This window comes from Excalfactoria chinensis, chromosome 1 (assembly GCF_039878825.1).
Source record: "Excalfactoria chinensis isolate bCotChi1 chromosome 1, bCotChi1.hap2, whole genome shotgun sequence".
NCBI lineage: Eukaryota > Metazoa > Chordata > Aves > Galliformes > Phasianidae > Excalfactoria > Excalfactoria chinensis.
This window is the reverse complement of record NC_092825.1, coordinates 196,418-332,906: the sequence shown is the minus strand read 5'-3', so window position 1 is coordinate 332,906 and position 136,489 is coordinate 196,418. Positions and strand designations below refer to the sequence as shown.

Sequence of the window (136,489 nt, the reverse complement as noted above, 5' to 3'; positions counted from 1 at the left end):
TGGCATGGTGCAGGATAGCATGGCACAGAGCAGCATAGCATGGTATGGTGCAGCATAGCATGGCATGGTGCAGCATAGCATGGCATGGTGCAGCATACCATGGTATGGAGCAGCATTGCATGGCATGGAGCAGCATTGCATGGCATGGGGCAGCACAGCACGGCATGGAGCTGCATTTCATGGCACGGAGCAGCATGGCATGGTGCAGGATAGCATGGCACAGAGCAGCATAGCATGGCATGGAGCAGCACAGCACGGCATGGAGCAGCATAGCATGGCATGGAGCAGCATAGCATGGCATGGAGCAGCACAGCACGGCATGGAGCAGCACAGCATGGCATGGAGCAGCACAGCATGGCATGGAGCAGCACAGCATGGCATGGAGCTGCATTTCATGGCATGGAGCAGCATTGCATGGCATGGAGCAGCATTGCATGGCACAAGGCAGCAGAGCACAGCACAGCACAGCGACTCCCCTGCATGGAAGAGCTGAGCACAGCCCACGCAGCACTGCCCTCCCCTGCACAGGAACACGCAGCACGGCCCACGCGGCTCAGCCCACGCAGCCCTGCACACACAGCCTGAATTACCAGCAGGATTTACAAGGTGAAGCAGCACCGCGTCGTAAGGGCCCTGGCAGGAAGCTGCAGGCTGTGAAAAGCTCCTGCTGAATGCAGACCCACGCTCAGAACAAAAAAGCACCTCTCTATTCTTGTTCCTCAGCATTTTACGTTTCCTTTGTTCCAGCCCCTGCTTCCGTGCCTTCGCCCCAACGCCCGCCATGCGCTGTGGGCTGCACGCCTGGGTCTGGCTCCTCCTGAGCCTCAGCCCCACAGCAGCATCCATGGGGTCAGCCCATGCACGGAGCTCCCTCTGGTTTTGCCACAGCCCAGGGTGGGATTCAAGGATGCACACGTGGCAAATGCATACAGAGAACAGGGTTGGCAGGGAAGGGGGCAGAAACCAGGCTCCCCTCAAGCCCAGCACTTGTTGGACTGGGCACGGAGCAGCAGGTGGGAGCACCCCTCAGGTGCATGCACACAGCACCAGCAGCCAACAGACCCCCGTGGGCAGGGGGACGGGCTGGGGTCAGGACTGGCACCACGAGACCCCTGGGAGGGAGATGGCTACTGAGAGGAGCAAGCAGGAAAAGAAGGGCAGAGATTGGGGTGGAAATCAGCCCCTCAGCCAAGCGGAGGAAGGGACTGGCCCCAAACCTGGGGCAGACATTTGCCTCCTGCTGCCTTCCTCCCACAGGACACCTCTCTCTTACATCCCCCCCAAGCTGGGCCTTACAGACCCACCAGCCATGGGCTTCCCAGCTCATCCCGTGTGCTTCCCCACATCCCTCCATCCCCAGTGCAGCTCCTGCTGCCCCGTTCCCTCTCTGTGTCACACTCTGGCCATAGCACAGAGCCAGTAAGCAGTGCCACATTCCTCCCCTGCCCAAAACCCTTCAGTGCACTGGAAGGCAGCACACAGCCCCATCCTGCTCCTGGCACTCCTCACACACCCTCCACCACTGCTTTGCTTCCAGGGGCTCTGGCAGCTTTGGGCAGGGCAGGAGAAGCCCCACAGCACATGGCAGCGCCTGAGCAGCCGGGGCTGGAAGAAGCACCACAGCAACGAGGTGACCAGGAGCCTCCTGTCCATTGAGAGCAGTGGTGTTTGTCCCAGAGATCCTGGATCTCAGCTGGGTGGAGCAGGGGGATCCCATTGGATGGGACATGCTGCATCCAAATGGAATGGGCCAGGCAGGCCCCACTGAGCTGTTCTCCCCAGGCCCTTTCTGCTCAGTGCCTCCTCGAGGTGCATCATGCTGTGATGTCCCGCTCCTGACTCACGACTGCTTCTGCATGGTGCACTGCAGGGGTGCCTGTCTGGATGCACCCCATCCCCTTCAGCCCAACACACTCCATCCTTTCACAGCCCTCAGCCCCCCACGCTGCTGTCCCAGAGCGGAGGTCAGGTCCCCATCCCCACTGCCCCACACGGGCTGCCCCCCAGGCAGGGGCTGCAGGGCCCTCACCATCCTCACCCCTGTGCTGGCAGGGCTGGGGCATTCCCCAAGTCAGGAAGGGTAGGAAAGTGTGGCGCTTACCTGAAATGACTGTCACGGGCACGGGGTCACAGCACTCCCTCCTCATCAACCTGCAGACAACAGACAGCGAGGTCAGCATCAGTGCAATGCACCCCACACCAATCCCCAGCCACGGGACACCCACGTCCTCCCCAGGATGGCAGGATGGGGATCCCATGGATCCTGGAACTGGAGCATCCCAGAGCAAACCCCCAGGCCAGCAGGGGATGTTCACAGCAATGCTGTGCCCCACGGGCTCCCACCGTGCCCTGCAGGCTGAGGGGCTGCCAGCCCCATGGCACAGCATGCTGAGGTTATGTCTGAGCACAACGCGGCTCCCCAAGAGCCACAGGAGGAGAGCAGGGAGCCGGAGGGACCCCATGTGCCTCTCCCACCCCTCGGCAGCACCGAGCCTGGGAGCAGAGCCTCCAGCCCAGCAGTGCCAGGGGTGGGCTCATGGCTCAGGCAGCAGCAGAGCCCACCTCCAGCAGCACAGGGAAGTTCTCCAGGCTGAACTCGGAGCAGCAGCAGGCAGCCGGGGGGGAGCAGAGTGTTTCCATAGTGCCTGGGCTCTCCTGCGCGCTGGAAATGTGCGTGCTCTCTCTCCTCACTCCTCATTAAAGATCCTTTCTGGGTGTGTGGCTGAAATGGCTGCTGCGTTGTAGAAAATTAAAAATGTATGGCTTGGGATTTCTTGTTGTGCTGCAGATGGTGCTGGCGGTGTAAGGTGCTGGGGGGGAAGGGGCGGCCGCGAGGATCCCATTTCTGCCCATGGTGCACCGCAATGGGTGCTACCAGGCTTTAACATCGTACGAGATGCACTCCAGCACCCAACAGCAGAGGCACCACGGGCCCTGCAATTCACCCAGCTGCTATTGTGCCTCTGTAAAGCGATGCCCTGAGGTCCCAGGGGTCCCTGGCACGACGCTCCGGACACAGCTGTCACCACCCTGCTGCCCTCAGCCTGCGGGAGGCTGGCAGGACGGCTGCGCTGCTGACACAGAGGAAACCTACCACCCTTGTTTGTGTCGGACCTGAACAAAACAGTGTGGGGCACATCTGTGTCCTGCTGCCATCCCTGAGCACTGGGAACACGAGGCTGGGACAGGCAGTGCTGGGGCAGGGACTGCTGTGCCCGCAGGGACAATGAACTTGGACAGGTCCAGCCTTGCAGAGCTTGGGGATGGAGTGGGGACAAGCTGGGCACAGGGGGGCAGGGGGTGGGACCCCCACACAGCCCATCACACACAGCCTCAAATCCTTCAGCATCGCCCAAAGAGGCAGAGCAGCCCCCACCCCTGTGCCCTGCTGCTGCCAGTGCTGCAGGCAGACTCACTGGCTGCAATTAGGACACGGGAATGAGGCACTGTGCGCTGATGCAGAGCAGGAGTTCCCCATTCACCAAAGCCTTCTCCTGCAGCCCATGCTCCCCACTTACCCCACTGCTTCAGGCAGCCCCAGCCCTGAGTGCAGTGGGGTTGGCTGGGAGCTGCACACCAGGGCTCTGTGTCACCGCGGGTGGCACAGCCCCAATGCCCATCCCCACTCCACACCCTCTGGGCTTCCATGTGAGCATCACACGGGAGGTTAACCCGACCACCCCAACACAGGCAGTGGCCTGGGCTATGGGAGCCTTCCCCTGAGCCCATCCTGAGGTCCAGGCCTGAGGCTGCTGCTCCCAGATGGGGCTCAGCCCTGGGGCTCCCAGCCCCCCCCCCAGCCAAGCACCCCGTGCACTTCTCCTCTGTCCCCCCATGGCCACTGCAGACAGTGCTGGGAGCAGAAGAGTGGTTTGGGAGCGGGCACAGCCCTGCCCCTTATGAGCTGGTGCCACTCACAAGGGAAGGCAGAGAGGGCTGGAGCTCAGCGAGTTGCCAGCCAGGTCTGGATGCTCCTCTCCTTCCCATCCCTCTGTGCTCCCATGACTGAGACCTGGCACAACACTGACCGTGTGAGTGTGCATCCCATAATGTCACAGTGCCAGTCTGCATGGGAAGCAGCTCCGGGGATAAATTCAGTGCTTAGAACACAAGCATCTCCTCCCAGCTCTGATAACAGGCAAAGATGCATGAGTTTATTATTGGGCCTGATAAATTAAACTCTTCACAAGAGGAATAAATTATGCAGATGATCCGCAATGTGTTCAGACTGCTGCTTGTGCATCAGCCCGGTCCCCAAGGAGTCTGCTGCTGCTGAGGGGACTCAATGGGAGCACTGTGGAGCCGCTCTGCCCTTCCTGCTCAGTGGCCTCAGTTTGACTCTTGCTGTGGATACCCAAGTTTTGCTCCTTGTCACCCAGCTTCTTCCCCTCGCAGGGTAACAGGGCCTGCAGCCATCACAGCAGCTGGTCCCCAGCAACACAACGGCGATCTGAAGTGAGAGCAGAAGCGATGCTGTCCATAAGACAGAGGTGGGAGCTGGGGAGCATCTGGAGGTTCCTCTCTTTAAGGGGCTGAGGGAATGCATCTGCATGGAAAGACGTCCCCAGGGCTGCTGTGGGGCCAATGGGGATCGCAGAGATGGCTGCAGCTGGGGCTCACACGGAGACCTTCCAGCCTGCTGAGCTGTTCCGTGGCCACAGCCCCATGGAGGAGCAATGCCACGTGCTGCCTCCAGCACACAGCCCTGAGCGGTGCCCTCCAGCTCTACAGAAGAGGCCGTCACACATCCCCAAGTCCTACAGAAGGGGCCATCACACAGCCCCACGCCCTATAGCTCCACAGAAGAGGCCATCCCACAGCTCCAAGCCCTATAGAAGGGGCTATCCTGCACCCCCAAGCCTTACAGAAGGGGCCATCCCACAGCCCCAAGCCTCACAGAAGATGCCATCCTGCATCCCCAAGCCCTACAGAAGGAGCTATCCAACAGCTCCAGGCCCTACAGCTCTACAGAAAGGGCCATCCCGCATCCCCAAGCCCTACAGAAGTGGCAATCCTGCATCCCCAAGCCCTACAGAAGGGGCCATTTCACAGCCCCAGGCCCTTCAGAGGGGCCCATCCTGAATCCCCAAGCCCTATAGGGGGGCATCCTACATCCCCAGACCCTACAGAAGAGGTCACCCTGCTGCCCGTGGTGCAGCCCTCATGCCCGGCATCAAAATGGGAGCTGCAGGTCCCTGCAGAGCGAGGCCCAGAGGAGTCCTGCTGTGGAAGCCTTGTGCCATGTGGGCTCCATCAGCTCCAGCCATGGGCTGCGCCGGGCGCACGCTGCGCTTCCTGCCATTCTTTAAGTCTCCACTGAGGATGTGTGTAAAAAGCAGAAGGATCCGGGCCAGGAAGCCCAAACTGCTCCTTAAACACGCGGCCCCGCAGGCTTCAGAGAGCAGCCCAGTGCCCCCCAGAGCTGCTCATCCCGACAGCAAATCCAGCATCACAAACTCACGTTGCTGCTGCCACAGAGGATCTGTCAATATTTAATGCTGAAGAGCTCCTCGCCAACCCTCCTCTCCGGTTACACCAGCCAGCAGCTCAGCAGCCGGGGCAGCCGATCCCACAGTGCTGGGGCTGAGCCTTGGGAGGTTCCCCCGTTGCCAGCATCGGGCCCCCTCCCCACTTCAGCGGTGGAGCCGATCGTCTGATCCCGTTGTCACAGTTACAGCAGCTCAGCTGCCTTTAGGAGTGGGATGGCAATTTACTCTTTGTGCTCGTTTCAGCTCCCAGGCCTCCCTTGCTACAGATCCCACCCCACGGCTCTGTGCCCCATAGGGGCGGCTGTGCCTCCGCTGCCCCCCACCCAGAGCACAGCCTGAGCCGGGCACAGCACTGGGTGGAGGTGGGCAGCGTGGGGCAGGACATGGCCGTCCTTGAGCCACCTGGGAGGTGACCTCATCCCACCCCAATCCTGGGAGCACCAACTGCTTCCTTCCTCGCTCATCCCCTCCTCGTCACGCTTCTACAACTGAATGCATGGAGCAACACGCAGATACTACAGATTACTCACTCTCGAGCCCAAACCAACACTGGGAATGCTGAGCTGTTGTATGACACACAAACTGTCCCCCTCCTCAAAAGAACAGGCTGTTATCTAAACAGAGAGCTCTGCAATGTTCTCCTTTGTGCCCCTTCCCCCCTTTGCCACCCACACACCCCACACACTCCGAACGGGCACTGAGACCTCACGCTGGGCACCACAACTTGGTCCTAAATGAAAGCACAACTTCAATAAGCAAACAGGACACAAAAACATGCGCTGTGCTGCCACACGTGCTGCTCACGGCACGCCGCTATCGAGGGAGACATCATGAGTTTCCAAGTGAAACTGGTGGAGCTCTGGGGGGGGGGGGAGACCCTGCCGTGCCCCCCGAAGGGTCCATCCCTGTTTTCCTGCAAGTGCTGCCTGCATGGAAGCGACGCAGCCCTGCATCCCTCACCCTGCATCGCACCCAGATGTGGCTCAAACCCAGTTTGCTCCGTGCTTCCATCCCAACAGAGAACACCGTGAGCATCACTACTCAGGCTCTGGAGTTTGCTGCTCCCCTGACCCAGTTTGAGGACAGCAGGAGGTCAGCACGGTCTCATTTTCCCATCAGCACAACAGGGACAGCAGAACCCATCAGCCCAGGCCTGGGATAGCAGCCATCCCAGTCCTGCAGTGGTATCACCCAGCAGAACCCAGAGGAGAAGCGGTGTCTGCACGCATTTTGCTCACACACTGAGCACAGAACACGTGCAAAAATGGAGCACTGAGCGCTGTGTGCAGAGCCCAGGGAGAAGGTCTGCGTCTACAGATGTCAGACCTGTTGGGAAGCAGCGATGTGCCCCCACCAGCAATGCCCCTGCACCACCCCCGAGCTCCTGGAGCACACTGCAGGCGTCACGGCCCCTATGGGATGCACGCTGCGCCCGTGCGTGCTGCCAGCACAGCTCCTGCTCCCCAGCACACATCCGACCACAAACCACGGCCCGTTCCCAGCACATCCGTGTCGCTGCGTCTCCCAGCACGTTCAGTCCACTTAAATCTCAGCCCTTCTCCCCCAGATCCCAGCCTCCCTACGGCCCTTCTTTCCAGCCCACCCCTCACCCCCCAGCACAGCGGTGCCGCGGCTCAGGTCCCGACGCCTCCCGCCTCAAACCCCGACGGCTGCCACCCCGTGTGCGCATCCCAGCTCACATCGCAGCCTCGCTTCGAAACCACCCGCCCGCTCAGCCCCCACCACGACCCGAATTCACACCCGCACCGGACGGCTCCGCTCCCGGCACGGCTCCCACCCGGGCACCCCCCGGCCCCGCGCCGCGTCGCTGCCCACTCGGGCACCCGTCCCGCGTGGTGACCCGCACCGTTCCCGGCAGACAAAGCCCGGTCCCACGGCTCCGGCCGCCCACGGACCTCCCCCCCCCCTCCACGCCATTCCCCAGAAGGGCCGCGTCTCCCCCCGCCCTCAGCCCTCGGAGCCCCGCGGAGCTCAGTGTCCGCGCACCCCCACGGCCCTCGGAGCGCTCCGCGGGGCAGAGCATCCCCCGCCGCCCCCTCCCTCCCCCCTCCTGGAGCCGCCGATACCTGCGGGGCTGCGGGGCCCGACCCACCATAGCCGCGGCGCGGCCGGAGAGCCGCAGAGCGGAGCGGGCGGGGGCGAACGGGGCGGATCGCGGCGGATCCTCCGCGCTCTCGGCCCCCGCCGCCGGCAGCGGGGCGTTAGTTTAACGAGTCGTCATGGCAACGGGGAGCGCTGTGCGCGGGGAGCGGAGGGCGGAGGGAAACTTTGGGGACGGCGCCCGGGGGGGGGTCTGCGCCCCGACGGCCGCGCTGCCGCTCCCGGACCCTCCGCGCTCCGAAGCTCCGCGATCCCCCCGCGCTCCCCGAGCCTCAGAACGAGTGTTCTGCGGACCCCCGATCGGCCCCATTCCCCCCTAGACCTCGCCCCCCGCTCACGGCCCTCTCTCCGAGCCCCCGCTCCGACCCCGGCCCGGCCCGGCGGCAGCGGCGGTCCCGGGGCTCCCGTCGGAGCGGGGCAGCGCAGCCCCCGGCCCTGCGCTCCCGGGATGGACCGCGGCGCCGTGGGGAACCAAGAGCGGGGAATTGGGTCCTGAGCGCAGCCACAGCCACGGCCCCACAGCCCGGCCCTGCAGCAACAGCCGCAGCACTGGGACTGACCCATCCCCACCGACCCCACGGCAGAGCCCTGGAGCTGACTGAAACCCCCTGAGCTCACAGCAAAGCGATGAGGCTGACCCATCCTCACTGACCCCACAGCAAAGCTCCATGCCAGCCCATTCACCGACCCCACTGTCGGTGTTGGTGCCCCATCCCTGTGTCCCACAGCTCCCAGCAGTGCCCCAGCCGTGTTCCCCAGCGCAGCCCCATTACCTGCCACGTGCTTCTGCCCTACTGCTGGCACCAGCAGAGCCTGACCCTACAGGAACCCCGTGGCCGCTGGCTCAGCCCCTTTCCTGCCAGGACCCTTGACCCCACGTCCTGCCCGTCGGGCTGGGGCGGCGGTGTGTCACACACACACACACACATCCAGGGTCACGGCCTGCCCACATCACCCGCGTGCACAAGCGTGGCTGTGCATGGGTCACGCCTGGGTGACGTCGTGCAGAGCCCAGGGTGGGTGTGCAGGAGGGGACAGGATGTGCCCCCCCGTCTTATCTGGGGAGTCAGGAAACACCTTGAAGCCACTGAGAGTTCCTTCCTGCTGCTGGGAACTGTGAGGCTGGGAGGAAAGCCCTGAGCAAAGCACCGGCAGTGCGGACTGATGGAGGGACAGATGGATGGAGGGAGGGATGGGTGGAAGGAAGGACAGATGGATGGATGGGTGGATGATGGATGGATGGATGGAGGGAGGGATGGATGGAGGGATGGATGGAGGGATGGATGGATGGATGGATGGATGGATGGATGGATGGATGGATGGATGGATGGATGGATGGATGGATGGGTGGATGGATGGAGGGAGGGATGGATGGGTGGATGGAGGGAGGGATGGATGGATGGATGGATGGATGGATGGATGGATGGATGGATGGATGGATGGATGGGTGGATGGATGGATGGATGGATGGATGGATGGATGGATGGATGGATGGATGGATGGATGGATGGACGGAAGGAAGGATGGACGGATGGATGGAGGGACGGATGGATGGATGGATGGATGGATGGATGGATGGATGGATGGATGGATGGATGGATGGATGGATGGATGGATGGATGGATGAAGGAATGCGTGGATGGGTGGATGGATGGAAGGAAGGAAGGAAGGAAGGAAGGAAGGAAGGAAGGAAGGAAGGAAGGAAGGAAGGAAGGAAGGAAGGAAGGAAGGAAGGAAGGAAGGAAGGAAGGAAGGAAGGAAGGGATGGACAAGGGATGGATGTTTTCCTACTTGTGCTTGCCATGCCCCTTGGCACTCACCTTGTTCACATTCATGGTGTTCACCACTGCAGAGCCTCCCCAAGCTGAGTACACTTTGCTTGGCCCCTTTCCCACAGCATTCTCTCTCCTCCTGGCTCACACTCACTCTTTTTCACACTTGGCCGCTCTCAGGGGGAGCTGCCACATTCCATACATCAGGTGTTGTATACACCAGAACTGCCCTGCACCAGGACTCAACAGTGGGACTCAGTGGTGGGGCTTTTCAGGTCTGGGAAGAAAATCAGGGAAGGAAACCCAGAAAGTTTGTTTCCTGGAGCTAAAAAATACCCGCAGGATTGCAGATAAACAGCTCAGGATCAAAACTGACCAAAGGCCAAGACAGAGGGAAGAGTTAGTGTAAGACACACACCAGGCTGGGTCTGTGTGTCCCAACCCCATATTCTGCCCTACCACATCTCATCCCCCCATACCCAGCTGGGGCAGATCCTGTGTCCATGCAGTGCCCCCAGCTCAGCTCCATGCAACCTGTGGGGCTGCATCAGCACATGGATGGGGTGGTGCTGTCATTGGGCTGGGGCTCCAGGGTGAGGGCTCTGCCACAGGGTGGGGGTTCTACAATGGTGCTGGAGCTCTGCCGTAGGGTGTGGGCTCCTCGATGGGGCTGGTGGTCTGCCATGGAACTGGGGCTCTACTATGGGCCAGGGCTCTGCCATGGGATGGGGCAGGTAGGTGGAGGTGCACACACAGCTCAGGGGGATGCAGGCACACCCAGCGCTGTGCAGAGGGGCTCACAGTGCAGCACTGCAGTCACTTCCTGCTCCACTCTCTGCAAAGGTCAGAGCAGAAGCGCGATGCAAATGTTGGCGAGTGGGAAGCAGCAGGAAGCACTGAGCCGAGAGAAGGAAGGGCCCATCTGGTCCCTGCAGTCTGCAGCCAGGAGGGAGAATGGCAGAGAGCAGCCAGGGGGTGGGGAGGGGGGGCAGGAAGGGTTGGGGCTGCCCATCCCTGCAGGGCATCCCACCTCCAGGCTGGGAAAGTAGGTTTGACACAGGAGCAGAGAGGATTGAACCTGCTCTTCCCAGGAGGAAAAAGCTCCTGGCTGAGGTTGTTGGAGGGTGGTGGGAGCAGAGGAGCAGCAGAGTTCAGTAGTTGTGGGGCTCAGCAGGGAGCGTGATGGAGAGCTGCATCCAGTGCTTGGTCCTTAAGAACAGAATCAGAGTCATGGAATGGTTTGGGTTGGAAGGGACCTGTCAGACCACCTCGTTCCAACCCCCTGCTATAGAAGGGGCACCTCCCACCAGCCCAGGATGCTCACAGCCCATCCCCAGCCCGGCCTTGAACAGCTCCAGGGAGGGGGCATCACCTCACCAGGCAGCCTGTACTGTTGTCTCACCACCCTCACAGTTAAAAATCTCTTCCTAAAATCTACTTTAAGTCTCCTCTTTCCTTCTTTCCCGTGTACATTTACACACACACATGTGGGTTTGCACACACCCTGAGGTGTGTGTATCTCTGCTGCTGCAAACACAAAGCTGCTCTGCATATGCCTGTGGCTGTGTGCACTGGATCCCATGCAAGGGACATTCTCCTACATCTTTTACACATTTGGGCACAGGGTCTGCTTGGGTCCCCATGGAGAACGGCCCTGTCCCCTTGTGCCATGCCATGGTCCCTATGGGGAGCTGTCCTGTCCCCTTGTGCCGTTCCATGGAGCTCCTCCAGCCCACCATCACCCAACGAGCAAATACACTCAGAGACAGACTGACCTATGAATGGGAACCTTCTGCCCGTGGAAGGGAGCAGGGAAAGGAGCAGAGCCAGGACAAGGGATTGTTGCTGCCTTGCAGTGGGACCTGGTCTTGCTCCCTTGCTGCCTTGCTCCCTTGCTGCCTTGCTGCCTTGCTCCCTTGCTCCCTTGCTGCTTTGCTCCCTTGCTCCCTTGCTGCTTTGCTGCCTTGCTCCCTTGCTGTTGCCTTCCCAGTGTCCTGCTGGCAGCGCCTGTCCCTTCCTGCTGCTTAATCACTGTTCTCTGTGATAATGAGGTGACAGCTCCTTGAGGGAAGCAAGGCTGCTAATTAAGCCCTTACTTTGGTGGCACTGCATATTTCCAGAGGGTGGCTCTCTGCCTGCCTGCCTGTCAGGACGCAGCGTGCTGTGACACAGCCTCTGCCCTCATGGCCCAGCCCTGCTGGAGCTGCAGGGCCCCACAGCAGCACTGCTGAGAGCAGTAGCCTCCATGCACCCCAGCTTCCAATGCCATCATGGTGCCGGGGCTGTGAGCACACAGGAAGGGCTCAGCCGGGCTGTGCACACTTGCAGAGCTCAGCATAGAGCACGGGCAGTGCTCACTGCAGACGTGCAAACACATGCAGTGCCCAGCATGGACTGCCTGTACCCAGGTGATGAGCTCACAGCAGGACAGGAGTCACTGCACCATGTGGGACAGCTTCCCAGCCACTGCCAGGCTATGGGGTAACCCAGCGCTGCCCTAACAGAGCGGTGGGTCTTTGCCCCCAAGGGCAGAGCTAGACCCCAGGAGGGAAGAGACCTGCTGCTTGGAGACCACTGCTCCCATCTCCAGCCATGTGTTAATTGGTAAGGTGCTGAACCTTGAGCATTACTCACTGCTGTGATTACACATCCAGATAAGCACAAGTTGTGCAGTTATTGCTGTGCGATGGCAGCTCTGGGATTCATCAGGTGTTGCTCTCTCAGGAAGCAAGGAAGGCAGTGGCAGTGATCCGGAAGGTGGGGAGGAACTGCCTGGGTGGGCACAGGGATGAGGATGGGGCACCTGGGGACGTGCTCAGTGGGCACGTGGGACGTGTTGGGGTCAGGCCGTGGATCCTTTTCTAACCTCAGTGGTTCTATGATGTGAAGGGAACAGCCCACAGCCCCACAGCAACGCACTGCAGGAGGAGTGGGGGTGGAGGTGTGTGCCACAGGGCAGGGCTCCTCCCACACCCGGGGCAATGGAGCAGCACTTACTGTGACACATGGGATTATTACGTTCAACACCGAAGCATTAAATATTGAGAGGCAGTTAAGCACTCGTTAGAGAGATTTAAACATCAAGACCCAAAGAAGCCATTAAATAAAGCCATTAAATAAGCAAAGCATGGGATGGGGAACACAGGCTCTGATTGTGCAGCTCCCGGCCCTTCCCATGGCTCTGTGCTGGGATGTCCATCGTCAGCACTGCAGGATGGAGGGGGGAGCTGAGCTGCAGGAAGGAGGCGTGCAACTGCAGCTCAGCAAACAACCCCTGCAGTTCCTTTCCTGGACTCGACGCCTTTCACAGAATCATAAAGACTGGAAAAGAGCTCCGGGATCCCCAGTCCAACCCAACCCATCCCACCGTGCCCACCGACCACGTCTCCAGGTGCCACATCCCCATGTTTTTGAATGGCCCCGTGGATGGACACACTCGCCCATTGCCCGTGCCTGGCTCCCGCTGTCCCCACAGTTGCTCACCCCACTCCTCTCACTCCCCTCCCTCTGCTGCTTCCCACCCCAGCTGCATGGCTCACCCCACTGGGCACAGCCCCCATCTCGGGCACAGATGGTCCCTCAGCCACCTCTTGCAGCCCAGCACTGCACTCGATTCCCTTGGAGCAACCACCACTTCGCCCCACACCTCCCAGCTCTCTGCCCTCAGGACCGTGCTGTGACTGGGGTCTGTCACCCATTAAAGGGGCTGTGGGACATGGCTGATAGAGCACTTGGGGTAGAGGAACCATCCCCCAGCGCCATGCAGCAGCAGCAGCCCTGCTGGGTGCCAGGCCATGGTCTGGGAATGGGATGGAGAAACAAAATGCTCAGAGCAGCTCCCACTGCCCTGGGATGTGGCAGCTGCTGGATGGAGGTCAGCGCCACTGGGAGTAATGGGAAGGGAGAGGCCAGGAATGTGGCTGCCTGCAATGGGGAGGTTGGCACGTCCCCATCAGTGTCTGCATGAAAGTTCGATGCTGATGGCTGGGGACGAGGCTGTTCCCAAGCCAGGGCAGCCAAACACCTGTGGGTGCTGTAGGTGCCCTCAGTAGCAGCCAAAGTGGGATGGATGGTACAGGAGTCCTGGAGCAGTTGGTGTTGGGGGTGGGGAGGTGAGAGTGGGGGTAGGTGGGAGTGGGAGAGGATGGCTTTGGGCATGGCATGGGGCAGGGAGGGGGGCAGGGAGGTGAAGGGGTGGGCTGCATCCAAAGGGACCCAGACTGATGGGAAGAGAGGTCACAGAACCATAGAATGGCTTGGGTTGGGACCTCGAGGATCATCACGTTCCAGCCTGTCCCTCCAACATCATGGAGTCCAGGAAAGCCAAGTGCCAGGTCCTGCAGCTGGGTCAGGGCAATCCCAGACACAGATACAGGCTGGTTGGAGAATGAGTTGAGGGCAGCGCTGAGGAGGAGAAGGGTTTGGGGGTGCTGGTGGGTGAAAGACACAACGTGAGCCAGCAGTGTGGTGCACTCCCAGCCCACATCTTATAGCAGCCAGCCAAGACCTGGGGAAGGATGGGGGGTGATGGGAAAGCTGGGGAGGGGCTGTTCATAAGGGCAGGTAAGGACAGGATGAGGAGGTGGATGCTGGGAGGTGTCCCTGCCTACAGCAGGGCTTGGAATGATGGTCTGACGGGTCCCTTCCAACCCAGACCATCCTACGACTGTGTGATGTTGGAGGTCCCTTCCAACCCGATCCAGCCGGTGATTGGAAAGCTGCTCCATCCCCAAACACTGCCCAGCAGCATCCTCCACCGTACAGACCCCCATCTTCCCCCGACACCCACCCACACGTGGAGAGGAGCAGACACAGCCCGTGGCAAATAATGCCAGGAAGAGGAGCAAAGTGCTGCAGCAGAGACTCCAGCTGGCTCCGGAGGGGCGGAACCGGGATGCAGAGGGACCCCAGAGCCATCTGTCAGCACAAGCAGCGGGATGGGACGTGTGCCCAGAACCGCCCCCAGCCCACAACAGTGAGGGGGGACCGTCTGCTGGGGGCAAATCCTTATCTCATCCACTCCCAATGGCCGCCAACAGATACAGCCTTAGTGGTGGGCTCCGATGTCAAGCAGCTCCTGGAATGGTGACAGTCATAGACTCACAGAACCACAGAAAGGCCTGTGTTGCAAAGGACCCCAATGCTCATCCCATTCCAACCCCCTGCTGTGTGCAGGGTCAGCAACCAGCAGCCCAGGCTGCCCAGAGCCACATCCAGCCTGGCCTTGAATGCCTGCAGGGATGGGGCATCCACAGCCTCCTTGGGCAACTGGGACAGCAGTCCTTTGGGGTCACTTCCTTCCTCCAACAGCCTTCATCTTTCAATATGTATATATATATTTAATCTTTTCCTGTTCGATACCTTAATGATGAGCTGGGTGAAGGCACTGAGTGCACACTCAGTTAAGTTTGCAAGTGACAAGAAGTTGGGAGGAAAAGTCAACCTACACGAGGGTAGGAAGGCCCTATGGGGGGACAGATTGTATCGCTGGGCTGAGGCCAATGGGATGAGCTCCAACGAGACCAAGAGCCCTTCCTGCTCTCCGAACCGAACCTGCGGGTCGCAGCTGCGCCCCCCCCCAACAGGAACACCCAACGCCCCCAACCCCGTAACCCGCCGTGCGCAGCAGCGCCCCCTGGTGGCCGCGGGGAGAACTGCAGCGCATCGCGGTCACAGCGGCGTGTTGCACACTCGCGTGCATGCGGACACACACGTGCCGACTGCGGAGCCGCACGTGGGCTGAGCGAGCAGTGATACACTCTGGTTGCACACCGACACGGGCTGGGTGCACACCGACACGGGCTGGTTGCACACCGACACGGGCTGGGTGCACACCGACATGCACTGACAGCACAGTGACACGCATTGACTGCACACCAACACGAACCGAGTGCACAACATGCACTGACTGCACACCAGTGCACACTGAGTGCACACATGCACATTTATTGCACGCTTACACCTCCCACCAGCCCGGGTTGCTCACAGCCCCACCCCAGGTCCTGGTAGGCTGCTATAAGTTCCCCCCAGCTCCTTCTTCACGCTGAAGATCCCCAGCTCTCTGGGCCTGTCCCCATAGAGGAGCTGCTCCAGCCCTGTGATCATCTTCATGGTCCTCCTCTGGACCCTCCCCAACAGCTCCATGTCCTTCATATGCTGGGGGCCCAGACCAGCACACGGTGCTCCAGGTGGGCTCTGACCTGCTGGTCACACTTGATGCAGTCCATAATGTGGTTGGTCTTCTGTGCTGTAAGCGCACATTGCTGGCTCATGTTGTGTCTTTCACCCACCAATAACCCCAAATCCTTCTCCTCAGGGTTGCCCTCAAGCCATTCTGTGCCCAACCTCTATCTTGGTTGGGATTGCCCCAACCCAGTTGCAGCAGCCTGCCCAGGTCCTTCTGGATGGCCCCCTTCCCTCTGCCGTGTCACTGCACCCCTCAGCGTGCTGCCATCTGCAAACATGCTGATGGTGCTCACCATCCCACGGGCTGCATCGCCTACATTGGTGTTAAACAGCCCCAGTCTCAGCACTGATCTCTGAGGAACATCCCTCCTCGCTGGCTTCCAGATGGGCACTGAGCCATTGACTGCAGCTCTCTGAGTGCAGCCCCGCAGCCAAAGCCATACCCAACGAGCGTCCATCCATCACAGCCATTTCTCTCCAGCTTGGTGGCCAAGATGCCATGCGGGACAGTGACAAATGCTTTGCACAACACTGAGTGCACCCCAACACACACTGCTTGCACAGCAACACACTGAGTGCACCCCAGCACACACTGAGTGCACCCCAACACACACTGCCTGCACAGCAACACACTGAGTGCACCCCAGCACACACTGCCTGCACAGCAACGCACTGAGTGCACCCCAGCACACACTGCCTGCACAGCAGCACACTGAGTGCACCCCAGCACACACTGCCTGCACAGCAACACACTGAGTGCACCCCAGCACACACTGCCTGCACAGCAACGCACTGAGTGCACCCCAGCACACACTGCCTGCACAGCAACACACTGAGTGCACCCCAGCACACACTGCTTGCACAGCAACGCACTGAGTGCACCCCAACACACACTGCTTGCACAGCAACACACAGAGTGCACCCCAGCACACACTGCCTGCACAGCAACACAGAGTGCACCCCAGCACACACTGCCTGCACAGCAGCACACTGAGTGCACCCCAGCACACACTGCCTGCACAGCAACACACTGAGTGCACCCCAGCACACACTGCTTGCACAGCAACGCACTGAGTGCACCCCAACACACACTGCTTGCACAGCAACACACAGAGTGCACCCCAGCACACACTGCCTGCACAGCAACACAGAGTGCACCCCAGCACACACTGCCTGCACAGCAGCACACTGAGTGCACCCCAGCACACACTGCCTGCACAGCAACACACTGAGTGCACCCCAGCACACACTGCCTGCACAGCAACGCACTGAGTGCACCCCAGCAGTGCCTGTGCACTGACAGTGCACACCAACACACACAGTCTGACTGCACATGAACATACATTCTGCACACCAGCACTCACAGATGTGTTGCACACGGGTGCACACGCAGCAGCAGAGATTCAGAGCCACCTGCACGAAGCACATCATGAGCAGTGTGGAAGTCACAGGCGCACTGCACACACTGCATGCACACAAGTGCATACACTCAGTGTGCTCCTGCACAGCACACGTGTGTCCAGCTGCAGCTGCATAGTGTGCACCCCTACAATGTGTGCATGGAGATGCAGAGCGCACCCAACCCCCATCTGCTTGCACAGCCACTGCGGGCACACTCAGGGCACAAACAGGTGCAGTGACAGAGCACTGCACTGCGGGCACCTGGGGACTTGCCGTGCCTTTGCACATCGCTGCCCATCGGTCACAGCGGTGCTCCAGCACCCACAACACGCTCTGAAGCCACGCGTGTTCCTCCCGCTGTCACTTGGAGTTTCCCTTTACCCCCCAGCTCCAGCCCGGACCCCCCCGCGCAGCCCCTCCGTTGGCACAGCCCTCGGAACCGACGGTGCTGTGACATCAGCGCCGCGGGCAACGGGCACACGCTGTGGCCAACGGCCGCGTCGGTGGCAACGAAGCCGGCCGTGCTGGGCTGCCGTGCGCCTTCGGGAGCGATGCTGCTGCTGCTGCCCCTCGTGCTGCTGCTGGCCGCCTGCCGGCCCGGCCACGGCTACTACGGCGCCTGCGAGTGAGTGGCCCCGGCGGCGCCCCGAGGGGAGGGACGGCGGTTCGGGTGTCAAAACTGACGCGTTTCTGATTGCAGCACCTGCGGGATGCGGCCCATGGCTTATCACTACAACAACATGCGCATCGTGGGTGGCACTGATGCCCGACACGGTAACTGGCCGTGGATTGTCAGTATCCAGAGTTACCGGCTTGCGGGCACGGGACACTTGTGCGGAGGATCCCTCATCACCCCGCAGTGGGTGCTGTCGGCAGCGCACTGCTTCGGACACTCCATGTAAGGGCCGTCCCCTTCCCTGCAGTACAGCCAGTGTGGGACCGCAGGTCCCGGGGCCAGGTGTGCGCCCACGGCACGCCAGCCACGTCTCAGCCCCCATAGCACCGCCCTGCTCTCTCTGCCGTGGCTCCGCTCCTTCTCACCTCTCTCTCCATCCCAGCCACATCCTGGACTTGCGCGTGGTGATCGGTGCCAACGATCTGACTCACCTGGGCCAGGAGGTGGAGGTGCACACCGTCCGCAGGGCCATCCTTCACGAGTACTATAACAACAGGACCATGGCCAACGACATCGCGCTGCTCGAGCTGGACCGACCCGTCCACTGCAGCTACTACATCCAGCTGGCCTGCGTGCCCGACACCTCGCTGCGAGTGTCGGAGCTCACAGACTGCTGGGTCGCCGGCTGGGGATACACGGGATTCAGATGTGAGTGCCCACAACGCACGGGTGGCCCCAGTTAAAGCTTAGAGCGAAACCCGGGGTGACGTCGTGGGGATGTAGCCATAGAGAGGGATGGGGCTGGCAGATCTGGAAAGGTGCTGAGACAGAAAGCCAAGATGTTGGGAAGGGGTTCACCCGCAGGCAGGCAGGGAGCTGATGGTGCCGATTGTGCTCTGTGCTCACAGCCGTAGTACCCAACCCAGTGGCCGATGTCCTGCAGGAGGCCAAAGTCCAGCTCATTGACCTCCACATCTGCAACAGCAGCCACTGGTACGCCGGGGCCGTGCATACCCACAACATATGTGCTGGTTACCCGCAGGGCGGCATCGACACCTGCCAGGTAGGAGCTGCACACCAACACAGCGCTGTGCTCTGCCTGCAGAGCGGTGTGCAGCCACCCCCCAGTAACACTCTGTGCTTCCTGCCCCACCGCAGGGCGACAGCGGCGGCCCTCTGATGTGCAGGGATAAAAACGCCGACTACTTCTGGGTCATTGGTGTGACCAGCTGGGGGAATGGCTGCGGCAGAGCCTATCAGCCTGGAATCTACGCCTCCACCCAGCACTTCTACAGCTGGATCCTGATGCAGCTGAGAGCAGCGGCCCACCCAACATCGCGGACATGGAGCCATTTCATGACCACCTCGTCCCACTATCACGGGCAAAATGCAGCGCCGACACAAGCCAGCACATCAGGCTCCTGTCCATATCCAGTCCAGAAACTTAGGGAATTCTTTACTGGGGTGCAGAACCTCCTGCAGACCCTAAGGGGAAACAAGGCTTAATTAGCTGCATGACCCACAGCAGGCTGCAATGCAGCACGAGCCTTTTCTTTGGGGTAATGCCCAATGGCAGCCCCAGTGCCAAAGTCCTGCTCTGCCCCATCCACCCTCCCCTGACTGCACACACAGTTTACCCAGTTGGACAAATAAAGCTTATTTTCACATCCACTCGTGTCTCTGCTCACTTCAATCTCCTGTGCCAGCCAAAGGCTTCCATACCCGGCACTGCCAAGTGAGGCTGCATGCAGACTGCAGGCCACAAAAGGGAGAGAGCAGCCCATGAGGGTTGAAACGGTGCCTGCTCAGGGAGGAGGGAGCTGTGTGTGCATCAGACAGCACTGCCAGCCACTGGAGAGGCAGCAAAGGACGGGGTTGTGCTTTTGGTGCCATGGGGAGCTGGGAAAGGCATTGCTCTTTGTTCACTGGGTTTGCCATTCACGACCATGAGGTGTGTGTGTGTTTGTGTTTGTGTGTGTGTGTGTGTGTGTGTGTGTGTGTTTGTGTGTGTGTGTGTGTTTGTGTGGTGTGTGTATGTGTGTGTGTGTGTGTGTGTGTTTGTGTGTGTGTGTGTGTTTGTGTGGTGTGTGTATGTGTGTGTGTGTGTGTGTGTGTGTGTGTGTGTGTGTGGTGTGTCCTGCCTCCCCAGCACACACAGTCCCTGGCGCAGGGAACAGGAGCTGCCACATCCACTGCACTGCAATGAGACCAACTTTCCGGGTCTGAGAGTCCTGCCAGGTCAGCTCCAGCTGTTCCAGCTCTGTGGGAGGAAGCTGGAGTGGAGGCTGTTTGCTCAGCACATGCACACGGAGCACGTGCACACGCTGGATTCACATGGCAGGTGTATGCAAGCACACGGTGCGGACGCAGTGCATGCACACCCAACATGCACACTCAGCGTGCACCCAAAGTTGTGCACACAGACGTGCAATGTTCCCAGCACCCGCAGGGCTGCACTCAGACACACGCTGCAGGAGCACCCGCTCCAACTCCTCCTTTCCTGCTCCATGTGGGGTCCCCAAAGCTGTGCCCCCCCCCCCCAGCCCCAGCTGCTCATCCCGGCTGTGTCCAGGCACCGCGATGCCCCGCGATGGAAATAGGCTACATGAATTATGCAGCATTCTGCCTCCCGCTGCAGCAGCAGCCCCTCCTCTGCCTCAATAATTGATGGCAGTGAGTGCAGCCAGCAGCCCCAGCAGCCCCAGCAGCCCCCCTCCCCCCCGGCACCCCCAGCACTCCCCCCCCAGCAGCCTTTAGGAAGCGCATGGAGGCAGCAGGAAGGCTCGGGCCGATCCACAACGTGGTGCAGCCACATGAGAGCTCCCAGAGCGGAACCCCGGCTGCTTTTAGCCCCGCTCCGTCCCCGTGCTGGCAGCCCCCCCCCCCTCTGCCTGCCGCAGGGTTAACCCGGCCCGCCATCCCTGCTCTGCATTTGGATACGCAAAGCGGAGCTCTGGGGGTCCCGGCTCCCTTAATGCCCGCCGTCCCCGAGGCGGTCACAGCCCCGCAGGTCCGAGCACGGAACCGCCGCAGCCCGACCCGAATCCCGGCGCTCCGCTGCCCGCAGGGCCGGGCTGGAGGCGCGGTCGTACCGGAGGTCACCGCAAGGCGGCGCTGTTTCCTCGGCGGACCGAACCTTACGGCGCGCCCCGCGGTGGGGCCGCGTCACGTGATTCGGCCGCGTCACGTGACGGTCGGAGCGTCATGGCGGCGGGGCGCGGGGTTCCGCTTTGGGCGCCGCTGCTGCTGTGGGCGCTGCGGGGCGCGGCCGGCGGCCCCCCCAGCTTCGTGCTGCTGCTGGCGGACGATTTGGGCTACGGAGACCTGGGCAGTTACGGGCACCCCTCGTCCGCAACGCCGCACCTGGACCGGATGGCGGCGCGAGGGCTGCGCTTCACCGACTTCTACAGCAGCTCCGCGGTGTGCAGCCCGGCACGGTGCGGAACCGCGGGGTGGGGGCGGGGGGGGCGTCCACGTGGGTTTGGATCCCTGCAGACGGGACCCCCCCCCTCTGTGTGCAGCGGAGCCGGGCTCTGACCCCCCCCAAACGGCACGAGGTTCATCCATCACGGTCACACGGGGCTCCCCGGGCTCCGTTCTGTGCCCGCTGACCGACACCGAGCGGAGCCCGGCCCCATCTCCGGCCCCTGAGGAGCGGCTGGAAAGCTCCCAGATGGAAAGGGACCTTGGTGTGCTGAGGGACAGTGGGCTGAACGGGAGCCAGCAGTGTGCACAGCTGGCCAAGAGGGACAATGGCAGCCTGGTGTGTATCAAGAATGGCCAGCAGGACTAAGGAAGTCATCCTGCCCCTGTACTTGGCATTGGTGAGGCCTCACCTCGAGTACTGTGTCCAGTTTTGGGCACCTCAGCACAGGAAGGACATGGAGGTACTGGAGCAGGTCCAGAGAAGGGCAACGAGGCTCGTGAAGGGCTTGGAGAATCAGCCCTACGAGGAGAGACTAAGGAAGCTGGGGCTGTTTAGTCTGAGGAAGAGGAGGCTGAGGGGAGACCTTATTGCCGTCTGCCAGTACCTGAAAGGTTCTTACAGCGAGAGTGGGGCAGGTCTCTTCTCACTAGTGACAAGTGACAGGACGAGGGGAAATGGCCTCAAGTTGCGCCAGGGCAAGTTCAGGTTGGATATTAGGAAGAACTTCTTTACAGAAAGGGTGGTTAGGTACTGGAATGGGATACACGTGGTTAGGGACTGGAATGGGATACACATGGTTAGGGACTGGAATGGGATACACATGGTTAGGGACTGGAATGGGATCCACATGGTTAGGGACTGGAATGGGATCCACATGGTTAGGGACTGGAATGGGATACACACGGTTAGGGACTGGAATGGGATACACACGGTTAGGGACTGGAATGGGATACACATGGTTAGGGACTGGAATGGGATCCACATGGTTAGGGACTGGAATGGGATCCACATGGTTAGGGACTGGAATGGGATACACATGGTTAGGGACTGGAATGGGCTTCCCAAGGAGGTGGTTGAATCGCCATCCCTGATGTGTTTAAGAGCCGTTTGGATGTGGTGCTCAGGGATGTGATTTAGCAGAGGGTTGTTGTGGTTTTGTTTTGTGGTTGTTTTTTAAGAGATCGGCTACTGGTTGGGCTGCGGTTGGACTCGATGATCTTCAAGGTCTTTTCCAACCTGAGTAATTCTATGATTCTATGATCTCCCTGCCCGCTGCCCATCCAACATCCATCAGCGCTGCTCAGATCCCCCCCCGGTGTTCCCTTCTCCAGGTGTGCAGCCCTGCCTCTCTCAGTCCATCCCCATCAGGAGGAGCTCCAGCCCAGCCCCCATCTCTGCAGCCTCCACAGGGCTCCCTCCATCAGTTCCCTTCTGACTGGTCCCTGAAGCTCCATACAGACCGCAGTGCTCCAGATGTGTCCCCTCAGGGCAGATGGGAGGAGAACCTCCCTGACCTGCTGGCAGCACTCTGTGCAATGCACCGTAGGCTCCCATTGGCCTTCTGTGCCACCAGGGCACGCTGCTGTCTCATGGTCATTTTGTGGTCTAGCCTCAGTAAGCTGTTGGCCTCCAGGACCCTTAGGTCTTTGCAGAGCTCCTTTCCCATAGCTCGGCCCTTAACCTCTGTTGCTGCTTGCAGTTCTTCCTCCCCATCTGCACAGTTGAAGCAGTTCACACGTGGCTGCTGCAGCATTGTGTGAATGCTGTCCTTCCCCTGCAGGGCCGCCCTGCTGACCGGCCGCTTCCAGATGCGCTCTGGGATTTACCCCGGTGTGTTTTACCCCGAGTCCCGGGGCGGCCTGCCGCTGTCTGAGGTCACCATTGCGGAGGTGCTGAAGGCCAAAGGTTACGCCACGGCCATAGTTGGCAAATGGCACCTCGGTGTGGGGGATCGTGGCTCCTTCCTGCCCACCCACCAGGGCTTCGACCACTTCCTGGGGGTGCCGTACTCCCACGACCAGGTGAGGGGGAGGGAAGCAGGGGGGGAAAGTGCCCCAGAGGTGGGGGGTTGCTGTGTGGGTGTGGGTGGCTGCAGGCCAGAGGAGTGATGGGTGCTGGTGAGGAAAGTGCCTTTCCAAGGGGCAATAAGAGTGATCTTGCAGAACGTGGGCAGCAGTTGTTTGTGGGGAGGTATCCCCGCAGTGGGTTGCAGGAGGGAAAGTCGGCTTCTGGGTTGCAAAGAAACATCTGAGCTGCTGTTAGGAGAAAGCAATGGCAGAGCATGCTTCGGGGGTGGGCATAAACCCCCAGGTTTCCAGGAGGGGCTCCTGTAGGTGCCTGTAGGACCTGAGGTTGGGATGCTGTGTGTCTCCTGCCCCCTCTCCCCTCACTGTCCTGCAACACAGCTGGCAGATAACGCTATTTGCTCTTTCCAGGGCCCCTGTCAGAATCTCACCTGCTTCCCACCTGACATCAAGTGTTTTGGGACGTGTGACCAGGGCCTCGTGCCCGTCCCTCTGCTCTGGAACCAAAGCATCGTGCAGCAGCCGGTCTCCTTCCCCGACCTGGTGCCGCTTTACAACAAATTTGCATGGGACTTCATTGCCGACTGCGCCCGGCGAGGTGTGCCCTTCCTGCTCTACTACGCCTCCCATGTAAGAGAGATGGGACCTGTCTGGCTCTGAGGGTGGAGGGAAGCCTTTGTCCTCCTGGGGGTTCCAGAAAGCACACAGCACCTGCAGCCATTGGAACGTGCTGAGCAACCAATACTGGGGTTGGTGTTCCCATGCCTGGGGTTTGTGGCAGCACCATTAGGGTTGAGTGGCTCCTTTCTGGCTATTCCAGCAGCCCATCTGGGGCTCCAGCACTCACTGAATGTTTGCATTCTGCCTGGAGCTCAGCCCTTCTGTGTCGCTCTGGGAGGTGTTTCTGGGAGCACTCAGCCCTGTTGTGGGCACTGTCACACAGCTCCCTGTCCTCGCTGGGGTTCTCGCTCTCTCTGGGTGAGCTGGGAACCAAATGCAACTCTAGGAGTTCACAGAGCATCTCTCTCTGCCTTTTTTTCCAGCATACCCACTATCCCCAGTTTGCAAGCCAGGAGTATGCGGGACAGTCCCAGCGTGGGCCGTTTGGTGATGCCCTTTCGGAGTTCGATGGCTCGGTGGGGCAGCTGCTGCAGGCACTGCAGGAGAATGGCCTCGAGAACACGACCTTTGTGTTTTTCACCTCTGACAACGGGTGAGTGGGCTCAGCTGGGTGGGCTCCTCCCGTTGGTAGGGTCATGCTGTTATGGTGTGGGGGAACTGGAGCAAGGCACTGGTTGGCTGGGGCACAAGGGATGTGGTGCGGTGGTGCCAGGTGGGATTGTAATGACCTGAAGTGAGGCAGAAGGTGGGCGCTGTTAAGGAGAGCATCTATTGCATGATCTCCTTGCTCCAGTGAATCAGCTCTTCCCCTCGTGGGCACAGTGGCTGCCAGCTCAGGTTGGACAGTGCAGCCTGAAGACCCCCCTTTGTGTATGGGTGGTTTGGGTCTCTGGTGCTACTCACTGCCTCTTTCCATGGCCCTGGTGGCAGCTGGGGAAGGGGTTGTGTGGACCTGTGACCTGGTGGTAGATGGTTCTTCTCTCACACAGCCCTTCTACCATGCGGATGGCACGTGGAGGCAGCTCTGGCCTTCTGAAGTGTGGGAAGGGCACAACGTATGAAGGTGGCATGCGGGAGCCAGCAGTGGCCTATTGGCCAGGCCGTATCGCTCCAGGTGAGACTCAGCACTGCTTATGCCTTTCGTGTGCTGGCACAAAGCAAGGCAGGGCTGTGATGGCAGGGGAGGGAAGTGGTGAGGATGGCAGGTGTGGATGTGGGGCTGGGCACTCGAACCTTGCTGTGTTGGGTGGCAGGAGTGACTCACGAGCTGGCGAGCACCCTGGACATCCTGCCAACACTGACTGCCATGGCTGGAGCAGCTCTTCCCAATGTTTCCTTGGATGGTTATGACCTGAGTCCGCTGCTCTTTGAGTCAGGGAAGGTGAGTCCTGCAGGTCAAATGTGGTGTGGTACATGAGGGCTGGGAGTGAGACCTGGTCATTAGCTCCAGCTAGGGAGCAGGACAGACCCACGACCTGGGATCTGTTGCGGGGTCTGGGCCGTGCAATGGGCTAATGGGGCTTTTCCTGTCTGCTCTGGGGCCAGAGCAGAGCCCCAATAGCTTTGAGTGGAGAACAAGCACGGTGCTCCTGCTCATTAGCTTCCCCCTTTTCTAGCCATGTCCTGGCTGTACTATCAGGGCTCTTTTCTGAGTCCCTGGAGTCTCTGCCTGGTCCTGTCCCTGGCTCTTCCCCAGCCTCATGGCCGTACAGATGAGCTCAGCTCTGCTGCTCTCCACAGAGTCCCCGTCAGACCATGTACTTCTACCCACCATCCCCTGATCCAGTGCATGGCCCCTTTGCTGTCCGGCTCGGGAAGTACAAGGCCCACTACTTCACACAAGGTTGGTGCCACCTCCTCTGTGCTCAGGGAGCTCTGTGAAGTCCTGCCTGGTTCTGCTGTTCCAGGCTCAGAGTAGCAGCTCTTGGACGTTTCTCTTGCAGGTTCCTTTCACAGTGATACAACCCCAGACAAGGCCTGCCACGGGCTGACCCCGCTGACCCATCATGAGCCCCCACTGCTCTTTGACCTGGAGTCAGACCCCGCCGAGAACTACGATTTGTTGCAGAGTGCTGCAGGGCCGGAAGTTTGGCAAGTCCTGAAGGACATCAAACTGCAGAAGGTGCTTTTTGAGCAACGCATGGAGTTTGGGGAAAGCCAGATGAGGAAGGGTGAAGATCCTGCCCTGGAACCCTGCTGCAAGCCTGACTGCACTCCCAAGCCGTCCTGCTGCTGCTGCTCATAGCCTTCTGCTGCTCCACCCCCCTCTGCTGATCCTAAACCCACCAGACCTGCCCTTCCCCCCCCGCTAACCACATGGAGCCTCAGAGCTACCCCAGAGCTTCAGCTCAGTGACAATGCTGACCAAGGGAGTGCTGATGAGCTGAGGGTTGGGAAGGCTGCCAGCCCTGCTGGGTGTGCAGGTCACTGTTGGACCTCCAAGCTGTGATCTGATAACAGAAGCTCTGAGGGACCAGGATGCAGAATCATCAGTAGAGCCAACACAGCTCCTTTCGAACTACAGTTAAGATGGAGCACAGGGTATGTCCTGGTGTCCGGAGATCCCAACTCAGCAGTAGATGCGCTGTGCATCCCTTGTGGGAGCAGTTGTGAGCTGCAGCAGCATCGCTGTCCAGGGGATAAGAACACAGCAAAGAGCAGGATGGTCCCGACAGCTTCAGGGAGGGGAGCCTTGTACAGTCAGTGCAGAGAGAATGTGCCAATCAATCATAGAATTGCTCAGGTTGGGAAAGACCTTAAAGATCATCAAGTCCAACCCCACCCCAACCATCCTCCCCTAACTAACAGCCCTCCTCTCAATCACGGCCCTGAGCACCACATCCACTAAACACATCCGGGGTTGGTGACTCCAGCACCTCCCTGTGCAGCCCATTCCAGTGCTTCAAAGCCCTTCCTGTAAAGAAGTTTTTCCTGATATCCAACCTAAACCTTCCCTGGCACAACTTGAAGCCATTTCCCCTCATCCTGTCACCGCTTCCCATAACTCCAGAAGGTGGAGGTTCAACTGCTGGTTTGGGCCTGGAGCTTTTCCTGATGGGGACAGGCTGGGGATACTGGGGCTGTGCACCTGGGAAAGGGGAAGGCTGAGTGGGGATCTGAGCAGTGCTGATGGATATCTGAAGGGCAGGGGCTGCGGGTGGCCAGTGGTGCCTGGGGTTGCACTGGAGTCCCTTGCAGCCCCATGGCTCTGGGGTTCTGTTCAGGGTTAATTAATAATGAATAAAATAATAATAATAAAATAATTCTTAACAAAAACATTAAGATGGATTGCAGTGATTGGAGGCAGGACTCAATAAAGCAACCAAATCAACGTGATTTCTGTATTGGTGTCCATGTTGCCCCTTTCTTTGTTTTCAATGCTTATTCATCGTGCTTGGCTCCTCCCAAATAAGCAGCTCTCCTCCCCAGTTCACTTTTTCCCCGTTGCTCCCAGGTTTGCTGCATTGGAGCACAGATGTGGTGTTTCAGGTGCTGTTTGCTGAGGGCATCGTGTGCTTCGGGGCTATGACTGAGTTCCTCGGTCCTACTGGCCCTGCTCCATTCCTGTCTCCATAAGGATGCACATCCTTCCATCAGACACACGTGCAGCCACCCATCTGTCCCACCACCCCCCTTTAACCTCCTGGAGAACACGGCTAAGGGGGCAGCTGAGTACCCACGGAAGACAAACAGCCCTCTGAGGTGCTCTGTGCACTCTAAGCAGATTTGGGGCCCCGCCTTCAGGTCAGGATCCAAAACCACAGCAGGGTTTGTTTGAGACCCGGTTCTGGTGCTTGTGAAGCCTCGAGGTCCCTGAGAGCAACGGGACAGAGGCTGAAATTTGTGCTGCTGTCATTCACAGCACCGGGATTCCTGCTCAGCTCCGTGGCTCTGCATCCATCTGTACAAGCCGTACGGCCGGAGAGCAGCTGGGGGTCCAACCCACCTCCCCTCCCCAGCTCCTGGCCGGACCCCCCCGCGCAGCCCCTCCGTTGGCACAGCCCTCGGAACCGACGGTGCTGTGACATCAGCGCCGCGGGCAACGGGCACACGCTGTGGCCAACGGCCGCGTCGGTGGCAACGAAGCCGGCCGTGCTGGGCTGCCGTGCGCCTCCGGGAGCGATGCTGCTGCTGCTGCCCCTCGTGCTGCTGCTGGCCGCCTGCCGGCCCGGCCACGGCTACTCCGGCGCCTGCAAGTGAGTGGCCCCGGCGGCGCCCCGAGGGGAGGGACGGCGGTTCGGGTGTCAAAACCGACGCGTTTCTGATTGCAGCACCTGCGGGATGCGGCCCATGGCTTATCAGTACGGGGCGTCGCGCATCGTGGGTGGCACGGATGCCTCACCGGGGGCCTGGCCGTGGATTGTCAGCCTCCAAAGTAAGTGGTTTGCGGGCACGGGGCACATCTGTGGAGGATCCCTCATCACCCCGCAGTGGGTCCTCACGGCGGCGCACTGCTTCGACCACGCAAGGTAAGGGCCGTCCCCTTCCCTGCAGTACGGACTGTGGGCACTGCTGGGTGCCCTCCTGAGGCTCGGCTGGTGTCAGCTTGCAGCAGCCCTAAACTCAGCAGCCCTCGTGCCCGAGGCACACCTGGGATGTGGCAGCCCTTGTAGGGCTGCTTTCCTCCCTCCTGCATAGCAGAGATAGCAGGAACGGCTGCCTTGCTGCAGGATGTTGCCACGTTCCTTCTGACCCCTTTCTCCACTCTTTTTCCAGCCCCAACACGCCGTGGCACGTGGTGATCGGGGGCCACAATTTGAAGCAGCTGGGCCCCGAAGCTGTTGTGCGCAACGTGGTGCGGGTCATTCCACACGAGTACTACCACAGGGACACCATGGCCAACGACATCGCGCTGCTCGAGCTGGAACAGCCCGTCCAATGCAGCTACTACATTGAGCTGGCCTGCGTGCCCGACGACTCGCTGCGAGTGTCAGAGCTCACAGACTGCTGGGTCGCCGGCTGGGGACACATGGGACTAAGATGTGAGTGCCCACAACGCACGGGTGGCCCCAGTTAAAGCTTGGCACGCTGCTGAGACGGGTCAGGCATCCCTGATGGCCGCAGTGAAAGCCAGTGATGCCATGGGGGTGTATCCATAGAGAGGATCCAGTTCCCAAAGCAGGGAAGCGTCTGTGCATCTCGAGACACAAAGCCAAGCCGTAGGGAAAGGGGTTCACACACAAACAGGATAACCAGCAAGGAGCTGATGGTGCCGGTTGTGCTCTCTGCTCACAGCTCTACAGGAATACATCGAACCATACCGTGTCCTGCAGGAGGCCAAAGTCCACCTCATTGACCTCAACATCTGCAACAGCAGCCACTGGTACGCCGGGGCCGTGCATACCCACAACATATGTGCTGGTTACCCGCAGGGCGGCATCGACACCTGCCAGGTAGGAGCTGCACACCAACACAGCGCTGTGCTCTGCCTACAAGCCACCCTTCCAACGCTGGGTGTCCAGCAGGGCTCACCTCCCCTCCCCATCTGAGCACCTCACCCAGGCCCCACATGGCTGGGACTCAGCCCAGAGAGCCCCCCTGCTGCATTGTAGGTCTGGACCAAGTCCTGGAACTCCCCTCTCCCCGTCCTGGATCACTGCACAGAGATGAGGGAAAGCTACCCGCCAGCCCCACAACCCCCTTCCAGAAGCCTTTCTAGGCTGTGGCACCAAAGCAGAGCTTTTCTGTGCAGGGAATGTAGCTCTAGGGAGTGCTGTGAGAGGGGAACCAGCTCTGCTGCTATGCGGCCACGCAGTAACATTGGGCTTCTCTCCTCCACTGCAGGGTGACAGCGGTGGTCCTCTCATGTGCAAAGATAAAACTGCCGACTACTTCTGGCTCATTGGTGTGACCAGCTGGGGGAAAGGCTGTGGGAGAGCCCAGCAGCCCGGAGTCTATGCCTCCACTCAGTACTTCCGAAGGTGGATCCTGGTACACATGGGATTGCTTCCAGCAGAAGCGCCTACTTCAACGCCATATCCAGTCTATGTCACAACCTCCTACCAGAGGCCCAAACCAACCTACTCGAACCCATTTAGACCGTGCCCATTTCCACGCCAGAAACTCGTGGATTTCTTTAATATGCTCCAGGAGCTCCTGCAGGGTTTACGAGGAAAGAAAGCTTGATTAGCTGCATGACCCACAGCAGGCTGCAATGCACCACGAGCCTTTTCCTTGGGGTAATGCCCAATGGCAGCCCCAGTGCCAAAGTCCTGCTCTGCCCCATCCACCCTCCCCTGACTGCACACACAGTTTACCCAGTTGGACAAATAAAGCTTATTTTCACAGCCACTCGTGTCTCTGCTCAGTTCATCTCCTGTGCCAGGCAAAGGCTTCCATACTTGGCACTGCCAAGTGAGGCTACATGCAGACTGCAGGCCACAAAAGGGAGAGAGCAGCCCATGAGGGCTGAAACGGTGCCTGCTCAGGGTGCAGAACACAATGGGACAAGGGTCCACAGCTTGTAGGTGACCAGAAGTCTCAGGGACAGCAGCTGGTGAGACCAAGTGTCCCTCAAGTGCCAGATACTGGTGCAGTGTGGGTGTGTGTGGGGGGTGTGTAATGTACCAGCCAACTTAATGCTGGGCCAGCTCAAACCAAATCTGGAAAGAGCCAATGGCTGCCGCACTGAGTGTGCAAGGAGCCTGAATCCAGCCAAAGGCATTGCATGGATGCAGTTCCCATGCTGTTATTTTGAAGGATCTATGGGCTTGCTCTGCAAATCTAGAGAGTAAAGTGCATATATTTGGCGCTGCTGACCACCAGTCCCAGTAGATGGAGAGGCATTCATGGTCATGTTTATGCAAGGACATCGCTCTATCCATGTTAATGTGTTTTGCCATCCACATCAGTGCCATGGTATGTGTCTGTCTGCACCTGGAACACACAGCACGTCATCACGTGGGAACAGCAGCAGCCACATCCATCAGCCTGGGTTGGGAGACCACATCATTAAGCTCCAGTGGGCCTACAAGGACAAATTCCCTATGCCTATAAGCCTACTGGATCTGTCTGCCCCACAGCAGAACAGAGATGGGAAACTCAAAGGAACTCACAGGGCTGCACAGAGGCAGCACCAGCTGGGCTGTGAAAGGAAGGGCTGGTGGTTGGACTTGCACTGTGCAGCAACTGAACTGCCCCATAACAACACTGCGAAAAGAACCCAAACTCAAACCTTAAAAAAAGAAGAAGTCTTTAGTAATTGTTTTCTCCAGCAGGTACCACTAAAGTCTCTGGGCAGGAGCCTTCCCTGCAGGTACAGGAGGGGCTCAGCTCTCCTAGCAGGCTTTGTCTTGAAGAAGGATCCTCCCACTGCTGCCTCGATTGTGACGTTCAGGGAGTCAGGGTCCAGCCGAGGGAGATCGTGCCCATCACCATTGATCTCAGGGCACGAGACAAATTGCTTTGCTCTGCGGAGGTGAGCTCTGAGCAGCCCCTGGCAACTGGAGCAGAGAGAAAAGATGGAGCCTAAATGCAGCCGTTAGGAGGAGGGGGGCTTTTCTTCAGGGCAGCTCTCCTCTTGATCCGACGAATTCTCACTCTTCTTCTCCAGGTCAAAACTCTGCAAAGAAGGAGGACAAGAAAACGCTGAAGAGCAGGACAGCTACACCGCTATGGCTCTTGCAAGCTCAGGCTAAAGCAGCACAAGCTCTTCAGAAGGTCACCACCTTATCCCTGCCCACCCAGATATGAGCGGCACACCAACCCTGTGCTGTCAGCATAAGGCAAATCTTTCAGCTCCTGGGAAATTTTCACCCTTCAGTACAGACTTTCCCCAAGGGGTTGAGCTGTTGGAACCACCTCATGCTCTACTCCCTGCCCTCCTCCCCCTCCTTTCTTACCTCCAGTTCTTGCATGACCTCATCCATGAAATCTCCTGAACTCTGTTTGTAAGTAACTGCCAGCTTGATAGCGTCATTGAAGAGCTGACAAGGAAGAACACTTTGTCACTCAATGCAGAGTGATGGGATTCTTTAACGTATGAAAACCGTTCCCACACCCCACAGGGCAAAAAACCCTCAACTCTACAACTACTTACAGTCAGTGGGACCGTCCCACGTACCAAAGAGAGGTACTACCCCATTTCCTACCCCGTGCTCATAGCAGCCTCCATGTCCCTGGGCTGTACAGCACTGAGACAAACAGCTGTGATTTACCTTCACTACGTTGGTGCCATCTGCAGCAGACACAAAATAAAAGGGCAAACTGAACTTCCGGGCGAAGTTGAAGCTTTTCTGGGTCATCTTCATATCCGCTGAGGGGAAAAAAGAAACGGAGGAATAGTAAAGCACAGGGATAGAAAGAATGGCAACAAATGCAGGGATGGTGGAACAGATGCAGACCAGAACCTAAAGCAGCAATCAAAGCCCCCTCCCCCTTTGCAGTACAAAGCCATGTGGGCCATCCACAAAAGTCAGAGGGTTTTAAAAGCTACGGTGTCACCACGCAGCTGGCAAGAAGATAAAGACAGGAATGGGCCCTTGTTGCTTTATTTGTGATGCTTGATGCAGCCTGGAGGAAAGGCTCATATTAGTGGGATGAGTCTTGCCCTAAGCTCTACCACTGAACCAAATGAACTTCCCTAAACCTGGCTGTTTGTTTGGTAACACACAGCCCTGAGGGACTCACACTAAAGGAGGATGTACTCGGACCCAACAGAAGCACGACATCCCTTCACAGCCAGATAAGAACAACATCACAGTCCCGAGGAGCTCCAGGACAAAGGCATACCATCAATTTTATTGGCCACCACAATGCAAGGGATCTCCGGGCGAAACTCCCTCAGCTCCTTGTACCAGTTGTTCAGGTTCCTGTAGGTGACTTTCCGCTGCACATCAAACACCTTCCAAAAGAGAAGCAGCTATCACAGGTGCAACAGGACAGCTGCTGATAACACACTGCACCAAACGCGTGGACAGAATCCACAGCTCCCCCAGAAGGATGTCATGGGAAACTGCTCTTTGTTAGGAAGCATGACAGGGAAAAGGCAGAACATCCAGCAAGCCCTGAGAAACACAGCCAGGCTTTCTCTTTGCATGATGCAGGCAACAGTCCCTTGTTTGCCTTTCCATTCTTAGCACCCACAATGTAAAGAAGCAACGGGAAAGATCTGTTCTGCTGTCAGTAGGGTCAGATGTGAGGATTCTCCATTGTAACAATTACATTAAAGTGTCAGCGGAGTTGGCTGATAAAAGATACAAGCAGTAAAGATACAGTGAAAAGTCAGAGCAACACCACAGACCAAGAGACTGAGCGGATCAGGAGTCAGGAAACAACACTCATTTGAGCTATAGAAATGGGAAGCTCAAAGCACAAGGAAACAAGGAGGGAAGACTGAGGTTGGATGTCAGGGGGAAGTTCTGTACTGTGAGAGTGGGGAGGTGCTGGAACAGCTGCCCAGAGAGGCTGTGGATGCCCCGTCCAGCCCTGCAGGTGTTGAAGGCCGGGTTGGATGGGGCCCTGGGCAGCCTGGGCTGGTATTCAATGTGGAGGTTGGTGGCCCTGCCTGTGGTGGGGGGTTGGAGCTCCGTGATCTTGGAGGTCCCTTCCAACCCGACCCATTGTGTGATTCCATGAATGCAGTGCTCTGCACAACACGTTAAGACAGTTTTGTTCTATACAACTCAACGGACACATCATGGAAGAAGAAAAGAGTGCTCGCTCCTTCACATCCCCTCTGACAGGACTGCATCCAAGAGCTGCCTTTGGTTGTACACACCACAGTACGGGAAGCGCAGCGATGAAATAAAGGAAGTTTAGAAGGAAGCAAACTCAGAGAATGCAGTCGGAGCACTGCAGGAAGGACGCGGGAACACGGAACACACCGACCATGCTGGCTTTGTCAGGTAAGAAAAGAAGGAACAATGTGGGTTAATTTGTAAAACAACTGGAAGAGATAAAAATAGTGCAGTGTAACTGCAAAAAGTAACACCAGGCCAGACGTCAGCAGGGACTGGTCAGCCCAAATCCCACCAGATCATAGAACCATAGAATGGCCTGGATTGAAAAGGACCCCAATGCTCATCCAGCTCCAACCCCCTGCTGTGTGCAGGGTCACCAACCAGCAGCCCAGGCTGCCCAGAGCCACATCCAGCCTGGCCTTGAATGCCTGCAGGGATGGGGCATCCACAGCCTCCTTGGGCAACCTGGGACATCACCCTTACCATGATACAAGCATGAGCCTTGTGGTAATAGGATGCATGCATGCTCTGGAACCTCTCTTGTCCAGCTGTGTCCCAGAAATCTGTAAGATAATAGGATAAAAAATAAAAGAAACAACGGATTTAGGATGACACAACGTCTCAACTTTTGATTTTCTCACTACTTAAACCCAGGATGCAAACCCCCCCTCATTGAATTCAAGCCACAGATCAGGTTTCATCTCACTGATTTGAAACATTCCAGAGCCAAGAGTTAACACAAAACCAGGACCAGGCTGGGCACAACAGCATCCCATGGGAGCTGCTCCGTGCTGCAGCAGGGAAGAGAGTGAGGCTGAAGGAGCTGCAGAGGCAAATCATCACGGGGTGTCCACAGCCCCCATTCCGCTGCGCTGCTGGTGACAGGAGGAAGAAGCAAAAGGATGGGATTTGGTGCCTGTGCTTCTCTTCGGATTCTCTTCATAGAATCACAGGACGGTTTGGGTTGGAGTGTCCTGCTGGGTGTCCTGAGGGCTGTAAAACCAATCCAGCTTTGCTCAGCTGTGCCAATAGCAGCTGTCTTAAGGTGCTGACATGGCTCAGCTTGATGGGCAGGGACAGCTCCCAGCAGCCCAGCTTGCTCCCAGCCTGGCCTGCAATGCTTTCAGGGAGGGGGAATCCAGAGTCACTGTGCAACCCTTTGTCTCACTGCCCTCACCAGTCAGTCATTCATCCTAATTCCTTCTCCGTGATGACTGGCCATGACAGGAAGCAGTGAGCGACCCCCCCGTCCTTACCCAAACCCAGCGGCCTTTCCTCACCTTGTTTCCTCCCCCCGCTCTTTCAGGGGGCGGCGATGGGCGCCGCACGGGGCTCCGCACTTACCCACGATCACGGCCTTCCCGTCCACCCGCGCGCGGTGCCGGTACAGCGTCAGGGCGAAGGTGGAGAGCTGCTGGGGGCGGCTGCGCCCGCGTTAAGGACCGGTCGGAGAAGCGCTCCCCGCCGCCGCCTCCCGCCTCCCGCCCCACCGGCCGCGCGGATACAACCCGTCCAGCAGGAACCGCTCGAGCAGCCTGCGGGGAGACACGGCGCCCGTCAGGAGCCCCGCCGGGACCGGGCCGGACACGGGGGGCCCGAGCGGCCACGCACTTGGATTTGCCCACGGCGCTGTCGCCCAAGCAGATGATCTTCACGGCCTCCTCAGCGCCGGCCTCACCCGGGTCCTCACCCGGGTCCTCGTCCCGCTCCTCGTCCCGCTCCTCATCCCGGGGCCGCTCCGCCGCCTCCGCCATGGCTCCTCCGCTGCGTCCCCGCTGCTACGCGACGCGCACGGCGCCGCCCGATGCCTCGAGTCATCACCGCCGCGACGTCGCGTGGAGTTGACGTCATCACCCGCGCGACGCCGCTGGGCAGGAGGGCGCTATGGCGGCCGCGGCCTGCACCAAGCGGCCCCTGCAGCTGACGCTGGCGCTGCTGAAGCCGGACGCCGCGGCCCACCCGCTGGTGCTGGAGGTGAGGGCACATCGGGCCGCACCGCCCGGCCCCCCCTCGGGCCGCTTTGGCGACGTGCGGCCCCCCCAGCCCAGCCGCTGCGCCTCTGCCCGCAGGCCGTGAACGAGACCATCCTCAGCAACCGCCTCCTCATCGTCCGCAACAAGGAGCTGCGCTGCGGCCGGGAGCGGAGCCGGAGCTTCTACCGGGAGCACGCGGGTGGGACGAGCGGGGCTGCGGGGGGGAAGGGAGGGGTCAGGGAGAGTCGAGAGCGGCCTTCGGTGTCTAAAGGGGCTGCGAAAGGAGGGAATGGACGCTCCGGGGGCTCTGTGTGGCTGGACGGGGGGAGGTGGTTTCTAACTGGCAAAGGGGAGTGAGGCTGGACGTAAGGAGCGAGGTCTTTGTGCTGAGGGTGGTGAGGCACTGCACAGGTCACCCAGGGAAGTGCTGCTGCCATGGCCCTGTAGACACCCTCAGTCGGGGGCTCTGAGCACTGATGAGGCTCTGGGGGTCCCTGATCATCAGAGGGAGTGGGCACAGATGGCCTCGAAGGGGCCCTTCCAACCCAAACCACCCTGGGATTGTATGAAGGTCCCTTCCGACACAAACCATTCTGTGATTCCCCTCGGGCTGCTTTTCCCAGCACACTGGGTGGGTGCTGAGATTCAGGCTTGTTTCTCTCCCACAGGACGATTCTTCTACCAGCGGCTGGTGGAGTTCATGGCCAGGTACCTGCTGTGCCACATGGCGGGCAGTGCAGGGAGCAAAGAGGGGATGGGGTGAACCCTCAGCAACACGCCCACATCTGGAGGGCTCCACCACAGCGTGGGATGCATCTCGTTGGGAGCGTGTGCTTGTGGTGTGCTGAGGGGGAAGGCTTTGGACTGAAGGGTGGGCATTTGTCATGGAACAACTCCGGTGCGACAACAGAGGACACAGTGGGATGGCATCGCGGCATATTGTGGGTGCCATCCCTTAGATGGAGGTCGTGCAGATGCTTTGTTCCCAAGCTGTCACTGTCTACTGTGAGCTTGTCATATGTGTAAGAATGAAGAAGCTGGACCTTGTTATAACCTTACCTACTTCTGCTCTTTCCTGATCCTTTTTTCAGTGGCCCCATGTGGGCTTATATCTTGGCCCATGAGAATGCCATCTCCCTCTGGAGATCACTGATGGGACCCACCAAAGTGTTCCGAGCTCGATACTGTGTCCCAGACTCCATCCGAGGAGCTTATGGCCTCACTGACACCAGGAATACCACCCATGGTTCAGGTAGGCCTTCTTGCCTGACCAATGGGCAGGAACTGGAGCTTGGTGAGAGCTGAACAATGCTACTTTGTCTGCCTTTCTGTTCACAATTTGCTCGCTTCTGCAGACTCCACATGCAGCCAGGCCTGGCACTTTACATCCTCAGCTTCTGCCCTTCCTTTTGAAGTAGTGCATGTTTTAGGTGCAAGATTAACACCTCACCTCTTTCCTCTCTCCTTTACAGATTCTCCAGCATCAGCCAGCAGAGAAATTGCCTTCTTCTTCCCAGAGTTCAATGAACAGCTCTGGTACCAGCAGGAGGAGCCGCGTCTGCGCTGTGGGCAGATGTATTACAATGCAGAGAAGCGCGTTCACTGTGTGATCAGGGATGAAGAAACAGATTTGACATGAGTTACCTGGGGGTACGGTCTGCTGAGCTGGCCATAGCTGCCAGCCACACTGTTTGGGTCAGCCCCATAACAAGACACAGAATCATGACGTGTCTTAAGGACTGTGGGGAAAGGAAAAACAGATGAGCGTTGTGCTGGGCTGCTTGGGACTGTTTGTGCAGCATTCAGGTGCTGGGACGCTCCTGAAACAACTTCTCCAGTAGTGGCACTCAAAGTCAATGTAGACATAAAGCCGTGTGCTTCCACAGCCCTCGTCTGCTTATTTGTGTATGAGCAGTGCAGGTGAATTCCTCCAAAGACTTGGCAGCTGGGGGATGACCAGCTTTGCTGATAATGGGCCCAGATTGTTACTGTCTGCTCTGTTCCCTTTTATGAAGGAAGGAGTTAATGGGATGAATATGGAAAAAACACACTGTTGAGCAGTGCAATGGTAACTCTTCTGTTACTGCTTTCCTGGATCCAAGCTGGAAAAGGTGGTCTTCAAATTCATATCCCAAATCTTATACTGAGCATCTGGTGGAGGGCACAGTTGGAACTTGTTCTCAGTGGGAAAGCAGTTCCTTTTAGTCTGGTCTGACAAGGTCATGGCAGATCTTCTAGAAGTGATTGCAGGAAGGTGTGAAGCAGCCCAGTGCCTGTGAAGGGTCGTATGTGTTTATGTGTTTTGCTTTGGTTGGTGGCTCTGATGGAGCCTGATAGTGTCTGTCAGAGCTACGAATATTGTGAGTGTGTAATAAAGGCAAAAAATGTATAATTCAGTGCAGGTACAGACACCACAGGAGCTCTGTCTGGAGCTCTTTACATTCAGCCTCATAACAGAATAGCAGGTGGTGGCTCAGAGGCTGAATTGTTTCTGGGTTTGCTGTGAGCCGAAGCACAGAGTTCCACCTCCTTTGTACAGTTGTGTTCCAAGTGTTTCAGCTGTCCGGATCATTGGTAGGTTGCTGCGTGGTGGGGCACGAGGCCTTGGCTTTGGGTTACTGTGCAAGGTTCTGTGCTCACTTATGTTCTCCTGTCATTTCAACATCTGCCCGTGTGTGGCTTTTTAATCCATTAATCCATTTAAACTGTCCCTTAATCGTTTTTTCCAATACAGATGATTTCCTTTTTAATCGGGATGCTGAGGGAGCTTTCTTTCGTGTAATTCCAGACGCAATGAATCAGGGAAGGGACCCTGGGAATGTATTTAGAACGAGTCTGTTTGCCTGACTCTCCCTTCTGATGTTAAGCATGAGTGTCAGTGATACTGAAGCTCTGTTGATTGAGTCCCAGGTTAATTAGCGCCCTGTTCTGTGGATCACAGACAAGTTGCTCTTTGGTTAGTTTAAGACAGACGTGTTTGAGAAAATGTTGTCAAAGTGCTGCCGTCCAGCTTCCTTGGTTCAGTGCATTGATGCTGTTGTTCTTTCCTTGCTATTATAGGAGATTAAACGCAGCCATTATTTTGTTTCAGGTACAGATCAAAAGAGTCTGCTGAATATGGCTGCATTTCTGCCTTGCTGCTTTTATTTTCACCAGCAGTACCCAAAGGTGGATCTGTTCATGGCATGAACTTACCCAGACCCGAATTCTTGCTGTCATTAATGACTGATACGTTATTGGTTCCCCAAATGCCTTACCTTGTGTGCTACCTTGTGTCCTTGTTCTGGTAACTGCTGATCTTTACTATTTTTCTTCACCTTCCTTCTTTACCTTGTTTTCCTTTGTGATGTTAATCGGGGATGTCATTACATGGTAACTCCTATCTCTTTGTTCATCTGAAACGTTTATTTTTTGTAATCCCTGAAACAAAACCTTGAATTTCAAGTAGTGATCCTCCATCCCAGTGTCATGTTTTCACATCCTGTTACAGATCCTGGATGGCGTTGCTTGGGTAGCTGTCAAGTTAGTGCTGATGTGGATAAGGAATTGGTCGAAAGGCTGCAGACAGAGGGTGGTGATCAGTGGTTCTTTGTCCAGGTGGAGGCTGGTGACGAGTGATGTGTCCCCAGGGGTCTGTCTTGGGACTGGTGCTCTTCAACATCTTCCTCAATGACATCAGTGATGGAATCGAGTGCACCCTCAGCTGTTTGCTGGTGACACCAAGCTGAGTGGTGTAGTTGATGGAGTGGAAGGAAGGGATGCCATTCAAAGGGATCTCAACAGACTTGAAAGGTGGGTCTGTGTGAACCTAATGAGGTTCAACACAGCAAAGTGCAAGGTTTTGCACTTGGGCTGGAGGAATCCCAGGCATTTATGCAGGCTGGAAGGAGCAGTCCTTGAGAGCAGCCCTGCAGAGAAGGACCTGGATGATAAACAGAACATGAGCCAGCAGTGTGCTCCTGCAGCTCAGAAAGCAAATGAGATCCTGGGCTCCATCAGCAGAGGGGTGGCCAGAAGGGACAGGGAGGGGATTGTCCCTCTCTGCTCTGCCCTTGTGAGGCCCCATCTGCAGCACTGCATCCAAGTGTGGGGCCCCCAGTACAAGAAAGACAGGGAGCTGTTGGAGAGGGTCCAGAGGAGCCACAAAGATGCTCAGAGGGCTGCAGCACCTCCCTACAAAGACAGGCTGAGGGAGCTGGGCTTGTTCAGCATGGAGAAGAGAAGGCTGCGGGGTGAGCTCAGTGCAGCCTGCCAGGAGCTGAAGGGAGCCTACAGACAGGAGGGGAGTCAGCTCATTGGAAGGGTTGATAACAGCAGGATGAGGGGAAATGGTTTGGAGTTGAAGGGGGGCAGATTGAGGTGTCGGGGGGAAGTTCTTCACTGTGAGAGTGGGAAGGTGCTGGAACAGCTGCCCAGAGAGGCTGTGGATGCTCCGTCCATCCCTGCAGGTGTTGAAGGCCGGGTTGGATGGGGCCCTGGGCAGCCTGGGCTGGTATTCAGTGTGGAGGTTGGTGGCCCTGCCTGTGGTGGGGGGTTGGAGGTTCATGATGCTGGAGGTCCCTTCCAACCCGGGCCATTCTCTGATGGTTCTATGATTGTATGTCCTTGGTCCACCTGAGTGGGGGTGCTCAGTCCCATTTCCCCAATGAAGGTATTTGTGCAAAACAAAAGATGTTCTAAAACTTGTCAGGAGATCTAATCCTGCAGTAACTGGTGTTTGATGCGAGAGGTCACGTCAAACATCTTTTATTAACATAAGGAAGCCGTTGCATTTGGGCTGGCAGCAGATGTTCTCTATTTTGGGTACTCTGCTGAAAGTCTTTTTTCCTCCCTTGCTTGGAAAAGAGCAGGATGTGCTTTTTTGCTGCGTCTGTAGTGACATTCAGCATCTGTTCTGTGCACCATCTGTTGCCATTTATTCCTCTGATGATGAGTCACCGTTGGTTTTGTAACTTCAAATGGTTTTAATTCTAAATAACTTCTCATTCAATTTCTCACCTTTCTTTTCTCTCCCGGGTTCCCTGCCCCTCATTAATCTGTTCTTATGGAACAAATGGAGAACTTGAATTATTCTTTTATTTGTTTGCACTCAAATCAAACGCTGCCTAAGAAACCCTGGTGGTGCCTGACAGATTCTGTTCCTTCCTTCAGGAGGATTTTTGCTTTCTTTATTTGAACTCCAGGTGTTGTGGCTTCACATCATAAAGGCAAAATTTCCAGATGCTGGTTTAGCACAATATTACAGATTCTGCTGCTGCAACAACTGCGAGGTGGGACGTTGGGATTAAAGAAGGGGGAAGAAGCATTAGGCTGAGCCTGGGAAGGGGTTTCATTGCTATGACTCAAAGCAGGGCAAGGAATTGGTGCCGTCTGTTGAATTTTGGTTTGCACAGTTTGCTATTACTTGGGCATTTCATATTGTCTGCTCACACACTGTTCCGTTGTTCAGCTTTTTCACCTTCTGATACTCCAGAAGCTTTGTGTGCACCTTTCCTTGGCTCAGGGTGTGGACACCGAGACGTAAAGTTGTTTTCCACTTGCCCTTCTCCTTGCTCTGTGCTATGATGCAATGGGTTGGCGCAGATGTAAGCAGTCTCGAAGTTACGTTCTGAGTGATACACCAAACTTCTAACAGCTCCCTCCGTGCCTCATTTAGCAGAGTCACACAGGCACATGGTGCAGAAAAGTGGGGTGCTCTGGGCTTTCTGCCTGGCAATGGCACCCCTGTGGCAATGGCACCCCTGTGGCAATGCCTCTGTGGAGGGAGCCCAGTGGGGACGTGCCCCGAGTGGATAAACTGAAGCAAGAAAACTTTTCTCTCTAATTTCAACCTTCTATTTAAAGCATCTCGTTCAAAGTGCAGTAATTAGTTCCTATGTTGGACTTGGTGCTCTGGGCAAACCCCACAGGGTCTGTGCAGTGTGAGGATGGAGCAGGCTGAGGGGGTGGGGGTGACAGTGGTGGAGCTGCAGCTGTCCTGTACGCAGTCAGTGGGCAGGAGCTGCTCGGTGGTAGTGGGAGAGCCCTCAGTTGTTCCTTTCTAAGCAGAAGCTGCCCAGTAAGGGATGCTGTCCTTGTGTTGGTACTGGGCTTCTGTGTGGGTGTTACATGGGCCCCAAACCCTGCACTGAGGGGTCGCTGTCACTTTGCATGGCCTGATGCACTGTGCCTACTCTTAACCCAAGATAAACATAAGTCAGCTTTGGCACGTTTTAGAGCTGGATCAACCATTACTGCCTTTTTTCCTGTGCTATGAGTACCAGCAGTGAATTAAACAGAATGAAGAGGCAATCAATGGAGTCCCTTCGCCGCTATAGATCAGCGTGAGGCACTGCTGTTTTCTTTCAGCCAAAAGAAAATCTGTCATTTTAGAGAAAAACAACTCGCTGCATTCCATTAGTGCTTCACAGGATGCGGTGTGAGGTGCTTGACCTACCTTGGGCAGAGCAGGCTGGAAATGCCACTTCTTTCCTATCCTTGCTTCTGGGCTGGCCTAGATAACAAGGAGCTCCAGGCAACTCCTCTGCAAAATCATGTCTCAAAGGAAGCTCCTTCTCAGAGGAAAGCAGTGAGAGGAATGTGAAACGCTGTTCTTACAAAACCCAATAGAATTTAAATGGAGAGAAAAAGTGGAAAGGAGGCGCTGGTTCTGACCCTGCTTAGAACACAGTCGTTGAGGCTGTGGCCATGTGGGTGCTGAGTATCTGCAGGAACAGAGTCCATGCATGGGGTGTGGATGCAGTGCTGGAGGGATTTTCCATGGCATCCAGTGGGGATGGCTCTCTTTGTGGCTCGCATCTATTACCTCTCCTCATCACCCTAATCCTAACTGTAACCTTAACCCTAGCTCTAACATAAACTTCTGGCAGAGCACCTTTAGCACCATCGTAACTGCATCAAGGACAGCCAAAGCCACTGAGCAAAACCAGCACAGGCCCACTGCAGCCAATGGGGCCAACAATGCCATCAGCAGATTACTGATCTCTGTATTCACACGTGGCCACAAAAGGTCTGAGCAGCTGGACTTGCCTCACCAGTAGGAGTGTGTTCAAAAACGTGGGAAGAAAAGTGTGTTCAGCTTGTGTATGTCAAAGCAACAGCAGCATCACAAAGGCAATGAATGGTGTGACACCATCTGGATCACCAGTTTCAGAGAGTAATGTTTGAGCAGTCATCCTCTACCTGAAGGCCAACGACAAATGAGACATCACGGGTGTCTGTCCAGGGCCTTGTCCTGTTTGGCCTCTTCATTAGTGACACAGAGGAGATGGTACCCATGTCAAATTTGCAGGTGACATCAGATCAAGAGGACCAGTGTATATGCTAAAGGGTTTTCATTCTATAAGGACCTGGACAGGCTGGAGGAGTGGAATTCCAATGGGAACCCCATGAAATTCAATGAGAACAATGCCAGGTCCTGTGCCTGCAGAAAATGGCAGCAAACTGGACATAGGGCAGAAGCGTGCCCTGGTGGCTCTGGGCATCCTGGGGCCCTGGAACACCCCCTGGAATGGGGACTCCCCATTGCCCTGGGCAGCTGTGCAGTAACGACCACTCTTTGGAGAAGAAATTGTTCCCAAGATCCAATCTAACATCCACCTGTCAAAACAAACAGGGAAACATGACTTGGAAAAGGCTACAGTTTTACAGTGGTACCTTTGGGTTTGGAAGTACAGTGCTTACGAGCGGAGACATTAAGAGCTCTGCATCCATTGAAGAGTCCAACTTCCAGAAGTGCTGAGTGCTCACGGGAGCTGGGGCCATCCCTGCGGCTGCACACCCCAGTGCAGGTCTCAGCAAAGCCCTGTTTCAAACATCAGTTTCTCCGAGTGCTGCAGCCTCCATCCAGAAACCCGGGAGAGCAGACAGGTCACGCAGGAGTGATGTGCCAAGGAATTTCAGTGTGGAACAAGGAAACATTCAACGTTTCTACAGAAGAGAAGAAACATTTTTTGAGGTCAAAGCCCATGGCTGCCACAAAGTCCTTTTCTCACAGTCCTTTTGCCATAAAACCCTCAGACCATCGGGGCTCAGAATTATCACTTTCCATCTTCGTTTTCCATCCTCCCTGGCACCATTTCCCCCCCACTCCAGCACTGACTCCCTGCCACGCTGAATTATCACGCTGTTTCTCCATCGATTCTGTTGGCACCTTCCTCTGATGGCGCTGTGCAGCACCTCCGCTCCTGAGGCTTCAGATACGGATGTTGAGTCGCCGTCCCTGGAGGTGTTCAAGAAACGTTTAAGTGTTGGACCCAGAGGCGTGGTTTAATGGGGGGGCATTGGTGGTGGGTGAACGGTTGGACTGGATGACCTTGGAGGTCCTTTCCAGCCTTGGGGATTCTATGGTTCTATGACTTCCTCCCTGCTGCCATCTTCCCATGTCCTGGATTTCCCACTTTGCATTTCCGTGGTGCTATGCAAAACTGCTGCTCATAGCAGGAGCTGCCTCAGACTCAGGGCAGGCAGCACTCACCTGGTATGAGGCCAAATAACCCTCCTGCCTGGCCCTTCAGGAAGCCACAGAGCTCTGTTCCACACATCAACCCGGCACAACGAGTGCCTTAATAAAGTATAATCAGTGCATTAACCCAAGACAATCAGTGCTTTAACCCAGCACAACCACTGCCTTAACCCAGCACAACCAGTGCCATTGGTTTATGCTGCAGGTGTGTGCAGGGCCAGCCCTGCCCATTGCTGCCCCTCTGCTGCACAGTCTGGTGTGACCGCCCACAGTGTGGTGAAGAAGGACATAAGGACTGCAGGTCCTTCACTTTTTGGTGAAGGTTGAGTGTAGTATCTGTGCTTATCAGCTCATGAGCTCAATCAGCTCCCAGCCCTCCCAGCTGGCCCTTCCCCATGGCATGGGGTACCCAGTGCACGGTCATCTGAGCTGCAGCCCAGGTGCTCGAGAGCTGCTGAGGGCTGGGATGGGAGGACAGGACTAGAGAGGTCAGACTGGTCTGGACCAGAACAGGGAATCGTGGGGAGCACTGTGCCAGGAGGGCTCTGTTTGGCAGGCTCAGGTCCCACTTGTGTGGACTGACAGGGGGAACGCATCTCTGCTCTGTGCTTTGCTATGGAGCAGTGCTGCCTCTGCCAGCCTCTCCCTCAGGACCTCTCAGGCTTAAAAGCTTCTCCTCTGCTCACAGGCGCAGACGACTCCACCTGGTGCAGGTAAGACACACTGGGCAGCATGTGGGGGCAAGGACAGCTTTTCCCTCTCACTCAGCACTGCAGGTTTGCTGCTGGACTTGGATGTAAGGAGGGCAGAGCCCCGCTTGCAGTAGGATGCTCACAGGGCTCTCACTCATGATGGGGTTCTCTCCGGGTCCTTCCCAGCACACTGCATGGGGACCGTGCCTGTGCCGGCACCCAGGGCTCAGGGTGGTCCAGGTGTTTGGGCAGGTTGTGGGAGCTGCTGCTGCCTCCAGCAAAACCAACCAATCCTCATCGGGAGAAACTCCTCCTGCGCTGCTGCCGGCTGCCCCAGTCCAACCGTCAGGCAGGGACTGACCACACCAAGGGCTCGGGATCCCGCTCCCACATTCCTGGCTTTTCTCTGCTCACCTGAGTGCAAATGGGCCAGCAGAGCTTCAAGGGGAGAGCTGCATCTTCCTGCAGGAGCACGAGGTCTCTGGGGTGGGAGCGCAGCATGCCTGGCCTCCTGCAGAGCAGAGGGTGGTACAGTGCACCCCAAAACGCTGGGGCTATGGGAAGGGCACCGAGGTGAAGTGAGGCACCTTCCAAGGGGGGGGGAAAGATTTTCCGACCACATTTCCCCTTCTCTGTATAAAGGGCCAGACAGGGGGTGAAGGGTTGAAATGTCACTGGCTGCTGCATTGATCCAGAGCACAGTGGAAAAATTAGGGTCTGCCTTCCTATGATTGCACTGCATCCCTGTGCCTCCACACCCAGCACAGCCTGAGTTTGCCAGGACAGGGAGAGCCTCATGGGCAGCTCCCAGCCCTCCCAGTCCCTCCTGCAGGGAACTCGTGGTTCCCTTCTGCGGCTGGAAACACCACGAGCAACAGACCCACAGAACCACAGGGGTTGGAAGGACCTCGGGAGATCACTGAGTCCAACCTCTGCCAAAGCAGCTCCCTATAACGGGTCTCAGGGTTGGATGTCCTGACAGGTCTCGAATGTCTCCACAGAAGGAGACTCCCACACCTCCCTGTGCAGCCTGTGCCAGTGCTCCGTCACCCTGATGGAAGGAAGCTCTTTCTGATGTCTGTACAGAACTTCCTATGTTCCAGTTTGAGGCCGTTGCTCCTTGTCCTATGGCTGCACATCGCCGTGAGGAGCCAAAAAGGCTGAGCAAGAGACGGGATGGAAAGAAAGAGTAATAATAATCCCTTTTAGCTGGTGCAAAGTGATGGCGCATCCCAGGCAGCTGGCAGAGAGCAGCCCTTGTGGCCATAGCATCTCAAGAAGGGTGCGACTTTGTGCAGGAAGCAGGAAGGAGGCGATTACCAGAAGTGCAGATGGGAAGGAGAGACGTGCTGGGTGTTTGAGACAGTGGGTCTGATGGGCAGGAGGAGCCGGGATTTGTGAGTTAGTCTGGATGCAAACTGGCCATGGTTTCCTCAGGGTGACTCCTGCACTCGGATCCCCAGCACAAAACAGCAACTCCCTGGACAGTGAAATCCCACTGTCTGCGAAGTATCGTCATGGGAAGCCTTCAGTCACTGTAGAGGTAGGACCGCAGCCATCCCAGCAGGGAAACCCATGCTCTGTAGTCACTGTTCACCCTCCCCACCTCTTCCTGGTGCTCTTTTCTGCCTGTAGACCGACAGCTGCCCCATGGCTGGGGGGAACTGGACTCAGGCGACAGAGATCCTGCTGCTGGGCTTTCCCCAGGGCCAGCCCTTCCTCTTCCTCCTTTTCCTGGCCGCATACCTGGTCACGCTGCTGGGGAACGCTGCAATACTCGCCCTCGTGCTCCTGGACCCCCGTCTCCACAACCCCATGTATTTCTTCCTCAGCCACCTCTCCTTCTTGGACATCTGCTACTCAACGGTGACCGTGCCCAAGGTTCTGGCCAACAGCCTTCGCCCGCAGGCGGCCATCTCCTACCGTGGCTGCCTGGCACAGACCTTCTTTCTTCTGAGCTGTGCGGGGGCTGAGTGTGCTCTGCTGGCCGTCATGGCCTACGACCGCTACGCCGCCATCGTGCACCCCCTGCACTACGCACACACCATGCACCGGGCTGCATGTTGGGCCATGGCCGTGGGCTGCTGGCTGTGGGGTGTGCTGGACTCAGTGGTGCACACAGTGCTGGCCTCCCGGCTGTCCTTCTGCAGGGACATCCGCCTGCAGCATCTCTTCTGCGACGTCCCCCCGTTGCTGAGGGCCGCCTGCGGCAACACGAAGCCCAGTGAGTCGGCCCTGCACGTGGCCAGCATCTTCGTGGGCTTCGGCCCCTTCCTGCTGGTGGTCGGCTCCTACCTACGCATCCTGGTGGCTGTGCTGGCCATGCCCGCGGCCGCCGGCCGACACAAGGCCTTCTCCACCTGCTCTGCCCACCTGCTGGTGGTCACGCTCTACTACGTGACAGCCATCCTCAACTATAACCGGCTTGGCACCAACAGCTCGCAGCTGGCCAACGTGGTAGTGTCAGCACTGTTCTGCATCGTCACCCCCGTGCTGAACCCCCTCATCTACAGCCTCCGCAACCAGGAGGTGCGAGCGGCCCTGTGGAGGGTCCTGGGTGGGTGGTGGGGCTCCCGGGGCTGTGAGGCTGATGTGGGACCCCCCCAGTGAGAGTGGGAATTGTGGGGCCGTAGAATGACTCAGGTTGGAAGGGACATTAAAGACTCTCCAGTTCCACCCCTACTGTGGGCTGGGTGCTCCCCACCAGCTCAGGCTGACCAATGGCCCCATCCACAGCCTCGGGCATCTCCAGGGTGTAAAAAGGAGAAACCCCACCAGACTGAGTCACTCTGGGTTTCCTGATTTATTCACTCAAAGTTGGGTCACCACCGCAGTGAATGTCAACCTCCTTGTGCTTCGTGATTGCTTATACAGCATTACCTTTCCGATTAGGTAGGAGGCTGTGGATGCCCCATCCCTGCCGGCATTCAAGGACAGGCTGGATGTGGCTCTGGGCAGCCTGGGCTGCTGGTTGGTGACCCTGCACACAGCAGGGGGTTGAAACAAGATGATCACTGTGGTCCTTTTCAACCCCGGCCATTCTATCGTTCTATGATTACGTGACTTAACATTTACAAAAGTGTCCATAGAGTTCTTCAAGTCATCTACCGAGTCCCAAACAAATGACTTCATTGGCACAATCTGCTTTCTTAGCCTCACTTCTCAGTTCAGCTTTGGAAGTTTATCTCCAGGTCGCCGTGTCTCACACTCCGCTTCTTATGGTTCCATTCTCCAAAAAACGCGGGTTGTTCCATTAAAGGACTTCGCATCAGACTTCACAATAAGCATTTCCTTAACTAAAAATCAGCTGTCTCTCTGTCTACGTATACAGGCACACCTGTAAATCTCATCCTTTATCCTTTGTCTCTCTGCCTTCCTTCCAGTTAGCTGGACTGGGTTTTAGACCAGCCATGGAAGGGGATGCAAATGGGATGGAGCTGAGAACCTCTGCTTCAGCTCACTCAGCAGCAATGCAATCCACATAATCACATGACTTAATTCAAAGAAGAAAATGCTTATTTTATTAAGCAGGGATGTGACACCCACAGCTCTGGGCAGCGATGCCAGGGTCTCTCAGCCCTCTGAGTGAAGAGTTTCCTCCTAACATCTAACCTAAACCTCACCTCTGTTAGCTTAAAGCCATTCCTCATTAAAGCCAGAGGAAATGGCTTTAAACTGGAAGAGGAGGGGTTTAGTGCGGATCTTTGGAAGAAATTTGTAACTGAGGGTGGTGAGACACTGGCACAGGTTGCCCAGTGAGGCCCCTTTCCCCAGAGCCATTCAAGGCCAGGCTGGATGGGGCTGTGAGCAACCTGGGCTGGTGGGAGGCGTCCCTGCCTACAGCAGAGGGTTGGAATGAAGTGTTCTGACAGATCCCTTCCAGCCCAAACTGATCTGATTCTATGGTTGCATGCTGAGCTCAGCCCAGGACCCACTGCAGTCACATTGCTACAGGAGGATGCTGCAATTGGCAGTTTCCTGCGGTGCCAGACATGGGCTGGGAGCAGTGCCTGGGGCCGACCAGAGCACCCAGCCGTGGGCTTGGCACCAGCACAGAGTGCAGAACTCAGCCCCAGCAGAAGTTCCACAGGCACAGCCTGCTGCTGGGGGTCGGCACTGCACTGGGACGCTCCTCACAGGGAGCTTTGGTCCTGGGGGTGGTGCTGGCACTGACTTGCACACCAATAGATGCCTCCTGCAGCAGCTGTGAGCATCCAGCCCAGAGCTGCTTTAGATGAGGGCTGGTTTGCTTTGGGTTGTCACAAGGGGAAATGGATTTAAGTTGAAAGAGGGTAGATTTAGGTTGGATGTTAGGGGGAAGTTCTTGACTAGGAGAGTGGTGAGGTCCTGGAACAGCTGCCCAGGGAGGTTGTGGATGCCCCGTCCTTGGAGGTGTTCAAGGCCAGGCTGGATGGGGCCCTGGGCAGCCTGATCTAGTAAATGTGGAAGTTTGGTGACCCTGCCAGGCAGGGGGTTGGAGCTTCACGATCCTTGAGGTCCCATCCAACCCGGATCATTCTGGGATTCTGTGATTTAAAAATGCTGTGTTCATTTCCTCTGGTCCCGCTGCCCTCACACTCTGCTTTGTCATCCTACCTGCAGAAACAAGAGCCCTCCTTGCTGTGTACTGCGTGCTGTCACAAAATAAGGGGTCGTGGCCATGAGCAGTTCAGAACAGAAGAGTTTATTGCTTGAGCTACAGGGGGGAGCAGAGTGTGGCACAGAGAGACGCTGCTGCCGTGAGCTCTGCCCAAACCAGGCTGCTGAAGGTTTGGTAGACCTCAAAGTGATGCAACCAACCCATGGCAGGGAATCAGGATGTGGCCAACAGCACAAGCAGTGCGAATCCTTCAGGCAAGGGAACCCCACCCAGAGTGAACAACTCACTCCTTTCTTCGTTAATTCCTACTTGACAGGTGAGCTAATTAGCTGCAGGTAACTATTTCTGCAGTGGGACTGGGTGACTTCAGCACACCGAGGGTGACCAGGCACCTTAACAGTCCTTAACAGCACTGATGGGGCCCTTGGAAATATTGCCCAGTCTGCGACCAGCAGAACTGCTGGTCCCGCTGCTGGATGGAAGGGATGTTCCCCACAGAACACTCCCCTCTGAGCCCCCTGGGTGTTGACCCGAGTGAAGCTGTTTGCCTTTTTCCTCTTGCTCCAAGACACATTGGACCATCCTGCAGGTGGGAGCCCATCCCAGGAAAAAGGCACTTTCAACCTTCACAGCTCCTGCCCCCAACACCCTCAGGGGGAGGTGAGGGTCACAGCCCAGGGCATCACCTCTTATTCTACAGCTGCAACTGCTGGACTGAGCCCTATGGGTAGAACCACAGGACCAGTGAGGTTGGAAAAGACCTCTGAGATCTCCAGTGCAACCCCAGTCCGACCCCAGCCCATCCCACTGCCCACATTCCCAAGTGCCCCATCCCTGTGCTGACCCAACACCCCCAGGGATGGGGACTCCCCACTGCCCTGTGCAGCTGTGCAGTGCTGAGCGCTCTTTGGAGCACAGCTTGGTTCCCATCTCCCCCCTGACCCTCCCAGTGCACCGTCAGCCCATCCCCTCTCATCCTGTTGCTGTTCCCTGGGATAAAGGTCTGACCTATGGGGGTAACAAAGGGTACTCCTTCCTGCCCTGACCACATCATGGTTGGTGTTCCTTGCCTGAGAACTGCCCTGCTGGAACAGAAATGGACACAACTCTCCTGCATACGCTGTGGTTAATGCATGGGATGACCCAGACAGAAAAGACATCGCATATCACACCCACAAGTTCTGGAACCATCCCACCTTTCTCAATGGGATGTGAAACCGAACCCATCCTGGCCATTTTCTCCCACACTGCTGGTTTATTCACTGCTGTTCCTCGCATGCAGCCACACCAAGCTGAGCCAGATTAAGCTAATAATGCATGAAGGACTGAAGCGGAGAGAGACGAAGGTTCGGGAGGAGGCAGTTGGACCCTGGACTCACTGCAGGAGCTTCACGTAGTTTGCTGGGAAGAGCCCCACTTTGCCATGGCACTGCCCTCTCCACCAGCCTTCATCCACCATCTCGATGTGTGTGATGGTGTCATTGGGATCAAAGGAAATCTCATCATCTCCATCTGCAGGGATTGATCAGAGAAGATGGTGGTCGTGCAAAGGTAACGCTGGGATGGACAGGTTTACACCCCTCCTCTCCTTCTCCCCATGCAGGCCGACGAGTCACAGAGCTTATCTCACCCAACCCCCATCCCTACAACCAGCATGAACAGAGCGGAGCAAGGAGAGTGTTGTAGATGCTAACGAGGCTGAACCTTGTAGTACAAGGAACCTCTCAGGTGAACGATGAAACAGCCATGTTCCAAAGCAAGCTCCTCTTCTACTTTCCATGAGGAAGACATTTAACCAACTGAGCCCAAACCCTTCCACCACAGCTGGTGGGAGCCACCACCTCCCATCCCCTGCCGAGCTCCCAGGGCCCCTGCATGGCAGACTCACCTCCTTGGTAATCATAGAGGGCCACCGCACAGATCCCAGGGCTCTCCACCTCGTAAATGCTGTCCACTCCCCCTGCAGAACAAGGACAGGTAGATGAGACAGAGGCTGAAGGCAGCCACAGAGATCAGTTTGGTGCCCATCTGTCCATCCTGCAGCGAGCCACATCCAACCCCTGTTGGCACAGGGCAGCGCACCGTGGCTCAGCGCACAGCACGTGTTGCTTCTATGGCTAGGAGGAGGGAGCAGCAGTCCTGATGCTTTGGGATCCTCCTTCAGACAAAGCCTGGACAGAACTCCAGCTCCTCCCTTTCACCAAGTGAAGTGGCAATGGAAACAGCAGCCACTCGTGCAATTTGCACGAGCGCAATTCACAAGGACCCACTTCCCTGGCACCGCGGAGGCACCAGCAGCTCAGGCCTCAGAGAACAGTGAGCTGTGATCAGAGCCAGCCCTGCAGCCCCACCAGTGGCCCCTCAAAGGAAACACCACATCAGGTGCAGCCCTCCTGCCCTCACCTTCAGCAGACACCCACTGCCCAACCCTGCACCCCACAGCTCTGATTCACACCTCAGAGCAGGGGGAGGGGCTGGGATGCAGCCAGGTCCCAGCCAACATGGGCTGCTGACCTGACATTAGGACTTCAGGACACCAAGCCCCTCTCTGTCCATCCATCCCATGATGCAAACAGACACCGAGGCTCTTTCCCCCGCGCTCACCCCTGCAGGGCTGGCTCTGGCTGGGCTCCTCGGGAATGATCTCATCATAGTCCTCTCCTTCATCCTCCTCTCCCAGGCTGGAGGTGGCACCCGGATTTCCCACTGGTGCCGGCAGCTCCTCGTAGTCAGCGCCTGCACTGACGCTGTCGCGGTAGTCGGAGTGCTCCAGCAGCTCCTCGTAGTCTCCACCAACATCAAAAGTCTCGCTGTAGATGGGCTGCTCCTCCTCCTCGGTCAGATCTGCTTGCCTTGGGGGCAACACAGGTGCTGCCTCCTCCTCCTCTCCTTTCTCCTCCTGCCATGGAGTGAGAAAACAACAGGAAAGTCACCTGCAAAGCACCCGCTGCAGGCAGCTCCTCATTGCACAGCACCCAACCAGGGACGCCCGCACCACCGCATGCATCCACAGCACCAAAGAGCATCATCCACACCCGGAGCTCAGCCATCAGCTCAGGGCAGACTCTCATGGCTCACGTATCCAAGTCTATCTCACACCATACAGCCTGCTGTACTGCCGCAGCAGTGACCAGCCCCCCCAACCCACCCTGCGTGGCTCAAGGTGCTGTGCAGCCATGTCCCACCACCACCCCAGTGTTTCCCACTCCTCTCCCTGCAGGGCTGTGGGGTGCAGCCCCTCCATCCCCCCTCAGCACCTGCTCTCCTCTTGGCAGGGGCTCCTGCTCAGCTCTCTCAGGGACCCTTGCTGGCACAGGGGCAGGAGGCAGCTCCGTGCGTTCAATCTCTCTTTGTGGGATTTCCTGTGGAGAAAAGTTGCCAGAGCCCTTCAGTCCCTTTCAACCACATCCATCCCCATCACAGCAACTCTCAGATGATTCTCCTCCTGCTGAAATCCGTTCCAGCTGCCACAAACCAACAGATGGACACCAGCAGGTCTGCAGAACAGTCTACTCTGCTGGTCCTGGAGGTATGAGTTGGTGATGGCCACAGGGAGGTGGTGGCCATAGAGAGCTAGTGGCCACAGGGAGGTAATGGCCACAAGGAGATGGGGGCCGTGGGGAGAGTGTGGCCACAAGGAGATGGGGGCCATGGGGAGATGGGGGCTGTGGGGAGAGTGTGGCCATGGGGAGGTGGTGGCCATGGGGAGGTGGTGGCCATGGGGAGATGGTGGCTATGGGGAGATGGGGGCCATGGGGAGATGGGGGCCATGGGGAGATGATGGCCATGGGGAGATGGTGGCCATGGGGAGATGGGGGCCATGGGGAGATGGGGGCCATGGGGAGGTGGTGGCCATGGGGAGGTGGTGGCCATGGGGAGATGATGGCCATGGGGAGATGATGGCCATGGGGAGTGTGGCCGTGGGGAGATGATGGCCATGGCTCACCTTCCTCCTTGCCGCGTGGCCCTCTCGCGCCTGCCGCCTGGCCCGCTCCTCTTCTACCTGCCTCCTGCTCTCCTCATCTGCCAACTTCGCCATGTTCTCAAACCGTGACCGCAGGCTGCTGGCACCACTGGAAGCTGATGCATGGAGGATATCATTGATGCAGGCTGCCCAACGGCTCCTTCCCCCACCCCAAGTACCAGAGGAAACCCATCCCTCCACATCCCCCAGAGGAACCTCCTTGCAGCCGCGTTCCTCAGCCCCCAGCACTGCCCAGTGATGTGCTGCCACCAGGGGACATGGGACCCAGTGAGCCCTGGGTGGGTACACACTTCTCTCACCTGCCTCCACTGGTTGTGTTTTTTCATATCTGGAGGTTGGACCTTCCATCTCATTGAAGCCAGCAGCACTCTGCAAAGGGAAGGGAACCGAGTGTGTTAGGCTGAGATCACCCCAGAGGTCTGGGCACAAGCTTTGCTCTCAGCAATGCCCGTCTTCATCAGTAGGAATGTCACAGCCCTGAGGGGATGGAGTGCCTCTCTGCACTGGGGGGTGTCTGCTGCCCTCAGCCAAAGGCCATGGCTGTTCCTGCAGAGGGGTCAGCTTCTGATCCCAGGGAGCAGAGGTAGAATGAGGGGGGATGGGCTGACAGTGCTCTGAGGAGGGTCAGGGTGGAGATGGGGACCAAGCTGTGCTCCAAAGAGCGCTCAGCACTGCACAGCTGCCCAGGGCAGTGGGGAGTCCCCATCCCTGGGGGTGTTGGGTCAGCACAGGGATGGGGCACTTGGTACGTGGTCAGTGGGCACGGTGGGATGGGGCAGGGTTGGGGATCTCGGAGCTCCTTCCCAACCTCAGTGAGGTTGTAGAATAGCTCAGTGATTCTAAGAGCACTGAACAGACTCACCTTATCCACCCTGTCCTTCTGGACCCCATAGCGGCCTCCAAACCCCCTGGCATAGTCTGGATGGAGAATCAGAAACCAATTTATATTCTAGAATACTACATAGGTCACTCCAAAAGTAATACATCCAATTTATTTCCATGGAAACTACAACAGACACAAAGAGCCCGACCCAGGGACATGTATCTACATCCTCCATCAATCTGCTATTCCACACTCCCAGCCCTGCTCTGGCCAAGTTCGCCCTTTGCTTTGGTGCTCACGATGCCCCCCCAGCTGCCCACACATCCACATTATGCTGCATTTGGGTTTTGGCAGCGTGAACCATCAGCTCTGAGCCCATCTGTACCTGTTTGGGACGCGTGAGGCTGCACGTCCTCCTGGTGGTCCCAGCCCAGAGCACTCTTATCCTGGCGATCTCTCTGGACTCCAAACTTCCCACCGAAGCCCACTGAGTAATCTACAGCCACGGGGATCCCAATTGTGGCATAGGGGGGAGCAGGGAACAGAGAGGAGGAGAAAAGTATCAGTGTAGTAAGTGTGGGGCTGTAGTGCCCACTGTAGTGCCCCTATAGGCTGCTCTGGGCTTAGGAAGGGGGAGATCACCTTTCTGTGAGTCGTGCTTCTCTGTCTGGCTCTTGTAGTCAAACCCCACGGCTGCTTTGTCCACTTTGTCCCTCTCCACACCGTAACGGCCACCAAAACCCTTGGAGTAATCTGAGGGGGGGTGTGCAGTGAGGTGATGGGGAGCTGCAGGGAGGGGGAGAGCAGCAGGGGTGGGGGAATGGCAGCAGAGATTGGGAATGGCAGCAGAGATGGAGGAGGGATGGCAGCAGGGGTGGGGGAATGGCAGCAGAGATGAGAGAACAGCAGCAGAGATGGAGGAGGGATGGCAGTGGGGATGGGGAAATGGCACTAGGGAAGGAGAACAACAGAGCAGGGGTTGGAGGGCTGGGAGCACCCCAAGGGCCATTGAGGATGAGGATCTGGGGGAACGAGGGCACGAGCAAAGTGGCTGATGGCAGCAGGAGGTGGAGGGCGATGGGCAGGGGGACACGGCACGGGGTGAGGCCTTGGGGTCACAGAACATCCAACCGTGGGAGCTCAGCAAAAGCTGAAGAGTCCATTTGTGGATACGTGCTCCTTCCACCTCCGTGTCATTGGGATGGAGGCACAGCACTCCCTCCTTACCCCTCCACTTCCTACATCCCCACAAAGCACCCTGCAGTAACCGCTGTCTTCCTGCTGTCACCCTGCAAACATCACCCCGTTTTTGGCCCCCATCCTCCAAAATCTCAGCCCCTGTCCTACCCTCCCTTCACAGCCCCCATCGCCAAATCCCACCTTAAGAGGGGGAGTGCATCACAGACAAACACTCCGGTGTGCTGCGTTCAGCACGTGGAGCTTTTCCAGCTGATACCTCAGCACTAAAGATTCCAGTACAGGAACATCACCACAAGGACCAGAGCACAGCAGGTGTGTGCGTGTCTGCTGCAACTTCTTTCCTTATCTCTCACACCTTTATTTTGCTCCGAGGTATTTCTATACTTCCACACAGTCCCATGTCTGCAACTGACTCCCTATGCAGGAACACGCTCTGGTGTCACGGCTGCCTCTGACTCTTCACACTTCTTTCCCCAGCAACGATGTTCTCCTCACGTTGGCCTGAAGCACTGTGAGGTTCTTTGCCCTCTGTCCTCCCCTTGGCTGCAGAATATTTCACCTTTGGTTTCATCTCTTGAGGCATTCCCTCTGAACGCAGCTGCTCCTCTGCACACCTCTACGTTTGCCTCGGTGACCCCCAGAGTTCTGCACAGGTTTGGATGCTGTAGAGCCTTTTGTTGCCATATCCACTGCTGTGCTTTTTCCTATATATGTGTGTGTCTAATCACTTCTCATATCCCGCAGTGCTGTGTTCTGCACAGAGCAGTTCCTCAGAGGGACTTTGAAAGCATCAGGAGCACCTCTCACCCATCAGCACGTTGGGGTTGGGGGGTCCTCTCTGCTCAGCAAGGAGCTTCCAGGAAAGCAAAAGAGAGCAGTGATAGGGACGGACAGAGCAGGGCAGCAGGGTGAGCAATGGGAACTCTGCACCGAGTGGGAGAGCTGGGATAACAGGGCTGTGAGCAGCAGCCAGCTGGATGACAGGAGCAGGAGGGCACCGCAGAGCACCGAGGTCCGAGTGTGCCATGGACTTGCCTTTCTGGGATGAGTGCTTCTCCACTTCTCCCTTGTATTCAAACCCCAGAGCCGACTGGAACACAAAGGGAGGAATGGTGTTATGCTGGGGTTGGGTCCCACCAGCAGCGGGGTCTGAGTCCAGGGATGGAGGGCAGCATGCCGTGCATGCACATAGAAAGCACCTGGGCAGGGCCTGACTCCAGGGACAGAGGGCGTTATGTCATGCATGCACGTAGCAAAGCACTTGGGTAGGGTCTGACATTGAGACGTGTGGGATGGAGGGCACCGTGCCACGCACGCACATTGCAAAGCACTTGGGCTGCAGAGGAGAACACTGCAGGTCCCACAGCAGCAGTAGCAGGGATGCAAACACAGCACTGCCTGCAGAGCACAGCACACAGACGTTGGTGCAGAGCTCGTGGCCACCTGTGTGCTGCAAGCTGTCAGCTCCCACCCTGAGCAGCACATTGCAGCATGGTGCACAGCACGCCGAGCCCTGCATGCATCAGGACGTTGAAAACTGCATCGATAGCCCCAGTGCAGCACAGGCATCATCCCTCTGCTGCTCTGCCCAGCACACCTTGTCAGCCCGGTCCCGCTGCACGCCGTACTTCCCTCCGAAGCCCTGAGCTGCATCAGTCTGCGAGGAATGCTTCCCAACATCGGCGACGTACTCATGGCCCACGGCACACTGGGGAGGGAGGAGGAGCAGTGTGAGCTCAGAGCAGCGGGCACTGCTGATGGGCACTGCTGATGATGGGCACTGCTGGTGGGCACTGCTGGTGGGCACTGCTGGTGGGCACTGCTGATGATGGGCACTGCTGGTGGGCACTGCTGGTGGGCACTGCTGATGATGGGCACTGCTGGTGGGCACTGCTGATGGGCACTGCTGGTGGGCACTGCTGGTGGGCACTGCTGGTGGGCACTGCTGGTGGGCACTGCTGGTGGGCACTGCTCTGCTCTGCTGCCGGAAGGAGTGTGGGGTGACCTGAGGGTCCTCATTGATCAGTGGCTGACCAACCTATCGACCAGTGGTTGGCTATGAGCCAGCAGTGAGCCCTGGTGGCCCGGGAGGCCAACGGGACCCTGGGGTGCACTGCACACAGAATGGAGCCTGGGGAGATCTGCCTGATGTGCTTTGAGGGTGGCGGGTTGTTACTCATTGCTTCTCCAGACCCAAAAGGGAGGCACCGGACTGAGCTGTCAGCACAGAGCTCTGTTCTGCTGGGGTAAATGTTGCAAGGACTCGGCACGGCCAAATTACTTGGATGGGTACAAGCACATTTTGAGGAGAGTCTGTGGGCTGAGAGGGGCGCTCGGCACAGCCCCCTTCAGGGCCAGGGCAGAAAACAGGGACACAAAATGAGCATTTAAAGGAGCCCAGGGGAGACCCCCCCCAGTTCTGTCACCTTGTCCATTCGGTCCCGCTCTGTCCCAAATTTGCCCCCGTAGCCATACGAGGCCTTCGGGCCGCTCTCCAGCTCCTTCTTCTTGATGACCTCGTGCTCCTCGGACACTCTGCTCCTCAGCTGATGGATGCTGCGGGGCGGAGAGCATCGCTGCGCTGCGGGCTTCTGCGGCCACGGCCCCTCCTGGCCCCTCCCACCGTCCCCCCCCCCCCCCCCCCCCCCCCCCCCTCCAACTCACTCGATGTGCTCGGCCCGCCCGGAGCCCGCGATGCTCTTCGCCCCCCATCGCTGCTCCTTCTCGGAGATGTCGTTCTGCGGAGCGAATCCCCCCCGTCAGCACCGCCCGGAGCCCGGAGAACCCGGAGAGCCCCGGCGGCACCGCGGGGGTGGGAGGAGGGGAGCGGGGGCGGGCCGATGGGTGCTGCACCCCCCGATACATCGCTGCATGTAGGGAGCGAGGTCTCCTCTCTGAGGGTGGTGAGGCACCGCACGGGATGCTCAGAGAGGTGATGGAGCACCTGATGGAGTTGTGGGTGTCGCCGCTCACCTCAGAGAGTGGGAACAAACCACTCTGTGATCCTATGAACATCCCTTCCAGCACAACCCATTCCACAGTCCTGCTAAGGCCCTCCCCAACTCGGATCATCCTATAGTTCTTAGATGGTCTCTTCCAACCAAATCCATTCTGTGATCTTATAATGGTCCCTCCCAACCCAAACGACTCCGTAATCACATGAAGGTCTCCAACTCAAAGTCATTCTATAGTTCTAAGAACGTCCTTCCAACCAAAACCATTCTGGGATCTTATAAAGTTCCCTCCCAACCCAAATGACTCCACAATCCTATGAAAGTCTCTAACTCAAACCATTCCACAGTTCTAAGGAGGTCCTCTCCAACTCAACCCATTCTACTCCTCTATGAAGGTCACTTCCAAATCCAATACAAACCATCCTGTGATCCTATTGAGGTCCCCTCTAGCCCAAACCATTCTGTGATGCTATGAAGGTCCCCTCCAACCCAAACCATCCTGTGATCCTATTGAGGTCCCCTCTAGCCCAAACCATTCTATAGTCCTATGAAGGTCCCTTCCAACACAAACCATTCTGTGATGCTATGAAGGTCCCCTCCAGCCCAAACCATTCTGTGATCCTATGAAGGTCCCCTCCAACCCAAACCATTCTGTGATGCTATGAAGGTTCCCTCCAGCCCAAACCATTCTATAGTCCTAAGAAGGTCCCTTCCAACACAAACCATTCTGTGGTTCCACAAACTCTCCCCTAATGCAGAACTAAAACCACCCCCGCACCAAACAGACGATCCCAGCCCCTCCGTGCTGAGCCCCCCTGCAGTCACTCACCACAAAGTCGGGGTCGGTGTCCCAGTCGTCACTCTGTGCCTCCACCTTCACCGACACATCGTGGCCCACCACCGCCTTCCACATCTGTGGGGCAGAACGTGGCATCACCGGGACTGTGGGGCCACCGGGGGTGGGACAGGGCCATGATGAGGTGAGTCATCTGGTCCCATAGCCCACTGTGAACAGGGACACCAGCACATGGATCAGGTGCTCAACAGCCCTCCAGCCTAACAATGATGCCATCATTGCAGTTGTGTAACAGTGGGTCACCTCCACTGGTGCAGGTTTGTACATTGGTGGCACACAGGCTCTCATTCATCACTGGTGAAATGTGCCTATGTTGAAAAGCAATGCTTTGTAGCTGAGAATTTGCTCTTTCAAACAGCATTTTTGTGCTCCTTGCCTCTGCTCTGGCTTCCGTGGAGATAAACAGGCATTACTTTCAGAGCAAAGCACAGGAGCCTGGAGGGGGCAATTAGGCCCAGGGGGAGGAAGTTATCGAACAAAAATAGCGAGAAATCTCGAGCTCCTGCATTTCACTTTCAGGATGACTCTGAAAAAAGGCAAAAAAAGTCCCTCCCAGGCAGAGCTGCGCCTGCAGAGCAGCGGAAGGAAGTCCGGTTGCACGGGGCAGGCAATGCGGGGCTGCTCTTCCCATGGCCCAAAGCAGCTTTGCAATGGGGCAGAGAGAAGAACTGCAGTGCTGTGCCCCACACTGCCACAAACGTCACCTCAACCAGGGGAAACCCAACAGGAGGGACGGGGTGGGCTTTGTAGGGACCCTCAATTCACACGTGTTGATGCAGTGTGCTCAGGGCAGCTGCTTCCAGTGCAAGGTGTTGGTGCTGAGCTGGGAAACGCCGTCCAAGCAGCGGGTGGGCCCCCAGAACTGCTCATTGCACAGAGTGAACGAGGGGCTGGGGAGGAGGGAACAGAAAGCACAGAGCAGGGATGGAGTTTGTGGTTGAAAGGAGCCAGGCAGAAAGCAGAGGATGGAGGGAGATTTACTGCAAGGATTTGACCCTCAGGAGTTAAAATAATAACAACAGCACTGATGGTAATAGTGGTAATAATGGAAGTGCAGCCCTCCTCTGCACTGCTGAGCTCGGCAGTAACCCCATTGCAGATCACAGCCAATAAACCACCCCAGCACCACTGCCCAGAGCTGTGGATGCCCCATCCCTGCGGAGCCCATGGCTGTGGATGGGGCTCTGGGCAGCCCAAGCCTGGGGGGATACTCAGCCCAAGACAGAGGGGTTGGAACACGTTGTGTTTAAGGTCCCCCTTCCAACCAAAGGCAGCCCTTGTGTCAATGCTTCTGTGACGATGACGAGCAGAGGAAGCAGGAAGGTGGGTGTGGATGATGCTGAACAACCCAGCAGCGCCTTCCATCTCCTTTTTCCATCCTCACCTTTTACCATCTCTTACCACACACTTCTATGGCCCATTCATGCATACAGCAGCAGCAACAACCCGGCACAGGGCTTCCAGCCAAGGCAGCCATTGAGCAGCTGCTCCAACTCCAACCTGGAGCTCTGGGGTCTGGCTGCTGCTCCAGGTGACTCCTGACCACCTCCTCCCCTGCACCTCCCACCCCACATCCCGGGAACTGTAACAAACCACAGCCGTACCCATGGCCATGGGGATCAGTTCTGTCCTTCCCCATCATCATCCTTCCCCCCTTCCTTCGGTTGGACCGGACGATCTTGGGGATTCCATCCTTGGTGACTCTGTGATTCCCCCAGAGCAGACGGTCATTGCAAGAGTTGGTCCCATCGTTCCCCCAAAGCAGACGGTCAATGTGTGGGAATAATGGTTCTTTAGAGCTTCAAAAAGAACGATGACCCCAGAACCAAGTGAGCAGTAAATGCTGAGCACCGCCAACCCGTGCCCAGGAAGGGGCTCTTTGCCCACCAAAGCACTTCTGCCATTGCTTCTGCCTGCCCCCCGCCCCCAGGACCCCCCGGTATCCTCACCTTGCCCCACCGATGGCTTCACCGTCCTCCGGCCCAGCACCGCCGCTCACAGCAGCCTCAGGGCTGCACCGGGTTCCTGTTTTCTGCACTTCCTCCCCCAGCCCCCAACGCCGCGGTTCCCTCCGCTCCGATGAGGGGAACGCGCTGCTCAAAGAGCTCCGTGTGTGGGTAGGGCTCAGCGGGGCACGATGGCATCGACTGCGCCCAAACCAATGGTGGTTCCAGCTGGGCTCTGCCAGGAAGGGCCTGAAGCCAAAGATTGCAAAGATCCCACAAAAGAAAGCTGTAAATGTGCTGGCTGCAGCGATGGTGCAATGCTGAGCTCAGCACTTCAACCTGCAATTAGAAACCCACATATATCCATATGTGTATGTATGTATTTGTATGTAGATATGGATATATAACCTATAGAAAGTAAACAGCCTGAGGTAGGAATAGGGAAAGGATGCGACTGAAGAGCCCTAAGCACGTTCAGACCAAGCTCTCCCTTTGCTGCTCGCTGCTGGGAATGCCCAGTTTCAGAACAGGCACAAACCACTTCTGCACCAAACGGACCTTCTGAAACCAAGACGACTTCCTTTCTGAATGAGGCCCTGAATCGGAGTCCCCTGCAGAAAACGGGCTCTAAGGAAACATTCACTACCCGCAGTTCTTGTGCCTATTAAATGCAGCGGGGCCATTACTCTTACAGCACCCTATAATTAACTTCCGCTCCAGTGGCATTGTCAGATTACAGCAGTGAATACGAGGTGATGCCTTTGGCTATCAAAGATAAGAGGATGGTGCTGCATGTCCCACCCCAGCCATCTCCAGCCTATGGGCACCAACCTTCCCTGGGGGCCGCACAACCCCATCCCAGTGCGGAGCCGGGTTACATCCACCTGAGAACAAATCAAAGCAAACCCCCACAGACCTTCGGATTTCTTGGAGCTGCTTTTAAAGCACAGAGTTCTCAGCTTCTTTGGTCATGGCAGCAAAAGCTGTGGACGCCGAGAGGTGAGAGGAGGAAGGTCGTCTCTGTGTGTGTCCAATTGGAACAGACAGATCCGATGGGAAGAGCACACGAGGAAATGCACACAGAGGGCCGTGGAGAACTCCGAGGTTCACAAGGCGACACAACACAACTTCCATCTGAAAAATACTCTTTATTCTATACAGGAGCGATGCCCCGGGAAGCTGTAGGAAAAGTTTTTGGTCACAGAAGTGAACGCAGCTGAGAAAGTCCACGAAGATCATGGGGGTAGTGCACACAGGGAGACGTAGTGCCAACGCTCTGCCAGAGATCCCGTTGGTTTCGTTACAGTGATGAATTCAATCCACCTTCAAAGAGGCTTTTGCAGCAGCTGGGACTGCTGGGTTAACAGCAGCATTGGAACCTCTTCTTTCCCACATGGAAAAATGCAAGCTGAGCAGTGCACCACAAAGCAGCCAGGACCCTCCCTGCAAGGACCCTGAACGCATCGCAGCCTGGCCAACAGCAGGAGGCTCAGCTCAACCACCCCTGCATTCAACATTCTCCCTTTGGAAGAGGACTGTCCCAACTCCACGATGCTGCAGGAGTTCTATAGAGAAGCTCAGCTTCCCACGCATCCCACGTGATTAAATCCAGCCACACATTTGGCCTCAGAGTCAGACGAGCCCAGGGCCCAGTGCCAGCACTGCAGAATTCCTCCATAAGCAGCGACACCAAAGGCCCAGAACTTCTTTCCCTTCCCCAGCGCCGGGGGAACCCCTTCAAGTTCTGATCTGCCTCAGACTCAGGCCCACGTGATGGAACCACACAACAGAACCCTCCAGCACAGCCCACATGGGCTTAACCTGGTGCAGCAGAGCAGGAAGCAGGAGCACATTTACTCTCCTTTTGAGAGGTTACTGAAGGGAGAGATAAAAAGCTCTTGCCTCATATTCCATAATTACATTTCCGAAGCTATTTTCCAAGGCTGTCAGAGCAGACATACAGCTGCCTTTCAGTGCAGTGCTCAGCAGGTCCTGATCTACTGATTTTGGCCCTACTTCAACCGTAGATGGAACCGAGCAGGAGATGTGGGTCTGAAATTCACATTCCTTGAAGTGTCCAGAGTTTCCTTAGGACACGCATCTCAAACAGCGCTGAGCCACGGAGCAAACAGGAGACGTAAGGAAGGGAAGGAGCCTCCCTGCCTGGCACACAGCTCCAGAGCTTCCCCCCCAGCTCAACCCACCCAGGATGAGGCTGAACGAAGATCTGAGATACCCCGGAAGCACTGAAGAACTGCAGCAATCCAGGAAGAATTTACACATCCCTACCATAGCAAAATGCTCCATAACATGAGCGGCGCTCCCTCCAGGTACAGGAACAGAGACTGTGATGTCAGCAGGAGGACCCCAGCTCAGAAAATGTACCGCTCAGTCATTTAAAACCACAGAATGAAGGGAGAGATGTCCTGGAAACACCGCGAGCAACAGCGCTGGCTGCTGCCCATCCCAACAGCAAGCAGCCAGGGCACGCAGCAACCACTGGGCAGTGCTGCCCATAGGGGACTTGGAAAGAAGGCGGTGGGTGAAGCGCCTGTTTCAGCTGCCCTGCGGATGGGGAGCGCTGGCCCAGGATCACAGAGGGCTGTGGCTCAAGGAAGGGCCGTTGTTTCCATTCAGAGGTGGCCTGTGAAGCACAGGAAGAGCAGGACGTGAAGAGCAAGCAGGTACATGGCCACCAGCATGGGCAAGTGGGTCCGGGAGCGGAAGAGAGAGCGGAAGAGGCGCCGCAGGCCGGGGATATTCCGAGTCTGAAAGAGGGAAAGAGAGATTGGTCAAGCACCAGGAACGGCCGAGTGCCCAGCCACCCCCAGAGCACTAACCACAAAGATAAGTTCAAGCTTACCAGCACTAACTTTCCCAGACCCATTCCACTGCCATAACTGACCTCCAGAGCCACCCCCCATCAGAAAAGCTGCTCCCTTCAGATATTCTGCCAGCCAGCTCTCTCCAGTTCCAATAGAGAAAGGCAACAGAAAGCAGAACGTCTCCCCTTGACATTTGCTCCCTACAAACATCTCAGCCCCTCAAGTGAAATATAAGCAAAAGGACCAACGATACATTTCTGCTATGGATTCGAGGAATCCCAACTCACCCCTCCCCCTCCAGGCTGGAAGATGGGAATGTGTATTTGTTGAGACCTTTCAGCCTCACCAACGAAAGGGCTTCAGGTCCTGCTGAGCAGGGCTGCCCTATGGTGATGCACCACAGGGGCCCTTTGGGGGTCCTCAGACAACGTCACCTCTCCTGGCAGAGCCACAGAACAAAGGAGAGCAGCAGAGCAAGCCAAGAGCAGGAAGCCACACAAACCCACTACCCAAACTGACTCAAAGATGCCCACAGAAGAACTTTGCTGCTATGGGCTCACAGCTCTCAGTTCATGTTTTCATACAGCAGACGGAGCCCAAACCATCGGCAGCTGTGACAGAAAACTCTTACCTTGCTGAAATTATTATCCATGGAGTCGATCAGCAAGGAATGCTCGTGACCTGGAGCCACGTCGATGCTGGTGCTCAGGGAGGACGTCCACTCACTCGACTCCAACCTGACGCAAAACAAACACACAACCATTAAACCAACGAGCAGAACCACGGGGTGACCCGAGTAGCAACAGCCTGATTTCCTCAGCTATGGCCTCAACATGAAATCATTCCCAGTTTCTGGAGGGTCGTGAAGCTGGAGCAGAGTTGGTATCTTGTGATCCCCATAGGAATTACACACAGGAGGGATCAGCTGCTGCCCGTGGAGTCCTTCTTTCCTCACCCCTCTCCTATCACTTCACAACTCTTCAGTTTCTTTCGGTGCTGTTTTCTCTTTGCAGGAACTACAATCTCTGACTCACCTGAGGTGTCTGTTTGGCTGTCAGTGAAATCTCATAGCATGTGACCTGCAAGAGGCCAAGACGGATGACTGAACTCTTTCTAAAGCCATGAAATTAATCTGGAAGCCAGCTCTGCTTCCAAAAGTGCTGGTTCTTGCTCACTATTTCCCAGTGACAGACTGTCAAGAGTGGTAAGGCACTGTTAAAGGATGAAAGCAGCGCCGTCAGTGTCAGTGATGTGAAATGAGGTGGAGTGAGGGGACTTCCACAGCCTTTAATGCTGGAAGGGGATAACGTTGCCCGAGTTGCATAGCAGCTGTCAGGGAACTTCAGCTCCAGTTTTCTTCATTACTTTTTGTCAACACAAGCACTTGTGACAGCAGGAAAACCACAACAGTGATGCAGAAGATTCTAATAGTGAGATTTACATGAGTTGCTGCATCACAGCTGTTGGGGATGCACGCAGCACAAGAAGCTACAACGAAGTTCAGTGACCAAATCCACTTCTACTGACAACAACAAGACAAAGGCACGGGGCTCACTGCTCCTCAGCCTGACGTCCAGGCCAGGCCAGCCTCCTTTTCTCTGCTGACTGTAACAGCATCTCTCAAGCAACCCAGGATCCACAGCGCACTGGGTATTAAAGAGCAAAATGTTGGCAGCAGAGAGCTTGGAACACAGAAGGCGGCACAGGGGGTGGAATGTGGACCTTCCAGCATTAAATGGCTGCTGAAACACAGACAGGAGCAAAAAACCTGCCAGCCCGAAACTCCAGCTGAGCTTCAGGACCAAGAAGTAACTGAACCTGCGATGCAACGACATCCTGAGGCCCATCTGGGCACCCACCATCGGGACCTACTACAGGGAACTGCTTTAGCAGAGACTGGACTCGATGACCTCCTGAGGTCCCTTCCGAACCCTGCAGTTCTGTGATCACCGTGTTGGTCCCAACCTCCTGCATGACTTTTTGCTTTACCAAAGTGACTGAGTGCAATGGAAGGTGCAAACAAGGGGAATGGAAGCAAGGAAAGTGGGGAGGAGGGATGGCCAGACTGAAGCTGAGCCAAGGAAAGGGGCAGAGCGAAGAGGTCTACCCTAAAATCAGTTGTTTCTCAGTATCCAAAGTTTAGGCTTTTTGGCAATAAATTTACATTTAGGGAAATTTCTCAAGACTTTTTTTACCCCGGACAGACAGCTGATTACTGAGCAGGAAAAAACCTTAGTAATAGCAGAAGAACTTTCATTTGGGTACAAATTATGTTCTCCTTCACTGGGAAAGCTGGCATTCCCAGCCAGAATTTATCCTACCACAGTTTCCACTCAGTTGCTGCATTCAGCCTTTGTCTACAACTGAAGCAGGGGGTTGGAACTGGGTGAGCATCGTGGGCCTTTTTCAACCCAGGCCATTCTATGACTCCACGCTCCTATGTTTGCTCTCCATTGTTTGAAGTTCTGTGCAAAGAGACATTGCTCTGGGATCCCCAGTAGAGAGCTGGGATCTCCTGCTGGGACAGCACTGCCCCTCTGACCCATGCTCCCACCTGCTGATGTGCTCCTGAGCTGCAGAGAGCGCATCCTCGGCAGCCATCCGGCGCTCCCGCTCCTCCTCCAGCTGCTCCTCCAGGTACCTCAGATCTTGCTTGGTGCTGCTGTGCAAGTGCTCCGTCTCAGACAATCTGTCAGATAAAAGCAAGCATGTGCCAAATAGGAACAACTCCTGACCTGCTCAGTTTCTGTTCTATTCCCTGATGCAGTAGGGGAACGGACGCCAGCTCTCTTCCACTTTGCACAGAAAACAGATGTTTTTCATGAACACGCTTGAATCGTTTGGACAGCAGGAAGGAGAAGAATGGTCTCTCAAAGCTCCTGTGTCACATCAGTAAGGAACGTATGTGAGCCCACCTTCCAAAAGCTGCTCACAAAGGGCACTAGGGACCACATGCTAGGTTTCAATTGCACATACATTGTGCTAATATACCTGGGCAGTCACTAAGCAACTGCTCCATCAAATCAGAGATGCTAATTTGGCTGGTGATGGTCCATCATAACTGCTATTACATGATTGGGTGGTGACGCACTGTAACAGGTTGCCCAAGGAGGCTGTGGATGCCCCATCCCTGCAGGCATTCAAAGCCAGGCTGGATGTGGCTCTGGGCAGCCTGGGCTGCTGGTTGGTGACTCTGCACACAGCAGGGGGTTGGAACAGGATGAGCATTGGGGTCCTTTGCAACCCAGGCCATGCTGTGGTTCTGTGATCCTATGTTTGCTGTTCATTGTTTGAAGTTCTGTGCAAAGAGACACTGCTAACCACAGCTGTCCAGCACACGGGACAGTTCTTCCACTCATCAAAGTCCTGCTGGGGAACTGAAGTGCTGAGAGCTCAGATGGTGCAGCCCAGCCAGGCTCCTCTCGACCCCAGGACCTCCATCAGCACTCACACCCCTCCTGGCCTCACATTACCTCAGCTGCAGCTCCTGTAGCTCTGGTGTGTAACTGCCTCCAGGCTCATTCTTTTCTTGGGGTGCTCCGGGAGCAGCATCAGTTGCAAATGACCCCTAAGAGAAGGTACAAACACACGGCAGAAGGCATTGAATGAGGAGGACAGAAGGCAGCCACAGAGCTGCTCACTTAGCATGTAAGCCTGGCCCTCCCCCTCACTTTGACAGAGACCCTCACCATGCTTTTGTCCGCAGCCTGCAGCTCCTGGAGCTGCTTCTCCAGCACCAGGCAGCGGCTCAGAACCTCGCTGTACTGCTGGGGACTCTCACAGATGCTTCGGCCACTACCACGCAGTTGGAGGGAGAGGGCATTTTTCTCTTCATAGACCTGAGACAGCTGAGAAGACAAATCCCGAGTCAGGAGCTCAAACATTTCTGTGACGGCAAACCTGTTTCCCATGTAAGTGAGGGTAAGAATTCTATTGAGAACGTATGTGCTGCCACGGTGCCTGTTTCTAAGGTCTGCTGACCAGTGATGATCTCCAAAGGCAGCTTGTGGGAAAGGTCTCCATCACAGGTGGCCCTAAATCATCAACACGACGTGCAGGATTGCTCCTTGCTCCCCCCTTCCCTTCCCAGTATTAAATCTGTGGGACTGGCTGATATAAGGCCCAAAACTTCCAGCCAGAGGAACTTTGCACCACCAGAAATCTTCGGTTCAACGCAGATGAACTGATGAAAAGTCTGTGCACCAACACAGGACGGACAGAGAGAACCAAGGCAGCAGCTCTGCTGTGAAGGACTGGGGAGTTACAGCAGCTGCCAGGTGAGCACAACCCAGACAGACAGCTCTGTGAGCAAGGAATGTTGTATTCTGGGTTATGTCAGGAGAAGCAGAGCCAGCAGAGGGACATCACTACCTGCTCTGCTTGGTACCAGACCACACCTGGCATACAGTGACCAGTTTTGGGTCCCTCATTTCAAAATGGACAGAGAAATGGAGTCCAGAAAAAGGCTACAAAGGTAGATGAAGGATTGGAGCATGTGATGGCTGCGAGAGCTGCACTGCTTTATCTTGGGAAAGGCTGAAGGGTACCAGCAGTTCCCAATTACCCTGAGGGGAGCCATAAAGCAGACAGAGTCGAGCTCTTTGGCAGCAACAGAAAATATAATAAGGGACTTAGTTGTGGCTTGCAAAAACAAAACCATTTTCATGGAAAATGAAGAGCAGCATTGGACAAGGACCCAGAGTGGCTTGGAAATGCCTTTCCTTGGGGGTTTCCACCACTGTGGCAGGCAAGGGCACGGATGGTCAGATCCAACACTGCTGGCAGCACAGCTTTGAGCAGCAGAACAACATAAGGGATCATCTCCAGAAGTCTCTTCTAACCACTTCTGATTCCGTGTTCCTTTGGTGAAGGCCCACATGAACAGAAAGCCATATTCCTCCTCCATGAGCCCCACTGAAGCCTACCCACTTCCCCACATTCCCCAGCCCAAGCACAGCCTCTACCTTGCTGTTCAGCTGCTGAATTCGGAGCTCTTTTTGGTGCAGCTCTTTCAGGCTGTCACTCAGCTGAGCCCTCAGATGTTTGGTCTCTGCTTCCAGGCTTGAGAAGTCCCCTCTCGCTGCTTCTGGATTGATCTGACAGGGAAAGAACAACAAAGAATACATCACATACAAGGATCTGTTTCCATTTCCACTCCCTACATTCTTCCTACACCCAAAACTTGATCTGCATTTTGGGGGGGTGGGGGTAGAAAAGAATCACACACACTTGGTTTTAGGTTCTTCTTTGCATAAATGCACGTGTGTCAAAGGGATAAGAGAAGATTCCCACCCTCCTCCTCCACCAACATAAAACAGTTCTGCCCTCGCTGGTGATGCTATGGCTCTGCACATGCAGCTGGAGAGTAGACCAAGTAAAGTGCTCAGTGGATTCCACTCCACTTTTAGAACTGTCATATGGAAAAAGAGGGCAGAAAGACCAACTTTCAATCCTCAGCCTCTCTGGGCACGAGCCAGGATTGCAGATTCTTGCCTAAAACAAACAGCAATAAAAATCCTGTAAGAGACTTAAGAATTAGAACGCGATATTACAAAGGACTAAAACGGAAGATTTCAGATTCAAAAGAGCGCAAGAAGCAATTCTAAAATCATTGGATTGGAAGAGCTGAGAGCTTCCAGAAGGAACTGCTCAGAGGGAACTCAGGTGCCCAGGAAACCCCGTCCTTTCTACTGTCCCAAACATTGGGAACAAAGGGAGGAGCACATAAGGTTGGGCCTGAGCTTTCTGAAAGCCTTCAAGCTGCACTGTTGGTATAGATATAGACCTTGGAGGACACACAACAAAATCCAATACCAGTCCACGTGATGCCTGACCTCCAAAATCCAAACACAACCAACAGGCCCTAATTTGGCAGTACAGAATCTGTGCATTTCCACCCACCTTCCTTTGGTATTGTTCCTCTACAGCTGGAGCCTTGCTCAGGGGTGGCCTCATTTCTTGTACAACCTGCTGCAAGTGGCTCAGCTGCTGCTCTTTTTCCGCTATGAGCATCAGGCATTGCTCTTTGATGTTGCCATTCTGCTCTTCCCAGGTAGTTTTCTCTTGCCTGCAAAGCATCATGCAAAGGAAATTACCACAGAGTCAACAGTGCCACATACAATATCCATTCACCCAGCTCAGAACAAGCCAAGGAGGATTCCAGCCACGTCCCGTCATTATCAGACGCCAAATAAGAAGTTGGATGTTGAAGACAAACTAAAGCAAAACCATTTCAGCACAGAAACCCTAAGATCAGGGTTAAGGAAGTTGTCTCCATCTCAGTTGAATATGCATGAGATTGAATATCCATGTCATTGCATGGATTCCAACACACAAACGTGGGCCTTGGCTTCACTGGTGCAGCAAGAGCCACCCAGGAAATAAGCCTCCAGGTACAGTCATTCTCTCCCTTGTTACTTTGAGATCTCTGAAGAACCTGAAATTACTTTTTTCCCCCTTTCTAGAACAGAACACATTTGCCTGAGTCTGGTCCAGGAGGGGATGACAACTCACCAGCCTTAAATTACAGCCTTTCTTAATAGAAGACATAAAGCAAGTGAAACAAAGGATTAAACCATCATATAAAATGAGTATTTTCTATACAATTACATCAGATAATAAAGGGTGTTCATTTCATTGTCAGCTCGGAATGGAGAGCCCTATGATTATATACAAATAAGCTGCAATACAAGAAATGGATGATGCTTCCTCTGAAACAGATGATACTGGCCACCACTGGAGGAAATAAACCATAGAATCTTAGATCACAGAATGGCCTGGGCTGCAAAGGACCCCAATGCTCATCCCATCCCAACCCCCTGCTGTGTGCAGGGTCACCAACCAGCAGCCCAGGCTGCCCAGAGCCACATCCAGCCTGGCCTTGAATGCCTGCAGGGATGGGGCATCCACAGCCTCCTTGGGCAACCTGTTCCAGTGCAGCACCACCCTCGGGGGGAAAAACTTCCTCCTAAGATCCAACCTAAACCTCCCCTGTCTCAGTTTAACACCATTCCCCCTTGTCCTATCACCATCCACTCCCATAAACAGCCATTGCCCCTCCCGTTTATATGCTCCCTCCAAGTAAAACCCAAAAGGCCATTAAACTGCTTTACATGGGCATCTCCTTCCAGCATTTTGGGCTGTAAATCTCCACCCTAATTCTGATGCAAGGAGCTGAGCAAGGAAACCTGTGCACACTCCTGCTGAGGCAGGTGATGCAGCAGAGGTAACGCTGAGGTGCTCAGTGCTTTGCTTTCTGAAACGACCCCTTGCCATCTCTGAGGCAGTAAGGGAAGGCAGTTCTCACCTCAGCTGCTGAAGCTCCTGCTGGTAGGAAGCACACTGTTGCTCCAGCTGCTCTCGGTGTCGGTGCTGTTTATCTGCCTCTTGCTGATATTCCTGCACTTGTGCCTTCAAGCGAGAGTTTTCAGCTGATTCTACCCCAACTTGTATGTATTGCTGCTGTAGATTCTTCAGCTCCCTCACCTTTAAGTCAAGGGAAACGTTGTTACAAACGTTAACTGAGCAAGCAGCTGTGTCTATTATTTACAAGCGTTTAAGAACATTTTTCACCGCAGCATCGCATTCAAACGACAGAGACAATGGGAATTTGCATCAACCACTACAGCAACCTACTAAGAAAAGCTCAGCAGAAAAGCACATCCAAGAGGTCTGCTGTGTGGAAGAGCACAGTGAGTTCTGAGACCTCCCATAAAGACACGACACAGGTTAGCAGCTCTGCGCAGATCAAGAAAGAGCAAGAAGAAGAGACGTCAATCTAGAAATAACTGAGATGTTGATGGACAAGTGGAAGCAATGGAGAGTATCACAAAGTATCTATCACAGAACTGCAGAATATCTCAGTTGGAAGGAACCCACAGGGATCTCTGAGTCCAACTCCTGGCTGCACACAGCACAGCCTCAAATCAAACCACGCGTCTGCACAAACTTCTCTTGCTCTGTTTGAGCTTCGTGCGGTGGGTGATTGCCCACCCTCTGATTAGTCAAGGCCACTCTGCAGGACCTCTCCATCCTCAGGGGACTCTGCAGCTCCTCCCAGTTCAGTGCTGTCCACAAACTCACTCAGCACACCTTCGAGTCCTTCACCAAGATACTGATGAAAACACTGAAGAGCCCCACAGAATTCCACCAGTGACTGGTTGCCAGCCTAAAGAAACCCCATTGACTACAACCCTCTGAGCCCAACCTATCGGTGCTCAAGAAACACTTAGATGTGGTACTGAGGGACATGGGGGTTATACTGGTGGTGGGTGGATGGGTGGACTGGATGATCTTGGATGTCCCTCCCAGCCTTGGTAATTCTACGATCAGCCAACTGTTCTCTCACTGCATTATTCACTGGATAGCTGCATGCTGGAAGGACACTCAGAAAGAGCCTCAAATCTTTACTGAAATCCAAAACAATGACACTGACTGGCTTCCCTTGGTCAGCCAGGTGGGTACTCTGCCATAGCAAGAGATTAAGTTTGTTGCAAATTAACAAAACAAAGTAAACTAAGAGAAAGCAGTAGTGGAAAATCACAGTAAGAATCAGTCACCCGAGCAGCAACTGGATCTGATGGAGTCCACAGGATCTGATGGAGTGCACCCAAAAGTGATGAGGTCACTGGGAGGCAACTCTCAACTACTTCTGAAAGATGGTGATGATCAGAGGGGCTTTTGAAGGCTGGAAGAAATGCCATCCCTACCTTCAAAAAGGGCGAGGAGGAGGAGGATGGAGGAAGGCAGCCTGCTCAGCCTCACTTCAATCCTACCAAGGAGACGGAGCAGCTAATTCTGGAAACTATTTCCAGACACATGAAAGAACAAGTTGACCCGAGGAACTGTGGAAATCCGCCACTGGAGATATTCAAAACTCAAGCAGACATTGCTTTTGTCAACCTGCTCCGGCCAACCCTGTCAGAGCAGAAGGGTCAGAATAGAAGACCTGAGAGCTCCCTTCCAAACTCAGTCCTTCGGAGATCCTATGGGGACAATCATATGCTTTTAATACTGTGAAAGGCATGTCTAGCAGTGCTGAATTTTAAGATCTGAAGAACCTAATCTCCTATAAAGCTTTAAATAAGAGCAGGAAGAGAAAACAAGAACTTACTAATCTGTCTCTGTCGTTCTGCAAGGAGGACAGAGCCTTCTTAAGACTCAGCACCTCTGATGGAGTGGTGACAGTGCTCCCTTCTGCTTGCTGCCTCACTTCTTCCACCTTACGTGTTTTGTCCAGTTCATCCAGCAGACGGTCTCTCTCGCCCTGCAGGCTTGCCATAGCCTTGGAGAAAGATCTGACTTGGTTGGAAGAGCCTTCCAGTTCTGAAGACAAACGGAGAAGCTCATCATCTTTGGCTCTGATCTTCTGCTTAAGATCCTCAATCTGAGCCAAGAGACCTCGTTCATCAGCAGCTTTCTGCATTTCTGTAAGCTCAGACCTCAACGTGTCCCGGTCCCAGGCAGTGGAGTTTTGTTCCTCTTGTAACTGAAGGACCTTCTTCTGAAGATTCTCCACTAGATTTTGTTGTTCCCCCAAGTCTGCAGAATACTTCTGTTTCAGAGCTTGAAGCTCCTCGTTGGTCTGGTCCCAGCTATCCTGAAGAGAGCTCATGGACTTCCCAAAAGACTGAATTTGGGCTCTGAGATCTTTGTTTTCATCTGTGACTGCAAGAAATTTCTGTTCCATTTCCATGAGGTCCCGTGCCAACTCTGCCACTCTCTCCTCTGCCGTTTCTGTTTCATTCCTCATTATCCCAGCATCATGATGCAGGTGCTTCAGTTCCTTTCTGAGCCGGTCCTCAGCCTCTCCCACTCTCCTGGTTGCATCCTTCTGAACACTCACCAGTTCCCCCTCAAGTTCAGTTATCCTTTGCTGTGAGAGTGCAAGCTTACGATGCAGTTCTTGTGCCTCTTCCTCTTGGGCCTTGAGCTGTGCTTGACACTCCACGATAGGACTCCCCTCAGTTAATGCTGTCATCTCACTCTGAGCTCGGGACAGAGAGGATGTAAGGGTTTCAACCTCTTGAGTCATACTGACTTTCTCCTCTCTCAAGGCTTCCATACACTTCTTGAGATCGTCCTGAGTACGCTCAGACTCCTTCAGCTGTGTTTCCATGACTGCCTTCTCCTTTTCCAGAGCCTGGATTCGCTGAAGCTGAGTTTTGAGGAGTTGCTTCTGTTGGGAATCCTTAATTGAAATGACTTGGTTCAGATCTTCTCTGTACCGCACCAGGTCTGCGCTCAGCTTGGCGTTCTCCGAGTTGAGATCATCCATCTGGCTATGAAAAATTCTGATTTCCTCCTTCAGCTTATTGTTTTCAGCAGCAGCCTCTTGGATTATCTGGTCTTTTTCCAAGATGATAACGAGGTGGCGCTCCTCCAGCTGTTTGTACTCTCTCAGTATACGATCTCTGTCATCTTGCAGAGACGACATGGACTTGGTGAAGGAGTCCAGTTGTGCCTTCTGCTGTTTACTTTCCTCTCTGATTATTTTCATCTTTTCAGTGAGATGATCAAGTTTATCATTAAGTTTGCTCTTCTCAATTTCCAAAGCCTTTTTATCTTCTTCCTCCTTGCTTAGCCTACTCTCCAGCAGCGTAATGTCTTCAGAATGCTGCTGCTGTAATTCCGATAGAGCGGCCATAACTGCTTCTTCCTTGGCAGACAGCAAACTAATGATCTTTTGATCTTTAGCACTCATTTCTTCATGCAGCTTATTTGTCAGGTCCTTGGAAGCCTGCAGATCAGCCTCAAGCTGTTCACAGCTGAATTTAAAATTCTGGATGCTGTTCTCTTGTTGCTTGACCGTACTCTCCAACTCTCCTCGACCCACTTCACATCTGGCAAAGGAACTCTGCAAGTCAGCAAGCTGGTCTTTCAGGCTCCGGATTTCTGACTCCAGCTTCTGCTGTTCATCCTGGGACTCACTGTACAGTTTCTGAGACTCTTCCAACTGAGTTAAAAGCTCCTTTTTTTCTGCCTGCAACATTTCACATGCCTCTTGATGCTGCTGAATCTCCCTCCTGGACTCTGATTCCCAGTCTTTCTTATTGCATTCCAGCCTGAAAAACAGAGAAGGGAAGATCAGTCCCAAATCAATGAAGTATTTCAGGATCCAAAACCACAACAACAGTTTTTACTGAGTATATTAATTGAGAAAAGCCACTGAATTAGTTTTCCAATGATTAGCACTGAATCAGGCTTCCAACGGGAGTGGTTGAGTCACCATCCCTGGAGGCATTTAAGAGACTTGATGTGGCACTCAGGGAAATGGTTTAGAGGTGAACTTGGTGATCATCTTAAGGGTCTTTTCCAACCTAAATGATGCTATAGGCACATTAGCAGTGACACACAATAGTCCTCTCTAGAATATGCAGCTACTAAGCCCCTCTCAGTCCCACTTATACCTTCAGTCTTTCAAAGGAGAAATTAATTTCCCTGTACAGCAGGGCTCAGATTTTGTTTGCTACAAGGAAAGGTGCTGTTCTCATATTGTTGGTATTCATTTCACAGTCATTTCACAACATACAACATTTTGATCAAACTTTGTAGAACAGTTTTCCTCATGAAATAATGGTTTGGAAATTCTGAAATTCAAAAACAAGGTTAACATTTTGTTATGCTTCTCCAGCTCCATCTTCCCCTCAATATCTAATTTGGGATCAAATTGGAGTTATGTATCTCCACGCTCTATTGACGTACCAAGCTTACTCTCTAAAATCAACAGCTTCCTCACAGAATCACAGAATGTCCAGGGTTAAAAATGACCTCAAAGATCATCCAGCTTCAACCTCCCTGTCATGTGCAGGGTCACCAACCAGCAGCCCAGGCTGCCCAGAGCCACATCCAGCCTGGCCTTGAATGCCTGCAGGGATGGGGCATCCACAGCTTCCTTGGGCAACCTGTTCAGTGCATCACCACCCTCGGGGTGAAAAACTTCCTCCTAAGATCTATCCTAAACCTCCCCTGTCTCAGATTCAAAACATTCCCCCTTGTCCTGTCACTGTCCACCCTCACAAACAGCCATTCCCCCTCCTCACCTCTGGCTGCTGACTCATTAAAGGAAATACACTGACTTAATTATCACCGTTTTCATTACCTGGATATATGAATCTGAAGTTCTTCCACTTGTGTAGTCATCTGCTTCATCTGGTCCTTCAGCATAACACAAGTTTCCTCCTTTGAGCGTATTTCTTCCTCTTTCTTTTGAATCGTTTCTGTGAACTTCTTCTCCCATGTTTTGGATTCATCTATCACTCTATCCCTATCATCCTGAAGGGAAGACATGCTCCTGGTGAAGGCTGCAAGTTGGGCCAGCGTTTTGTTCAGGTTGCCTTCCAGCTCCTTGGCTTCTCGATCTTTTGTCATCAAGGAGCCCTGAACATCACGAACCGTTGTTTCCATAACGTCTTTCTCCCTCTGCAAAGCTGCCAGTTTCTCTTCCATATTTTTCATCTCCTTTGAGTGCTTGTCTTTCTCCCGTTCCAGTCTTCTCTCAAAGTCCTCATCTTTTTTCTTCATTTGAATTAGAGCACTCTCTTTGTTTGCCCGTAACTCTTCTTTTACTTTGACGCTCTCTGCTAGGACTCTCGCCGCCTCACTCTGAGTGTCATCCAACACTACTCTGCAGTGAGCAAGCTCTGTCTGAGCTTTCTTGGTGTCTTCTGCTGCTTTAGCTAAAGTCTCTTTGGCTGCTTCCAAATCTTTCTGAGACTCACTCTGGACAAATTCCAGAGCTTTAACAGTTCTTTCTAAACTACTGATCTTCTCTTGGCTTTTGATACAATCCTTCTGCAGCTGCTTAACCTCCTGCTGCTTCTGCTTCAGCAGCTCCTGAAGCTCCTTCACGTGTGTGCTACTGTCTTCCCTCCAAGTGCGTTTCAACTTCTCTAGGTATTCCTTTTGGTTTTCTGAACTCGCTTTACTTTTCTCCATGGCCATCTGACGTTTCTCCTCCTCCAGTTCACGTATTGCTCTCTGCAAACTCTGAAGCTCACGTTTCAGTTGTTCATTTTCAATCTGGGAGTCTGTTGCATCTTGCTGGTAATTTCCAATACTGCCATTAAGTTCTGCCAGCTGATTCATGAGCCTTTCCTCCAAATCATCTTTCTCAGCCTCCAGGGTGTCCTTCAGTTCTGTCATCCTAATGAGGTCCTCCTTGGTGTTTTGGACCGTTTCTTCCATCTTTGCTACCGTGTCGTGGAGAACTTTTAATTCAAGGACTTTTGCTTCCATTTGGGTCTCTAAGGCCCTTTTCTCACCTTCTAAAGTCTCAACACTCCTGCGGATATCATCCAGCTGTTGCTCTGAAGCCCTCCTGTTCTCCTCTAGTTCAGTGATTCGCTCTGTGAGCTCAGCTATCTCCTTTATGTAGCTATTAAGATCCTCAGGTGGGCTACTACCTTCAAAAGCTTTTTGTTCCAGCTCTGCATTCGGAGACTTTGGTCCAACACCTAAGTCCACTTGATTTTCAGTCCTCTCTATTGGTGGTGGTGCAGCAACGGCCTGATTTGTTTCTTCCTCTGTTGTCTTCAGGGAAACATACTTGTCTAACAGCTCTCTGCTTTCTTCCAGCTTGGATTCTGTTAACTGCAAGTGATGTTTTAAGTCTGTGATCTCCTGAGTAAGAGACTCCTTTTCAACCATTACTGCCTCTAGCTGAGTAGAAAGAGACTGATAATCCCTCCTAGAACTCTCCAGCTCTTCTTTCAGGCTAGTGTTTGAAAGGAAAGCTCCATCATCAGTCCTGTGCAGATCCCCAGCTGTGGACTGAGCCTCTGCTCTGAGCTTCTCATTCTCCTCCTCTAGTTCCAGAATCTTTTGTTGCTTCGATTTTGCAAATTTCCTCATTTTCTCCTTCATTCCATCAATCTCCTGTTCAGCTTCCTGCAGCTGCTTATCCGTTTCTTCTTTTTTTGCTTCAGCACTTTTCAGCTTCATGAAAATCTCCTGCTTTTCCTGCCTCACGGTTTCCAAAACACGCTGAATCCTCTCAGTCTCATTGCTCACATTCTCATATGACTGCAGGAGTGTTTCATACTCTTTCTGAAGCTCCTTGTGTTTCTCTTGCCACTCAGTGCTCTCAGCGGCTTGCAGGCATTTCAAGGACTCCATCTCCTTCTCCTGCTTCTCCTTCTCTAAGAGAACTCCATCGAGTGTCAGTTTCAGGTTTTTACAGCACCCGTCAAGATTCTGATTTTCTCCAAGGACTTTATTAACTTCTGCAATAAGTTTTTCTCGCTCTTCAGTGAGACTTGCTATTTTTTCTGTTAAAGTGTCTGTTTCTTTAACATGGCCACTTATTTGGCTTTCCATAACATTCAACTTGACACAAAGATTCTCAATAGTAGTTTTGGCATTCGCCAATTCCTCTTTCAGTGACTTACTCTCCTTTAATGCCTCTTTCCTAGAGATAAGTGCAGCCTGCAACTTTCTCTGCATTTGATTCTTCTGTTTAGCTGCTTCTGCATCATCTTCTTGCTTGTGCTGAATTTCAAGCAGCTCGGTTTGCAGTTGCTTGCTCTGTTCCTCATGTGCCTGAGCTTGAGCTTCAATCTGACTGCAAAGACTCTTGATAGAATCTTCTTTTTCCAGCAACTGTGCCTGTGCATTAGCCAGAGCTTCGCTTTTCTCCCTTAACTGCAAGCTAAGGAGTTCCATTTCTTCATCCTTTTGATGCACAAGTGTTTTCAGGTCTTCCAGACTGTTTTCTCTAGAATCTTCCCCTTGATCTTCCTCCATTTCTCCCTGAAGTCTTGCAGCTTCAGCTTGTTCAGAGGTTCTAGTCAGCCCTTCTGCCTCTGGCAACAACTGCGCTATGCGCTCTTGCAAATTAAAGACTAATTCTGATTTGCAGGCTAGTTCACCTTCCATACAGCCAACCTTCTGTTCCAACTCCTCCTTCTCCATCTGCAATTTTTCAAGTTCTGCTTTAAACTCTTCCCCAGAAAAATCCATGACTTGCATGAATTTGCTGCTTGTAGAATTTCCTGCTTGCAAGCATGAAGAATCCAAAGAGCCCTGATTACCAGGAACACTCTCTGCTGATCGTCTCTGTTCCTGGAGCTGTCTGAGCTGAGCTTGGATGCTCTCCTTCTCTTTCATTTGCATATCAAATTGTTCTTGCAGGATGTTGTAATCATCTTTCTGCTGTTTCAGCTGTTCTCTATGATGCCTGTCTTTTTCTTGAGCCTTCTTTATAGTGTCTTTGCGAGATACCAAGGCTTCCTGAAGCTTTTTCTGAAGTTGTTCTTTTTCTTGTTCAAGAGTTGAAACTCTTTCTTTCAGAGCAGACATCTGGTTTTCTCCAAGATTTGTAGCTGCTGTGTTGTTTTCTTCATTTTCTTCATCATCTTTTGGGCCTTCATTGGTTTCAGTTACTTTGTCAGCAATTGTCTGACTTCCCACGATTTCAGCCTTAATTGAATCAGTGTTTGTCTTATCTCGCAAGCTTTGCTTCATTTCCTCAATCACCGCCTGCAATTGCACTTCAGTAGTTTCTTTATCCAGCAGCTCCTTCCGAATGCTCAGCAGCTCAGATTCCTTTTCAGAAAGCAACTGGATTAGATATTCCTCCCTGGGCGAGCTTTCAAGATTCACTCCTTGGCTTATCCTACTCGTCATATGTTCTTCCCCTTCAGCTTCTTGAGCCATTGAGGTTTCTGACTCAGGCTCCATTCTCAACTGTACCAACTCACCCTCCAATTTGCTAACCTTCCTCAGGAGCTCCTTCCTGTTAACAAGTGCTGCCTGCAGCTTTCGCTTCACTTGCTCGTTTTCCTGTTTCAGAATCTCAAGTTCACTTGCTGACATCTCCCCCTCCTTGCGTTCTGCTTCTGTCTCATACTGCTGCTCAGACACTTCACAGTTTAGATACGTATCTTCTGCTTCTGTGTTCTGTTTTTTTCCCTCCTGGGCTTTTAATAAGAGACTTGTTTGCTCTCTGAGTCTCTTCAGCTCAGTTTCTAGAGAAAACTTCTCTTCATTCAGCAGTACCATTCTTTCAGACATGCTGATGCTGATCTCTGTCATCTGCTGTTCTTTCTCCAGCAAGGTTTGTTGCAGGCTCTCTATACACCTGCTACGTTCAGCAACAAGCTGCTCTAGGCTTGCTGCTTCGTGGCCTTTGGAGGCTAAGCTTTGGGAAAGCTCTTCCATCTCAGCCCTGTATTTCCTCAGCAGTTGCTCCAGATCAAGTGCCTCGCACTCCTTCTTCTGGATCTGGCTCCGCATGTCGTTTAGTTGCACGTCCTGATCAGAAAGCTGAAGTTGTGCTTCATCCAAATCTTTCTGTAAAGCTTCGATTTTAACCTCTTTGGATTTAAATTCATTTTTAAGGCTTTGGATTTGTTCCTTCAGAAGACTGCTCTCACTGTCTGACAGCCTTTGCTTTTCAGAAAGAGCCAGATCTTCCTCCAGCTGCTTCACCTTCTCCTGCAGTTCTGCCATGGTAGAAAGGTTCTTCATCTGACACAGGAGCTGATCTCTCTCTTCAGCCAAAGCACAGAACGAGCTGTCAGAATCCTCCATCTTCTTCCTGTATTCTTCAGCCACCTGCTTTAGTCGATTTATTTCTGCATCCCTTTCTCCCAGATCTTTTTTATAGGATTCTTCCGATTCCTGCAGAATCATTTGCAGTTCCGTAATTTGGTTTTGCAGATTTATCAGCTCTTGAGATTGAGAGGTGCCTGGCTCTGGAACTGCTGCAGAGGTTTCCTGTGTTGCTCCCATCTCCCCTGTGCCGTGAACAGAGGTCTCTCGGGGTACTTCTTGAAGACTGTTTTTGTTTTCCTGAAGCACATTAATTGGCTGCATTTCTGTCTCTCCCTGTAATGAGCTGTTGTCCAACTCACTTTGCGTACTCGATAACTTTTGCTCTTCCCTCTCAAGAAGACATGTCTGGGAATCCTCTTCCAGCTGGTCAGCCTCTCCTCCTGCTTGGTTAACTGCAGAAGTTTGGTTGTTTTGGTCCTTGAGCTGTCCCTTTAGAAATGCAATTTCTTCTTGAGCTTCTTTCAGTTCCAGCAGCAAAACTGACAGTTCTTTCTGTTTCTCTGCAGCAAGACATTCTCCAATTCCAGACAGGCTGTTTTCTTCAGCAAACTGCTCACCTCCACTGGAAAAGCCATTTGTTCTTGCCTAGAACACAATACAAGGTTTCAAATTCCCTTTGAATCCTGCCACAGGGGCACTTTTCATTGTCCCTACCCCATGCTAGCAGTTGCAATCAAAAACAGCCTCATTAACAACAGGAAGACTCCTCCGCTCATTTCCCTTCCTGAAGCTGCAGCATGGGACTCTGGCTTTAGGATTAGACCATAAATGAAGCTTCCTGCTTTTGAAGTGTCTCAGTTCTGTGATTCTCAGAGGTGTCCTTCTGGACTTATCCAGCCATATTTCAAGACTACAGATACTGGCATCGTGTCCACAGTCTCTGAACAAGGAGGTTTTATCCTCTGCTTTACCTGTCTGTTTAACGTGGACAAGAATCCATTCAGACACCCATATTTCAGGGTGTATTTACCTCCAAAGTGAAAACATTAAACAAAACATCTGGTCTAAAGTGCTTGGCTTTTTCCAAACATTCATCTTCAGATTTCCTTCCACCCCAAATACAGATGACAAAAGAAGAATGATCAAATCCTTGATGGAAATCACGGATCATCACTCTGCAAACAGCTCAGCACCTTTGCTGCAAAGGCTGTCCATTCAGTCAGACTAAGTTACCATACCCATGCATGCACACAGTATTGAAAAGTAAACAGCAGTGGGTGAAATTTGTACCTCAGGTAGGACCGAAGTGTCACCAGAACGGTTTTGCCCTTCAGAACTCACCATCTCTCCTGACACACCTAGTGATAAAACGTACATGTCACCATCAGCAAATGAGTTGCACAGCAGACAACTGGAAAGAAAATCCATGGGACTGGAGAGTCTCCAAATTCCCAGGTAGGAAATACAAAAGGTCAAGAGTTTGAGCGATGCGTTTAGTCCAGACATCCATCCCCAAGCTCTGCAGATGCAAAACATCCTATATTTACTGCATGCTGATATCACCTAAGTCTACATCATGTGTAACTGCAACAGAATAATGAAGAGGCAAAGACACAGTGAACTAATACGCTTCTGCTCTTCCAAAAAGAACAGGATTTATTTATGAACCCTGTAGTTCCAACCCTTCTTTGAGAAAATAACATTTTTCTAAGAGCTAACAGTTAGTTCTGTTGTGTTTCTAGAAGAGTTAAGCTCAAAACTCACAGGTTTTATGGGTGGCACAAGGCAGTTTTTTTCTTGTTAATAAGGAAAAAATATAGAAAATTATTAATAAGTGCATTAAGAAACCAAGGCTGTAAACTTAATTTAATGTTAGGAAGCACCAGAAATTACAGCTGCTCATTCAGTTTCAGTTTTGCTATTCTATATATATTATATCAAAAGCACATGCATTCAAGCAATAAGTAAGCGATCATCTCTCCACACCGTGCAAGAAGGCAGATGTGAGCACTTAAATAGGATATTCCTGATTTTTAAAACTTGGAACGTTGGGGAGGGACGTTTGGTAACACCTGAGGCCAAAGAAACCTCATCAGCTCTCAGACAGGAACTCGATACTTCATCTTCTGTCTCTTCTGCACATTACTCAACAGCCTCTGCACCTGCAGCCTCCTTCAAAACCTTCTCCTTTCTCATCTTACTTCTTTCTGTTCGTATATTCTCACCTTCCTGCCTTAGTTTTTTCTCTTCCACCTTTCTCTGTGTCTTATCTCCCCTACATCTTTAGATCTCGACTTCAAAGCTCTTCGTTCCAAATCACTTTGAACTTCTCCTGGCAGTTCTCCCATCTCTGCAATGTTGAGCTCAGCGTGCCTTATTCTGTGCCCTTACCTCCAGAGGTAGCAGAGGAGTCCATGCAAGAGCCCAAATCTTCCAGAACCTGTAAGTCTTGTGTTTTCTCCTCAGATCCACCATTCTTGATCTATTGGTAGAAGAAAGACAGTTTTATGCTACAGCCTTTGCATTAGAAGACAGGTATCGTAGCTGCTGCTCAACCAAGCTTAGAGCTTAAACTGTCAATCCCTACCATACACCCAACTCTAATGCCTAGTGGAAATAAAAGACAGTTTAGTTACAATATTAAGCAAGAGACTGGGATATATATCAGCAAATTAGGATATCAGTTCAGATTTAGGACATTTTCCATTCTGCAAAGCCCACTGCCTGCTCTCCTGGCAGGCTCTGGACACCTGCTGGCTGTCAGGAAGCTGCAGGTGAAGTCCTTACTTTGCCATTCTTACACATCCAGCATAAAAAAAAGTCTAGAAATAAAAAATCCACTCTACTTCACCTGGAAAAACAAACTGTGTTTGTTTTTAAAGTTAAGACTGAAAACAACGAATAGAACTAACAGTTGCTGTTAACTACCTCCAATGTAAGCACAGAGGGTTACCCAGTCAGACAAGGGCCATCTCCAGCCCATGTTTTAGAGCACTTTTGTGACTGCCAGTTGAAATGGAACGTTTAGGATGCACCAAAACAATTTGTGCACACAACCCAAATCCCTGCACTGGGATTGACTTCACAGATATTTTGCCCTGAAGTAATAAGTCAGGAGCACAAGAGGCAGTACAGACCTGCCAAAGCATGAACACCACATAAAAGCAATTTATGTGGACTATACAGTTATTCATATACATGCCTGGTGTAGAAATGGACACTTTTAGCATTGGATTCACCAACTGATTTTCAATACCCACCTTGGTTGATATGCTAAAGCACTGTTCTCATCACTGCCACTAAAGGGCTCTAGGAAATAGCTGAAAGGCTTACATCTAGCCTTGGAAAGGCCGTGAGCACAGATGCATTTACATGTGTGTGAACCTGTTGGGCCACCAGCTTACACCCCAATGGCAGGCAGCTGGAACACAAGGCTCTGGGTAAAGCAGGATGTCCCGACTCTACACTTACAAGTCCCAAATGCCAACTTTTGCCCTGACTACTCCACGGCAACAAACACTTAAGGAAACCATCTTCGGCACCTCCACATGTAACACCTTCCATCCCTATTTTTAAATCAATAGCCGATAAGTCAATAAACGTGACACTTTATGTTATACAGTCACTGGAGAAGCAGAGGAGCTGGAGATTTTATACTACCAACTCTCCCTGTGTTGCATTAGGTAAGACCCAGCATCATCTTCTCCCCCTGCTGGCAGATGGGAGCAGAGCAGAGCAGTCTGGAAGGAGCCCAGATCTATCTCTAAGCTAACCATTCTACAACTTAGGATGGACACAGAGGCAGCTATCTCCATCACCTTGCTGACAGAACACGAAGCAAAGCAGAAGGTGTCCAAACCTGCCCGCAATTCTGCATGAAGCAGTTTGTGGTGTGTATTGGTTTTAAATGTACAGATGGAAACAAAATGTACAGAAGGTATATAAGTGAATGAGTAAAGGGAAAACTCACCAACGGTGGTGCCTTGACTGAAGCAGCTGAGGCAGTCCTCCCTGGTGAGCGATCTCCAAGAGATACTGCTCCAGTGGGAGTCAGCCCTTAAATGAGGTCTCAGAGGGGATGGAGTCAAGCTCCACCCCTTCCGGGAGCACAGCTACATCACTCTCACCTGTGCTCCCACAGCTGACCCCATACTTGCCTCAGCTGATTAATCAGAGGTTCAGGCTGTGATTACCAATCTCCCATACACTCCACCCCTTCACAGCGTGAACCAATGATTAGGTGAGTTTTCCCTTATCACAGAGACCCAACGCGACGCTGATACAATTTCCCGTCGCACCGAATGCTGATGTTATTCAAATGATGATTGGATGGGTATTCACGATCTTCCGTGGGCCAGTGCTTGATAGATGTTACTGGAGACAAGCCATCTCGAGGTGCAGGTCCATTTGCGTTTCATCAGTCCACACAAATTGTTCTCTGATGGTCCTAGAGGCTTAGAATCTTAGGGAGAGTAATACAGATGTTTCAAGGGTACCAGGAGAGGAAGGTCTGCCCTCCAGGGCAAGATACAGGCCGTATTCTTGTCTTGGGTCAATACTTCTGCTCGCACCGGATTATGTCCCGGCCTCCGATACCATACCCTCTGGCCAGATATCTGTGGCTGTATAACTATATCTGGCACCAGAGGAGGAGTCCTGATCTGCCATAGGGACATGATGGGTGTCCCTTTAGCAATAAAGACCGGAGTATTGACCACGATGTCAGTAGGCCATGTACCTATCACCGAGGGGGTAACTGAACCTCCCACCTCCAATAGTCTCCCCCAAGGTGCAAGTAGGCCACACCACTTGGGTCCTACTTGCACCTTCCAGGGCCAATTTATCTTATGGATTCCTGGTTTTAGATTCTCAGGGGCAGGGAGCAGAAGATTATTGTCATTACCAACCTGCGGTTTTACCTCATTATCAGCACCTGTAATTTGAATCCTAAGAGGGGAGGCCCATATAGTGTGTAACATTTTCAGAGCACTGGGTCTGCCATCCCGAGGTCTTTCGTTCAAGTCCCGCAGGGTTTCGTATAATCTTTTTGTCCACCCCTGCAGGGACTGGGAGTCTGTCTTCAGGGCAGCCTTAAGAATACCATTGTAGCGTTCAATAAGGCCTGCCCCTGTTGGATTATATGGCAGATGGAATCGCCATTCAATGTTGTTCTCTTCTGCCCAGCGCTGTATCATCGCTCCAGTAAAGTGAGTCCCTTGGTCGCTCTCGATGACTTGAGGTGTCCCATATGCAGACATCAGTTTAGTGAGTGCCTTAATTGTATATGCTTGATTTGCCTTTGGTACGGGATAGGCTTGCAGCAGTCCACTTACAGTATCAACGCAGGTCAGGGCATATCTCGCCCCCTCAGACCGAGGGAGGGGCCCAATGTAATCAACCTGCCATCTCTGAAGAGGACTATATCCTCTAGCAATGTGGGATGTTGTTTCAGGCAACGGTCTTGGTCTCATCTTCGAGCAAGCGTCACAGTCCTGACATGCTTGGACGATATCAGATAACTGTACAGGCAGCCCCCATGCTTTAGCAGCTGCCCACATTATCTTTTGTCCAGCATGCCGTAGCTTCTGATGTAACCATCGGGCAATATTTTCAGATTGTGAATTCCCAATCCATCGAACTCGGGCCAGTGTGTCCGCTTCATCGTTTCCTGGTGACTGCAGGGGTTGATGACCAGAGACATGGTAGACACATACCGTCCTGTGTTTGACTGTATTCCAAATGTCTACCCACATGTCTTTCCCCCAGATCGGTCGGGCGTGGATAGTCCATTCCTGGGTAGCCCACTGCGTAATCCACAGAGTAAGCCCCCGGTACACGGCCCAGCTATCCGTACAGATGTTCAGGATGCCATCACCAGGTTCTTTAGTTATAACCATCCACACGGCTCGTAATTCTGCCCATTGGCTGCTCTGACCATCCCCCTCATCAAACCAGATTGTCTCAGTAGAGGGATGGTATGCTATAGCTCGCCACTTGCTCGGGTTGCCTCTGCTGGACCCATCCGTATACCAGGCATCTTCAGGAATAGGATATCTTCCTTCCTGAACAGGGCTCTTCTCTGGTGGAGCGACCATTGGTTCTTTCGGCGTATCACTGCGATATGTCACTGGGCCTAAGATCTTCTGTAATTCCTCCTTGAGTGGAGACGAAGACAAGCTGCTTCTTTGACTTAGATAGGCGACCCATCGTGCTACCGTCTGTGCTTGGGCCACCCCTGTCTTAGGAAGGTGAGTTAGATCTCTTACCCACCCCTGGATCGGTAATGTAGTTTTAACTATAACCTCTGCTGTTTGCGTTATTGGCTCTACCGCTTGTAACGCTGAATAGGCAGCCAATAACTGTTTTTCAATCATGCTGTATCTTTCTTCTGCTCCGTGCCAAACCTGAGACCAGAATCCAATGGGGGTTCGAACAGAACTCTGGCGTTGCCACAGGCCCCAGCCAAAACCATCCTGGGTAACATGAACGTCTAGTTCAGCTGGGAGGGTCGGATCAAATATACCCAATGCCTGGGCTTGTTTAACTGCCAGCTTTGCCTGTTGGAAAGCATCTTGTTCTACCTTCCCCCAGTTCCACGATTGACCCTTCTTGGTAAGCTTATACAATGGCCTCAACAACTGAGCTAAGTGAGGTATAAAGGAGCGCCAATACCCCAATATACCTAAGAACTCTTGTAGCTGTTTTGATGTTGTAGGGACTGGGAACGCTTGGACTTTATCCACTACTGCACTGGGTAGTACTTTGGTTTTTCCGGACCAAATTACTCCCAGGAATTTTACAGATAGCCCCGGACCTTGCACCTTCTGTGGGTTTATAGCCCACCCTCTCTTTTGCAGATAAGCTATCAATAAATCTGCTGCTTGTCTCACCGCCTCTAATGAATCGGACGTTAACAGGAGGTCATCAATATAATGATATAAATTTACATTATGTGGCTTCTGCCACTTAGCCAGATCACGCGCCACCAAATTATGACAAAAAGTAGGTGAATGCACGTACCCTTGCGGCAGAACCTGAAAAGTCCACTGCCTGCCTTCCCATGTGAATGCAAACTGGTCTTGTGATTCTTCACTAATCGGAATACTGAAGAATGCATTCGCTAAGTCTAGGACACAGTGATACGTTTTAATTTCTCTACTTAGTGTGTCCATTAGGGAGGCAATATTGGGTACGGCTGCATGAACGGGCGGCGTGACCTTGTTTAATTCCCTGTAATCCACTGTCATCCTCCATGTTCCATCCGATTTTCGCACTGGCCATATTGGGGAGTTGTACGGGCTATGTGCAGGCCTTATAATACCCACTCTTTCTAATTCCTGCACTGTTTTTGTTATTTCATCCTGCCCACCTGGGAGTCTGTACTGTTTTACATTAGTAATCCGACGTGGCTTGGGCAGACAAATAGGCTCATGTTTTGCATGGCCTCTCAATATTGTCTGAATTGCCCGGATACTAATGCATCTCTGCCGCAACCGGAACTCTCCCACTGTTGTGTGGAGAGCCAGACCCCACAAGATATCAATTCCCAATATGTACTCCGGAATTGGGGCAATAGATACCTTGTACTCCCGTGGTGGGAGGCGCCCGACCCCCAATTTTACCCAAGTTTGGGTGACTGGAACGGTCTGTCCCCCAAAGCCTCCAATCATTACTTTGTTCCCTCTGAATTTTGTTGGATCTCCATAAATTATAGATGTTTCCGCCCCCGTATCAACGAGGGCCATAACCTTCTGCACATTTTCTCGGGACCAATATATTGTCAATTCCACATAGGGCCTCCGGTCCCGTCTAGAGGCCCTAGGGTGACTGACGTCCCTCATCACGCCATAAACTGGGCCAGATTCAAGTCTTTTACCTCTGATGCCTCTGGTACTGTGACCCGAGGCACCTGAGGTGGCCTCTTTTTCCTATTTGGCACGATAAAGTCTTCTAGATTCCAAACTGTTGTTGGTCGTCGTTCTATAAGCCTTATCCCCGGTCTTTTGGGGCGGTTTTGAAATTTTTGTTCATCCTTCAGCTGTTTCCACAACTGAAGCAGAACGTGATTGGGCTGCCCATCAATTTTGGCAAATTGAACACCTGCTCGGAGTAGATCATTAAACATTTGTTTTCAGGACACCCTAATGGGTCCCGCCCGAGGGGTTCGTGGAGCCGATCTCCTGGCTCGGGCTATTGGAAAAACTTCAGGATCTTCAATTACTCTAATATTGCGCTTGGTTCTTAGGCGCTCCGTTTCCCCCAGGTCCGCTACCAATTGGGCAGCATGTTGGACTGCTGCCTCTGCGGCCACTAGAGGATTCAATATAGAAACCAATGTTCCATACATATGTGAGGGAGCCTGTTGTAAGATTAGGTCCCTCATTCCCGCGGAAAACTTCACCATGTCCGGACTAACAGATACATCTTCATAGACAGCCTCTCGCATGCCTAGTTCCCGGATATAATTTTGTAGGTCTTCCATAGAAGACCACATTCCTGTATGTATTGGCATGTCTGTTTTATTTGACCATACCATACGGCAGGCAGCCATTATCCAATCTACGATCGAATGATTCTCTTCAGGGAACTGGGACCCTGAGTACAATCTCTGCCTCAGGGCAGGATGGACTGTTATAGTTGCTAGTTTAGATACCTCGGAGCCGCTAACTATTACACTTTCAGCTCCCGAGTCCCATAATCGTAACAGCCAGGCTGGGACACTTTCCCTTGGTCTTTGCCTGAAGCGCTGTACTAGATCCATAAGTTCAGTGGGTGTATATGGACGTGCTGTTACGTGTAAATAGGAGTCAGCAGGGGTCCATTGATCAGGAGGCACCCCTGCTGGTCGCTCCTGGACTTTTTTTGTTTTTTGGGTTACCATAGGACGGACTTCTAATAAGTCCGTCTTAAGTGGCTCTTCTAGGTCAGATTTGGTGACCTTAGTTTGATCCGATGTTTCAGGATCCTTGCTATCATCCATTGTAATATATCTAATTTGGGGGGTGTTTGAAAAAAATGATGAATTTTTCCCCGTTAATAGATTAATTTCGCCCTCCAATTTTTCAATGCGGGCTTTTAATAATTGATTTTCATGTTCAATCTTATCTGATTTAACCTCTGCCTGATTTAAAGCATTCAATAAAGGCCAAGCAGCCATGGATGCAGCCATTTGCCTTTCTTTGGTTGTCAAAATATCTTTTTGCAACCCCTGAAAGTATTCAGTTAGATGGTAAGGGGACATATTGCCCGTTACCCGTAAGGGCCCCCATTGTTCTATAATCGTCGCTAATTGAAAATATGGGGATGCCTCAAACCCTGGTATTTGTCCAGGGAGGATTTTCCCTAAGGGGGTGATCTTCTCCCCCTTGAACCAGCTAAACACATTCCACAGGAAAGACATTTTTTTTCCGATATTTGCAGGCTCCTGCCTGGCTCGCCAAATGTATTGGTTTTAAATGTACAGATGGAAACAAAATGTACAGAAGGTATATAAGTGAATGAGTAAAGGGAAAACTCACCAACGGTGGTGCCTTGACTGAAGCAGCTGAGGCAGTCCTCCCTGGTGAGCGATCTCCAAGAGATACTGCTCCAGTGGGAGTCAGCCCTTAAATGAGGTCTCAGAGGGGATGGAGTCAAGCTCCACCCCTTCCGGGAGCACAGCTACATCACTCTCACCTGTGCTCCCACAGCTGACCCCATACTTGCCTCAGCTGATTAATCAGAGGTTCAGGCTGTGATTACCAATCTCCCATACAGTGGTGGAAGCATACAAAGATACAGCCTAAGTCTTCTGTTTGATGGAGAACTCAGCATGCTCCGGTCAGTCTGCCAGACCCCATCGGGGCAGTAGGGATGGGAAGGGTCTGAAAGGCATCCTGTAATGACAGTCAAGCCTTTGGATCTGTATATCCTGAGAACTCTCTATGACTTTGCTGAAGAACTGACTCATAAGAGATAGAAAATAGCAAGAACATGGGTTGGGCAGATAAAGGACACAAGAATTCCAAACAGACAGCAAAGGGAAACGTGGTCTGGTAAGAACACAGGACAAGCAGCATTTGGAAGCTATTTCTGTCTTCCACCATTAATCCAGTTAATAATAACCTTCCAAAGAGGATTGTTAACAAAGGCCATCGGAGCTCAGCTCTTTTAAGGCCAGTCCTTGACCTGTTTTAGTTTTGACTTTTTTCAGCCGCTCAGTCGTTACCTCTGAGTTTTCTGCAGCCGTCGTCGCTTCCTGCTGAGGCTCCTGGAGGAGTTGGGACGTCTCTGAAACACCGAAAAAATACATGAAACAATTTATTGGGAAATTAAAACTCTCATTCAGAAAGTAACATGAAATTCTTTCAGGAACGTTAGAGAACGGGACACAGAGCTTACAGAGTGACAGTGCATCACATTGGCTTTGGACAGTGTGCTTTTTTTACCCTGACAGATGAGAACTACCAAAGCACAATGCAGATTTTAAGCAGCCTTTAGAAAATAAGATATTACTGTTCTTTTCCCCTGAGAAAGGAAAACGGGGAGGGACACGATGATCTCCCTGGTAATCAGTGACAGGATGCATGGGAACGGCACAAAGCTGCACAGGGGGAGATTCAGACTGAGTACTTGGTAGCATCTCTTTACCATGAGGGTGGGCAAACACCAAAGCAGCCTTCCTAGAGAGATGGTTGATACCCCACACTCATCAATGCTCATTTAGTTTCCAACTTCAGCAACGTGCTCCAAATCTCTGTTAGCCCTGACGTGTTCAGGCAGCTGCTGTTGATGCTTTTGGTCCCCTCCAAACAAACAATTCTACTCTGTTCTTACTTAGGTTGAAATCATACGACACCTGATAGAGTTTCAGGATGTTGGGGCTTTTTTTGTTTATTGTGTTTCTTTTTAAACGAAGAAACAAACTTCCCTATGAAGGAGGGGTAACAAATTACTGTTATAGTAGAATACTTCAAATTTCATTGGGATAAAAATGAAATGAGAAGTTGTACAAATCAAAGAAGAAGACACTAAGTGCTCCTGTCCAAGTCAAGAATGGCACAAGAATTCAGCTGCTGTTTGAGCCAGTAGGTTTTCATCCTTCTATTTCTGGAAACTGGCATACAAACACCACTTACAATCGGCACAACGCCGCACCGATATGATGAAACAACCAGCTTGGCAGCTAAGGGGAGAGACCAGCATTGGCTGGCTGGATGAAAAGGCTTTTGACAGTCTCACTCAAAACCCTCAGACAAGCTCCTGCTGCACAGGCTGTGCCAGAAGGCAGCGGTCAGCAGCACTGTGCTACAGAGATCTGCCATTCAACACCATCCCCATCCTCCCGTGCAACTGGGAACTCTGGCACCACGAGCTCCTCAGGAGCTGCCATAGGAACAAAGTCAAGCAAAAGGCAATCCAGAAATCCTTAGGCTACTGAGGACCCCCTTCACCAAAACGCTGCTCTTACTCACCTTGTAGATCCTGCATTGCTGTGCTGCTTTCAGCAGACAGCACCAACAGTTGGCCAACCTCCTGCTTCAGCTGGTTGTTCTCAGCTACAAGGGCAGCATTGCTGGATTGGAGCTCCTGTTCAGCTGCCTTAAGACAACTGATCTGTAGATTCTTCTCTTCCATTTCCAGTCTCTGCTTCTGCTCCAATCCACTGTATCTCTCTAATTCCGCTTGTGCTGATCTTGCCTCTTCCAGCTGCTCTGAAAGACACTGCACCTCCTCCTGCAAGCGATGGGAGCACAGCTTCCTCTCAGCCACTTCCAGCTCCATCTTCTCTCTGAGCTCCTGAGATTCTCGTCTCTCTGCATCCAGCACCTCTTTCAGAGAGCTCAGATCCACTGCCATCTTCTGGCACTGATCTCGTAGCACCTGTAAAAGGATATGGAAATTAATTCATCTCAGATGAGCACAGCACCAAAGCAAAGTCCCTGAACTGCATCTTAAAATCACCATCAGATCTTTTTCATATACTTTAGCAGCAGAAAGAAGGAAATAAAAATAGCAGAACTCTCAATTTATCAGAGAGAAGCAGCCCTACTGTTTGCAACCTGCAAGGAAACAACACTGGGAGAAACAAGAGCTCTCAGTGTGAGTATAGAAAATAAACACGTTTATTTAGAGCAAGAGGATAGGACAGGAAGAAAACAGTAAAGCAGAGGCCATGAATTCCCTTCTAGAGGAAAAAAAGCTGCTCAAGAAAGGGAGGAAGCACTACAACAAAAAGGGAGAATTCAACAATTACGAAGCGCAATTAACAAGCAGAACAAATGAGTGAAATTATGTCCAAAAAATCAAAGTTCAAACAGGGACCTGGAGGTGACACAGTGCCCCACGCTACACCCAGAGACATGGAAGACCTCAGCAAACTGGCAGACACTGAGCAGAGGTTTAAGCCAGCCAGGAAAGAGATACAGACCCCAACAGCCATGCCGGAATTCAGTCTGCCAAACTTCCTTCTCCTGAGCTATGAGTGAGCAGCAGCGCTAACTCCTGGGAGCTCCCTTTGCTCTGTGGGTAGGAGGAGCATCTTCTGCCCCAAGACCTTGAGAGATGGGTGTACCAGGTTCTCCTGCTGACCATATAGTGGGTGTAGGGGGAGTCAAAGGCACAGAGGAGGAATCTGGGGACCATGGCATGAAGGAATTCATCCACCAGCAGGATGAGCAGCAATGAGTACCAAGCAGCTCAATGAGGCTCTTCACCTTTTCTGGGCACTGGGAGGTTCCACCTCAGTGCCTGGTAGGAACACGGGGACAACAGGAAAGCAACGCATAGGAGAGAATAAATCTGTCTATGTGTAAATTGCATCATAACCTGCATCACTCCAGCACTGGGGGTGGGCTGTGAGGAGGGGGGAGGAGGCAGCTACCAAAAAAACATTAAAAAGTCAAAATAAATCAGAGCCCTTCAAGCAGCTTACACAAAAGGAACAAAAAATGGCCTCTTGTTGCCTCTTCAAAACTGCATCCGCTAAACACGTAATGCAAACCTTGTGATGGTGACAGTAAGGAAAACACGTGCACTATCACAATGGATCCCCAAGATGAAGATATTTTTCTCTGCACAAGAGAAACTGACTCATTTCAGAGCGACAGAAGCAGTTTGCAGCCGTTTGGTCAGAAATGAGTTAGTTCTGCTTCTCTCCAAACCTACAATGAAGCAGCTCCCATTTGCTCCAGGTACCCCAAAAGCTTTCAAAGCCCTCACCAACAAAACGCAGACCATCCTGCCATGTTCTCACAGAGCACGTTATAAATAAAGGAAGAAGGATGGTGGGGTTAGACATTACTGAGACCGAGGAGAAGCTGTGAGATTGGAAATACAAAGGCATTCATCACAAGGATCTGCACTGGAAGCAGCTTCACTTGGTTTAGCTGCAATCATGTTACTGCTTACTGGGCAACTATGGAAAATTCGTTATACTCATCCTTATATGGTACAGTCCCAGTTTTCCTGTTTACTCTCATATAGAGGTGGATAGCAGCCACAGGAACACGCTCTTTGTAAGATGGAATAGTCACGACTGACTGCACAGTGTGGGGAAATACAGCAGTGGGAAATAGCAGAGGGGCTGAGCAGCAGCAGCACAGAGCAGGACATGGGGAGGACATGAAGGGATGACAGAAGTGAGGGATGCAATGGAGACCCAAAGGCCATCGGCACCTCACAGAGATTGGTTAAAAAGGGCAGTTCTGGAACTGGAAACAGCTGATTTGGGGAGTAACAAAACAGACAAGGAGAACTCTGTGATGTATTGCACAACATACAGCTCTGGCATCAAACACACCAAGCAGAGTAAAACCAGACACAGCGTGAACTTGTGGACTAACAAAGAGGTGTAAAAGCATCTCAGCAAACACAAAAATGGCTCCAGGTGGATTTTGGATGGAGGAATGAGCCACAAACACCAAATTCCTCCTGTCTGGAGACCTGTGGTGCTGACAGCGCATTGTATCCCTCATCCTCATCCAGATGGAAGCCAAGAACTCTACAGGGGGACCATAAAGCCAAAAACAGAGGCAGATATCATGAGATGTGTGCAATAATATTATTGCTGAAACATTCTCTGTGTAGTGGCATTCATTTTATTTCCTTTTCTACCGCAATTCAATCTGAGCTATTCTTTGAAAGGAAGGGATGCGTTAATGAACCTGCTGGCTGATTCCGTGCCGCAATCCTTCTGCCAGCAACGAGCCCACCCGGGAACTCCCAAGCTTTGTTTGTACAAAGCTCCTCCAGCCATTCAGACACATGGGAGTAAGGCAACAAGTACATGAAAGGGCACCTGGTTTTGTTGTTCAGCCCCACGTAGCTCCTGCTGCAGCAGTTCCACCACCTGTGTTTGTCCCAGCAGAGCTTCTTCTCGCTCCTCCAGCTTCCTCCGAAGCGTCAGCAGGGTCTGTGGGAGTTGGGTCCATAAGAGCCTCTGAGAAGCTAATGCAGAAGGACCACATCCCTCAGTTTCACCCACCCACCCACTTCTTGCAACAGTTACTTTAACGGCCCAAATAACTTTGCTCCTACTGATGTTTACCATGGAACCAAGGTGCAGCAAGGGGAGCTCACTGCTGTTTCACAAATAGGGAATGGCAGCATTACAGCCGTATTCAACAATAACTGCATTCCTTCCTGCATCAAGGGAACAATACCTACCTGCAACAAGCTCAGCAGGCTAAAGGGGCAACCCTGGAAGTGTGAAATATCCATTCTAAAAGCAACCAAGCATCCCCAAGCCATCAGCTCCCGTCTCCTCCCATCCCTGCTCACTTTGCTGAGAACAGCTTTCCCAGTGACTCACAAAATGCATTTTCTTTTCTCTTCATAACAAGGAGATGATCACAAACATACCTGCTGCACCTCTGCTTCCTGATCTGCCTTGGCTGCTGTTCTCAGCGATTCAGCTTGGTGCCGATGAACCTGCTCTTTGAGCAGAGCTTCCTTCTCCTCAATTACTTCCTGCAGCAAGCTCAGCTGAAAACAGAAACCAAAACACTACAGAACCCAGGGAGGAAAAAGGAACAAGCAAACATAACCAAGAGGGCTGTGAGTGTGACAGATGTGCAGGCATCCCTTCAGCATCAGCACATCACACGTGCCTGGCGATGCCGGCAGCCTGGCAGCCCCCTGTGTGGCTTTGGTCAGACAGTAACTTCATCAGTTGTAACATACAGACATTAATTGGTGACAGTTCAGATCCCGTATAGCAAAGATACAGAACTTCCATTTATAAATATGCAGAATGATCAAACATAATCACTATGTAAGTACGAGCTGGTACAACTTCTGGTTTTGTAACTGCAGGATCCAGCCCATTTCACAGATCAGAAGCTAAAACGACGTCAGAGCACTAACATCAGCCACTCCATAAATGATCACAGCAGCAGCAGCAGCCATGTGATAACAAGCTCATCTGCTCATCCCTAGCAAAACAGAGAGGGGCATTGGTGGGGATGGAAGAAGCTCCAAAATTCATCCCATGACAGCAATAAGATGCCAAAACACATCCACCAACACACAACAGCAGGCAGGAGCCCAAATCCCAACTCAAACCAAGGGCTTTCATGTCCAGCCCCATCCAGGAGCTGCTTCCTCACCTGCTGCTCACAGAGCCACCATTATCCAAGAGGGAAACTCAGTAAGAGAACTCAACTGCTGAGCAGCTTTTGCACAAAGTGGTGGATATTGCTGAGGGATACAGGGTGGGAAGCAGCCAATTGTGCTCTGGGATTGCACAGACTGTGGGGCATTTGGAGGAAGAACCGAAAGCATGGAAATGCATGGATCTAGGATGTTTGGGGAGGAGCAAGCATGAAATAGGCAGCAATGGTATTAAAAGCAGGGCCATCTAGCCCAACTGCCCTGCAACGCACAGTGTGTGCTCCATCAGGCTGCCCAGGGCCTGATCCAGGCTGGCCTTGAAAGTCTCCAGGGATGGAGCACACGCTGCATCTCTGGGCAATCTGTGCCTCAACCATCCTCACTGTGCAAGACTTTTTCATTACATCCCACCCAAATCTCCCCTCCTTGAGCCCGAAGCCATTTCCCCTCGTTCTATCACCGCAGCCCCTGCTCAGTACTCTGTCTCCTTCCTTCCTGCAGCTCCTTTGCAGACACTGACAGGTCACTCTCAGGTCCCTTCACAGCCTTCTCTCGGTGCTGCACAGCCCCAGCTCTCAACCTGTCCTCATAGAAGAGCTGTTTCATCCCTTGGATCATTTTAGTGGCCCTCCTCTGGACACGCTCCAACAGGTCTGTGTCTCTGCTGTGCTGAGGACTCCCCATTTGGACTCCGTGCTCTAGGTGAGATCTCCCAGCACAGAGCAGACGGGCAGATCCCCTCCCTCAAAAGGGAAAGATGGGGAATAGCACCCAAGGTCAAGACCAGAAGCAAACTTGGCTGCTGGATGGCCAAGGGAACTCCAGCTACACCCGAGGGACCACAGCAAACCCACGTACCTGTGATGCATGCTTGATTTCAGCATCTTCCAGATTCATCTTGGCTAAAGCCAGCTGCTCCTTCAGATCCCTAACAGCCTCTTCTTGCTCCCTGAGCTGCTCTTCCAGACCTTCAGCTTCATCCCTATGCTCTTCTCTTGCATTTTGGTTATTCTGACACTGCAAGAAAGAATCAGGAAGCAAAGAAACTTCAGAAAACTATCGGTATTACAGTCAAGTTTGAAAAAAACAAAAGACCAAACACTCCTGCATTTGACTTCCAACCATATGCTTTTCTTTCTTTTACCACTTACAAAAAGAAAACCCTTTTACTTTATCTTTTTCACTTTATTCCTTCGCCAGTAAAGCCCTCTCACTTCAATAGCTGTGCCACCTTCTTGGTGCCCACCTTCCTAATACGGCTCTAAGAGGAAGTTATGTTTCTTCTAAGCTCGGCTCAGCACTGTCACGAACTTACTTCGCATACCTTCAAGACATTTAAATCACTGACAAAAGCATCAGAGAGACACGGCCCTAAAACAGAGCCCTGCAGAACCCCTGCAGCCGGATGGAACCCCACCTGTCAGCCAACTGCTCACCCACTGCACTGTGGTTTTGGCTACCCGTATGCTGGATGCTTTGCCCAGAAGGACGCTGTGAGAAAAAGGAGCACGGTCTTTAGTATTTCTAAAAAGCTTATGTGGTCAGCAGAACAATTTCTGAAGTCCTCATAGACTCAGCAGCGTCTATGATAGCTCCTATGACAGCAGCTTCTTTAACGTCCTGGTATGGGACATTCCTGCCCCTGCTCTTACCCAGGTTCACACAAACAGCTCCTGTTTACCATGAAACATCGCAAAGGCACAGGAAGATACAAGGCTTAGAAATACCACCTTACATTTAAGTTACTGCCTTTCAACTACTCCTTCTGTCTTGTACTCCAGCCTACCTTCCTTTTGCTGTGCTATCAGAACAGGTGACCTTTGGAAACCTCCAGCTCACACACAGATGTGATTTCTGCAAGAACTTAACCATAAGAGTGTACTGAAGATACACAACATGAAACTGACCGATACCCTTGAGGAGACTAAGCTGTGCACCCCAAGGAGGTCTGCAGTAGGATTAAGCTGTGCACCCCAAGGAGGTCTGCAGTAGGATTAAGCTGTGCACCCCAAGGAGGTCTGCAGTAGGATTAAGCTGTGCACCCCAAGGAGGTCTGCAGTAGGGAGAAGCTGGACAGATCAGGTTCCTGCAGCGGACATCCTTGCTGGGACTATGAATCTCCTGCTAACAACAGAGACAGGACCTACAACACAGGGCAACCCCAGACTACCTGCAGAAGCAACATCTTTCAGCTAGCCCTGTTCTCCCAACCTTAGCACACACTTGCTCTTCTGGCAGGGCCTGTGCAGGCAGCAGAGGGCCCTTCTCTGTCAGCTCCTCGATGCGTTTGTTCAGAGATGCCAACTTGGCTTTGGCCTGAAGTTTCAGCTTCATCAGCTTCGCATCCGCAGCCTCACGTTCCTCCTGGAAGAGAAGAACACCAACGGACTGTGCTTAAAATATCGGTGCTGTCACCACCCTGAAAGCACCACCGAGAAAAGCTGCAGTTTTGTCAGGTCTGCCTCTTTGCCCAAACCCTCCTCACTACCAATGCGAATTAAAAGATCCAGGAAACAAACTTGCTCTGAAGTGCCATAAACAGCAAAACAGTTGCATGCTTCTGCTCCTCTCCAAGGGATGGACCACTCAAGGGGCATCTCCTAGCAGTCAGAACAAGCTAAATTTGACTCCCACTACAATATGCAGCCCCTCAGCACTTCCTCTCCTGCAATGCCTCAGGATAAGCAATACGTACATTTGTTTAAATGCTGTAAACCACCGGACTGCTGGGTGGCTGCAGCGCAGCCTGGTAGGCCTCAAATGCTCTCAACTGAAGGAAAAAAAACCCACTCACATAAAAGATATTAGCACCTATTAGAGCAATGACGAGCCCAAATGTGCATGGCATGCGGATGCAACATCTTTACTGGAGAGGCAGCTACAGCTCAGCAAAGGGCACAGAAGCAATCCCACACCTCTGCGTTTGGGGCCCACTCTTTTGAATCCCAAGGCCCCGTGAAACTGACACCTTCAGTAGTGCCGGCATCTCATTGGCAGGAGAAAACACAAAGCGGCCTGCACAGAAAGCTGACACAGCATTTCAAACTTGCTGTTAAGCCCTTGGCAGAAGAGATGATACCTTGAGCACAGTTTCCTTTTGCTGGAGCAGGGCATCCTTCTCTCGGATCAAATCCTTCAGCTGGACAACCAGCTTTTCAGTCTGCGCTAACCGCTCCAACAAGTCCTCGGGTGCCTCCTCCATGCTTCCTCCTCCCAGCTCTGGAGGCTCTACCTGAAACAGTGAGATGAGTGCTCTGGAGGAGGAAAGTCCAAGCAGAGCACAGCACAGATCCAGGGGTCACCTTCAGCTCCACTCCTAAACGCTGCCTTCTTGTTCCTTGCAAACATATCATGCAGCCTACAGACTATATGTGATGATGGATATATGTGATGATGTGAAACAGTGGGAAAAGATCCTTGGGAAAAAGATGTTGTGGATGCCCCATCCCTGCAGATATTCCAGGACAGATGTGACTCTGGGCAGCCTGGGCTGTTAGTTGGCAGCCCTGCACACAGCAGGGGTTAGAACTGGATGAGCATTATAGTCCTTTGCAACCCAGGCCATTCTATGATTCTATGTCTAAATGTTCTCCTGGCACCCAACTGTGTAGAGCTCCCCTTCCTGCTGTACAGAACCATTAAAACTTGGAAATCTTTCTTCATTCTCATTCTAATACTTTTTCCAGCATCACTTTGAGATTAAGAAACTTAAGTAGATTTTGGTTTGCCCCACATAAGCGCTGACTTAAGATGTTGGGAATACAGAAGCAGATTGGAATGTTGGCTCAGAAACTCACTTCAGCACTCGACAGTGAAGGAAGAAATAGCTCTCACTGCAGCCAGATGGTTTATGCTCCCCAAACTAATTCTATGTCAGGTTTGGAAGCCTTTCCACTACGGGGCACTTACAGTGACAGAGGACTCAGACTCAGGAACTGCATCTCCACCGTCCCCAGACAGCTCTTGTAGAACACTATTTGCCAAACCTGACAAGCGGCTCAGCATCTTCAGCCTGAAACAGAGCAAAGAGTCGGGATACAGCCAAACTGCTGGGGGAAAAAAGGCATACCTCCGCGCTGGTCAAGCTTATGGAGAATACAACTCCTCTGCCAAGAGAACACAGCGGTTTACATCAGCTTATTGAGAACTTGCACTTTTACCTTTACAGTCCTCTTCCCCATCCCACCTAGGGAGGGAAAGCAAGCAGCCGTGTGGTGCTGAGCTGCCTGCTGGGGTTAAACCACAGACAGCTCTGGATGCTGAGTGCGCCTCTGGGAGAGCAGACTGAAGAAAGGTGGAAAAAATGATGCACCACTCAGAGACAGAACACCAGGGTGGCACAGGAGGAGGGCAAGAGGTGCTCCAGGCACGGAACAGAAGCTCCCTTCAGCCTGTGGAGAGGAGCCCACTGCAAAGCAGGCAGATGTGGCCTGAAAAGGCTGCAGCGCATGGAAAGGCCCTGCAGGAGTTGGCCCCAGGCCTGAGTGCAGCCCGTGGAGGTAAGTCTACGCTGGAGCACATCACTGGGCAGGAGCTGCAGCCCGAGGGGCCTCACAGTGGAGCAATCCATTCCCGTGGGAAGCCCGGGCAGGATCAGTTTGGGAAGGATGGAATCCCATAGGAGGGACCTCACAGCAAAGCGACAATGAGGGAGTACAGAGGTGAAGCATTACAAACTGAATGCTGCTCCCATTCCCCCACGCTGCTTGGAGGGAGGAGGCAGGAAGAGTTTTTAGTTTGCTCACAGTTCTCCCTGCTCTAGCCTGACTGCAACAGGACATGAAGTATCACATCAGATACAAACTCAAGCTTACATGAAGTTTATAAGTCTCTGCTTAGCCAGAAGGAGACTTCTCAAGCTGGCCATACACTCAGTCTCCTTTATCTCTGCACACAGACCCTTCCTCTCACATTGCCACTTAAAGCATGGAAACACCAACAAGGAAGAGAACACCACTGCATCCCTTCTGCGTGGCAGTCCCAGCTTCCAGCCACCTGCCTTTAAACTAAGTGTGCCAATGTGTGTTTCTCTATCAGGAAGCAAAAAGGCCACGTGAACACCAACCTCCTTCATGGGCTGAGGAGCTCCTAGGTCTGCTTGTTCAGCAGGGCGGAGGTTTCCAGGGCAGTGCTGCTCCTTCACACCATTCCTGTTTATCTTGTGGGTCCCGGAAAGTCGCAGCAACAAAAAGTCCTGGGAGGCAGAAGAAAAACAATTTATTTGGCAGCAAGGAGATAAAAGCTCTCTCCTTCCTACACAGCACACTCTGGGTCCACTACAACCACTCATCTGCGATAAGCACAGAACGTGAAAAGTCCTCCTTGTTTGGAAAATGTGAGTTCTCCTGTCCTTGCAAAACCCTCGCTCTGATTTCTAACGCTTTCAGAGCACAAACTTGGTCTCTGCAGCCTGCAGAACAGAACAGCTGGGAAGCAGCAAAGCAAAGAAGGCAGGCCTTGGACTCCTGCAAACAGGACCAGGGATGACACTTCTGGTGAAGGACACCACAACAAAGCTGGAAGTGCACGCATTCTTTATCAGTGCCACAAACATCCTGCCTGTACTTCACACGCATCCCAGCTGGCCTACATCCATCACGGAGCTCCAAAGTAACACAGGCTCACAGGGAAACTACTTCTGTCACCATTAACTGCTCACCCAGCTGGTAACAGAAAAGACTGAACTCAGGAGCAGAATTACTGTCCCAAAGCTAGGTTGGCAGTCACATTGGTCTCACTGACTTGGGGAAGAAACAGCCCAGTGCTCCCACTTCCCATCTGCTTAATTACCATCATCAAGTCATTCGGGTTGGAAAAGACCCCTAAGAACAAGTCCAATCCCAAGCTGACACTACCAGACCCATCACTAAGCCACATCCACCACCTCTTAAACTGCCTGGCGCAGCCCATCACAGCACCTCACCTTTCCTGGCCCTTTCCTTGCATCCCGTTACTTATCACCTGAACACAGGGACAGACCCCCCTCGCTGCAGCATCCTGACAGGCAGCTGCCCAGCAATGAGCTCTCCTCTCAGCCCCCACTTCCCCAGATGGGACCACCCGGATTCCCTCAGTGGCTGCTCAGAGGTTTTTCTCCTGCAGCCCCTTCACCAGCCTCATTTTTTGATCGCATTCCTCCAACTTGTAGAGAGACGGACCCCAAACAGAACGCAGCACTGAGCTGCAGCCCCAGCAGTGCCATGCAGAGAGATGGGCACCTCCTGCTCTGCTGCCTGCACTGCTGCTGCTACAAGTCAGGACGCCGCTGGCCTCCTTGGCCACCTGGGCCCGATGCTGGCTCGTGTTCAGCTGCCAACCAACACCCCCAGGTCCTTTCCATCCAGGCTCTTTTCCCCAGGCCAACACTGCTGCATGAGGTTGCTATGACCCAGGCACAGGACACTGCATTTGGCTTTCCTGAACAGCACTGATCCATCCTATTCAGATCAATCTGCAGACAGTCCTTCCAATACCCAAAGGGGAGCTGCAGGAAAGAAGGGGACAGACTCTTGAGCGGAGCCTGCGGTAACAGAACAAGGAGAAACGGCTTCAAGCATAAAGAGTGTAGATTTAGCTTGGATATAAGGAAAAAGTCTTTCACAGTGAGGCTGGTGAGGCACAAGAACTGGTTGCCCAGAGATGCGATGAGTGCCCCATCCCTCAAGACCATCAAGGCCGGGCTGGAGCAGACCTTGGGCAACCTGATGGAGCTGTAACGGCCCCGTGCACTGCAGGAGAATTGGACAAGGCGGCCTTTAAAGGTCCCTTCCAACTTCTATGACTCCTAACGTCAGGCAGATCAGTGTTCCTGCCTAAGCTGGCACCATCTGCAGACCTCCCGAGGGCGCACTCCATCTCCTAAGGGGGCACTCCACCTCCCAAGGGGGCACTCCACCTCCTGAGGGGACACTCCACCTCCCGAGGGGACACTCCACCACCTGGTGCAGATCACCCACAAAGCTGTTAAACCTGCCCCAATCCCGAGCCATGAGGAGCACTGCTGGTTAACGGCCACCAATGGGGTTTAGCCCCACTCCAATGCCTCTGGGCCCAGCGACACAGCCCCTCTGCCCCCATAGAGCAGAAGCTCTGCCATGAGAAGCCAGTTCTTGAGGAAAGCACTGTGGAAATAACAGCAAACACTGCACTAAAGCTGAGCACAGGGCGGGAAGGAATCACACACGGCTGAGCAACTCCCTCATCAACAGCCGCCAGCAAACACAGGATGCACGCAGCTCAGTGCACGCCCCACTGCCTCACCCAGTGTGCAAACAGCACAGCGGGCAGCCACGGCTCCTCTGGGCTCACACTGACTGCAGGCGGTTCTGCCAGCCCTCCGGGCTCACACTGATCAAGAAGGAACGGTGTTAAACTGAGACGGGGGGGTTCAGGATGGATCTGAGGAGGAAGTTCTTCCCCCAGAGGGTGGTGACGCACTGGAACAGGTTGCCCAAGGAGGCTGTGGATGCCCCATCCCTGCAGGCATTCAAGGCCAGGCTGGATGTGGCTCTGGGCAGCCTGGGCTGCTGGTTGGGGACCCTGCACACAGCAGGGGGTTGGGATGGGATCAGCATTGGGACGGGATCAGCACCGGGACGGGACCAGCACCGGGACGGGATCAGCACCGGGACGGGATCAGCACCGGGGTCCGTTCCAGCCCAGGCCGTGCCGTGTTTCTATGACTGCAGTTGGGTTCCGCAGCCCCTCTGTGCTCCCGGTGGCTTCACGTCAGATCCCCACTTATGCACACCGGTGTCAGACGCGGCACACGCTCCTCCGCTTCCCGACCGCCGCTCCCCGCCGCCCCGCCAGGCCGCTCCGCTTCCACCCCCCGACCCCAGCGGGATGAACCGCGACCGACCGACCGACCGACCGCCGCATGGCCTGGCCTGGCCCGGCCCGGCCCGGCCCGGCCCGGCCCGGCCCGGCCCGGCCCGGCCCGGCCCAACCCACCTCAGCCACAGCCGCCACAGCCACCTCAGCACCGGAACGCGCCGCCGCGGCTTCCGGCCTCTAGCCCCGCCCCCCGAAAGAAGAATAGCCAATCAGCTGCGGAGATGAGGAGACCGCCCACAGCTGATTGAGAACACGTGGCACTAAACCGCCAATCCCGAGCCGGGCACCGAAGCCCCGCCCCATAACAAGGAAGCGACTGGTCAGTCGAGGCGGGGGGCGGGGCCTCGCCCTGCTCTGGCAGCCACGCCCCCCTTGGCCACGCCCCCGTTCTTCCCCGTGGCCCCGCCCCCTCCCGCCTCCGGCCTCGTGTCTCGTTAATGAGCCGGGACGGAGCCGCTGCTCTAATTGCGGGCGGCCCGCGGCTCCGTTAATTCACTTCCATCCTCTTTACGCTCCGTTAATGCGGCCTGGAGAACTGTATACAGCCCTATGCAGCCCTATACAGCCCTATACGGCCCAATACAGCCCTATAAAGCCCTATACAGCCCCCTGTGTATAGAGCCCCCCTGTATATAGAGCCCCGTGGCCCCATAGTGTCCTGTGGCCACCACATGGCCCCGTGACACGGCACAGCCCTATGCTCCCATACAGCTCCTTGGCCCCATTCAGCCCCTTGGCCCCATACAATTCCATGACCCCATACAGCTCCTGCTCCCATATAGCCCTGTATTCCATGCAGCTCCTTGATCCCATATAGCCCTGTATCCCATACAGTTCATTGATCCCATATAGCCCTGTATCCCATACAGCTCCTTGATCCCATATAGCCCTGTATTCCATGCAGCTCATTGATCCCATACAGCTCACTGATCCCATATAGCCCTGTATCCCATACAGCTCCTTGATCCCATATAGCCCTGTATTCCATGCAGCTCATTGATCCCATACAGCTCACTGATCCCATATAGCCCTGTATCCCATACAGCTCCTTGCTCCCATATAGCCCTGTATTCCATGCAGCTCATTGATCCCATACAGCTCACTGATCCCATATAGCCCTGTATCCCATGCAGCTCCTTGCTCCCATATAGCCCTGTATTCCATGCAGCTCCTTGATCCCATATAGCCCTGTATCCTATACAGCTCCTTGATCCCATACAGCTCATTGATCCCATATAGCACATGTTTGGTGGCCACCCCACGCTGCTGTTTGGTGGGCACAGGGCTGCATGCTGACACACACACATCTCCACGTGATGCTGTGCATGAGTCCCTCATCTGGAGCTGGGGTTAGAAACTGAGATGGTATGGGACAGGATGGGACAGAATAGACTGGGAATGGGAATCAGATAGGATGAGTTGGGATAGGAATGGAATAGGAATAAATGGAATGGGATAGGACAGGGATGGCATGGAGTGGGATGGGGTGGGAATAGCTTAGATTAGACTGGAATAGGAATAGAACAGTTCAGTTGGCTGAGACCTTTGAAGATGACCCACAATCTACAAGTGTATAAAAGCAGGCAGAGGGGCAGAGCTTCACCCCACCCCAAACCCCACATCTGGCAGCATTTCCACCTCATCTCTGAGTCTAATTATACCAAGGTTATAAATAGGGCAGCGTCCAAAAGCGGTGCAGCTCTGAGGCATCTGCTTAACCTCCTCAACCCAACGCAGCTCCCAGAATAGCAGCGCTTTGCTGGATTATCTCACACCTTCTTTCCATTCTAAGCAGAATGTTTGTGTCGCTGAAACTTTGGGGCCCGTTGCTCAGCCTCTAAGCAGATTAATGTTCCTAATGGGCTTGGGGAAGGTCAGAGGTTTCGGGACTAACATTGAACGTGGACGGGAGCAAAGGGGGGCACTGCGGTGAGAGCAGCGGGACGGGGAGGACCGACCCTGCAGGGCTCCTCTTTCTGGCCATGGGGAACAACAGCAGCTCCACGGTGGACGACCTGCAGGCCGTGGAGATCCACCACTGGTACAAGAAGTTCATGACGGAGTGTCCGTCCGGGCAGCTGACGGAGCACGAGTTCAAGCAGTTCTTCGGGCTGCGCGGGTTGGACCCCCAGGCCAACGAGTACATCGAGCAGATGTTCCGAACCTTCGACATGAACAAGGTGAGTTCCCTGCGAGAAAGAGTGCGCCCTTTGGAACCAGAGAAACAACTGTGGAGTCATTCAGGTTGGAAAAGAGCTCTGGGATCCACAGCCCATCCCATCCCACTGCCCACGTCCCCAAGTGCCCCATCCCTGTGCTGACCCAACACCCCAGGGATGGGGACTCCCCCCTGCCCTGTGCAGCTGTGCAGTGCTGAGCGCTCTTTGGAGCACAGCTTGGTCCCCATCTCCGCCCTGACCCTCCCAGCGCACCGTCAGCCCATCCCCTCCCATCCCATCGCCATTCCCTGCGGATGGAGACCAACCCCTCCTTATTTACATCCCTGCTTACTGAGGATGCACCCAATCCCCCCATCCAGACCATCAGTAACAGCCTCTACCAGCACTGCAGTCCTGGCAGCATTGGGCAGTTTGGGGTTGTCTGTTACAACACCACCAAGGGAATATGGTGTAAAGCAGCAGAATACAAGGGGCAAATCAGTGCGGGTCAACAACGGGTGACAGCCAAGGGGAGTAACTCATTATCTAACAGCCAAGGGGAGTAACTCATTATCTAACAGCCAAGGGGAGTAACTCCTCATTATCTAACAGCCTCGTTCAAGTTCACCTATGAACCCTGAGATATCACTGCAGGGCGTTAATTGGTTTGGGCTCCTTTGACCCGTGAGATGTCAGTGGGAGGTGGTGAGACTGAAAGCTGGAGCTTTCTTGAGCCTTTCATTGTCCTTCTAGAACACATGCATTAGACAGGAAAGGCTCAAATTCCAGACTCAAATACCATGTAAGTCTTTATAGCACCCTGGATGAAGTGGTTTCCAGGTGTCCCATGGTTTCAGTCAATCCCACGTGGCTCTTCCCAGTGCACCAGGACCCCTGGCTGCCTCCCCAGATGCTCCTCTTCCCAACTCTGTGTCCCAATGATGACAGTGCTGAGAAGCAGCTCTGTTAATTAACAGCTGTGTGTCTTGTTCCTGTGCAAGCTGTCCCCTCCCTGCTGCCCTTCCTTGGGTGGTTCAGATGCAACCACCCACCCAGGGATGCAGCTCTGCTCAGAGCTCTCCCATGAGCTCCATGTGTCACAATGAACCACATCTTGAGGCCAAGTTCCACTTCAGATTCATCATCCTAAGACAAAATACAGTGAGTGTGATGGTGAGGGGAATGGAGCAGGGATTCCCAACCCGGATCTAAGCCGGCTTTAAACCTTGGGAGCGCAGAGTGGTGCCGGGTTCCAGATCCATGCTTGAGGATCCTCATCCCGTCACGGAGGCACTGAGTGGGTCCCTGTTTTGTTCTGCCCCAGGATGGGTACATCGACTTCATGGAGTACGTGGCAGCCCTCAGCCTGGTGCTGCGCGGGAAGATGGAGCAGAAGCTGCGCTGGTACTTCAAGCTGTACGATGTGGATGGGAACGGCTGCATCGACCGCCATGAGCTGCTCAACATCATCAAGGTGAGTCCCCAGCTGTGGTCCTGGAACACCCCCAGGGATGGGGGCTCCCCACTGCCCTGGGCAGCTGTGCAGTGCTGAGCGCTCTTTGGAGCACAGCTTGGTCCCCGTCTCCACCCTGACCCTCCCCAGTGCAATTTGAGACCATCCCCTCCCATCCCACCACCATTCCCTGGGAGCAGAGGCTGAGAACACAACCTCCATTCAGGAGAGGGAAAGAGGAGGAGGAGATGTAGGGAGTGCCCGCCATCGGTCCCTCCTTTTAGGGTCAGCCCCTAAAAGTGTCCCCACCATGAGCCAGGGCTGAGCTCTACAGGCTCTGAGGAGCAGGGCCTATCCTGGGGAGGACCAGGCACTGACAGCCAGGTTTGGTTGGGACAACAGCAATGGCTTCGTGGCAGCAATCACGGGTCTCCATTTGGGCTCTTCTGTTGGAGCTTAGAAAGATGCTGAACCAATAAAGGATGAAGAATTAATACAACTAATGCTCCTCTTGGAGCTAAAATTGGCCAATTTGCTTATCTCGATTAATAAGTGTTACAGGCAAGACAATGTAAGGCAATGGCTACCACGGAGAGTGAAAGGGGAGAAGGTAAAGAGGAAACACCAACCTCTCCCCCTTGGTTTCCCTTCTTTTCCCATTTTCTATGGTCTCCCTTTGTTTTCTCTGCTTTTCACTTGGTTTTCCCTGCTTTCCCTTGTTATCGCTGCCTATTTTTATCCTTTTCCATTATTTCCTGTCTTTTTTCCTTGTTTTTCATTGCTTTCCACTCTTCTCCCCTTATTCTCCCCGCTCACCATTCCTTTCCCCCCATCCTCCCGATCTTGTCATTCTTTGCCCTTATTTTCCACTGTCATCTTTTATCCCCCCAGTTTTCTGCTGATTTTCTCCCATTTCCCATTTTTGCCCCCAGTTTTCAGACACTCTCCCCAGTTTTGCTCTATTATTTTCCCCTGGTTTTCCCCACCTCCTCATCTTCTCCCTGTTTCTTTCCTTGTTTTCCCCTGTTTTCCCCTCTTTTTCCTTGCTTTTCTTTTGCGTTTTTCCATTTTCTTTCACGTGTTTTTTTTTTATTCCTCCACTTCCTTTTGGTTTTTCTCCATTTCCTTTTCTTTTGCCCCATTCCCCCTCCCCCATTTTCCCTCGTTTTCCCCCATTTTCCCCCTCTTGCCGCATCTCGGGCTGTTTGTTACTCCACATTTCAAGCCGTCAGATCCCAGCCCTGTACTTTCTCCCCCCTCCCCTCCCACCCAACCGATGTCAACCCTCCCATGTCAGTGCTGCTCCCTAGAGGGACGCCTCTATTTACCCATCACTCAGAGGACGTCAGCTCCGCTCAGCACGGCACAGATGTTGGCTCCCACCCCCACCTGCCCCACAGCTGGACAAACTTGGGGCAGTTTCATCCAGGATCCCAGTTCAGCAGCTCTCAGTTCCGACCTGCCCCTCCTGCACCGGGATCCCAAATATGCAGCTCTCAGTTCCGACCTGCCCCTCCTGCACCGGGATCCCAGTTCAGCAGCTCTCGGTTCCGATCTGCCCCTCCTGCACCGGGATCCCAATTCAGCAGCTCTCAGTTCCGACCTGCCCCTCCTGCACCGCAGACCCCCATTCCCCTCGGTGCCCGCTGGCAGGGCTGAGCGTCCCCGCTGCGTTTGCCCATCTCCCTCCCCGCTCTCCTCTCGCAGGCCATCCGTGCCATCAATGGTGGCGACCACGAGACGAGCGCGGAGGAGTTCACCAACCGCGTCTTCAACAAGATCGATGTCAACGGAGACGGTGAGAAACGCCCCGCAGCCGCCCCGGCACCGGGAGCCGCCCGCAGGGCTGTGAACGGCCCGCTCCGTTGGGAGGGGTCCCCCCAGCACGATGGGATTCGTGCCCTGTACTCGGTCCTTGGCTCCATTTTATAGGGTTTTTTGGTCCCTTTTTGGGCGTAGCTGATGGCAGAGGGAGGAGCGGGCGGCGCCGGCGGGGCCCCCAAACATCCACCCGTTGGGAAAGGCAGAACCCCCCCCCCGAGCCCCCGTTGGGAAAGGCAGAACCCCCCCCCCCCTCCCCCCCGAGCCCCCGTCCCACTCTGCTCCGTCTGTGCCCCGCAGGGGAACTTTCCCTGGATGAATTTGTGGAGGGAGCGAGGAAAGATGACGAGTTCATGGAGGTGATGATGAAGAGTTTGGATCTGTCGCACATCGTGGCCATGATCAACAACCGGCGGCACAGCGTGTAAACGGGGCTGGGGGCAGAGCGAGCCGGGGAGGACAGCGCTGCTGGGACAAACAGAACTCCAGGGTGGAAAGGAGAACGGAAAGGAACTGCCGTAGAGCTGCGGGGGTCAGAGAGAACATTGCTGCACGAGCACGGAAACTGGGCGTGCAGGGTCGGAACAGTGGGGGCTGTGCAGCACTGCACGGGGGGCTCCTGCAGCCCAAAGGCCAACGGCTCAGCACCACGACCGCGTCCTGCAGCCGCACCTGCTGCGCTGTGCTGCACTCAGGGCAATGCTGGAGCTGCTGTGCTGCATTCAGGGCAATGCTGGAGCTGCTGTGCTGCACTCAGGGCAATGCTGGAGCTGCAGTGCTGCACTCAGCTCAATGCTGGAGCTGCAGTGCTGCACTCAGGGCAATGCTGGAGCTGCCGTGCTGCACTCAGGGCAATGCTGGAGCTGCAGTGCTGCACTCAGGGCAATGCTGGAGCTGCTGTGCTGCATTCAGGGCAATGCTGGAGCTGCCGTGCTGCACTCAGGGCAATGCTGGAGCTGCTGTGCTGCACTCAGGGCAATGCTGGAGCTGCCGTGCTGCACTCAGCGCAATGCTGGAGCTGCAGTGCTGCACTCAGGGCAATGCCAGAGCTGCAGTGAGCGCTGTGAGGACGCAGCGTGGAGGAACCTCTGCTGTGCACAGAAAGATCCCAGCGCCCACCAGCGCAATGGGCGTCACCGCCCCGCTCTGCCACTGCGCCACCAACAGCTCTGCAGCGCTCACAGCGCACACGGGGCTCCCGGCAGCTTTGCAGCTCCATCTGTAGGAACCCATGGGATGAAGGGAGTCACCTGTCTGGGGCTGACGGGGCACCCCTGTCACAGCTGCGCTGCTGCTGCCACTGGGGGTCGCTGCCAGGGATGGGCATAGCACGGTGCTGTGGTGCTGTTACAGTGCTGTGGTGCTGTTACGGTGCTATGGTGCTGCTGCAATAGTGCTGCAGTGTTGCAGTAGTGCCATGACAGTGCTGCAGTGTTGCAGTGGTGCTGTGACGGTGCTGCAGTGCTGCAGTAGTGCTGCAGTGTTTCAGTGCTGCAGTGCCGGTGCTGCAGTGCTGCAATGATGCTGCAGTGCTGCAACGATGCTGCAGTGGTGCTGTGGTGCTTTGATGGTGCTGCAATGATGCTGCAGTGTTGCAGTGACGGTGCTGCGGTGCTGCAATGATGCTGCAGTGTTGCAGTGCTGCAGCGACGGCGTTGCAATGATGCTGCAGTGCTGCAGTGTTGCAGTGACGGTGCCGCAGTGCTGCAGTGCTGCAGTGCCGATGCTGCGGTGATGCTGCAGTGTTGCAGTGCTGCTGTGCCGGTTCTCCCCGCTCGGACCGATCATCGCACGCCGCCGCTCAGGCTCCGCAGCTCAGCCGGGCACATCGCGGTGCGTTGCAGTCCGTGTTGATCCCCGCCGTTCTCAGTTCCGGTCGGAGCGCTGCTCACACACCGAGGGAAGACGAACCGGGAAGCGGCAGAAATGGCGCCCATGGATTGAACGCTGAGCCCACGAACCGGACCGGACCCACAGACCGACCGGGACGGATGGAGCGGGAGGAGGGCGGGGTCACAGCTGGGGGCGGAGCCTGCGGAGTAGCGGACCAATGAGAGGGAGGGACGCGTGGTGGGCGGGGCCAGCAGAGCTTCACGTCAAGGAAAGGATAGAGAGGGAGGTGGGCGGGGCCAGCAGAGCAGGGATCCAATGAGACTGAGGGACGCGTAGTGGGCGGGGCTTGAATTGAAGGGCGGGTCTATGCTAATTAAAGGCGCGGGGGTCGCCGGGAGCGCTCCAGTACGCTGCAACAGGACCGAGCGGGGCCGGTACCGGGGACGGAGAGGGAGTGAAAACGGCGGAGCGGGGTGGGAGCGGTGCTGGGGAGGCGAGGGAGGGTCGGTGCGGGCGGCGGGTGCGCGTCCGTGAGGTGTCGGGAGCGCGCGTGGCGGTGGTACATGTGCGGGCGTGTGTTCGGGTATCGCTTCTCGGCCTTTTGGCTAAGATCAAGTGTAGTATCTGTTCTTATCAGTTTAATATCTGATACGTCCTCGATGAGAGGACTTTATATTAAACGGATTTTTGGGTGCGGGAGTTGGACCCGGAGCTTGCTCCCTCCGCTCCGCGCATCGTCCCGGTATGGCAGTACCTCCGGGCACGGTGCACCTCCCCCGGGAGGAACAGCGATGGTTAAAGGCAGAGCTGTATGGGCACTACTGCTGTGTCCTGCTGGGCGCTGGCTGCTGGGCTCGCTCCCATTGGGCGCCGTTGGCGGAGCGCAGCGCTGTGCTGGGGGCGCCGCTCGGCTCCGGCTTCAAACCGTTTCCCCTCGTCCTGCCGTTTATCAGAGTGGGTTCGTGAAGGGCAGGTCCTGTTTGACCAACCCGATCTCCTCTATGAGCTATTAACCGGTCTGCTGCATGAGGGAAAGGCTGTCGATGTGCTCTACCTGCACTTCAGCAAAGCCTTCGACACTGTCTCCCATGCTGTTCTCCTGCAGAAGCTGGCAGCCCGTGGCTGGGACGGGGACACTCTGGGCTGGGTGAGGAGCTGGATGGAGGGCCGGGCTCAGAGAGTGGTGGTGAGTGGAGTCAGATCCAGCTGGTCACTAGTGGTGTCCCCCAGGGGTTGGTGCTGGGGCCTGTCCTCTTCAATATCTTTATTGCTGACCTGGATGAGGGCATTGAGTGCTCCCTCAATACGTCACAGATGACACTAAACTGTCTGGAAGTGTGGATGTGGCTGTGGGTAGCAAGGCCCTACAGAGGGATCTGGACAGGCTGGAGAGCTGGGCTGAAGCCAATGGGATGAGGTTCAACAAGAGCAAATGCCGGGTCCTGCACTTGGGCCACAACAACCCCAGGCAGCGCTATAGGCTGGAAGACCTGGGGGTATTGAGTGATGCTGGGTGGAACATGTGCCAGCAGAGTGCACAGGTGCCAAGAAGGTGTGAAGGACAGAACTGGTTCCTTTTGTTGTCACAAAGCTTGTTTCCTTCGGCCCTTCTGATGATAAGACTCTGACTGGCGACTGCTGACCATCTAGGAGGGTGAATGGTGGGTGTTATTGTGCCACGGTATCTCTGCTGTACGACTGCAAAGATAAGCAGAAGCAGGACAAGCTTTTTCAGGGGTGCTGCTTGAAGGGGCTGAGCACAGCAGAAGGCGATAATGAATAGTGAAAAAGGACTCCATAGTAGCTGAAAGGGGAACATTTTGCTACAAAAGGGAAAAGGGGCCTCACTAAGGCAAAGGGTAGTTACAGATAGATAGTTTATGTTAAGAGAGGACAGAGAAAGGGGGAATTACGGACACTTAGTCAAAAGAAAACCAGAAAAGAGGGCAATAAAGATAAGAAGGAATTGTCCGGAGACCTCTGACAAGAAGAAGGATTAGATACACCCAGGCAAGACGACGCTGACATGGGAGAACGATAACAGCAGATAACACCAAGAAGGAAACAGAAGAAGAATGTCATCCCAAAACAACAAGGGTCGTGGGGAATGGGGTCAGAGGGAATGGGGGAATGGGGTTGCGGGGAATGGGGCCATAGGGAATGTAATGAATATGTAATCAAACTGGGGAGGAGACTATTGATGATGTATTAGCTTGACCTATATCTGTAAGACACTTTTCTCCTTACGGGGTGCAGGTTTGGAGGAGCTATTCCCCCCTTGCAACCGGCACTGCGCAATGCTGGAATAAACACACCTGCTTTAGAACCAGTCTCTGGATTATAGAGTTTGATTCCGCAGGTCGATAATGCTTGTGTCTGGCAACAGAGGCACCACCAATCCCTGCTGGCTTATCTGTGGGCCGGGAATGTCACAAAAGCTGGTTTTAAACCATTTTCCAAAGCGTGTTTGCTTTCAGAAGATGCTTGTTTAGATGTTCAGTGTTTGCTCGAGAGATGTTCCCAAAAATACTACGAAGCTCCTCAAACTTGGAAGAAGAAAGAAAACCCCACAGAAACGGGGGATAAAAGGCCCTCACTAACCTGGGGACTTTGCAGACAAACCCCCATAGACACCTTTGTCGGAGAATTCCCTGAGGGGAAAACTTGGAGCTTCCTGCCTTTCTCCCATCCCTCGCGGTGATCAGACGTGTTCCTGAGACCAACAGACCTACGTTGTACCTCGCTGGACCCACGGTGGTGACTGTATCCCTTTTGCTCTCTACAGACTCCTTGCTTGTATCTCCTACTTCTCCTATCGCCCACCTTCCCTTCCCCATCTCCCCAAATGGCCAGGACTTCAATAAACTGCTTGGACCAACATTTGAACTGTTGCTTCTCAATCTCACGCCGGGCACACACATAGCAAAGAACCTCCTTCCTATAGACTGGAGCGAGACAGAAGGCCAACGGCATCCTGACCTGCATCACAAACAGCACTGCCAGCAGAGAGGTGATTGTTCCCCTGTACTCAGCACTGGTGAGGCTGCACCTCCAGTTCTGTGTCCAGTTTTGGGGCCCTCACTGCGAGTCCGGCTGCTTGGAATCCCCCACTGGGACAAGAGCCCGACGGCTCCAGCAGCGGAAGCAAGAAGGGCTCGTCAACAGGCCCCGCTGAGCAGGTGGGCTGCAGCAGACCCCGACCACCAGATGCCCCTCACTGGATCCTGATGTTCACCCACAAGCTCTTGACCCCGTCATGTCTGGGCCTCCCTCCCACCTCCCATGATCATGCTCTAATAGTAGCACTAATTGCTACTAATTGCTACTAATTGCTAGTGCTATTAGAGCATGATCATGGGAGGCGGGAGGGGAAGCCCAGACCTGACGGGGTCAAGAGCTTGTTCAAGTTAGTTCTACTTCTTGGGCGTCTGCGGTGTTTGCTCTACCTACTAACACTGATACCCACCCAAAAACTACCGTCAAACACCGTAGACGCCCAAGAAGTAGAACTAACTTGAACGATCCTCCCAGCCATCGTCCTGTTCCTACTTCCCCTCCCCTCACTACAAATCCTCTACAGAATAGACGAAATTGAAGAGCGGTCGGTGAGGGGCGGGGCTATGCAAATCTTGGCCGCGGGGGCTGCTGGGAGCGCTCCGATACGCTGCAACGGGACCGAGCGGGGCCGGTACCGGGGACGGAGAGAGAGCGGGCCTAGTGGAGTGGGGTGGGAGCAGCGCTGGGGAGGCGAGGGAGGCGTCGGTGCGGGCGGCGGGTGCGCGCCCGTGAGGTGTCGGGAGCGCGCGTGGCGGTGGTAGGTGTGCGGGCAAGGGGTTGGGTATCGCTTCTCGGCCTTTTGGCTAAGATCAAGTGTAGTATCTGTTCTTATCAGTTTAATATCTGATACGTCCTCGATGAGAGGACTTTATATTAAACGGATTTTTGGGTGCGGGAGTTGGACCCGGAGCTTGCTCCCTCCGCTCCGCGCATCGTCCCGGTATGGCAGTATCTCCGGGCACGGTGCACCTCCCCAGGGAGGAATCATGTTGGTGAAAGGCAGAGCTGTTCTTAGTGCCGCAGCAGGGGGCACTGCGGGATGGTTCTATTGGAAATCTAAGTCAGTCACCAGGACGGCAGATCGGATAAAGCGGGGTTTATTCCCAATTGCACTGCCGGCCGTCCCGGAAGCAGCAGCAAGAGTAGAAAACATCGTCACGGCCCGGTGACGGATGCTCGGCTCTTCCTGCCCCGGTTCCGACCCGCTCAGTGTCTCCGTTCACATCCCGATGCCCAACGGACCGTTCCGGTACCGCCGCCCCGCGGGCACGGAGGGCGGAGCTCGGCCACGTGCGGTCCCGGCCCTGGAGGTGCCCGCGGGTGGCGCTGCGCAGCCGCAGGTTGGTGGGGGGCTGCGCCATCCCGTCAGCACCCCGCACTCCGCGCTCTGCAGCCCCTCTCTCCCTCTCCACTCCCACACCCGGCACAACGTGGAAGGTTTGTCCAGCAGCGCTGCCCGGGCTGACGGGGATGGGATGCATCGTGCCAGCAGACCTTCACGGACTCTGTTCTCTTACCCCGATTGAACTGTCGGATTTCTTATGAGAATTGCAGCATTGCTTCGTGCTGTGGGGAGTTCCGTTGTTGGTCTCCTGTTGTCACCGTGTGGAGGTGGTGGGTGGTGCGGTGTGGAGGTGTTGTGGTGTGGAGGTGTTGTGGTGTGGAGGTGTTGTGGTGTGGAGGTGTTGTGGTGTGGAGGTGTTTGGTGCTGGAGCTGAGATCTGCCCGTCCCGTTCCAGGAGTCGGGAGAGCAGGTGGGTGGGAGAGAGGCGGTGCTGAATGTCACGTTAATTATTACAAGGGGTTAAGAGCAAAGCAGTGCCTTTTTGTCACCCAAACTTGTCATCAATTAGATGACCTGGGCCGGGGGGGCGGAGCGGCGAGTGCAGGAGCTGCAGGGGCGCTCACAAAACTCGGAAGCCCGCTTGACTCCGTTCCGCACAGCCCCCCCCCCATCCAACAACAGCAACATCCCCAACACAATGAACAAACATTCACCAACTTTTCACAATCCCTCCTTTTTCTTTAAAGTAACTTATTTTGTTCGTTGAATCTTTGGAATGTTTGCCGGCTTAATGCGTATTACCTATTTGTCTCATCATCTTGTTCTATGGTCTCATATTTAGCTCTTACTAACATTAAATGAGCAGCTTCTAATCGGTTCTTTACTATCGTGATTACCTGATTGAAAATACATGGTCCAAAGGTTAACACTATAATTAACAACAACAGAGGTCCAGCTATAGTAGATAATAATGTGGTGAGCCAAGGTGAGCAATTAAACCAGGATTCATACCAACTTTGGTCAGCCTCGTTTTCTTGTTTACGTTTTTCCAATCCTTCCCTCAATTTGGTCACTGTGTTCCTTAGCACCCCAGTGTGCTCTGCATACACACAGCATTCCTCCCGGAGGGCTGCACACCGTCCCCCTTTTTGCAGGAAAACCAGATCCAATCCCCTTCGATTTTGGAGAACTACTTCTGAAAGGGACCGTATTGATTTTTCTAACGCTGAGATGGATTGTTCAGTTCTAGCCAAGTCCTCATCTACAGCAATGCACAGAGCTGTGAACTCTTGGCTCTGCCCAACTAATGATGCTATTCCTGTACCAGCTCCTGCAGCTCCCCAAATCATTAATGCTAAGGTGACGACTGTTACAGGTTCTCTTATTGCCAGATATTGTGGTGAGTGTGCATATAATCCTCAGTGTGGTATAGAATCCTTGGTATAATCATTACCTGTACACAAAAATCATGTGATACATTAAACAGTTTAAAAGGTAAACAAGGAGTAACACCTGATGATGAACACACCCATCCAGTATTATTGGTGGGGATTAACCATTTATGTGAATACAAAACTTTTTCTGTGGCACTACATAAATCACTTTTTCCTTTTGGAACAGTCCCCACTGTCTCGCCCCAGTTTATAGGAGGGAGGCAATGTTCTTTGATGTATGGATACCCGGCGTGAGATTAAGAAACAACGGTTCAAATGTTGGTCCAACCAGTTTATTATAAATCTTAATCAGGGAGATGGGGAAGGAGAGGACGGACACTATTATGATATAGGGTGATGGGGAAGGGAAGGCAGGCGATAGTAAAGATAGGAAATAGAAGCAAGGAGTCTTTGCTGGAAGCAAGAGGGAGATAGTCACCACCATGGGTCCAGCGAGGTTTGTAGTTCAGTCATTGATCTTCATTAGTGAAGATCAGGCGTTGTTGTTCCACTGATGATGATGGTGACCATGATGATGACAACGATGAATGAATGAATGTCCAATGGTAGCACCAACATATTTATAAGTCCAAAGTGGTCGAGCCAGCTTTCTCTTTGGAGTGACAGCTCAAATCCAAAGTAGTTGAGTCAGCTCTCCTTGGGGTAGAAAATTCTGGCTCTGGGATCTCAGCAAAACTCCTTTGTTCCCATCTTCCGGGCCTTGCCAGCAGATAAGAGGGAGCAGGGATGCCCATCTGCATCCTGTTTTTCACAGGACACGATGGCATCATTCCCCAATTTTCCCATCCCAACCTGGAGCTATTTAGTCCCAGGCCAGATCTTCCGCCCGTAAACACTATTGTGCACTCCGTTCCGGAAGCAAACAGCTATGAAGGAAGGTGCTATCAGATGCCGACAGGGTGATGTTGATTGTCACACCCATCACTTGCCTCCTCCATAAATCAGTGAGAGTCTTATCACTAGAAAACACCTCAGGAAGCAAGCTTGGAGCCAGAAAACAAAGAAGGGTTGTGACACCCACACATCTACCCTTCCCGGATATCTGGGTTAAAGTTATTCCTATCTCTTGTCCGCAATTACATTGAGAAGGATTACTTTCATTTGAATACATTGGGCTTTCCGGATCCCCTATTGCCTTATGATAAGGAGGTTTTGCACTTACACATAACCAGCAGTGCTCGCTTGCATTGGGGTTAGTCCGGTTCAGTACCTGGAAGCTGGAATTTATGACTTCCCAGGTGTCGTTTTCAAGTACTGCCTCACTATTTTTCATAGTATTCATGGGGGGCGGCTCCATCGTCCTGACAGGAGCCAAAGTTTCCTTGGTTGCTGTGGGCCGTACTGTCTCAAATACCCCTGGGGTTTGGACCCTCGAATCCTCTTCTAATATGACTTTGTTGGGCCCGACTGCCTGAGGAATTTCAGGTATCTCTGTCTTTATTTTAATGAGCCCTCCCCTGTCGGTCCCAGGTTTCCATTATCTTACCCCCCATATTTTCTCTAATAACCATGCTGAATCATCTGGATTTGTTACATTTATCCATATTTGCTGGCAGATCTCTCTCTTTCTCCCCTCAATCCCCACACAGCCCATCTTCCCAACTGTGGGTCTCAGATAGGAGGTATGCACCCATAGGCTCCATACCCTACTTGTAAATACTCATCTGGCCCGGCCCCAGGTTCCCAATCCGAGGCAATAGTTTCACATCCCCAATAGGCACAATAATATGAGTTTGGGTAGTTGTAGTATCCCCTCCCTGGGTTTGAACCTGGGCAAAAATAATATCCCTTTTGATTTAAACACGGCTGTACCGGTACCATGTCACACAGGGAAGTAAGAAAACTTGGTGCACCAGCCGTAGTAACAGTCTCAAGAGTTTTTTGATCCCCAAGCCTAATTAGACTCCACCGGAAAGGTTGATGTGGGTGGTGTTGTGCTGCCACACAAAATGTGATTACTGCAAGAACTCCCAAGCACCAATGGATACCCCTAAAGGCACATTTTTCCCCACAATTCACTCCTCTGCCTCACTCGTCAGCTGGGTTGCAACCAGCTACGAGGTTGTTTTGGTTCTTCTCGGCAGCAGTAGTGTTCTTCAGGGGGAGCCTTTACCTGGGATTCCTATCGGGCTCGTCGCAGTGTGAGTTTCAGGTCATCGCTCCCAGGGGTTACCTCCCACCTCTCATCGTCGATGGGTCCTTTAACGCGGCTGGCATGAGTCCATCCTCTCTGCAGTTCGAATAGCTGTTTCTGTACTAAGTAAAACAACATAGGGACCTTCCCATTGTGGTGTTAGTGTAGCTGCTTTCCAAGTCTTTATTAGGACCCTATCCCCTGGCTGTATCCTGTGGATTGCTATCTCCAATGGGGACCGCTGTGCAACCAAGCCCTTCTTTTGTAATTCCTTGCAGCTATTAATTAATTGTATAAGGTAAGGTTTTAAATGATCATCTTATAAATGGGGGTGATCAAGGGGTATTTCAAGGTTATAGGGCATACCATACAACATTTCAAAAGGAGAGATTCCCAGATGAGTTCTGGGCTTTACATGTATATTTAACAGAGCCAACGGCAAGCATTTTATCCAAGAGATCTTGGTTTCTATCATTAATTTGGTAAGTTGTTTTTTTATTTCCCCATTCATTCGTTCTACTTTACCAGAGCTCTGAGGGTGCCTAGGAGTGTGATATTCCCATTTAATCCCTGGAATTCTCATTGTGTCACGTGTAACCTTTGATACAAAATGTGGTCCCGTCAGAATCTATTGCTTCTATAATTCCGTATCGAGGAATTATGTTTTCTAATAGTATTTTTACCACAGTTTGTGCTGTAGCCCTTGCCGTAGGGAATGCTTCAACATAGTTTGTGAGATGGTCTACAATCACTAATAAATATTTATATCTCCCGGTTTTGGGGAGTTCAGTAAAGTCCAGCTGGGTCCTTGCGAAGGGTCGATCAGCCAATTCTCGCCCTCCTGGGGTCCTTTTTCTCATATATTTTTTTTGCATTTACCCTCCGGCAAGTCATACATCCATTGACAATCCCCTTTGCTATGTTATATACCCCTATACACATAATTATTGGCAAACTGATCCACTAAGGCCTGAGTACCCCAATGTATTTGTTCATGGAACCTCCGTAACACCCTCGTAGCTACTGATTTTGGTAAAGCCTCCCATCCATCAGGTAGTTTCCATTTTCCCATTTCATTTTCCGGAATCCCCATTTGGATGGGGCAATCCTCCCTTTCAGTTACTGTATATACACGCATAAGAGCGGCCTTTTTGCCTCTTGGTCAGCTAGGTTATTACTTCTAATTTGAGGATCCAGTCCTCGCTGGTGACCTCTTACATGTACGACCGCAATCTCCTTTGGTTCTCTAATGGCTTTCAAAACTTTAAGGATCAATTCCTGATGAATTAACCTCCTTCCCTGTGAGTTTAGAAGTCCTCTCTCCTCCCATATTTTCCCAAAAGTGTGTACTATCCCATACGCATATTTAGAATCTGTATATATTGTACCGCTCTTGCCCTTTATTAGTTTTAAGGCTTGCAGCAGGGCATACAATTCGCAAGCTTGAGCAGACCAGCTCGGGTTCAGTGGTCCAGATTCTGTCACTTCAAATGTTTTTCCATTTACCAACACATAGCCTGACTTTCTTTTTCCTTCAACTACTCTGGAAGAACCATTTATGTATATCTTTTCCTCTGTAGGTAATTCCATGTCATCTAGATCGGGTCTCAGTTTTATTTGCTCCTCTCTACTCCTAAGGCAATCATGTTCTAGGGGCTCGCTGGGTTCACCATAGAGAAACTGAGCTGGGTTCTGCACTGAAGTTGTTTCTAGGGTCAATTTTGGGGAGAAAATCAGAATTCCCTCGTACTTTAACAATCTCGCATCTGTGACCCATTTGTCAGCTTTTTGTTGCAACACTCCACGTATATTGTGGGGGAAGATTACTTTAATTTCTCCTCCAAAGGTTATCTTTTGTGCTTCCTCTACCAAGAGAGCAGTAGCTACTACTACTTGAAGGCAACTAGGCCAGCCCTGGCTAACAGGGTCTAATAATTTAGATAAGTAAGCCACGGGCTTTTTGCCTCCTGCCCAGTCCTGGGCAAGCACTCCATAAGCTGTTCCCTCTGCACTATTTACAAACAGAAAAAGTGGTTTCTTTAACTCCGGGAAGCTCAGGACTGGAGGGTGCACAAGTTCCTCCTTTAATTTATTTCATTGTCCTTCATCTGTTTCTGTCCATTTAAGTAACCCATCTTTGTTTAATTTACTATAAAGAAATTTAACTTTTCCACTGTAATCCTCTATCCATTGTCGACAATATCCTATTAATCCCAACAACTGTCGTACCTGCCTTTTTGCTGTTGGGGCTTTTAGGGCCAAGATCCCCTCGACTCTCTCTGGGTCCAGTTTTTTGTCCCTTTGCTCAGCAAATGACCCAAATACTTCACCTCTTCCTCCACAAACTGCAGTTTTGATCTAGAAACCCTTAACCCTTGTAAACTAAGGAAATTTAACAACTGTACACTAGCCTGCCTCACACTATCTTCATCTTTCCCTGCTATTAACAAATCATCCACATACTGTAACATTGTTGTTCGTGGTGTTCTATTATAATCCTGTAAAATTTGTTCCAAGGCCTGACCAAATAAATTTAGGGATTCTGTAAATCCCTGGGGAAGGACCGTCCATCTTAGCTGTTGCTTCCTATGAGTATCGGGGTCTTCCCATTCAAAAGCAAAATAATCCGTGCTGTCCTTGTCTAAGGGGCATGCCCAAAATGCATCCTTTAAATCTATTACACTATACAACCAGTCATCTGGGTGCAATTGGCTTCTAAATCCCTTCTCTTCTTCTTCCACCCTTATTTTTCTTTTAGAGGGTATAAATGGATCTTCGTCTCTGAAGCTATCCGGACGTGGGCGTACTCACTTTCCTCTGAACTAAAAGGCTCCTTGGCATTAATATAAAGGTTAAGAGCCTGACATACCCAGTCCTCAGAGGAGCCAAAAAGGGACCAAAATACACTCTTCCCTTTTATGGGCTTATTGCCCCACACTTCTACACAATAATAAATCATTTTGACTTTTTCCCCGCCTAGAAGGGGAATCATTCCAATTCTTCATCATTAGCCCTAATGGACTGTCTGGGGGTATAGGGGAATACCTATACCCACACCACTATTTCCCCCACCCATGGGACCAGAAGGCTTACTCTTCTTCTGTCCCATCTTCCGGAGCACCTTCACACACACTCACACTCACTTCCCCCTTTTCGTGGCCCAGTCCCTCGCGGGATGTGGGAACCGCACTACGAGGGGTCCGCACTTGCACCGCCCGCAATTGGGCGTCTCAGTTGTTGTGCTCTGGGATCCCCAACCCCAATGAACGGATCACCGGCCTATACTTACCCACCCCGTGGGTCTTCTCTCGGTCTTCGTGCACAAAGATTACTCGGGGTTGACCGGTTCTATTTTGTTTGCGCCCTTATTTTAGGTTCGTTGCTGAAGGGTTCGAGCAGGAGTTTCCACTCCTGGGGCCGCTGAAATCAGCGGGGCGCCTCCCCAGAAGGATCAAATCACCTTCATCTGAGTCACGGCACCAGATTGTCACGAATTGCACCAAATCCATTTTCAAATCATGAATAGTTGATTAATTTGAGTAAGCAACCGCAAACAAAATCAGCGCTGGGCGACCATGGCAGTCACAGCTCCGCACGTGGGGCACATTCCTCCCCCCCGGCCCCAGCTTCCGCACAGCCCCCTCCCCAACAACATCAACAACAACATCCCCACACAATGAAGAAACATTCACCAACTTCTTACAGAGGGACAGCAGCAGTATTGAGAGACCTTGAGAAAGAATGAGGGTGGATGGCAGCGGACTGCAAGTGGGTTGTTCACATGTAAAACTAAAGGGTGTGCTCCTCTGTCACGCTGCCCAGATCATTATCTTAAGCAATAAAGGAGTGCCACGTTCTGACAACACATTCCAGTTGGATAATTTACGTCACCTCCAACACCAATTTAAGGGCAGCCGCAGTTGGGCACAGCAGCCGGCTCTGAGCACCGGGCACCGAGTGTGTGTGAGCAAAGGGAACGGAGGGAGCTCTGCCCACCGGGACTGAGCGCTACGAGGGACCTGAGAGGAACGGGAACCACGAACGGCTCCGCTGATGGGGAGGGAGGAAGGTCTGCGAGTACCGGGCACAGCAGGGACAGAGGGGCTGCAACCCCAATGCTGTGTGAGGGCGTCTGTTATAGACCGCCAAACCAGGTTGAAGAGACAGATGAGGTGTTCTACGAGCAGCTGGCACGAGCTGCACGGTCATCAGCCCTTGTCCTCATGGGGGACTTCAACTTCCCAGACATATGCTGGGAGTACAGCACATCACAGAGGAAACAATCTAGGAGGTTTTTGGAGTGCATAGAGGATGCCTTCCTGATGCAGCTGGTCAGAGAGCCCTCGAGAGGAACTGCCCCACTAGACCTGCTGTTCACGAACAGGGATGGTCTGGTAGGAGATGTGGAGGTTGGGGGCTGCCTTGGGCAGAGTGACCATGAAATGATACATTTCTCGATTCATAGTGGAGCTTGGAGAGGGAATAATAGAACTGCTACCTTGGACTTCCGGAGGGCGGACTTTGATTTGTTCAAGAGACTAGTAGGGGGAGTCCCCTGTCATTCAGTCTTAGCAAACAAAGGGGTCCAAGAGAGCTGGTTGCTCTTCAAGAAGGAAGTCCTAAGGGCACAGGAGCAGGCGGTCCCCCTGAGCTACAAAATGATCCGGCGGGGAAGAAGACCGGGGTGGATGAAGAGGGAGCTGTTCTTGAGGCTCCGAGAGAAAAAGAGAATCTACCGCCTGTGGAAGGAGGGACGGGCAACTGAGAATGAATTCAAGGAAGTCGTTAGGATATGTAGGAGTGAAATCAGAAAGGCAAAAGCCCAGCTCAAATTTAACCTGGCCGCCAGGGTGAAAAGGAATAACAAACTCTTTTATGAGTACATTAACAGTAAGAGGAGGACAAAGGAGAATATCCACTCTTTACTGGATGAGGCTGGGAATGTGACCACTGAGGATAAGGAAAAGGCTGAGGTTCTGAATGCCTTCTTTACGTCTGTCTTTAAAGGTCAGACCAGTTATCCTCAAGGTACTCCTCTCTCTGACCTGGTGGTCTCAGCTGGGGAGCACGCTGACCCCCCTGTGATTCTGGAAGAAACGGTCAGAGACTTACTGCTCCACCTGGACTGCCACAAGTCCATGGGGCCGGATGAGATCCACCCGAGAGTGCTGAGGGAACTGGCAGAGGTGATAGCCGAGCCGCTTTCCATCATCTACCAGCTCTCCTTGTTGACTGGTGAGGTCCCAGAAGACTGGAGGCTTGCTGACGTGACTCCCATTGACAAGAAAGGTTGTAAGGAGGATCCGGGGAACTACAGGCCTCTGAGCCTGACCTCAGTGCCAGGGAAGGTAATGGAACAGATTGTCTTGAGGGAGATCACGCGGCATGTGCGGGATGGCCGGGGGATCAGGCCTAGCCAGCATGGGTTCATGAAGGGCAGGTCCTGTTTGACCAACCTGATCTCCTTCTATGATCTAGTGACCCATCTGCTGGATGAGGGAAAGGCTGTTGATGTGGTCTACCTGGACTTCAGCAAAGCCTTTGACACTGTCTCCCATGCTATTCTCCTGCAGAAGCTGGCAGCCCGTGGCTTGGATGGGTACAGTCTCGGCTGGGTAATGAGCTGGCTGGAGGGCCGGGCTCAGAGAGTGGTGGTAAATGGAGTTAAATCCAGCTGGCGACCGGTCACGAGTGGTGTTCCCCAGGGGTCAGTGCTGGGGCCTGTCCTCTTCAACATCTTTATTGATGACCTCGATAGGGGCATTGAGTGTGCTCTCAGTAAGTTCGCAGATGACACTAAATTGGCTGGGAGTGTGGATCTGCCTGGGGGTAGCGAGGCCCTACAGAGGGATCTGGACAGGCTGCAGAGCCGGGCTGAAGCCAATGGGATGAGGTTCAACAAGAGCAAATGCCGGGTCCTGCACTTGGGCCACAACAAGCCCAGGCAGCGCTATAGGCTTGGGGCGGAGTGGCTGGAGGACTGTGTGGAGGAAACGGAGCTGGGGGAACTGATTGATGCTCGGCTGAACATGAGCCCACAGTGTGCCCAGGTGGCCAAGAAGGCCAACGGCATCCTGGTGTGTATCAAGAATGCCCAGGAGGACTAGGGAAGTCATCCTGCCCCTGTACTCAGCATTGGTGAGGCCTCACCTCGAGTACTGTGTCCAGTTTTGGGCACCTCAGCACAGGAAGGACATGGAGGTACTGGAGCAGGTCCAGAGAAGGGCAACGAGGCTCGTGAAGGGCTTGGAGAATCAGCCCTATGAGGAGAGACTAAGGAAGCTGGGGCTGTTTAGTCTGAGGAAGAGGAGGCTGAGGGGAGACCTTATTGCCGTCTGCCAGTACCTGAAAGGTTCTTACAGTGAGAGTGGGGCAGGTCTCTTCTCACTAGTGACAAGTGACAGGACGAGGGGAAATGGCCTCAAGTTGCGCCAGGGCAAGTTCAGGTTGGATATTAGAAAGAACTTCTTTACAGAAAGGGTGGTTAGGGACTGGAATGGGATACACATGGTTAGGGACTGGGATGGGATACACATGGTTAGGGACTGGAATGGGCTCCCCAGGGAGGTGGTTGAATCGCCATCCCTGGGTGTGTTTAAGAGCCATTTGGATGTGGTACTCAGGGATATGATTTAGCGGAGGTTATTTAGAGTTAGGGTACTGGTTAGAGTTAGGGTATTGGTTAGGCTGTTAGGGTACTGGTTAGGCTGCGGTTGGACTTGATGATCTTCAAGGTCTTTTCCAACCTGGGTAATTCTATGATTCTATGATTCTATGATCACAGGTCCTGGACTGCAAACAGCAGCAGGCATAGGAGGGGAGGGCAGAGGAAGGTGGAGGGGGATGGGGAGAGAATCTTTAGGGCCTTTGGGGCATTCTGTGGACACTGGGGAAGGAAGGTTTTAGATTCTTTCCTACAACTTTTGAGATGCTTCTCCGTCATTTTGGGACCAGTGGAAGGATGGGGCCCATTTCTGCCTGTTTTGGGCTGTTTCACTTTTGGGGCTGTGTTGTCCATTCAGTGCTGTTTCTGTGTGTTTTGGTGCTTTGTGTCCACAGCTGGGGCTCATTTGGGTCCATTTACATCTTTCAGCTTTGGTTACCGATAAGGCACTATTCTGCTTTTAACCCCTTGCAATTCTTAAAGGCACATTCAGCGTCTCCTCTCTCCCTCCCGCCTGCTCTCCCAGAACAGGACGGGCAGATCTCAGCTCCACCATCCAGCAGCTCCACATGGTAACAACAGGAGGGCAACAACCAAATTCCGCACAGCACGAAGCAGAGCTGCGCTGCCCAGGAGAGAAAACCAGCAGTTACAAAAGGGTTAAGAGAACAGAATCTGTGAGTAGCGCCGCGCCTTCCCGATCCCAGTTCCGCACTCCCAGCCAACCGCCACCGCTCTCCCCGGACCAGCTCCGGATTGGGTGTGTCAAGGAACCTGATGTGCGGTGCGGATATATAAGGGGGGGGCCGCCGCGTGCGCTCCGACATGTTGCACCGGTGGCCGGTGGAGCCGGAGCGGAGCGGGGAGCGGTGGAGGCAGCGCTAGAGCGGTGAGGAACGGGTCGGAGCGGGAGGCGAGTGCGCGTCCGCGTCCGCGTCCGTGAGGTGTCGGGAGCGCGCGTGGCGGTGGTAGGTGTGCGGGCGTGGGTTTGGGTATCGCTTCTCGGCCTTTTGGCTAAGATCAAGTGTAGTATCTGTTCTTATCAGTTTAATATCTGATACGTCCTCGATGAGAGGACTTTATATTAAACGGATTTTTGGGTGCGGAAGTTGGACCCGGAGCTTGCTCCCTCCACTCCGCGCATCGTCCCGGTCTGGCAGTACCTCCGGGCACGGTGCACCTCCCCCGGGAGGACCGAGGATGGTGACGCTGCGGGGCGCTCCGTGGTGCCGCAGCCCCCATCGGTCACCGCCGTGGCCGCTCGGTTTCCGCTCCGGGCTCCGCGCTCCTCCGGCCGCCGCCCGCCCCCTCGTCCGGTCCCAGCGTGGCTCCCACGCGCTGAGCCGCGTTCCGCTGCCGCTGACTTGGAGGGACCGAAGGAGCCGGGGCTGTTCGGGCTGCGGAAGAGCAGGATGAGGGGAGACCTGATTGCGCTCTGCCAACAGCTGGAAGGGGCTCCCGGCAGAGCGGGACTGGGCTCTTCTCACTGCTGACAGGACGAGGGGAAATGGCCTCACGTTGTGCCGGGGGCGGGATTAGGGACATACAGGGAACATGTCTGTACAGAACGGGCTGTGAGGCGCTGGAATGGGATGCACAGGGAGATGGTGGAGTCACCAGCCCTGGAGGTATCTGAGGATCGTTTGGATGTTGTTGTTGAGGGATGTGGTTTAGTAAGAGCTATTGGTGATGAGTGGATGGTTGGACTGGAGTGGTATAATTAATGTAACAAGGGCACAGGTGCCTCCCCAATTAGATGGTAGGGTGGACCATAAAAACTTTCCCCCACAGAACCACCAGAGATCTGCCCTGGGGATTCCCAATCTTGAATAATTTCCTGCTGAATCCTCCGTAACATTCAAGACCTCACTGCATAAGGAGGTTTCCTACAGGCCTGGTAGCCTTCACACCCTGCCGTGACAGGCAAGCTGTGTGGTTACCTACCGCTGTAGAGAGTGCAGGAGGGATCTGGACACCTGTATCAGGCATTGGAGGAATGAGAGAGAGAGATCTGCAGTCTCTGTTTCCCCAGGCAGTTTTCTCTTGGTACAGTGCAGTCATGCATCACATTCCCTTGGGGTCCCTGGTCCACCCCAGCAGATTGGGCACCACCTGAGCTATGGGCCACCCGGATGCACAAGCAAAGCAATTGCTACGGTTGAGACTCTGGACAGTACACTTAATCCATTCTACCAAGGCACTAATGTCCCCATATCCTGTTTTGATTTCAAATGTCTGTCTATGATCTTTTATCTCCTTAGCTGTCACAACTGCAGGGTTTTTAGGAAGATTTTCTACCCCTTTTTAAGCTCTTTCCTATCCTGGACAATGTGGGTATTTTCACAGAGTGTATCCCACACAGCTATCTGGTATCTCGCTGTTGGATCCTTTCCATGCATATCTACCCCAAGACCAAAAGTGGTATTAACAATGTTATCAGTCTTGTTATTTTTACTGGGTTACATTGCAACGGTTTGCAGTCTGGCTGGACAACTCCCTTATGTGCTCACGAAGTATCAGATATTCCAGGTGTATCTGTCCAGCCTCAGTAGGCAGTTGTCCACCATTCATCGTTCCATACACTACAAGAGAATCCCTTATCCATATCAGGGCTATCAGTTGGTCCCTCCCCTGCATTATGGTCAAATTTTACGTTTTCCAGTTAATTATCAGGATAACGAATGGGATACACTGTGTTGCAGCAGTAAAAACTTCTTGTTACAACACGGAAAACTTTTGTGAGCATTAGATCTATATAGGTTATAATACTCTCCCGCTTACATTTACATTTTATTTACCTATTTGAGGAGAAGTTAAAGGTTAGTTAAAATAATAATAATAAAAATGCATTTATATAAAAAAAACTTTTTATGATTTCCTTCAGATTCTTCTCTTGTAAAGGTTTTTCTGTGGCAACAGTTCCCACACCTCAGGGCTATTGGATGCCTTTAGCAGTGTGCAGCGAGTCCATCCTTTCTCGTTGTCCTCACGGCTGTTTCAGTCATTAGAAGTGCTTGGAACGGTCCTTCCCAGTCAGGTTGCAGCTTTGTCTCCTTCCCCGTCTGGATGAGGATCCAGTCCCCTGCTTGAAATGGGTGTTTTAGAGATTGCAAAGATGATGTTTGTGCTAATAGTACTTGGATCCTGATCAGTAGCAGTTACTGCATACCCTGCCTTACAGTCTCCTTGTCTGCAGCTGTCAGTAAAGCTGGAACTTCTGCATCTTCTAAGGGTCTGTTCTTCAGGTCCGACTGACCGTCTGAAATGTGCAGCTTCAGTTGTTTCAAAGCAGTCACGTAATCCTGGTTCTGCAGGAGTTCTGCTAAGGAAAGATACCGCATTGACAATATTAGTCACTGTCGCCGCCCCCTCCTTCGACAAGTCAAGTGTGAAAGTACCGTGCCTCTGCGCACGGGGAGCAGACGTGACTCACACACTGCATGAGATATTCAAATTGGGATCCTTTGGCCCTGTGTAGGTTTACGGGCTTCTTGACTATTGAGCACCAGTGCAGCCACCGCCCTCAGGCACCCTGGCCATCCCTTACTCCCTTCTTTGGCAATTTGTGGCTCAGGGGTTTGGCAGATGCCTTCTTTCCCGGCATTCCTTAAGGGTCAAAGTCCAGCTGTGATCTCCCAGATATGTCACTTGCTGCTGAGTTAGTTGTGCTTCATGTAAATCAAGAAACTCAGCAGACTCACAGACCATTGCACAGTTCTCTTTTGTTGCTATGGCATCCACGTGCTGCAGAAAAGTTCCACCCTGGGATGGAGGATCCCAGGTCTCAGACTCACGAGTTGACCAGTTCTCAAAAATCATCAAGCTGTTCTCACAACCCTGGGTAACACTGTTCTGGATAACGGAGTCTCTTCTCCCCATATTGGCCAAACCAGGCAGAAGAGACATGCTTCAAATCCAGAAGGTAAACTCCCTATTCATTCCTTAACTGGGTTAATAAAGTTAATAAGTTAATACAGTGCATGGATTTGCCACCACTTGTATCTTAAGGGTGCTTACAGTGAGAGCGGGACAAGTCTCTTCTCACTGGTGACAAGTGACAGGACGAGGGGAAATGGCCTCAAGTTGCGCCAGGGCAAGTTCAGGTTGGATATTAGGAAGAACTTCTTTACAGAAAGGGTGGTTAGGTACTGGAATGGGCTAAACAGGGAGGGGGTTGAATCGTCATCCCTGGATGTGTTTAAGAGCCGTTTGGATGTGGTACTCAGGGATAGGATTTAGCAGAGGTTATTTAGCGTTAGGGTACTGGTTAGAGTTAGGGTACTGGTTGGGCTGCGGTTGGACTTGATGATCTTCAAGGTCTTTTCCAACCTGGGTAACTGTATGATTCTAATCACCTCAAGTACTGTGTTTAGGGCACCTCGGCACAGAAAGGACATGGAGGTACTGGAGCAGGTCCAGAGACGGGCAACAAGGCTCGTTAAGGGCTTGGAGAATCAGCCCTATGAGGAGAGGCTAAGGAAGCTGGGGATGTTTGGGCTGGGGAAAAGGAGGCTGAAGGGAAACCTTATCGCTCTCTTCTCACTTTCATAGTATCATAGTATCACAGTATCGTGCGAGTTGGAAGGGACCTTAGAGATCATCGAGTCCAACTCCCGGGATTCAAGCCCTCTGTGTAGCAGAGCAGCACTTCCACCACTTGCGATCTCTGGGGGCTGGCCTTGGCGGCCACCAGAATCCCCATAGTGCAGGTCGGGCCACGGCCACCCGGAACACAGAGCAGGGCTGTCGCTGAGGCACTCGGAGATGCTGCCCGGAGCAGAGCGCTCCGCTCCACCACACCACGCTCTCCATTCTGGCCCCGGAACGACGCAGCACCGCTCGGCAGCGTGGACCCACACAGTGTCGCAGCACATGTGCAGCTTGGCCGCCGTAGCGCCGCGCACACCGCCAAGGAATTTGGGGCGTTTAGGGGGCAACTTTCAGGTCCCTTTGGGATGGCGTTGTGCCTCTCGGGCTGTGCAGGGGATGTCCACGGCTGTTCCGGCTGTTTCTGGATGTTGAGCCATGCCAGGACAATCTGGGGGTTGTTCCGGGCTGTAAGTGCTGCTTTGGGTGTTTGGGCAATCGGGGGCTGATCCGTGGCCATCTGGGAGCCTTTGGGGATCATTTTGGGATGGATTTGGTACCATTTGGAGCATTGGGGGGCCACTAAGGCCGATGTTGGCCTATGTTGGGGTCATTAGGGGGCTATGTTGGTGTTATTTAGGTGTTATTAGAACCCAATTGTGTCCATTTTAAGGCCAACCAGGGTCGTTTCAGCTCATTTTGAGGTGTTCTGGGGCCATTTGTGTAACTCTTAGGCTTTTGGGGTCAACTGTGGGGCCTTGCAGGGCTATTCTGTTGTTTTTTGATCTGTTCCAGAGCCATTTGTGTCCATTTGGGGCCATTTTACATCTGTTGTGGTCATTCTGAGGCAAATTTGGTCTATTAGTTCAAATCTGGGGGCATTCTGGGGATGTTTCTCTCTGTTTTGAGTGTATTTGGTGTCATTTATGTGCACCTTGGGCAGTGTGTCTGTATTTCTGGGCCAACTGTGCGTATTTGGGCCCATTTGTGGCTCACTTGGTGCAGTTTGGGTCCATTTGTATCTTTCAGCTTTGGGTACAGATAAGGCACTATTCTTTTTTTAACCCCTTGCAATACTTAAACTCACATTCAACGTCTCCTCTCTCCCTCCCATCTGCTCTCCCAGCTCCCAGAACAGGATGGGCAGCTCCACCACCCAACAGATCCACATGGTAACAACAGAAGTGAAACAACCAAATTCCCCACAGCACAAAGCAGAGCTGCTCCGCGCAGAAGAAGAAAGCCAACGATTGAAATGGGGTAAGAGAACAGAATGTGTGACTGTCTGCTGGCACAAAGCAGTGAAGGGCCAAGTAGGGGAACAGAGCCCAATCCCATCTGCTCTCTGCCCCACCAGGCTGCAAATGGAACGTGGGCAGAAGGAAAAGCGCCCTTTTGTGCTTTGTGAGTGGAGTGCTGCTGGGCGTCATCATCACGCTGCTGTTTGGGAGAGGTGAGCGCACCCAGCATCCCACTGTGGGTGCAGGACGGGGGACGATGGGGTTTCCCAGCGCCCGGAGCCGCTCCCCAAGCACAGCCCCCATCCCACCTCCTGGGCGCCCACGTGGTGCCCCAAACCACCTTCTGCTCCACCTTCCCAACCTTGCAACCACTCAGCGGGCATTGCCCCGTGTCTGCGCATCCCAACCCCACATCTGCTACAGGGGAGCATTCAGGTCAAAAATACATCAGTTCCAGATCTTTGCCTCTCATTTGCCCACTTGTTTCCCTTGCAGTGCTCCAGCACTGTGAGCTGTGCTCACCGTGCCCAGAAGTTTCCCATGTGAGTCACAAGACCTGGGTCGGTTTCCAAGGGAAATGCTATTATTTCTCGAACAATGAGAGTGCGTGGAACAGCAGCAGGGAGCACTGCCAGCAGCTCGGAGCTTCCCTGGCCACCATAGACAGCAAACAGGAGATGGTGAGAGCGGGACGAGAGCCGCAGTGCCGGCACGGGGGTGGGAAGCCCAGACTGGTGGGGCCGCACCAACTGCTGCCGGTGCCCCCAACTCACCCCAAGCCAAAGCCGTGAGGAGATGCCTTTGGGGAAAGCAGCGGGCTGTGCAGGGACAGTGTCACGGCCTCATCTCCCCCCGGCCCTGCCCCCAGTGGGCGCTGTGCTGAGCACTGTACCTCCATAGGGAGGGCTTTGTGCACAGCATTACCAACACAGCATTGCACCAATCCGAGTGCAGCGCCCAACAGCGAGGTGGGAATGACATTTGGGGGTAGATGGGAAAAGTGCTCCAGCAGCTCCAATCACACACGTGTTTGTTCAAAGGAATTCATGCTGCGGTTCCGGGGCCCGGCCAACCGTTGGATTGGGCTGCACAGGGCAGAAGGGGACGAGCACTGGACGTGGGCCGATGGCAGCGCCTTCAGCAACTGGTCAGTGCGAGCGTCCGTCTGTCCGGGTGGGATCTCTGACAGGGTCTGTTTGGGCCAGGATTGGGTTTCTCATTCTGCTCCCTCCTCTGCTCAGGTTCCAGGTGCGAGGCGGAGGCGGATGTGCGTACCTGAATGGGGACAGGATCAGCTCATCCCTCTGCCATCTACGGAAATATTTTGTCTGCAGCAGAAGCAACAGCACCTCCTTCTGTAGGGATGGGACGCGGCCACAGTGATGCATCCCATCCCCATCAGCTCAGGTTGTGCTGCTGGGCAAACCTTCCACGTTGTGCCGAGTTTGGGAGCAGAGAGGGGAGAGGGAGAGAGGGGCTGCAGAGCTGTCATGGTTTTGCAGTGTTGTAATTTTGCTATCAGTATTCCACATCATAATATCATGATGAAGCATGGATAATTTTGACGAATGTGCTGCTCCCAAAAGAAGACTGAATGTCTCAGGGAACACCACGGTCAGTCATAGGACACGGACTCTGTATAATCTCACTTTGGTGCTGGACTCCCTCCCTTGCACCTTGCCAGCCAGGGGGGAGCCGTGTGGGAGCGTCCCAGCCGTTCCGCCTGGAGTTACAGTAGGCCTCTCGGTTTCGGGACTCTCTCTTATTTTACTTGATTCGTTAGCCTTAATTTCAATTATATTTTATTATATTGTGTTATTCTGTATTCTGATATAGTATTTAGTAAATAAGTGTGCCTCCTTAGATTGTTGCCGCTGTATTTATTTTTCCTTTTTCCCTTTTCCTTTTGGGATATCAGCCCTGCAGGCCGTCTATACCCCTGTCATGGATGCAGGTAGATTTTAGGTTAACCCATGACACCCGTCCTGTTCTGTGAGCTGGGAGGGCAGATGGGAGGGAGAGAGGAGATGCTGAATGTGAGTTTAAGTATTACAGGGGGTTAAGAGCAAAGTAGTGCCTTGTTGTCACCCAAACTTGAATGGCCCAAACGGACACAAACTGCACCAAATCATCCCGAAATTGACTGAAACAGCCCTAAATAGCCCCTAAAACTGTGACACGGAACCCCAAAATGCACAGAAGTGACACCAAAGCACTCAAAACCCACTGAATTGGTCCCAAATGTGCTGAAACTGCCCATATCAGCCCCAAAATCAAAACAGCCAAAACAGACACAAATGGCCCTGAAATGGCTCTAAATAGATCCAAACTGCCCTAATGGAACTCTAAAAGGACTCATGGGGGCTCAAAGTTATTGCAAGCTGATCTGAAACAGACCCAAAAACACATGAAAATAGACCCTGATGGGCCCCAAATTGACCCAAACAGCCTAAAACAGACCCAAATGTATTAAGAAGTGAACAAGATTGACACAAGTGGCTCTAAAATAGCAGGAAATAAATGTAAGCAGCCCTGAGTGGCCCCAAACTTGACTCATCAACAAAAGAACCCAAAATTAACCCAGAATGGCACTGAATTGACCCCGACATAACCCACGAGTGACCCCAAATGGCACAACACAAACACGAATGACATCAAAAAGGTCCAAATGGCATCAAAATAAGCCCAGACTGATCCTGAAATGATCCCAAAGAACCGCCCCCAAGCTGGTCTGAGTCAGTTCCAAAATGGCCCCAACATGGCTCTGAAATTGCACTGAAATGCCATAAAATGACCCCAAATAGCCCTGAACACGCCCAGAGTGATCCCAGGGAACAGCCCTCTGATGGGCCAAGGCAGCCCCAGAGTTCCTGACACGGGTTTATGATTTTTATCAGCTATTCCACACCACGCCTTCATGCACTGCATTCGGAGTTAAAGTCTGACTGCTCCCATTCAGTGCTGCTCACAGGAACTGCTGCTGGCCCGGGCACAGACAGATCTACAGATAACTCCAAGACAGTTGGTGCTGCATTGCTGGGAATCAAACCTCCTGTTTGGAAATCAAGTATCAGAATTGAGCCACCCGTGCAATACTTGTTATGCAGGAATGTCCTGGCTCTGCAGGGTGGTACCTCGAGCCCTTCCCCCTCTCCCCACCTGCAGAGCCATTTGGGGTTCCATTCCTCTCGGTTCCCCCGCAGCGCTCAGCCCTGGTGGGCGCTCCCTGCGTTCCCTTTGCTCACACGCTCGGTGCCCAGTGTTCAGAGCCGGCTGCTGTGCCCAGCTGGAACTGTTTTGGTCCCCATAACGTCTGTCCCCTTTTGTTCTGCCCAAGACGTACACACAGGTGCTAAGGCAGCATCTGCTGCTGCCACAGAGCTGCAGGGTGAGTTCGTGTCACCCGACCCTTGGGTCCTCCTCAGCTTTTGTTGAACTTGTTTGGTGGGACCCCCCTCTCCTTCCACTGGTCTTCCCAAATTGTACTTTGTAAGGACACCTTGTCCAGTTTGTCCTTCAGATGAAAGTTCCTGAGCTCGGAGAAGGTGTAGATGGAGTGGGGCCATCACAGCAGTGGGAGGAGGAGGAAGAGGCAGAAACCTCCTGTCTGCAAACACAGACAGAGCTGTGAGATCCCAAAGGATGGCGGCTGTGGGTCAGCTGCGCACTTTGCCTCCGGGTACATCATTGTCACTGGGCACATCAATGTCACCTGGCTCATCATTGTTAACTGGCACATCATTGTCACCTGGCTCATCATTGTCACCGGGCACATCAACACCTGCCTGTTCTGCTCTGGGATGGGACAAGCAGCCTGGCTTAGCAGGCAATGAGGGCCACCACAGAATCACAGAATCACAGAATCACAGAATGACCCGGGTTGGAAGGGACCTCAAGGATCATGTAGTTCCAACCCCCCTGCCTAGCAGGGCCACCAAACATACGTCTTTACTAGATCAGGTTTCCCAGAGCCCCGTCCAACCTGGTCTTGAACACCTCCAAGGACGGGGCATCCACAACCTCCCTGGGCAGCCTGTTCCAGGACCTAACCACTCTCCTAGTAAAGAACTTCCCCCTAACATCCAACCTAAATCTTCCCTCTTTTAACTTAAAACCATTTCCCCTTGTCCTGCTATTATCAGCCCTTTCGAAGAGTTTACTCCCCTCCTGGGAGTAAGTTCCCTTCAGGTATTGAAAGGCTGCAATGAGGTCACCCCGCAACCTTCTCTTCTCCAGGCTGAACAAACCCAACTCCCTCAGCCTGTCCTCATAGGGGAGGTGCTCCAGCCCCCTGATCATCTTCGTGGCCCTCCTCTGGACCCTTTCCAAAATCACCATATCTTTTTTGTACTGAGGGCTCCACACCTGGACACAGTACTCCAGATGGGGCCTCACAAGAGCAGAGTAGAGAGGGACAATCACCTCCCTATCCCTGCTGACCACCCCTCTCCTGATGGAGCCCAGGATTCCATTTGCCTTCCGGGCTGCCAGAGCGCACTGCTGGCTCATGTTAAGTTTCTCATCTATTAGGACCCCTAGGTCTTTCTCTGCCGAGCTGCTCTCAAGGACAACTCCTCCCAGCCTGTACAAGTGCCTGGGGTTCTTCCGGCCCAAGTGCAAAACCTTGCACTTTGCCGTGTTGAACCTCATTAGGTTCACCTGAGCCCAGCTTTCCAGCCTGTCAAGGTCCCTCTGAATGGCATCCGTTCCCTCCACCGTATCGACTGCACCACTCAGCTTGGTGTCATCAGCAAACTTGCTGAGGGTGCACTCCATTCTCTCATCAATGTCATTAATAAAGATGTTAAAGAGCACCGGTCCCAAGACAGACCCTTGGGGGACACCACTCGTTACCGGCCTCCACCTGGACATAGAGCCATTGACCACCACCCTCTGTCTGCGGCCTTTCAACCAATTGCTTATCCATCGAGTCGTCCACCCATCAAATCCACTTCCCTCCAATTTGGAGATTAGGATGTGATGGGGGACCATGTCAAAGGCCTTGCTCAGGTCCAGGTAAATGACATCAGTCGCCTTCCCTTCGTCCACCAGCGCCGTCACTCCATCATAGAAGGCCACAAGATTAGTTAAGCATGACCTTCCCCTGGTGAAGCCATGCTGGCTGTCTAGGATCACGTGCTCGTTCTTTATGTGATCAAGCATGTTGTCCAGGAGGATCTGTTCCATAATCTTCCCAGGCACGGAGGTGAGACTCACCGGCCTGT

General features: G+C 53.4%; 11 protein-coding genes and 3 non-coding genes across 22 annotated transcripts in view; 10 read left to right on the top strand and 4 right to left on the bottom strand.

The window, feature by feature from the left end:
• The window catches only part of SHANK3 (SH3 and multiple ankyrin repeat domains 3), a 275,165-nt gene extending 266,659 nt beyond the window's left edge, over nucleotides 1–8,506 (bottom strand). For 5 of the 7 annotated variants that reach the window (XM_072344169.1, XM_072344200.1, XM_072344220.1 and 2 more), the window contains exons 1-2: nucleotides 7,577–7,670; nucleotides 2,102–2,151 (exon numbers count right to left, since the gene is read on the bottom strand). The gene's annotated coding sequence lies outside the window, so the exon portion shown is untranslated. Of the gene's footprint in view, nucleotides 1–2,101; nucleotides 2,152–7,576; nucleotides 7,671–8,383 lie in introns of those variants that run through there. The other 2 variants (XM_072344180.1, XM_072344189.1) reach the window with 2 other exon arrangements.
• Nucleotides 8,507–17,520: 9,014 nt separating this feature from the next.
• Nucleotides 17,521–19,091, top strand: ACR (acrosin). Its single transcript, XM_072361536.1, has 5 exons — nucleotides 17,521–17,594; nucleotides 17,670–17,867; nucleotides 18,028–18,293; nucleotides 18,494–18,648; nucleotides 18,744–19,091. Exons 1-5 carry the CDS (start codon nucleotides 17,521–17,523, stop codon nucleotides 19,089–19,091), a joined length of 1,041 nt encoding a protein of 346 aa, XP_072217637.1.
• A 1,681-nt stretch (nucleotides 19,092–20,772) lies between these two features.
• ARSA (arylsulfatase A) lies at nucleotides 20,773–26,992 on the top strand. The gene is made up of 8 exons (XM_072333239.1): nucleotides 20,773–21,022; nucleotides 22,793–23,033; nucleotides 23,448–23,666; nucleotides 24,080–24,249; nucleotides 24,647–24,771; nucleotides 24,911–25,038; nucleotides 25,398–25,500; nucleotides 25,601–26,992. Exons 1-8 carry the CDS (start codon nucleotides 20,790–20,792, stop codon nucleotides 25,900–25,902), a joined length of 1,521 nt encoding a protein of 506 aa, XP_072189340.1. The 5' UTR covers nucleotides 20,773–20,789; the 3' UTR covers nucleotides 25,903–26,992.
• Nucleotides 26,993–27,715: 723 nt separating this feature from the next.
• LOC140248568 (acrosin-like) lies at nucleotides 27,716–30,709 on the top strand. Its single transcript, XM_072329403.1, has 5 exons — nucleotides 27,716–27,853; nucleotides 27,929–28,126; nucleotides 28,374–28,639; nucleotides 28,893–29,050; nucleotides 29,442–30,709. Exons 1-5 carry the CDS (start codon nucleotides 27,780–27,782, stop codon nucleotides 29,781–29,783), a joined length of 1,038 nt encoding a protein of 345 aa, XP_072185504.1. The 5' UTR covers nucleotides 27,716–27,779; the 3' UTR covers nucleotides 29,784–30,709.
• Nucleotides 30,710–30,832: 123 nt separating this feature from the next.
• On the bottom strand, nucleotides 30,833–35,145 carry RABL2B (RAB, member of RAS oncogene family like 2B). Of its 2 annotated transcripts, XM_072329416.1 has the most exons (8): nucleotides 34,949–35,145; nucleotides 34,843–34,872; nucleotides 34,682–34,761; nucleotides 33,821–33,900; nucleotides 32,388–32,499; nucleotides 31,814–31,911; nucleotides 31,499–31,582; nucleotides 30,833–31,218 (listed from the first exon to the last, which is right to left on the bottom strand). In XM_072329416.1, exons 1-8 carry the CDS (start codon nucleotides 35,089–35,091, stop codon nucleotides 31,138–31,140), a joined length of 708 nt encoding a protein of 235 aa, XP_072185517.1. In that variant the 5' UTR covers nucleotides 35,092–35,145; the 3' UTR covers nucleotides 30,833–31,137. The 2 variants fall into 2 exon arrangements, with proteins under 2 accessions (XP_072185517.1, XP_072185526.1); XM_072329425.1 differs by lacking the exons at nucleotides 34,682–34,761; nucleotides 34,843–34,872 and having other exon boundaries at nucleotides 35,028–35,114.
• Nucleotides 35,146–35,163: 18 nt separating this feature from the next.
• Nucleotides 35,164–43,885, top strand: NME6 (NME/NM23 nucleoside diphosphate kinase 6). Its single transcript, XM_072329437.1, has 5 exons — nucleotides 35,164–35,311; nucleotides 35,407–35,509; nucleotides 35,979–36,018; nucleotides 36,402–36,562; nucleotides 36,783–43,885. Exons 1-5 carry the CDS (start codon nucleotides 35,222–35,224, stop codon nucleotides 36,947–36,949), a joined length of 561 nt encoding a protein of 186 aa, XP_072185538.1. The 5' UTR covers nucleotides 35,164–35,221; the 3' UTR covers nucleotides 36,950–43,885.
• Nucleotides 43,886–46,116: 2,231 nt separating this feature from the next.
• On the top strand, nucleotides 46,117–47,076 carry LOC140261507 (olfactory receptor 2A12-like). The gene has a single exon (XM_072355005.1). The coding sequence runs from the start codon at nucleotides 46,117–46,119 to the stop codon at nucleotides 47,074–47,076; it is 960 nt and encodes a 319-aa protein (XP_072211106.1).
• A 2,060-nt stretch (nucleotides 47,077–49,136) lies between these two features.
• LOC140255503 (hematopoietic lineage cell-specific protein-like) lies at nucleotides 49,137–60,948 on the bottom strand. Its single transcript, XM_072343165.1, has 15 exons — nucleotides 60,834–60,948; nucleotides 58,858–58,941; nucleotides 57,739–57,812; nucleotides 57,501–57,630; nucleotides 56,672–56,782; nucleotides 56,110–56,164; nucleotides 54,517–54,627; nucleotides 54,260–54,370; nucleotides 53,914–53,969; nucleotides 53,351–53,420; nucleotides 53,013–53,146; nucleotides 52,324–52,428; nucleotides 51,671–51,965; nucleotides 50,955–51,026; nucleotides 49,137–50,578 (listed from the first exon to the last, which is right to left on the bottom strand). The coding sequence occupies exons 2-15, from the start codon at nucleotides 58,939–58,941 to the stop codon at nucleotides 50,442–50,444; spliced, it is 1,545 nt and encodes a 514-aa protein (XP_072199266.1). The 5' UTR covers nucleotides 60,834–60,948; the 3' UTR covers nucleotides 49,137–50,441.
• A 1,012-nt stretch (nucleotides 60,949–61,960) lies between these two features.
• On the bottom strand, nucleotides 61,961–103,768 carry GOLGB1 (golgin B1). 2 transcript variants are annotated; one of them, XM_072327610.1, is made up of 22 exons: nucleotides 103,694–103,768; nucleotides 100,806–100,934; nucleotides 99,650–99,752; nucleotides 98,820–98,972; nucleotides 97,952–98,104; nucleotides 96,599–96,757; nucleotides 94,991–95,113; nucleotides 94,428–94,541; nucleotides 91,603–92,011; nucleotides 90,357–90,418; nucleotides 82,541–82,631; nucleotides 81,440–81,507; nucleotides 75,756–80,794; nucleotides 72,768–74,718; nucleotides 70,962–71,140; nucleotides 69,557–69,722; nucleotides 68,620–68,751; nucleotides 67,345–67,503; nucleotides 67,129–67,223; nucleotides 66,210–66,344; nucleotides 64,287–64,392; nucleotides 61,961–63,598 (listed from the first exon to the last, which is right to left on the bottom strand). In XM_072327610.1, exons 3-22 carry the CDS (start codon nucleotides 99,743–99,745, stop codon nucleotides 63,464–63,466), a joined length of 9,525 nt encoding a protein of 3,174 aa, XP_072183711.1. In that variant the 5' UTR covers nucleotides 99,746–99,752; nucleotides 100,806–100,934; nucleotides 103,694–103,768; the 3' UTR covers nucleotides 61,961–63,463. The 2 variants fall into 2 exon arrangements, with proteins under 2 accessions (XP_072183711.1, XP_072183718.1); XM_072327617.1 differs by having other exon boundaries at nucleotides 97,964–98,104; nucleotides 103,694–103,755.
• A 1,790-nt stretch (nucleotides 103,769–105,558) lies between these two features.
• On the top strand, nucleotides 105,559–109,484 carry LOC140262153 (guanylyl cyclase-activating protein 1-like). Its single transcript, XM_072356348.1, has 4 exons — nucleotides 105,559–105,756; nucleotides 107,060–107,209; nucleotides 108,896–108,986; nucleotides 109,310–109,484. The coding sequence occupies exons 1-4, from the start codon at nucleotides 105,559–105,561 to the stop codon at nucleotides 109,435–109,437; spliced, it is 567 nt and encodes a 188-aa protein (XP_072212449.1). The 3' UTR covers nucleotides 109,438–109,484.
• A 1,943-nt stretch (nucleotides 109,485–111,427) lies between these two features.
• Nucleotides 111,428–111,618, top strand: LOC140247502 (U2 spliceosomal RNA). The gene has a single exon (XR_011902688.1). It is a non-coding gene; the product is annotated as a U2 spliceosomal RNA (small nuclear RNA).
• A 3,064-nt stretch (nucleotides 111,619–114,682) lies between these two features.
• On the top strand, nucleotides 114,683–114,873 carry LOC140247503 (U2 spliceosomal RNA). Its single transcript, XR_011902689.1, has one exon. It is a non-coding gene; the product is annotated as a U2 spliceosomal RNA (small nuclear RNA).
• An 11,075-nt stretch (nucleotides 114,874–125,948) lies between these two features.
• Nucleotides 125,949–133,126, top strand: LOC140259092 (uncharacterized). Its single transcript, XM_072350086.1, has 6 exons — nucleotides 125,949–126,325; nucleotides 131,150–131,283; nucleotides 131,381–131,476; nucleotides 131,760–131,944; nucleotides 132,305–132,411; nucleotides 132,506–133,126. Exons 1-6 carry the CDS (start codon nucleotides 126,006–126,008, stop codon nucleotides 132,645–132,647), a joined length of 984 nt encoding a protein of 327 aa, XP_072206187.1. The 5' UTR covers nucleotides 125,949–126,005; the 3' UTR covers nucleotides 132,648–133,126.
• Nucleotides 126,431–126,621, top strand: LOC140247506 (U2 spliceosomal RNA). The gene has a single exon (XR_011902691.1). It is a non-coding gene; the product is annotated as a U2 spliceosomal RNA (small nuclear RNA).
• Nucleotides 133,127–136,489: the final 3,363 nt, after the last annotated feature.

Coding starts and splice junctions, on each gene's coding strand:
- RABL2B (XM_072329416.1), bottom strand. CDS start 35,091: ATGGCGGAGGCGGCGGAGCGGCCCCGGGATGAGGAGCGGGACGAGGAG. Junction 33,901..34,681: donor CGGGAAGGCCGTGATCGTGG/GTAAGTGCGGAG, acceptor ATTATCTTACAG/ATTTCTGGGACACAGCTGGA. Junction 31,912..32,387: donor GGTGGCCAATAAAATTGATG/GTATGCCTTTGT, acceptor TTTTCCCCTCAG/CGGATATGAAGATGACCCAG.
- LOC140262153 (XM_072356348.1), top strand. CDS start 105,559: ATGGGGAACAACAGCAGCTCCACGGTGGACGACCTGCAGGCCGTGGAG. Junction 105,757..107,059: donor GAACCTTCGACATGAACAAG/GTGAGTTCCCTG, acceptor GTTCTGCCCCAG/GATGGGTACATCGACTTCAT. Junction 108,987..109,309: donor GATCGATGTCAACGGAGACG/GTGAGAAACGCC, acceptor TGTGCCCCGCAG/GGGAACTTTCCCTGGATGAA.
- LOC140248568 (XM_072329403.1), top strand. CDS start 27,780: ATGCTGCTGCTGCTGCCCCTCGTGCTGCTGCTGGCCGCCTGCCGGCCC. Junction 27,854..27,928: donor GGCTACTCCGGCGCCTGCAA/GTGAGTGGCCCC, acceptor TTCTGATTGCAG/CACCTGCGGGATGCGGCCCA. Junction 28,640..28,892: donor GGGACACATGGGACTAAGAT/GTGAGTGCCCAC, acceptor CTCTGCTCACAG/CTCTACAGGAATACATCGAA.
- LOC140261507 (XM_072355005.1), top strand. CDS start 46,117: ATGGCTGGGGGGAACTGGACTCAGGCGACAGAGATCCTGCTGCTGGGC.
- LOC140255503 (XM_072343165.1), bottom strand. CDS start 58,941: ATGTGGAAGGCGGTGGTGGGCCACGATGTGTCGGTGAAGGTGGAGGCA. Junction 53,147..53,350: donor AACACAACCAGTGGAGGCAG/GTGAGAGAAGTG, acceptor TCCATGCATCAG/CTTCCAGTGGTGCCAGCAGC. Junction 50,579..50,954: donor CCTCTATGATTACCAAGGAG/GTGAGTCTGCCA, acceptor CAATCCCTGCAG/ATGGAGATGATGAGATTTCC.
- LOC140259092 (XM_072350086.1), top strand. CDS start 126,006: ATGGTAACAACAGGAGGGCAACAACCAAATTCCGCACAGCACGAAGCA. Junction 131,284..131,380: donor AAGCCAACGATTGAAATGGG/GTAAGAGAACAG, acceptor CTGCCCCACCAG/GCTGCAAATGGAACGTGGGC. Junction 131,945..132,304: donor TAGACAGCAAACAGGAGATG/GTGAGAGCGGGA, acceptor GTTTGTTCAAAG/GAATTCATGCTGCGGTTCCG.
- ACR (XM_072361536.1), top strand. CDS start 17,521: ATGCTGCTGCTGCTGCCCCTCGTGCTGCTGCTGGCCGCCTGCCGGCCC. Junction 17,595..17,669: donor GGCTACTACGGCGCCTGCGA/GTGAGTGGCCCC, acceptor TTCTGATTGCAG/CACCTGCGGGATGCGGCCCA. Junction 18,294..18,493: donor GGGATACACGGGATTCAGAT/GTGAGTGCCCAC, acceptor CTGTGCTCACAG/CCGTAGTACCCAACCCAGTG.
- ARSA (XM_072333239.1), top strand. CDS start 20,790: ATGGCGGCGGGGCGCGGGGTTCCGCTTTGGGCGCCGCTGCTGCTGTGG. Junction 24,250..24,646: donor TTTTTCACCTCTGACAACGG/GTGAGTGGGCTC, acceptor TCTCTCACACAG/CCCTTCTACCATGCGGATGG. Junction 25,501..25,600: donor GGCCCACTACTTCACACAAG/GTTGGTGCCACC, acceptor TTTCTCTTGCAG/GTTCCTTTCACAGTGATACA.
- GOLGB1 (XM_072327610.1), bottom strand. CDS start 99,745: ATGCTGAGCCGCTTGTCAGGTTTGGCAAATAGTGTTCTACAAGAGCTG. Junction 94,542..94,990: donor AGGAAGCAGAGGTGCAGCAG/GTATGTTTGTGA, acceptor CAACTCCCACAG/ACCCTGCTGACGCTTCGGAG. Junction 71,141..72,767: donor AGAACGACAGAGACAGATTA/GTAAGTTCTTGT, acceptor CTTGACTTAAAG/GTGAGGGAGCTGAAGAATCT.
- NME6 (XM_072329437.1), top strand. CDS start 35,222: ATGGCGGCCGCGGCCTGCACCAAGCGGCCCCTGCAGCTGACGCTGGCG. Junction 35,510..35,978: donor CTTCTACCGGGAGCACGCGG/GTGGGACGAGCG, acceptor TCTCTCCCACAG/GACGATTCTTCTACCAGCGG. Junction 36,563..36,782: donor GAATACCACCCATGGTTCAG/GTAGGCCTTCTT, acceptor TCTCCTTTACAG/ATTCTCCAGCATCAGCCAGC.